Source organism: Podarcis vaucheri (genome assembly GCF_965113315.1).
Source record: "Podarcis vaucheri genome assembly, chromosome: 7".
NCBI classification, from domain to species: Eukaryota; Metazoa; Chordata; class Lepidosauria; order Squamata; family Lacertidae; genus Podarcis; species Podarcis vaucheri.
In genome coordinates, this window is record NC_138765.1 from 91968504 (window position 1) to 92080469 (window position 111966).

At 45.2% G+C, this 111966-nt stretch overlaps 1 protein-coding gene and 1 long non-coding RNA gene across 2 annotated transcripts; both read right to left on the minus strand.

Moving 5' to 3' along the window:
- Positions 1-3984: 3984 nt before the first annotated feature.
- On the minus strand, positions 3985-64820 carry TACR1 (tachykinin receptor 1). The gene is made up of 5 exons (XM_082230303.1): positions 64172-64820; positions 42584-42778; positions 12138-12288; positions 9680-9876; positions 3985-8544 (listed from the first exon to the last, which is right to left on the minus strand). Exons 1-5 carry the CDS (start codon positions 64549-64551, stop codon positions 8250-8252), a joined length of 1218 nt encoding a protein of 405 aa, XP_082086429.1. The 5' UTR covers positions 64552-64820; the 3' UTR covers positions 3985-8249.
- LOC309536577 lies at positions 29618-31389 on the minus strand. Its single transcript, XR_014221639.1, has 2 exons — positions 30966-31389; positions 29618-29920 (listed from the first exon to the last, which is right to left on the minus strand). It is a non-coding gene; the product is annotated as an uncharacterized lncRNA (long non-coding RNA).
- Positions 64821-111966: the final 47146 nt, after the last annotated feature.

A 111966-nucleotide genomic window follows, 5' to 3' on the forward strand; every position in this document is an offset into this window, starting at 1 on the left:
TTTGGAAACACTGCAAGTAAAATTTTCACTTATTTGGAAAGCTAAGTGCCTGTGATTTATTCTAGCCTAAGTATTTGGGGAGGGATTTTGTTTAAAGGTGGATGCGGGCTGGTGTAAATCTAAGTTTTAATGTCTTAGGAGCAATTGCCGAGTAAGAATCTCTTCCAACCCTCTCTCTCTTACATAATAGGAAACCATCCTTCAGTTCCTAGGTAGGATTGGTGGTTTTAACTGCAGAATTTCTGGGTTTTGTGCAAAGAAATGGCAGCCTTGTATCCTGCTGTGTTTCATTCCCCAGCAATAGTTTGTTTCGATTTCAGTATCATTGGTGTGTAAAAAATGCAGAGGCTAAGCAGGATCTGATTCTTGTTTCCCAGTGCCTTATTCTCACTGCCCTTCCTGGCTTGCCACTCGCCTATCCACATGGCTCCTTCACTGAGGGTGGCCGGAGAGTGAAGCATGAAAAGAAGCCACAGAGACTTGGCTTGCTAGGTGGTCCATGGTGCAGCCTATTCCGCAGGCGTGTTAGGGCAATGTTATGTGCTGGTGAGAACCCTGATGTCCTTGGAGGAAGGGCAGCATAAAAAACCCAGCAAGCAGTAATAACAGACAGTTTAATAAGTAAAAGTTACCTTGCACTCCCCTCGGTATATAAAAAAGCAGCTACACTGAGGGCATGACACCATGCACATGTACTGAAATGAAGTTTGTTCAGCACTGAAGGACCACGAGTAAAGTCAAGACAAAATGAAGCAAATAAAGCAGTGACCTCCTCCTGCTCTTTCTCCAGCTGCAGAGGCAAGGAGGGAAGCTCTTGCAGGAAATCTTGAAAAGTAGCCCTTCATATTACAGAGACCTCTTATCAGACAATAATACAGTGGCAAAGATCTCTGTGGAAGCCTCGTTATAAGATCAGTTAAATTAACGGGAGTTCCCATATGGTGGAAGTTATAAAGGGAGATAATTACTACCTGTAGTAGTGATTTATTAAAATGCTAATTGCTGTTGTCAGCAAGGTGGTTTTTTTTTTTTTAATATAGAGGTCATATTAAAGTCTCCAGTGTGTCTCCTTAATTATATAGAAAGGTAAGCAGTCATACCAAGAAGACTGTATTTCTTTGCTATTGTTACATGCGTTAGTGGCTGAAATGCTGCAATTCACTGAAAACAAGAACAGGAACAATGAGGGTCTCAGAAATGTTCATTGCAGTTGGATTAGCGGCTCATCAAAGACTCTTATGACAATATCATATTCTAATGGTTTTTAAATAGTGTTTCAACTACAGATAATCGTTATCTGAAATTGGTTATCTTGGCAACAATGACATTTTTATTTTAAAGTTTCAATAAATAATATTTGTAGGTTGTTTATTTTAAGGATGTGTGGATATATTTTTTGGTTTTACACTTGTAAACAGCTTAGAAGTCTTTCTGGCAAGTAAGGGTATATCAAATTAATAAAATAAAAAATAAAAAAATAAATCAGCCTCCATCCTTCAGCTCCAGTGCAAAAATTAGAAGTCTTCTTCTGGTAAATTTCTGATCTGAATCCACTGCACCATTGCAGAAGTATCATCTGCCAGGCACTTAGACTGCAACCCTCTGGGAGTAAGTCCCATTGAACTCAATTGTATTTACTTCTCGATAAACCTCCATAGGAGTACTGCACTGTTAATAAACTGCACAGTGTCTCCCTAGACGGCATGCAAGGGGAAATGCTCCCAGAAGGATAATTTGCAAGTCAAATTTAGGAATTAACTCCATTTCCTACAAAATAAAATAACAAGCTAAAATAGCAAGAAAAACTCTACATGGAGTTCAGAAACCAAAATTAATTTCTAAGTGTTAGCATCTATGCAAAGGGCGATTAATGAGCTTGGGTACTTCAAAGCAGGTAGTATGTTTTCCGATGTAGAAATAATGAAGAGCAGACAGAAACCCAAGCTTCCCTGTGGGTGGCGGGCAACGGAGAAAAGTGATTCCTCTGTGAGACACACAGAGTGCATGCTTGACAGCAAATCCTGCCTGCAGTCCAGGGATATGGAAATGAGCCTCCAAATCTGCTGAGCATGCACAAAGTGTTTCCACTCCCCACTGGGCAAAAATGGCCAATTGCTTAGCATGGGGAGTGTTGGGTTCCACAAGTTCTGTTATTCCATCATGTGCTGCACAATCCTATGCATGTTTCCTCTGAAGGGAAGTCCATTGAGTCCAATGGATTTAACTTCCAAGTAAGTAAAGCGAGTACAGGATTGCAAGGTTTTATAGGATAAAACTACTGCTTGAGCGTTTCTAGATGAGGACAGAGGGAAGGGATGAGCATTAGTCCTTGCACCTCCACCACCTCAACCTAGGTAAGTCCCATCCATCCATCTCCTCCAGCCTGTCAATTTGCTCCAAAACAGTCTGGAAGCTGTTTAGGGGCCCATGGGCTCACCTGGAAAATCAAAGGGGCTTCTAGCAGCATTGCAGTGATGTGTGAGCTGAAGCTCAACAGAGATCCAAACCCTTAAAAAAAAAAAAAGCTTTGGCAGACCCGTGGTGGCTAATGAAAAGGCTTAATTGATAATCAGCTAGTGAAGATTGCAGGACACTTTGTAGGAGGGGAATAAACTGTTCCTAATTACGAGTAAATCCTATATTTATGCATGAGGCCAAAGAGATAAGGTGTTTGCCAGCGTATATTGCCAGGCCAATAAAATATTTCAAGTACGGTACTTCTTCACACGGAAGATCCTGGGCTTTCTATTGTGATCTTTAAGAAATAATTTCCCTGCACCTCCTTTCTGTCTCATTTCCCCATATTAAGGTTACCAGATTTTTTTCAATGAATCCAGAGACACTTTAAATACATACAAACCTACCCACATACATACATAGTAACTACAAGTTTGTGACGTTGATGCTACAGCAGTGGCGGTGGCAGAGGGGCGGCTGCCGTCTTGACCACAACTGCCACGTTTCCCCTTCCTTCGAGGCTTCTATCTCTTCTCTCCATGAGCCTGGGCAGCCCCTGAGTTGTTGGTTCTTCGGTGGTGGTGGGGAAGCGGTGCGCAGTGGGTCAGGCATGGAAGGTGGAGGAGGGCTGAGAGCGTTGGCGGCCGAGGCTTGGGCAGCGCAATGCCTCCCTTCCCATCGGAGCAGCCCCAATCCCATTCCTATTTGCATGCAAGCAGGAGGAGGCAGAGATCCCTCAGCCGGGAAGGGAGGCTTCCTGTTGCCTAACTCCTGCTTGCACGCAAGCTCTGATAGGCAGCATGAAGCCTCCCTTCACAGCTGAGTTGCTGGGGTCAGGGTAGGTGGAGGCAGCCCGGAAGCTGCGTCTTTGAGCCCCTGCACCACCATCTCATGGGGACTTCTGAGCAGCTCCTGAAGCCAGCCAGAGTCAACTGCTCTGGGCTGCTGAGACTGCCGCTGCTGCGTTTACCGGGGACATTAGATGAAATCCGGGGACATTCCGAGGATGGAATTTGTCCAGGGACTTATTCGCAAATCTGGGGACTGTCCCCGGGAAACGGGGACGTCTGGTAACCCTACCCCATATCTCTTTTCAACTCTGATTATGCTCAGCCACTTTCTACCTTCTTCTGTATCCCACTGAAAGCTACCAACATGTCCAGTGTCTCTGCCCCTCGCCTGAGCCCCTGATGCTCCCCAAACATGCCTTTTCTCTCCCCCCCTCCATTATAATGTTCTTGGAATAACTCTATCAACACTTGTCTAATATCTATATTAGCTGAGGGGATGCCTTTCTGGGCTGGTGGGCACATTTGGAATCCTGAGAAAGTGCCACAGGCACCAATCGCAAAATGGTTGAAATGGGCCCCGTGGCATAAGACAAAATGGCTGCCACATCTCACAGAGCAGAAAGAGGGACAGAAACACAAAATGGCAAAAGCCTACCCCACCTCCCTACCCACCCATTCTCATTCTCTCCCCCCCCTCGCCCCCCTAGTTATATCAGTGGAAGATCTATTTTCACTCTTTTAAGAGACATAATTTTTTTATTACTTTGATATGATCCACTCAAAGCTTCTCCAGAAACAATATCATTGAAGTTCTGACCCATCAAATATAACACAATTTGCAGTTGAGTTGATCATATTGGAATTCCTCATATGGGTTTGTCAACACTTTGTAAACAAGAACATCATACAGATATACTCCAAAACATGAAGAGCACACAGGTCAGTTATCCCATCACTTCTTCATTTCACAGCAAAAAAAGCTACAACAATTGTTGCAAATTTAAGTAGAAACACTTAGGCACGAACAAAGTGGCCCAAAAATTTGTACAATATGCACAAGAAATTACAGTGTGTTGAGAGAGATGGCAGATTTATCGTCTCTGACTCAGTGTTAAAAATAATGATCTTCTCTCAAAAGACATCTCACTTCTTCGGAGGGATTTTGCACATGCACATTACTTTGCTTTTGCTGAAAAATAAAAAGCATGGATGGGTGGACACAATAGATTGAGGCTCTCTCTGTGGCGTTTGGAGGTGATGAGCACATGAACCAGCTCTCAGGGTGTCTTCACAGAGGCAGTGCAGAGATCAGTTGTGAGGGAATGATAGCCAGAGAGGGCTCTTTCCCTCTGCCTTGCTTGTGGGCTCACCAGAGGCATCTCTTTGTCCACTTGGGTGGGAAAGAGAATTAGATGGACCTTTGATGTGACCCAGCAGAGCTCTTCTGACACTCACCCTGGTGGTCCGCAATGAGCTTTTCACACCATTCTTGGGACTGCATCCTCATCTTTCTTTGCTGCATCAAAGTGAGGGAGATACTTGCGCCTGACATCAGGCTATGTGGCCCGGGTTCAGGAACCTTTCTTTACCCTGCTTTTTGCCTTGAACAGAACTGGGCTGCAGAAAGTTTCAGCACCAGCAAGCAATCCCTTAGCTCAATCAATTGTTGTCAGTTTAAGGGACTGTCCTCACAGTACCTAAGGCAGCCTTCTCCAACCTGATGCCATCCAGATGTTTTGGACAACTGTAGTAATAAAAATGATATCACCAACCAACCCCAGCCAGCACAGCTGTGTTGGCTGGGGCTAATGGCAGATGTAAGCCCAAACATCTGGAGGGCTCCAAACTGGAGAATGCTGTCATAGGGAAGTCATCCACTACATCTGTGCAAGGATCTACATAAGAGTGGAGGGATCCTTTTGCCCCCTCCCTTTGAGCATGTGTGCATTACAGCCCTTGGGCCATTATGGGAAATCAATATCCATATGCACTTCCTGTCTCTTCACATCAGGTTGCTGGATTTTCCATGACTTCACTGGAGATGTGTTGCTCTCCGTGCATTTTTTAAAATTGTCCCGCCTGCATTTCCCCCCCCACCCTTTGGGCTATACAATACATTCCATCTTGTGCCATTATCTAATCCCATCTTTACTTACACTCCTGCTTTCCACAGATTCTTCTTGCCTTAATCTTATTATGGGCTGAGGCTATGCATCTCTTTCCTATGATGCCAGCGCTGGGTGTGCACGACAATGGCAGGCTCGTTTTGGTCCTTTGCCAATTGGCAATAATCACAAGGGATATTTGCTGCAAAAAGGCATCCTTAACGATGCACATCTGGGACTCACAGCAGGGATGCTCTCCACCTGAGTTGTCTCTTGCAAATGGCAGAACTCCACAGAAGACACCTGCATGTCAGAGACAGTTTTGACAACTGGTGGGAGGAAGAGCTTTGCTGGAAGGGTTCCAAGGATGCAACAGGGGAGTGGGGCTTGTGTGTGCATATGGTATTTTAATGTTTTGCCATTTGGGGGATGGGGTTGAATCTTCTCTTTCTATAGAAAAAGGACCATATAATTGGGAAGCCTAGGCTAAATTGTTTTTCTCCCCATCAAACTAGTTTCCTATCCTATCTGTAGGAATTCCAGATTTCTCACGAGATGAATGGGGCAATGAAACAGTACATTTTTTCATGGTTCGGTTCGGTTCTCTATCCCCTAAACTGGTGCATATGTAAAAACATGCCCTGAGCATAGGAACCTATATATCTGTAGGGTTTCAGTGCAACCTTTGGGGCCTTTAATAGGAATTTGGCGTACCTCCATAAATTAGGTGATGGGCCTTTGGACCCTCAGCCAACCCTACAGAGGCCACATGCATTCACACTCAGAGGCCGATTCATGCAGGTCAGTTGAAGAGGGGGAGTTATCATCCCTCGAGAAGAGAGGACTGAGAGGTGAGACAACAGCCATCTTCCAATACCTGAAGGGCTGTCTCATGGAAGACGGAGCCAGCTTGTTTTCTGCTGTTCCAGAGGGGAGAACCTGAAGCAGTGGATTCAAATGACAAGGAAGGAGATACCAACTCAACATCAGGGAGAACTTTCTGATGGCGTGAGCTGTTTGCAGTGCTTTTTTCTCAGCTGGAGTGCACCAGAGTACAGTTCCGGCACCTCTCAGGTGGGCGCTATGGCGGGTCAACACTCCTCCCATCTGCTTCTTGCCTTCACATATTTTTGAGAAGCCCCAAACAAACATTTCAAGTCAAAATGGAAGCTGGCCAGCGTGTGCATGTCTTTTTTTTAGATCTATGACTCTGCCTAGCTCCTAGCCGCTCCTTAACATGATTGCTCAAGCTACAGGGCAGGGCCAATTTGCATTTCTTTTTCTTCAACCCATCTCCCGTGTAGCAGGAGGTTGGAGGCCATATGTCAGAGATTCATTAGATACTCTTCCAACTCCACGATTCCACAAATTTATCAGATGGGGGATTGTTTTCTCATCAGGAGGCTGTGCTGAACAGAGAGGTTTAAACTTTTCTGCCACCACCCCAGCCTCCATACGGACTATATTCCTCCCCTGCTTTTGCCACCACCAAAATTTGTAGGGTCTTTTGCTTCTGGAGCTGGATCAGGCCCCCGGACTTGGGGTTACCCACCCCTGGTATAGGCACAAACCAATATGAGGAGTTGAGGGTTTTTTTTCCTAACCCAACATAAATGAAGTGGAAGAGAAGTGATCTTGGAAGTACATCAGATACACAAAGTTTGTAGGGAGGCAATTTGGAACGCTGTGCTGTTGGATGAAAAACTGCAAATTGAGAATCCTCAGATTTGTATATGGAAATTCCTAACTTTTCCATTAAGGATTTCAGATACTGCCTGGACTTTAACTCTCAAACAAAGTGGGGACAATGCTGCTCCCTCACGTCAGGCTTGTGGTCTTCCCTTAGGGGTCTGCTTGGCCACAGTGAGAGCAGGAAGCTGGACCAGACAGGCCTTTCATGAGAACACAATAAGAGCCTGCTGGATCAGGCCAATAGCCCATTTGTCCAGCATCCTGTTCTCACAGTGGTCAACCAGATTCCTGTGGGAAACCTGCATACAGGATTTGAGCATAAGAACCCTCTCGCCTTCTGCAGTTTCCCCAAGTTCCTGTGGGAGGGAGTTCCATAGGTTAACTTTGCACTGCGTGAATAAGCTCTTTCTTCTGTCTGTCTTGAATCTTTCAATGTCCATCTTCATGGGATGTCCATGAGCTGTAGTGTTGTGAGAGAGGCAGACAAACTTTTCTCTATCCACTTCCTCCACGCCAGACATAACTTTAGGAACTTCCATCATATTGCCGCTTAACTTTTCTCTAAGCTAAAAAGTCCTGAACTCTGCAACTTTTTCTCATAGGGGAGCCACTCAGTCCCCCTGACCACTTTCATCTGATCCAGCAGGACACTTACATTCTTAAAACTTGTTTTTTTGAAATTCAACTTTTCCAAAATGGCACACATACTACAAACATGACATTTTTGCTCCTCCTTTTTTCTTCAAGGAGCTTTTCAGTTCCCTCCACTCCTTTCGCAATAGCAGCGACATGTGGTCTCCCTTCCAACTCCACAGTTCCATGATCTTATGGTTCTATGTATGGAAGCTGGAAGGGAGAGACCCCAAGAAGACCTGAGCATGTTGTGGGAAGAGAAGGTGAGATTTGGGGATGGAAAAACCAAGTCAAGCGGAAGGTGCTTGGCTGTTAGCCAGCACAGCCTGAGAATTGGCTAATGAACCTATCGCAATGTGGGCCCCAAAACGAGAATCTATTCTGATATACAGATCGTCTGAATATCCAACAGGGCATCACAGCAGAGGCTACACAAAGAAGGAAAACTCAATTCAGGAACAAAGTCAGAGAGGAAAGCGGTGTTACAAATGAGGAACAGCTCCTTCGTTAGGGAGAATGGAAACTGAGCCACACTTTTGATGGAGATGCGTTGCAGGGAGGTTCAGGTTGCTTAGGGAGGAAGCGTGTTGGAATAGTAGCTCAAACTCTCCGACACGGTTTTGGAGTCACTACGGGAGGAGCCGTTGGAGGTCAGATCCACAGAGAGGCGCTTGGTTTTGCTGCTGGCATCAAGCTCCTCCTCTGGGTTGCCAGCGATGGAGGAGACCGTGGTTTCCATCCGGCTGACCTTGTACATGCTGCTCTGTGTCTGGAGGTACCTGGCTGACTTCATCTCCAGCCCTTCGTATTTGCTGGCTCTGATGAAAGGGCACCACCGGAAGGCATGCTTGAAGCCAATCCGGAACCTGAGAAGACAAATGGTAGAATCACAGAATTGCAGAGTTGGAAGCGACTCAAAGGGCCATCTAGTCCGACCCCCTGCAAATGGGGTCAGCTGTGCTAGAACCCAACCTGTGGCATTTAAGACATGGGTCCTGGCCAGGATTTTATATATGGTACAGGCACACCAGATCCATTTTGTACACCCATTTTCTTCCTCTTTATAACCTTTGCGCTGAAACATTTGAATTTTCTGGGCCAAATACTGTACCAAAGAGAAAAAGAAAAGAAAAGAAGCTGAGTTCCCTGAGCTCTGTATAAACTGCATAAATTAAGAAAATTTGCATAACTGATATTTTTTCTTTAAAATATCAAAGATTTATTGAAGAATTTGACAAGAAAGGGAAAAGAGAAAAAGACGAAATAAAAATTAAGAGAATATAAAATACTCATGACTGAGTATGACAGTAATATACAAATAATAGAAATGTGTCCATTCACATTGTAGAAACAGTGACCCTAGGTACATGAATCTGGAATTAAAGATACCAGTTCACACAAGCTCCCCAGAGGGCCAAATGGAAAATTGATCTTAACTTTCATGAGTGATTCTGTCATTTCTGCTATTTGATATAATTTATCCTGGCTGGGAAGGAAGGAAGGAAAGAAAGAAAGAAAGTTCTGCATTTGTAAGAAACAGAACTTTTAGTGTGGCAGCACTTACACTTTGGAACTCCTTGCCTATTGACACCAGACAGGCATCTTTGCTGTATCTTTTGGGCACCTGCTAAGAACATTTTTGTTTGGACAAACCTGACATGTAGAATGTTGACATGTGGTTTAATCTTGTTTTTAGCTTATTGATTTTAATCGCTTAAAATGTTTTAGTTGTTTTCACTGATAATTTTATTTTTTCATTCTTTTTGCAAATCATTTTGAGGTTTTATTACAGTATATAATATTATGAAATTCTGGATTGCATACTCTTGATCCCTGTACAGTTATTTACAGAGAAATGAACAATATTCTGCACCACTGACACCAAAAAGCCAATCTCCAAAAGGGGTGATGATGTTTTGATATGTACAAATCTGCTTTTGCAACTCAAACCTGAGCATTAGCTGAACCCGTTGCAATACATCACAGGGACATGGACCTTACCTGTCATTGAGGCAGCAGTAAATAATAGGGTTGTACATGGTGGAGCTCATGGCCAGCCACAAGATAGCTAAGTAGACCTGCTGGATGTACTTTTGCTGGTACCATTCTGCCTTGAAATGCTGGAGGAGGAAGTAGATGTGGAAGGGCAGCCAGCAGATGGCAAAGGTGCACACCACAATGATCATCATCTTGACAACCTGTCAGAGAAGGACAGCCTCTTACAGCCACAGCATCAACTACCGTATTTTTCGCACCACAACACTCACTTTTTTCCTCCTAGAAAGTAAGGGGAAAGGTCTGCGCAAGTTATGGAGCGAATGCCTACGGGTGGCGGGGGGATCTGCTGCAGTCGTGAGCAGAGGATCCATGGTTCCCCTTCCTTCCCTCCTCCGTGACTCGCTTTGAAGCAGCAAAGCAGGAGAAGAGCCGCTGAGTGGGGAGGAGAGAGGGACAGAGAGCCTGCTTGCTTTAAAGGAGCAAAGCGGGAGAGGAGAGCGGCTCCTCGTGTAAGCGGCTCCTGTCCGGTTGGCTCCTTTAAAGCAAGCAGGCTCTCTGTCCGTCTCTCCTCCCCACGCGCTAATTAACAGCAAAGATTTTTCAAGCGCGCTCTCTGTCTCTCTCTCCTCCCCACTCGCTAAATAGCAGCAAAGATTTTTCAAGCAGGCTCTCTGTCTCTCTCTCCTCCCCACTCGCTAAATAGCAGCAAAGTTTTTCGCAAGCAGGCTCTCTGTCTCTCTCTCCTCCCCACTCCTCTTATAAGAGCCTTCTCCTCTTATACCCCTCTTCTGCATTATTAACAGCATCCTTCTCCACCCAGCCCACGCGTGTTCCTTGTCCCTTGAGTGCTTTTCCTTCCCTTCCCCACTTAAAACATGGTTACAAAGCACGGATCCACACAGATCTTCAGGATTTTTGCACTGGGTCACCCCAAATTCACCATCAGATCACATAGCATGTCCATGGCTACAGCTTGCACCCAAAAAATCACGCACCCACTGTTGCCTGGGGCCGCAGTGGTGCAAAAACGTGGTTACAAAGCATGGATCCACATGGATCCTCAGGATTTTTGCATTGGGCTACTCCAAACTCACTGTCAGATCACATGTCTGTGGCCACAGCATGAACCACAAAAATCATACATCCACTGTTTTGTTTAGAATATTTTTTTTCTTGTTTTCCTCCTCTAAAAACAATGTGTGTGTTATGGTTGGGAGCGTGTTATAGAGAGAGAAAAATACAGTAGCATTTAGAGGCAGTCAAAACGAAGACGTGACTGGTCCATTCATACCAGCCAGCAGGGGCTTTGGGTAAGCACTACAGGGAAATCTCAGCGGGAAGAGTCAGAAGTATGTGTAATTGTCCTGGGGCTATTTGCTCTTTCAGAGGTGATCCACAAACAATGTGGTCTTTCCAGAGCCTTATCTCTGTGTCAGCATGTGTCCTGTGATGAATGAATGTTGCCCACATTGATCTGACTTTAAGGTCTGGTCAACGCTAACCCAACCAACTCCATTTTCTTTTGAGTTTCTCGTGCCCTTTTCTTAGACTGGCCTTTTTTCAAGAAGCACTGTGGATAATTCTGGCCACCCGTGCTCCTTTCTGGGATCTCCCTGTTCCCACTCCATTGGAAACATCAACACCTCCAAGCACTGGTTTCCCAACTAGCTTTGCCCATTCTCTTCCTGTTACAATCTCCTCAGAGGATTTGCCAGCCAGTCCCTGTTCTCTGTCTCCAGGGGAGTGGCATGCCCTTGGCCACAGAGTGACCATCTTCCTTGCTAAAGGTGTGGGCCACAACTTCTTGCAAATCCTGGGCTCTCCCTTCCTCATGTTTAGAAGTGCCCAGAGCAAACGGAAGATGTGCCTGGCATCATTCTGGAACTTCTGAAATGAAATGACCCTTGTGGCAAATGAGATCTGGCAATCCTGTGTGCCTTGCAAAATATCTTCAGGAGAAGAAAAGGCTAAGGAGTAAATAATGCATGAATTCAGAGTGGGGTCCATAAGACAGTTTGATGGTGCTTTACATGCCTCCTTCCCATATCTCCTGCAGCCAAGCTGGTACCAAATGTCTTGCTCTGCTTTCCATTGGACTACACCAGCGAGGCTGGAGGCGCACTCCATTGTCTCTCGAGACAGATGGATGCCAACAACCAGGCAGTGGAGAAAAGCATTAGACCACTTCTTGAGATCTGTGTCAGTGAACCAACTTCTTGGCTAAGAGTCGTTGACGAACCCAAGATCACCCAGCGAGTTTCACGGCTGAGAGTGGAATTAAACCCAGGTCTGTGAGGCCCTCCTGTGAGACTTGACAACTGCACCACATGGGCTCCACCATCCACTTATCTTGTCAACATTTGGGGATCTAACCTAGACTGGGATTGGTTCATCTGAGGTAGCCTGGACTTTTTCTTCCCACTCTGTTCAAACTCTGTTTTGATTCTTCAGAGCCACTTACCTTGCGCTTGGCAGACACCTGCTCCTGGTAGCGGTCCGAAGTGTCCCCTGGGATCTCACTGGCCCATAGTGTAATACCGACCATGGTATAGGCGTAGCCTATCACTAGGAGTGGCAGGACGTAGCTTAGCACCGTCACACAAAAGTGGTACCTGGAATGAGTTGAAGAGCTTTAAGAATCATACTACAAGTGGCTGTTTGAGGGCCTGGGTGTCCTGGGGCTTCCTTCTCCTTAGCCCAAAAGCCTGTGGATCAGCTACAGTGCTTTTATAGAGAAGGCCGGACTGCATGGGCATGGTTTAGGATGGGTCTACCCCAGGCTTAGCCCACCTTCTGCAAAGCAAAAGCAACCATCATACAGTTATTGGCAGCACACCTAGGAACCTGGAGAAAGGTTTGCAAGTCACTTCCACTTGAAGGAGCGTCTGCACCCCTGTCATTCTACCCAGACACTGAGATCCAGCTCTGAGGACCTTCTGGTGGTTCCCTCATTGCGAGAAGTGAAGTTACAGGGAACCAGGCAGAAGGCCTTCTCAGTAGTGGCACCCACCCTGTAGAACGCCCTCCCACCAGATGTTAAGGAGATAAGTAACTATAGAAGCTTTAGAAGACATCTGAAGGCAGCCCTGTACAGAGAAGTTTTTAATGTTTGATGTTTTATTATGTTTCTGTATATGCTGGAAGCCACCCAGAGTGCTTGGGGCAACCCAGTCAGATGGACGGGGAACAAATAATAAAATTGTCTAATGTCGCTAGAGCCATACCTTCCTTGGTGGCCAAATTTCTTTTTTTAGCTTTTAAGCGCAGCAAGACTATAATTGACTGTATTGATATGGGGCTATCTGTTTAGCTCATTTTAGTGTTGGCTAAGCTCTAAAATCTTCTTGGATGTTTTAACTGTGTATTGACAAATGTACTTTTTTCTGACTGACGGTCGAATAAAAGGTTGATGATAAAATTGTCGTTGTTGTTGTTCCATTCGTCATAGGGCGGCCACTTAATGCATCATGCTACCCCCACTCAAAAAAAAGGGGAAGGGGGGAAATGCAGTACCAAATAAGAGGACAGAAGAGGATACCAATTTGCATTTGCTAATTTTTATGTATAGGTGCACATTTAGAAACAAATTGCTATAATTTAAATAAAAACACACCTCACCATTGTGGGGAATCAGGTGACCAAGGGTGGCTGTGAATGGGATCATAGGAACCTGCTTTACACCAAGTCAGACCATTGGCCCAAGTAGCTTGATATTGCCCACACTGGCTGGCAGTAGCGTTCCAGGCAGGAACATTCCCTAGCAGGAGATGAAATGAGAAGGTGTTGCCCTGCATGCCTGCTGCACACGCCACCCCTGCCAAAGCCTTGCTTACGGGGGTTGCACCAGTGCAGCTTCTGGGTTGCACGAGAGAGGCAGGGAGGCATGCCCATTGGATTCTGCTGCCTCAGTCTGCCTCACGGGTGGGCTGGCCCTGTCCCCTAGCCCTACCTGGAATCCCATTGAACCCAGGACCTTCTGCATGCAAGCCTGATGCGCTCACACTCAGCTGTGGCCCTATCCCAAGCCTTCCCTTCCAGCTCTCCCTTCTCAGGGCTCTCAACTTTAAACCAAACTTGGGTTGAGCAGTCATTCAAACAAAGGACTGTCTTCTTTAAAGTGGGACACATGCTAGTCCCCCACCAGTATAAGCATAGGCGCCGACTCCATGGGGCCTGAGGGGGCCCGAGCCCCCTCAAAAATTCATTTGGGGGGGCTCTGCCCCCCAATAATCTCAGGCGCCCCTCCAGCAGAGCGCCACCGCCGCCCCTCCCCCAGCCCAAAATGCACAGGGTCGGGCTGCATGCCTCCTGCCCTCCCTCCCAAGCAAAAGCTCCACCCAATTTCCTTCGGAGCTGATTAATAGGCGCAGCACACTCTCCCCTATTAGCTCACGAGGAGGCGGCGCCACTTTATCTGCATATTCATGAGCTTATTTATTATTCATGAGCTTTCGCGGGCTCCCCCAATATTTTTTATAAGTCGACGCCCCTGAGTATAAGTAACCAAGTGTTATGTACTGAGAACAATAGGATCCAAATTGCAGCAGTCTGATTAGTCCTAGAACAATAGGATTCAGAATGCAGCAGTCTGATTGGCCCTAGAACAATGCAGCAGTATGATTGGTTGGCAGGAACCACCCAATCCTGCTCCAGATAGAAGTGAATCCACAACCTGATTGGCTTACAGTAGAATTCCGGAATTAGCCAATCATGTGCAGCCCATTGTGTAAATAATGTATATAAAGCAGATACTGTGAGGGGACATTCATTCATTCCTCCTCACCACTATGAGCTGAATAAAGAGCATGAAATCACTTTGCGACTCTGAGTATATTTCACTGGCGACGAAGGTGGGATCCCGCTGAGCTGACTGCCACACACAGCACCGCAGCACCGCCACCTGCCGCACCGCTGCCTCGCACCGTGTATCCAGGCTTCAGCTCCGGGACACAAGGAACTCAGAATGGCAGCCAACAGCAGCTTCTCGCCATTCAACCCAGCATCTGGAGACTGGGAAGCGTATGCCTCCCGTTTCACCTTCCTCCTAGAAGCCAAAGGGGTCACCGACGAAGAAGACGCCAAGAAGAGGGCGATATTCTTCAGCGTCTGCGGAGAGGAGACGTTTGAAGTCGCCCGGGCTCTCCTTGCGCCTGAAGACGTCGCTACTGTTCCATACAAAACAATAATGGAACAGCTGAAGGGGCACTTTTCGCCGCAGCCCTCAGTGGTGGCTCGTCGAAATGCCTTCTACGCAAAGCGGCAAGCCCCTGGGGAAACCATAACTGGGTTTGTGACCTCTCTCCGCCAAGCCGCCCGGTTCTGCAACTTCTCAGAGCTGGAGAACATGCTTCGTGACCGCCTCGTCGGTGGCCTGAAGGATGAGAAGCTGCAACGACGCCTCTACGCTAAGAAGGACCTAACGTTCCAGGTCGCTCTGGAGGAGGCCCTGGCAACGGAAGCTGCCGAGAGGTCGACGCAAGAGGCACGGCCGAGCCTGCCATCCCAACCGAGGGTCCACCACGAAGACCTCACCGACGACTCAGGATCCGACAGGGAGGAGGTGCACCGAGTACAGCAGCGCACTCAAGCAGCGCACAAACCACAGCTGCCTCGACGAGAAGGAGGAAACTGCGCAAGCTGCGGGGAAAGTCACGAGAGGAGGACCTGCCGTTTCCGCAACGCAGAGTGCAGGCAGTGCAGAAAATTGGGACACATCGCCCGGGTGTGTCGGGCTCGGCCCACCCGACACCAGGCATCAGATGACCAACCCAAGAGCCCCAGGTCCCGGGGCCCAACGCACCAAGGCAACTCGACGGAGCTCACGGACTGCCAGGTATACCAGTTGCCCCACCCCAACGTAGAGAAAATTTATGTAGAGGTACAGATAGAGGGGGCCCCATGCCGCATGGAGCTTGACACGGGTTCAACTCTATCCATAATCTCGGCAAGGACCTTAAAGAAACTGTGTCCTACTGGGGGTCCCAAACTCAGGCCGGCCCCATTCACCCTACGGGACTTCCAGAAACGTAAGGTCCCCACAATGGGGGTGGGGACATTCAGGGTGCAATACCGAGGGCGGACGCGGCAACTGGACTTGCTTGTGGTCAAGGGCCCCTACATTAGCTTACTGGGATTGGCATGGTTTGGACCACTGGGGCTAGCTGTCATCGGGGTGAACCACACTACCTTACAAGTGGACGTGGACGCCATATGCAAGGAATTTCCAGGGGTTTTCGACGGGAAATTGGGACAGTATACGGCCCCCCCATTGCGCTACAGCTTGACCCCGCAGTACGACCGGTCAGGCTCAAGGCCCACCGGGTCCCGTTCGCCTTGAAACCCCGTATAGACGAGGAATTGGACCGACTCGTGGAGCAAGGAGTGCTGGAGCCGGTGCCTAATGCCCCCTGGGAAACCCCAATCGTCACACCCGTCAAGCCTAATGGTTCGGTCCGCATCTGCGCAGACTACAAATGTACCATAAACAAGGCCCTCACGGCCCACGCATACCCAGTGCCTGTGGTCAGCCATGTCCTTGCCACCCTGGCTGGGTCGAAAAATTTTGGCAAGCTGGACTTGGCCCAAGCATATCAACAGCTGCCAGTAGATGAGGCGACAGCAGAGGCACAGACGATAGTGACGCACAGAGGAGCGTTCAGGGTAAAGCGGCTGCAATTCGGGGTCAGCGTGGCACCAGGCATATTCCAGAATCTAATGGACTCTCTCCTTAAAGGGATTCCTGGCGTCACCCCCTTCTTCGATGATGTGTTGATTGCCGGGCCCACACCAGAGGAGTTCGAGGACCGCCTCCGCACCGTTCTACACCGTTTCCAGACGGCGGGTCTCAACGTGAAGCGGGAAAAATGTCTACTAGGAGTGCCTCAGGTGGACTTTCTGGGATTTATGGTGGACGCAGAAGGGGTCCACCCGACTGGGGACAAGGTACGGGCCATTTGTGATGCCCCAGCGCCCAAGAGCCGCATTCCAGGAGGCCGCATTCCAGGCAGTCAAGGACTTGCTTGTCTCAAACTCTGTCTTGGCACACTTCGACGAGAGGCTGCCGGTGGTGCTAGCATGTGACGCCTCACCCTATGGCATTGGCGCTGTCCTGGGGCACCAACTCCCGGATGGAAGAGAGGTACCGGTGGCGTACTTTTCCCAGACACTCAACGCAACCGAGCGGAACTACTCGCAAATCGACAAGGAGGGTCTGGCAATCGTGAAGGGAGTAAAAAAATTCCATGATTTCTTGTACGGGCGGCCCTTCACCGTGGTGACTGACCACAAGCCGTTGCTTGGCTTGTTTGCCCCTGAAAAGCAGACCCCCCAAGTGCTGTCTCCTCGCGTCCTCAGGTGGTCAATTTTCCTTGCCAGCTACCAGTATGCACTGATTCACCGCCCTGGGAAGGCGATGGGCCATGCGGACGCCCTCAGCAAGCTACCACTACCGGAAACTGGCCCCGACCCAGCACCTGCACAAGAGGTTATGAGCCTGGAGCTGCTTCCCGACCGCCCCATTCAGGCACAAGAAGTTGCCCACCATTCCAAGAAAGATAGGGTCATCTCCCGGGTCCTGGACTGGGTGTGGAGGGGATGGCCCAGCAGCAGCCCCGGGCCAGAATTCGCCGGCTACACAACCCGCAAACATGAACTGTCGGCCCACAAGGGGTGCCTGTTATGGGGAAGCAGAGTCGTTGTTCCCCAGCCCCTCCGCAAAAGGGTCCTCACAGCCCTACACGAGACACACCCAGGGGTAGTAAGAATGAAGGCCCTTGCCAGGAGTTATGCGTGGTGGCCGGGGATCGACGGAGAGATAGAGGCCTGGGTCAAACACTGCCAGGCCTGCCAAGAATCCCGCCCAGATCCCCCAAGGGCCCCAGTCCAGTCCTGGGAGTCCGCCCGAGCACCATGGTCACGCCTACATGTGGACTTCGCTGGCCCCTTTCAGGGGAAAACATTCTTCATAGTGGTGGACTCCTACACCAAATGGCTGGAAGTCGCACTGGTACCGTCCACTTCCACATCCGCAGCCATCCGGGTACTACGCAGGCTGTTTGCAACCCACGGGCTCCCTGACACTCTCGTCTCAGACAACGGGGCTGTATTTACGTCAGGAGAATTCCAAACCTTCACAGCGCAGAATGCCATCCGCCACATCCGTTCGGCGCCGTTCCACCCTGCCACCAATGGCCAAGCAGAACGCATGGTGCGGACCACCAAGGACACCCTTCGCCGCATGACGCAAGGGGACTGGGAGTACCGCCTTGCCACATTCCTTCTAGCACAGCACAGCACCCCCAGCTCAACGACTGGCCGGAGCCCCGCTGAACTACTAATGGGTCGGCGCCTTGCAATCAGATTGGACCGCCTTCACCCTGATAGAGCTCAGGATGAGGTAGTGGTGGGGGAAGGCAGGAACCCCCGGACCTTCGAGGCCCAGGACCCAGTGTACGCAAAGAATTTTGGGGCAGGCCCAGCATGGGTACCCGCCACAGTCACCAGGGTCACTGGCCCAGTGTCGTACGAGGTGCTAACGGATGGGGGGCAATGCTGGCGCCGCCACTGCGACCAGATACGGCGACGATTCCCGGGAGAAACCCAGGAGGAGGACAGGTCAGAGGAGTCCCAAGGGAACAGCGGGGCAGTGAGGCCCATAGAGCAGGAGGGGCCAGCTGGAGAGGCAGAATCAGTAAATACAGAGAGGACCCATGAGGCCGAAAGGACACCAGAACCAGAACCACGATTGAGCGAGCCGGTTGCACCAGACCAAACAGCCCCATCACAGCCAGCAACCTTGGAACACGAGCCAGAACCTGAACCCCGGACCAGGGAACACCCCAGGCCGCAACGCACACGTAGGCCGCCGGCATACCTTGAGGACTATGAATGCGACCTCCCGGGCAGGACTGGAACTTAGAGGGGAGGGGTGTTATGTACTGAGAACAATAGGATCCAAATTGCAGCAGTCTGATTAGTCCTAGAACAATAGGATTCAGAATGCAGCAGTCTGATTGGTCCTAGAACAATGCAGCAGTATGATTGGTTGGCAGGAACCACCCAATCCTGCTCCAGATAGAAGTGAATCCACAACCTGATTGGCTTACAGTAGAATTCCGGAATTAGCCAATCATGTGCAGCCCATTGTGTAAATAATGTATATAAAGCAGATACTGTGAGGGGACATTCATTCATTCCTCCTCACCACTATGAGCTGAATAAAGAGCATGAAATCACTTTGCGACTCTGAGTATATTTCACCAAGTAAAAAGACCATTGTCATTTTAATGTTTGCAAGTTCTCAGGTCATCTTCAGGCTTAAAGCATGGGGTGTTTTTGACCCTCAACCCCCTCATTAGCTTCTTGACAAAGACACTACTAAAGCCTAGCAAGTCTCTGCCGACAAAAGTTTAGACTGGAGCTACTGAGCAGCTCAGGTTTAAACAAACTGTACCCTGATGTGCAAAGAGTCTCCCTGAAGTCTCCCAAGAAGAGCTTTGAAGGATTTTGAAGGTCATCTTTGAATTAGCTTGCAAAACCTACTTTGCAAAGCGCTCTGCTGTAATCCAGCTTGTTCTTAGGAAATGCCTCCGGAACCAAACACCGCATGCTCACCTACAATCTCTTGCTCACTACAAATTCATTCACAAATATAAATCCCCAAACTGTAATCAGTCCTAATGCTTGGTTTCTGGCATGTTTTCTCAACAGCTCTTTCTCCCTGGTAATTCTGGTTTCCCATTACACGAATGTTGTTTGTTATGCTGAGGTCTTCCAAAAGCCCTGGCGTCATATTGCTGCGATACTGATTTATGATAACAAATGAAGCAGATTTGCACTCAGTCACACAGGCCTGTCAAGGCCAGCGCTGTCAATTACCCTTCCAGCTCTCTGTGTTCCAGTTATAATCCTTTCAGCTGGAGACGGCAGCAGCCACAGGGGGATTCAGGGTAGGGGCCCGGCTGCTGAGCTATGCCCCCGCTTTGCGGAAAGTCCACATATCCCCGGACTCTTTCTGGACAAATGATCTCTCCAAGGAAAACCAGTTCCTAAAACCATCAATAATTCACTTTTAAACAGCGGCTAAAGGAAATATTGCCCTTGAACCAAAAGTGGGACTCATAATAATAAATTATAATAATATTTTTTTATTTATACCACTGTGCCACTGTATTCTGCTCTGGTCAGACCTCACCTGGAGTACTGTGTCCAGTTCTGGGCACCACAATTCAAGAAGGACACTGACAAACTGGAACGTGTCCAGAGGAGGGCAACCAAAATGGTCAAAGGCCTGGAAACAATGCCTTATGAGGAACGGCTAAGGGAGCTGGGCATGTTTAGCCTGGAGAAGAGGAGGTTAAGGGGTGATATGATAGCCATGTTCAAATATATAAAAGGATGTCACATAGAGGAGGGAGAAAGGTTGTTTTCTGCTGCTCCAGAGAAGCGGACACGGAGCAATGGATCCAAACTACAAGAACAAAGATTCCACCTAAACATTAGGAAGAACTTCCTGACAGTAAGAGCTGTTCGACAGTGGAATTTGCTGCCAAGGAGTGTGGTGGAGTCTCCTCTTTTGGAGGTCTTTAAGCAGAGGCTTGACAACCATATGTCAGGAGTGCTCTGATGGTGTTTCCTGCTTGGCAGGGGGTTGGACTCGATGGCCCTTGTGGTCTCTTCCAACTCTAGGATTCTATGATTCTACATAGTCCTGACTCAATCTCTGTTGCCATCTGTAAAATGGGTAGCTGCTTAGCATGTCAGCCATATAACTCTTGCAAGAATTGATCACACCCCTAAATAGAATGCTCTCATGTTTTCTAACTGAAAAATATATGCCTAATTCAATTCTAAAAGGTATCTCTCCAAACAACCAGAGTACGCTCCGCATCAATTTGGCTTGAACTGATTCATCTGGCGATGGGGAATTCATGAACAATATACAGCAACACGTTTTACCCGGGACCCGCAGCTCCTTGTGTACGGCAAATGCAGTAATGTGAGATTGACTAGCATCAAGTTAAGAATAAATAAACGGTGGCATCACTTAGAGCTCAGACAATAGCTCCCTGTGGGATTGGAGTGTGCCAAAAGTTATTTTGGGGCCAACCTGAAGTCACGCTCAGCGGATGTTATTCTGAACTTAGGAACTCCCTGGAGCCATGCGGTTGGGAGCGGACTGAGCTGTGCAGCAGCTGGCAATTGCTTGGACTCATCAAATGTCAGACTCTGCCAGGAATGAATCTGAGCTACGTCTCCACAGTGCGCAGCCGCAGAATGGGATTTTCAGCGCCCAGATTCAGCCTTCAGACATGCAAAATAAGGAGCAAGAAAGAAAGTGCCCCTGAGCTTGTCCTGTTTGCTTCTCTCTCCACTCCTGGGATTGGAAAGAGAGCAAGCAGGGGCAAAGTGCTAGCTTACTTTCATGTTCAATTTATGCCCTATCATATACTTATAAAAAGATTTTATTGAAGCAAATAAAACAAGTCAATACAATAAAAATAATAGAAGTACAAAAAAGCAGCACAGTATATCTGGAAGAGACTTAATATAAGGTTGGTAAAGTACTTAAACCCATTAGGAAAGCCAAATTTGACATCGTATTGTGGAAAGGAAGTGCTGTGTGTTGGTATTTGCTGTATATAAAATCCCACCAAACAACATATAATTTTTCAGGGTCTCCCAAGCCTTTGGAAATACACATAATTTATGAGTCATTTCTTGCAGTTATTGCTAAGCTCCACATATTTATATACCAAAGCAAAAGTTGCAAATTCTGTAAGGTTTTCCATTTGGAGGCAACTGAGATTCTGGCAGCCGCCAGCATCCGTGTCAAGAGTTCCTGAGAGCTGAAACCTTTGGAACAGCCCAGATGAGTGGACCCATATGCAGGTCAACCATCACTGATTGTGAGTAATTTGCAAATGGCTTGCTGAAGAAGAAAGGGGGAAAGAATACTTTGCTCCCATCCACAGATGAAAGGAAAACGAGCCAGCAGCTTAGCAGTGTCACTGCAAAGCACTAGGCCTTTGTTTTTGTTTTTTTTAATATTTATTAAAGATTTTAAACATTAAATTCACATATAACGCCCTCACCCAACTACAACACACAAAAAATAAAAAAGAAAAAACAACAACAAGGGTAACGTATAATAACAAACACACCACAAAATCAAATGTCCAACATCCATCTTTTCTTAAGCTTTTGGACTTCCTCACATCTCCCATTTCTGCGTTCCCAGTTATAGAATTATAAACAGCAATTTATCACCTTATTTCAACACTTATTTTGTAATTTTCCAATATTATGTCCCCGACTTTAAGCATTGTTATCAAATAGTTAAATACTTAATTTAGACATAATGTTATTCCAAAGTTTATCTTATTTCTCAGATCTCACTTATTCTCATACTTCTTTCAACTAAGTTGCTGGTGCCGTGTTGTTTCCAGTCCTGCATCTTTCTTTCTTGTGTATTCCATTTTAACAGCAAGTTGTACATTTTTGAAAGTACCTTAGTCTTAGGTTCTAACAGTTCTGTTTCTAGTTTCGATTTTTCCACCTGGAATCCTATCTTTTTATCCAAATTAAAAACCTCCTTAATCTGAGCATAATGTAGCCAATCTCACACTTTATCCTTTAATTTCTCCAAACTCTGCAATCTCCAAGGATCTCCATCTTTTTCTAGTATTTCCCAATATTTTGGCAGCAAAGCGCTAGGCCTTTGAAAGCTTCACTGTGACCACTGGTGCAAGCAGAGGAACTGAGCAAGAGCAGAAGGGTGGAGAAGGTCTGGCTCTGGCCTGCTGGCTGGATCCATTTCCTCTCACCCTGGTCTGGATCATGCTTTTCATTGTGATTAAGAACCTAATGCACTTAGAGAGCTTCCATATGTGCCTGACAGAAACATTTATACAGGCATAGGAGTAGAGTTGATGCTATTAGGAATCCCCCGCCTGCTGCTTTCCTTCTCGGCAGCTGACTTCCAATTAACCACCTTTCTGCAGAAGAGAAGCCAAGTCTTCCTTGTAGCTCTCCTGGGTCAAGAGAAGTACTGAGTTACATGAGCCATGACCACTTCTCACAGCTGCTGCTGCTCTGCATCTTTGAATGGTTGGTGCTAAAAGCCATTCAAACACATGCAGGAAGGAAGCTGCTGACACTCTGATAGCAAGTTGTCACCAAAATAGAAATATATGCCCAGTTAGCAAGTCATTTTGTAAATATATTATCCAAATCTTCTCTCCCGCTCCCCCCGCAATCTGCAGAATATTTAATTTACAGCAACATTCATTCATTCATTGCATTTATATCCCACCTTCTCCGTTAAGCAGCTCAAGGTGGTGTACACAGTCCCCCCCCCTCCTATCCAGGTACGTTAGGCTGAGAGGAAGTGATTGGCCCAAGGTGACCCAGCGAGCTTCATGGTGGGGATTTGAATCCTGGTATCCCAGGTCTTAGTCCAACATTCTAACCACTACATCACACTGGAACACCACAAGAAACCATTCTGAAAAGTTATAGGAACAAAGATTTATTGAGTATAAGGGCTCATTCACACCAGTGGCGTAGTGTGGGTTGTAAGCATCCAGGGCAAGGCAAGTATTGCACCCCTAACCCATGTTAGGGGCCAGCAGCTTCCTCTATAGAGCCAGGATCAGTTTCCCTTTACAGAGATACTTGGGGGGTGGGGGTGGGAGAGAGCAGGACGACGGCGAGGACTCTCATTCTCCTTGGCACTGCTCCCTTACCCCACCTCTCTCTTCTGATTGGTCTGCGGCTGATAACCCACTTGTCGTCTTATTCCATGTTGCCTCTGGCACCACCAGCAGCACCAGCTGGCAAGGGGGAAGCGGTGTGGGGTGGAGCTTCTTGGCCCCATCTGCTGATAGGCTAGGAAGAAGGGGCAATAGCTTGGCAACCTCCCCAAGTGGCAGTTGCGTTGCCACATGAGCGTTGAGCATGGCGGAGAGCAGGACAGAGGGTTGGTCAGCAGCGGGTATCTTTCTAAAGTGGAGGGTTCCCTAGCAACTGGGCATCGCCAACATCTGCTCCTCAGTTTGCCCGCATGAACTTTGGGAGATTTTCTGTGTGAAGGAGAAAGCACACTATTTTTTATTGGTTATTACTACTTTCTTTTCTTTTGAAATTTTGCATCCCTAAGAACTTTGTGTCCAGGGCAACTGCCTCCATGGCCGTGCCCACACTACGCCACTGATCCCCACTTCCCTTTATTCTGCTATTGCTCTGAGATTTCTAGGCAGGTTTTTCTTTTGTCCTGCCACTTTCCCTGGGAAAATCAGCTCTTTATAGCTGAATCGGAACAAACATCAATCTGCAGAAAATGTGGTTGATGATTGTTTTCCCAGGGAAAGTGGCAGGATAAAAGAAAAACTTCCTGGATCCATGCCTAGAAATCGCAGGACAAATGGGAGTGTAGATGATCCCTAAGTGTCAGAAATGCAAGATAGCTCTTCCTAGAAAACAGGAATTGTTATGTACTGAAGTTCTCACCCTGGGCCAGCAGGGGGATACTGTAGATAGTTTTCACTCAGGTCCACGTCAGTTATTTTAGGCGGGAAACCCTGGGTTGTTGTTGCTACAATGTTGACAGCCGGCTGCCTATAAAAGCAGGTCGGCTGAGCTGTTTGCTGTTGAGTTCTGTCCAGCTTACAAATAAAGAGCTGCTCTGGAGAAATCGCTGTGTCGTCTGCTATGTTCGCCCACAACTTAACAGGAATCCCCGAGGCCAAAGTACTGGTGTGATGAATAAGCTTGCCATGGGTGTCTTTTCACCTCCACAGAAACCTTAAAAAGCCGCCATGCAGTCAACCAGTCACCTCACAAAAACTGATTGCACTTTCATACAAAACCCCATGAGTAGCTGTGGTAATAAACCAGGTTCTCCACCCTGAAATGGTTCTAAATTAGGAATTGTCACAAACAAAAATCCACTGAATTATACCCTAGTAACTCAGTCTACCAAAGGTGAAAGGTGATACTGTGTCATGCTTTGTTATTATTTTAGGCTATCTATTAAGCCTGCAAAGCTGCAGAGTGAGAGGAAAATACCACAGCATAACTTAATCAAGTTGTTTGGCAATCACAAAATAGCACACTACAGATTAGTCTAGATGTGTTCTTTTTCATTTTGCAAATGAAAAGGGAGGAGGACAACTTAATTGCAGCAAGCTGCAAACGGTGGAAGCTCTCTCTTCCCAGGCTGAAACCATTTGATCATCTAATAAAATTGGGACAGATTAGACTTCAGTTTGAAAAACGGGGGGATAAATGTTAAAAGGCAGTGGCACTAAATAACCAAGATCATCAGGGGATGGCAAAATGGAGCTAATTTGCAGTGACATCCACAGGCGTTTCACTGCATGTGTTGGAAAAGAGCTTTAAAGAGAATGCCCTTTGAAGAGAAAAAGGATGCAACTCTGCCTCTCTTTTACTAGGGGAGGGGAAAGAGAGGTTGTCTGAGACATTTCCACCCACAGACCTGCTCAACAGACACCTTTATCAAATGCCCTGACCTTTTAGATATACAGGCAGTGGCCTGTTTTGTTTTGCTTGTTTACTTGGTGAGACATCGCTCATCAAATGTCAATGCGATGGAGAAACATCACGAAGTCAAAGGCCATAATAACTAGGAAGACTGGTGAACACAGTTCACAGATGCTGCTCTAATCTAAAGTCTCTGTGCTTGAAAATTTTCACAATCTTCTCTATGTCAGCATTTTAGATCTCACAGGAGGCCAGTGATTAGACATAATTTACTGCAGAGGCCATCTAGGTCACCCAGTACAGTGGTGCCCCGCAAGATGAATGCCTCGCAAGACGGAAAACTCGCTAGACGAAAGAGTTTTCCGTTTTGGAGATGCTTCGCAAAACGAATTTCCTATGGGCTTGCTTCGCAAGACGACAATGTCTTGCGAGTTCCTGCTGGGGTTTTTTCCTTCCCCCCCTTTTTCTAAGCCGCTAAGCCGCTTATCAGCTGATCCGATCAGCAGATAAGCCGCTAAAAGCCGCTAATAGCGCTAATCCGCTAATCCGTCAATGGGTTTGCTTCGCAAGACAAAAAACCGCTAGACAAAGAGAATCACAGAACGGATTCTTTTCGTCTTGCGAGGCACCACTGTACCTACTTCAACCAACTAATCCTTTGGCTCAAGACAGTTGGCTGAAGTTCAGTTGGTACTTGATGTTTATCATATTTGCAGGTGACACCAAACTGGAGGGGTAGCTGATAGCTCAGTAAATAAAATCAGGATTCAAGATGACCGTAACAGATTGGAGAACTGGACGTAAGCTAACAAAATGAATTTCCGTGGGGACGAATGTAAGGTTAGGCAGGAAGAACCAGATGCACAAATATAGGATGGGGGACACCAGGCTTACTAGCAGTTCATGTGAAAAGGATCTAGGGGTCTTAGTAGACCACAAGCTTAACATGAGTCAACAGTGTGATGCAGCAGCAAAAAAACACTAATGCAATTCTAGACTGCATCAACAGGAGTATGGTGTCCAGAAACCCACATTCTGTATGCAGTACAAGGGCAAAATGAGTGGGTGGTTAGCTCTTTTGATGGAGATTGCTAGGAAAGCCTAGGAGCTGTAGGACTGGCTACACATGCCAGGGTTTGCAATCCTGCATAAGACATAGACTTGGCAACACAGCAAAACTAACCACAGTGGTGGTGGTGAGTCGAAGGTCCCCTGTGCCCAAGAAGCTGTTCATCTTAAGGACTGGACCTGTACACAGGACACATGAATTGCAGGACCAGTGGAAGCAGGAAGAGAGTCGGCAGCAGCAACATCTTCTGAGATGGAGAGAGGGAAGAAGCTGGTGACAGGGCAAGGAAGATGAACAGAGGTTGTAACTGGCTCAAGGCAACAGATGTATATATGATGTCTTATATGTGGTGAGATCAAACACGCGAGAAGCTTCAAGATGTAGAATAGGAAGTCCCTGTTTTCATCAGAGAAATGTTGGATGGTATGTAAGCCTGTGGGATTTATAGGCCTGGAGACTCTACTTTGGGTGGTTCCCCAGCGACTGCTGCTTTGACAATATAAAGCTGACTGGAACATCACAACTGGTGTGGTTAATTGAAGAAAACCCATCACACTTATCTTCTATGAATCTGTCCTATCTTCTTTTAAAGTTGTCCAGTTTTTGAGAAGGGAAATTGATTGCATGTGTACTATACTGCATTTTCATAATAGATGCATAATGTATCCAAATGCAACCTTGGAACAAAAAGTTTCTGTATATCCCCACCTTCTAGTGGAATGCCAGCCAGTCAGCCATGCCCTCCTCCAGGTTATCTATTCCACCAGCACCATGGGTTTTCCGTATAAGCTGCTGAACATGCTTTACCTTCATTGGGCTGTTTCCCTCCCCCCCAATACACACTCTTTGTAGGTGTTTATTTGTACTTTTGCAGACTTCAGGGTTCCTCTCGCCAGTGCTGGATTTAGCAGAATGTAGGCAGTTTCCCCGCACAGGTGCCAAGCCGAGGGAGCTCAAAATAATAACAACAAATAAATAAATATTATGAAAATAAGAAATATTTAGGAGGAGTGCCAAAGGTTGTCCTGCCTCAGGACATCATATTACCAAAATCTGCACCTGCTCTGACCATGCCTATACCACCATCTTATTTCTTGATGGCTCTGTTTTGACTACATAGCCAGTGGCACTCACCACCCGACTTGCAACTGGGTTTCAAATTTTATTGCTTTTGTGCTATTTTAGCACTGCTTTGCTTGATAACTGGTAGTTTTTCAGTGGGTTTTCTTTCCTGCTTTTTTAATATATTGCTATGCTGTTTTGCAAGCATTTGTAGAAAAGCAGGATGAAAATAATAAAAAGAACAAATGAATGCATACGATAATGAGAGCTTTTCTATCTGCATTGTTACATGATTGTGCTGTCATAACACCCCCCTTCCCCTTTGGATTGTTTGGTGGGTTGGCGTATATTGTTTTAGAGGTTAAAGTTTAGACACAGAAGTGGAAACAACAGGCTGGATGCAAAACTCACCCTCGTTGAAAAAGCCAGAGGCTTCGGACTCCATGCCCCCAGAATCTTCCTTAGCTGATATGATGCTGAATGACAGGGCTGGGAGTTGGAGGGGACTTTGGAAGGAGGTCATGAAAGTAGCACTGGTTAGAAGGGATGGGGGGGGGAGGGAAGACATTTGTTCTTTTGCTGCTGTCGGTTATCCTCGTGGCATTTTTGCAATATTTATTAGGAATATTTCTTTAGAGGGGAGTAATAGTCTCTTTATTTACAAATAGCCGCAGCCTCATACCCAACATTGCTCAGTAATTCTAAGATACAAAACAAAACAAATCAGTGCCATTTTGAAATGTTCAGTCCATCATCGCAATTCAAAATGGGATCCAATTGTATCCAAACACAGGCATAAAACCAGCTCCTTGTTCTCAGGAACCATCATGCAAAAGATACTTACAATGATGTGGGTTTCTGGGGTCTGGATGATGCCCAATCCTTCCAATTCTTGGAGTCCTTCACCCAGGGAGGGTTAGAATCTAACAGAGGAGGTTGCTGAGCTAGTCAGCTAAGTTTTCTAGTAAGACAATTACCTTATCTGGCCACTTATATGCCCTCATCAGCACCCAAAAGGAGCTCACTTGCAAGAGCTGCAACTAAGTGATGGGGCCCTCCAGGCTAATGGGTGGGCCTTTCCTCCATCCTGCACCACCTAGCTGCTAACTAGGAGAACAATGGCATGCATAGCATGTGGGGGCCAAGCTGGAAGCAGGCTGGAGGATGGAGAAACGGATACCTGCTTGCTCTGTGCTGGATCCAAAGCTGCGACTAATGGAGAAGCAACATCTTTTGGGGTGTTAATGCTGTGAGTCCCTCCACCTGATGCTCAGGTTATAGATATTTGTAAATGAAATCATACATCCTAAAGACACCGCAGTCTCCGCTGACCTTCAGTCCAAGGAAAGTGAACTTGAGTACCGTATTTTTTGCTCTATAAGACGCACCAGACCATAAGACGCACCTAGTTTTTGGAGGAGGAAAACAAGAAAAAAATATTCTGAATCCCAGAAGCCAGAACAGCAAGAAAGCAGCTATCCCTCTTGCTGTTCTGGCTTCTGGGATAGCTGTGCAGCCGGCATTTGCGCCATAAGACCCACACACATTTCCCCTTCCTTTTTAGGAGGGGAAAAGTGAGTCTTATAGAGCAAAAAATACGTAAGTGCCTGAAACAGCTGGATTCTGTCTCTGCTTGGAGAGTGGGGTGGCATGGAACAATATCTCAAGAGGTGTCCGAATGCAAAGCGAACAGATGAACAACTTTCCAAAATATAAGGTAGACTAAGTGGATGGACAAGGCATGGGCTCCTCCAAGGCTGCAGATCCACCACTGTGAATCAGCTGGCTTCTGAATGCAGCCTTCATACTCCCACCCTATGCATCACTGGATGCCCACAGTGAAGCAGGCACAATTTGCTCATGCCCCACACTATGACGTGCGAACACGGCGCTTTGTGTAACTTGTTCTATTTTATTGGAAATATAACACCTTGTTCCATTAAAAATGACTGCATGAATAAACCCTGCTTTACTCAGAACATTTCAAAAATTATGGCTGTCATCCAATTAGAGAAATAGTGGTCTCTTGATTGTATGAATTATTGAATTTGCATATGTGTAAAATAGTCTGAAGGGAGGAAAAATTGTTTTTCTAGATTTGCTGTCACCTTGGAAGATGAGAGCAAAGCTTGCCCTCTGCTAAGATGACGACAAATCTAACAAAAGAAAATACTTGTTTTTCTTCAGAGGGGGAGAGAGACAGCTTCTTGCCATCTGCAGTTTTTATAAGTAATGGTAGACAATAAAATAAAATCTGCTACCATTAATTGCAGATACCTGTTTTGTTGATTGAAAATGAATTGCACTAATTAAGGATGACAGTTCTCATTTTAATGTCCACAAAGCAGATTTCCCAGTCCTGGAAAGCACAGGAACTACACCACACAGGTTCTCACAGATGGCATGGAAAGGTTTAAATACAAAGAAAAGGCCTCCAGGCTTGGAAGTTTGCTTTGTCCACAGAGCCTGGAAGGAAGGCAGGAGCGATCCTGATGGGTTTCACAGAAACCATGACCTGCTCCGGCTGGCAAGGATCTGCACTGAGACGAAAATTTAGCAGCCACAATAACTCAGCTGTGGAACACAGGAAGCTGCCTTATACAGAGTCAGACCTTCCAGGTGGAAAAATCAAAATTAGAAACAGAATTGTTAGAACCCAAAACTAAGACTTTGTCAAAGATGTATAACCTGCTGTTGAAATGGAATACTCAGGATGAAACGGTGAAATCTGTGATGATTAAATGGGCACAAGACGTTGGACATAACATAATGATGGCTGACTGGGAACAGTTATGGACCACAGGTATGAAGTTTACGGCATGTAATGCCTTAAGAGAGAATATTATGAAAATGATATACAGGTGGTACATAACCCCAGTCAAGCTTGCAAAAATCTACCATTTGCCTGATAACAAATGTTGGAAATGTAAAGAAACTGAAGGTACATTCTTTCACCTTTGGTGGACGTGCCCAAGGATTAAGGCTTTCTGGGAGATGATATATAATGAATTGAAAAAGGTATTTAAATATACCTTCTTGAAGAAACCAGAGGCCTTTCTTCTGGGCATTGTCGGCCAATCCGTGTTAAAGAAGGACAGAACTTTCTTTATGTATGCTACAACAGCAGCAAGAATACTTATTGCAAAGTATTGGAAGACACAAGACTTATCCACTCTGGAAGAATGGCAGATGAAAATGATGGACTACATGGAATTGGCGGAAATGACTGGCAGAATCTGAGACCAGGGAGAAGAGTCGGTGGAAGAAGATTGGAAGAAATTTAAAGACTATTTACAGAAATATTGCAAAAATAATGAATGTTAGAATGATGTTGGATTGAAGTTAAGTGGTTTCTAGCTGTAATGGTTTAAAAGAATATGGAAAAATTGGATTTTTAATAGGTAAAAATTTAATGTTATAATATATTAAGATTAAAGATCAGGATAATAAGGAGGGAAAGGAATTGCTGAACTAATAAATTGAACTGGAATACAAAAAAGGAAGGTATGAGGAGGTCCGGGAAACAAGTAAATGAAAGATAAGTGACGAAAAGATGGAATTATTTTCAACTGTTTTTTATTTTGTATTTTTTCTTTTTTTTTCTTCATTATGTAATATTGTGAAAACTTCAATAAATATTTATATACAGAGTCAGACCACTGGCCCATCGAGCTCAGCACTGTCTACCCAAACTTGCAGCAGCTCACCAGGATTTCAGGCTGTCTCTCTTGGAGAGGCTGGAACCTGGGAACTTCTGCTTGCAAAACCTCTCCAGCTGTGGTTAAGGGGACAACTCTGGCATTCCAGGTGGAAGCCAAGAAGGTCTGTATTCTGCCTACCTTACGTCCTGCCTCCAAGTGCCAGGGTAGTCACTGAACTGATCAGATTTCCTCCTCCTGGTCAGCTGGTCTTCAAGGTACATCCATAAGCATTTCAGATCCCATTTATCTTCCTATAGACCAGGCATGTCCAAAGTCCAGCCTGGGGGCCTAATCCGGCCCACTTGTCGATTTAATCCAGCCCCTGTGGCAATTTATTTCCTGGTGTATAATTGTTTAAAAAGCTGCATAACTTCAGTCCTAAAAAAGTCAACAATTTTGGTGTTAAATCTTTTTTAAAAAGCTCAACAAACTTGGGTAGCCAGCTGTTGTTGGACTACAACTCCCATCATCCCTAGTTAGCAGGACCAGTGGTCAGGGATGATGGGAGTTGAAGTCCAACAACAGCTGGTTTGAGAAACATTGGATTAAAGGGAAGGGTTTGCTATTCAGAATGCATTGCAGCGAATAAAAGACCCTTTTGGGTCCCTTCCAACTCTACGATTCCATAATGTAGATGTATCCAAAGAGAACCAGCAGCTAAAAGCTAGTAAAATATGACCATGGAAGATGCTGCAGAGTGAATATGAATGCTGCCTTAGATTGTGTAACTTAGAGCTGTCAGTTCTTGGAGTAATGTTAATTTCTGCAGCCTCCCCCCCTCCCCCCTCCAATCTGTATCTGAAATTCTTTCAGCCACCTTGATTCTGGGACCCTACTGCCCAAGACATCTTACCTGTCCTTGGCATGTTGCAAACCTTTCTTTCTCAAGGACCCATGTAAAGTTTGGCTCTTAGCCAGTCAGACAACTTTCCCTTCCCTCACACAAATCTGACTACAAGCATTCTGACAGCTTTGTTCCCTGGAAACAAGCCCTCCAGACTGTCATACCAGCTCAGCCAGTCCATGTCAGAGGCTTCCCTAGCACAGTACCAATTATCAGCACAGGCAAAAATAAAGGAGGACACAGAGGAGTGAAGAATGCTACTTGGGGTCTCAGAAAAGAAAGACCTGGACTCTCATCTGAGCAACAGTAAAAAGCTACTGAAGTCAAGGAGGATTAAAAAAAAAAAAAACTTTATTCAAATTCTAACCTACATAATTCATTTTTTGTACTTGATTCCACCTCCGCTCCTGATTCTAATACACTCCCTTGGGGGAGAATGGAGATTGCCAAAAGGAAACATATCAATTTCCGGGGGCGAGTTGCTGTGCAGTAAATCAACAAGTTTTATGCTTTCATTGACCACCTTATTGACATGGCATCCAGTGCAGCCAGCTTTCTGCGTGAGAGAATGTGATACCTTAATTAAACCAATGGGTTTTCTAGATTTCAGCAAGTTATTAGCCTCAGTCTCTGCTTGGAGGCAGAGTGCGAATCTAATGCCTGTTATCAAGCTGGAGGCCTTCATCGTCACATCAACGAACAGATTATGCTTTGCATTCATAAATATGTAATGAAAGGACACTGCAATGACTTCAGCCTCCTCCACATGGCAGAGATGTTCTTCATCTTGTCCTCCGATCAAACTGAGGAAGTAATGAGTATGTGCAGGTCACAGCTGGGGGCATGTCATGAATTTCAACCCCAGAATGTCCTCATCTGTGTCTGTCTGAAGGGCTCCTACACTGCACTGGCCTTCCTGGTGACCTGCATCTAAAATCAAGGACCACAGATGGAAATTTCAAATCATTTGACATTGCTTTCAGATACAGGACTTTAACTACAGTCTGGTCACACATCCAACTCAGAATCAGCAAGCGATGAGAGAATTTCCTGAAGTGAGTGATGTATGTGGCATGAGGAATGTACTAGATCTATGCATGTTGAGACAAAATCCCCTTTGAGTTGAGTAAATAACTGTGCCAATTCACTTCAATAGAAGGTTTTCTTGTACAGTGGTACCTCAGGTTACTGACACTTCTGGTTACAGACGCTTCTGGTTACAGACTCCGCTAACCCAGAAATAGTACCTCAGGTTAAGAACTTTTCTTTAGGATGAGAACAGAAATTGCGCGGCAGCAGTGGGAGGCCCCATTAGCTAAAGTGGTACCTCAGGTTAAGAACAGTTTCAGGTTAAGAACAGACCTCTGGAACGAATTAAGTTTTTAACCCGAGGTACCACTGACAGGAGTTATGATGACATGACAGGAAACTGTGAAGCCAAGAGTTTTTTGATCCTATGTCACTTCCAAAAGTTACACCAAATTTCATATTTATTTGTGTTTGTGCAAATAATATTTTATAGAGAGCACAGGAGGAATGGGTGCAATGGTGTGCCAGTCTAGACCTCCATGGGGCTTATTTCTGCACATCAGCAAAGTTGGCATGATATATAATATCCCCCCAGTTGTTAAACTATTTTAGCTCTGGTACAAGTCTTGATCATAAATGTGTTCTGGAAGGGATAGGTAAATATTCTGACTTCTTAACACTTAATGCAAAGATCAGCATACTAATCTTGTGTTATCAGAAAATTTTTATTATCATCTCTCAAACAAAAGCACCATCCACATACTCTGTCACTTTCATTTCATGTAATAAACCAACCTCTCTCCTTTCCTCTTGTGCATGAACTTCTTGGGGCATAAGGTTAAGGGCAAACACGTATTCATAACAGACAAACACTCTAATTCCAGCAAAAAGATCCCAACCTCTCAGAAGTGTGTGTAGAAGTACAGACAGAAGCATAGAATTGTAGGGTCATCTAGTCTTTGAGTTCCAAGACACACATGTAGGTTCAGACATACAGCTTGTAGCATGGGCTGAATCTCATCTGTGAAGAAGTGTTTCATACCCATGTCATGATTCAAGCTCCTCATGAAATGAGCTTGAATAGCCCTGAACACCTGTCTTCAGGTACTTCAAGGTACCTTCCTATTTCTATTCTTCTTGGCTGCCATGCTAAACAAGCAGAGATTTTTTTAAAAAACCAAATGTGATTCAAATGAGATGTAGATTTTTCTTTTTTTAAAAAAACCAGCCTTCCTTTCAGAGCTGCCTTTGCCTGAAATGATCCCGCAATCAAAATCCTACAAGTTCTTGATCATGTTTCTATGAAATGAGTGCCAAGCTCTATCTCAATGCATACTTCTTGCCTGAATGGAACCTGTTTGTTGTGACGGCATCTCTCTCTCTCTCTCTCTCTCTCTCTCTCTCTCTCTCTCCAGTCGAATTGTGGGAGGGAGAGGGTGTCTCTCAAACCAGGATTTCCAGCAGACAGACTCCCACACCTTGCCTCATGCAACTCCACTGCTCTGTTCACCTACAAGCCTGAGAGGATGCCTGGTCTGGGTCCTGCCATATCTGTCAGCCTCAGCATTCAATCAGCTGACCCCAAGGGCCAGTCTCCAGGAACCTGGCTCTAGAAATCCAGGGCCTCAGAACCTGCCCTTCAAGCTAAACAACATATTGCTGTGGGATGTGAAACACAAGAGCAGTCAAGTACAACATTCCTAAAGTGAACATGTTTACACATGGGGAGGAATGTTTGTCCAGCCAGCAGGTAAACTTCCTGTTTCTTTCTGGGCTGGGACAGACTTCCTCTGCATGTGACTAGAGGTGGGCGTGGCCTCACCTGTGCAGGTAACGACAAAAGCACAGGCCAAGACAGCCATCTCTCTCTCTGTGACTACTTTCATCAAAGAAGCAACATCTGCTTAGCCAAAGATGCTCTCCAGCCAAGAGAGGACAAAGGGACTGTCTCCTTATGAGATAGCTTAGAAAAGTAACATACACCTGGAAACTAAGTCTGCCTTCTGGGATCTGATTGTGAACAGAATGTGAGTGAGTAAACTCTTTTTATAGAAGACTGTGCCGTGTCTTATCTTTTATGAGGGAATAAGGGGGAAATACCAGAACAGTTATTATAGAGGCTTTAGCGAGCCTGAGCAAACACATCTGCTGTGAGTTTTAAAAAGGGGGAATGTTACTCTGCTAAATTGTGAACGTGTTAACACAAGTTGGAAAGGCTATAATCAAACAATATATCCTCTCCTGCATCCCTGAACATTCCCACAATTGCCAATGCATGGACCCTGTCTACACCTGCCTCCTTTCCCTGACTGTTGCCTTGAATTGGGACCCACCTCATACTTTGAGCTCAGCTCTGCTCCTGGGCTCCCAGACCTCTACTACTGCTGTGCTGTTTATGAGAGCCAGTGTGGTGTAGCAGATAGATTAGGACCTGGGAGAGATCAGGGTTCGAATCCCCACTTGGCCATGCAGTTTCCTGGGTGGGTGACCTTAGGCAAATCACTGCCTCTTAGTCCAACCCACCTTACAGGGATGCTCTGGGGGTTGAATAAGGAAGGCGAGAACCCTGTGTGCCACTTTGAGCTCCTTAGGAGAAAGATGGTGGGGTATAAATGAAATAAATAAGTGTAGACACTCGCTACAATCAGAGCTGATGGTTAACACAAATGTGATTTCTGCTGAGATCTGGGAGCCTCCATAGCAGGGCAACAGACGTCTCCTGAAGAGCTGACTTGCAAGAGGTGCCCTCCTGGGTTATAGCTGTTTCTTCTACGTGCCATATATTTAGTTGATAACGGACACACTCCTGCTGCCTCACATCTTGACCTTGTTCCCGGCTCTCACTATGTAAGTGATACAACTGTACAGCTCGAATGGGTCCCAAGGGCCATCTAGTCCAACCGCCTGCAGTGCATGTGCCCCAGGCCCTGAGAATCATAGAATCCTAGAATCCTAGAATCCTAGAATCATAGAATCATAGAGTTGGAAGAGACCACAAGGGCCATCGAGTCCAACCCCCTGCCAAGCAGGAAACACCATCAGAGCACTCCTGACATATGGTTGTCAAGCCTCTGCTTAAAGACCTCCAAAGAAGGAGACTCCACCACACTCCTTGGCAGCAAATTCCACTGTCAAACAGCTCTTACTGTCAGCTCTCACATGTACTGCTCTCAAGCCAGGTGTCCCCCATCTTGTATTTGTGCCTCTCATTTTTTTTGCCCAAGTGCAATAGTTTACATTTCTCCCTGTTAAAATTCATCTTGTTTGGTTGTGCCCAGTTCTCTAATCTGTCAAGGTCCTTTTGAAGTGTGATCCTGTCCTCTGGGGTGTTAGCCACCCCTCCCAATTTGGTGTCATCTGCAAATTTGATCAAGATGCCCTTGAGTCCATCATCCAAGTCGTTGATAAAGATGTTGAATAAGACCCTTGTTCACTAGTCACTCTTCTCCAGGATGAAGAGGAACCATTGATGAGCACCCTTTGGGTTCGGTCAGTCAGCCAGTCAGTCAGTCAGTCAACCTGAGCTGTCTTTCTTTGGAACTTGATCTTGTCTCTTTGGCACTATCCCCTGCCTCCAGCCCCTGGCCTGGAACGGTCCCTGCTGAAACGATGCTGTTTTGGGACTGAACAGTGAGTTCAGTGAGTTGGCTTATCTCTGGACCAGCAACCAGCCAGCAGCTGCCTCCTACATTGGAAGTGCTCTCATACCACTTTAACAGCCATGGATTCACCCAAAGAATCCTGGGAGTTCTACTGAGCTACAATTCCCAGAGTTCCATGGAAAAACATATTATTAAACCACTCTGGGAATTGTAGCTCTGTGAGGGGAATAGGGTGGTGGTTTTTCTAATGACTCTCAGCACCCTTAACAACTTACAATTCCTAGGATTCTTTGAGGGAAAGGATGTGTTCTGAATGTGCTTTAAAGGTATGGTTTGTACACAGTTTCAGATGACGGGGCTCTATCTCTTTGGCTCTGTGTCCTGCACATTTAGAGCTCAGAAGAGGGAACCTGAGGAAAGGATATGTTGTACAACAGAGGAGTGCTTTGCACAGAACAGCCAGTCTCCAAAACTCACAATGGGAACCTGAGTACATGACTCACACTTTTCTGCCTAGATCCCTAACAGTTACTCCCAACAGCAGTACTGTAGCAAGAATATATTTCTCTTAATATACTCATTTTTGTGTGCATCTTCCCCTCTAAACAGTTTTATAAGCCATTTCTTCAAATTTAATATATCTCTGTATGTTATTTACACTAATATATGAACTTTCCCCCTAATATACGTTTTTAAAGATGCATTTCTGGTTGGATAACTACGTCATAAAAATTTAAGAAGTACCAATTTCACAGGATAGCTCTGTTTCAGTCTGCATAGCGGTTCAGAAGGTGTGCAAACTGAACTACTTTCTCCCCCATCCTCACCTTGAGCTGGACCTGGAAATGGACCCTGAGCCCTGAGTGAAAGTCACAGAAGCACTGGACCAAAATGCTTAGTCCCAGTTAGTGGCCTGGGTGCTGCACTGGGAATAATCTGCAGTTGCCAAACTGTCTCCAAAGGCAGCCTAGTGTATAACACATTGCAGCAGTCTAACCAGGAAGCTGGCAAAGGAGGACTCCTTTGGGGGAATGTGCAGGGTATAAATCTAAGAAAAAACAACTACCTCACTCAAGTCCTGCTTTACAAACATTTGCTATATGAAAATTCACTTTATCTGAACACAAGAAATTAGTACCCAAACCTTGTTAAATGCACCGTAAATTCAGAAATGCAGAGACCATTTCCTGGTTAGCTGAGGAAAGGAGGGAGGGAAGGTGAGTCTTTGGACAAATCAGAGAGGATTTTTCTGGGTTTTCCTGTTTGTTTGTTTGTTTGTTTGTTTGTTTGTTTGTTTTGCTTTTGGGAGTCAAAATTTCGTGGTCGGAAATGTATTAGAAAATTTCCCATAGGAATCAATGGAAATAATCAACTCGTTATATGAACACCTGACCCAAGGAACAATTTCCAGGGAACACATTAGGTTGTCTTTCCTCACAGTGAATCACAAGAAGAAGAAGAAGTATGATTATTGCTTCCAATGCTACCATTGTGGTGCCTTACAGGTTAGAAACTTACAATTGTAGAGTTGGAAGGGAACCAAAGGGTCATCTCGCCTGACCCCCATGCAAACTTACCTGGATTCACTTAACATAAGGCACATAACTACTTCTGTGGCTGTGTGTCCTGAACATGCAGTGCCCGGAGATGGCAAGATGAAGCTACTCCTGGGAATAATGAGACAGGTTTCACCTACCCCTAATAAAGATCACATTATAAAGCTCAGCCTGCAAAAGAAGAGTACATGGCTTCAGTCCAGACCTCTGCATGCTTCTGGGAGCACACATAGATCAGCTGTTAAACTAGCCTTCAGTATTGGGACGCGGCAGCTTGCACATCCCAAGAAGTTCTCTCCATTATAATGCATGGGAAGCTCTTGTAAATGGGGGCTCGGGGCTCCATGAAGACAAGAGAGAAGGGGCCCCTGAATGAGAGCAGCAGGCTTCACATTTAACAACCATCTCCTGACATTCCCTGTCCCTACCGACCAGTTGATTTATATGCCTCATATTTCACTCCAGCAAATCAGAGAGGCAGGAAATAGAATGCTGGAAAGCATTGCAATATCCACAGTGACATCTGAAATCCAGTTATAAAAACCAACATCTAAAATGCAAGCTGCGGACTCACTAAAATGCTTCAACTAAGGCAGATAATCAGATTGGTTATGGGAACAATGTTTGCTAAGCACAGAAAGATGGATCATGACGGTAATAAATTGGCTGCCGAGGAAACGAGCCAATTTCTCTGAGCTGAATGAAAATATGATGTCAAAGCAAATGACCTTCTGGTAATGAAAACTGGTAATATCTCCATTTCTGGGGGCGGGTGTCAGGGGGCACTTGTCTCCAAGGCAAGAGCAGAGTTGTTTGGACATCCAAACCAGTGTGCCACAAGTTATGGATGGTGGAGCAGGTCCTCTGAGAAGTAGCCAAGGATCCCAAGCATGATCTTATGTTGATTTAATGGGGCATCTAAATTTATTTTTAATAGTATTCATTTATTCATACATACATACATTCATTCCATTGCATCTTACCACTGAGAAGCTCAAGATCGTATAAATGGCTCTCTCTTTTCCTGTTCAATAACAAACAAACAACAACAACCTGCCCATCTGGCTGGGTTTCCCCAGCCACTCTTAACATAATAAAACATCAAACTAATAATCATAATTTTATTATTTATTTTATCCTCAGATACCCAACAGACAGTGACAGCATCAAGGTCACCCAGCAAGCTTCATGGCTGAATTTGAACCCTGGTCTTCCAGGTTATAGTCCAACACTCTAAACCCACTAGTTCCCTAGGTGGACAGTGCTGCCCCCTGGGGACCAGTGGAATTCACCTAGGGAGTGTTAAGAGGCAAGAAGGCAGCAAGAAGGTGCTGGATGTACAAATGACTAGCAGACTTTGAAAAGTTGGTATACAGACAGTCAAATAAACCTGCAGTTTGGGAGCAAGGATAAAACATGCAATGGTGGGAATGCCCTAAAACCCAACCCTTCTGGAGAGCAGTCCTACAAGAGATATGCAAAATAACTAAACAGGTATTAGAACTCATCCCAGAACTGACCCTACTGAACATCTTCCAATATCACAGTGACCACTCACATTATACAGAGCTTATAACCTATCTACTTTCAGCAGCCAGAAGACTCATAGCCAGATGCTGGAGAGACCTGTCAGGAGTAAACATGGACCAATGGTCTCAAATTGTATGGGAAATGGCCTTACTAGAAAAGCTAACCAATAAACTGAAACTGACACTGGGACAAATAGAAGAGGACTCCTTCACCCCAGTATGGCTCCCCTTTATCACATACACAGCCCAACAAGACAACAACAAGAATCCACCGACAGCATATGAATCAACCTGGCTTCCCTGACCCAACAAGCCCTCCCCCCACTCACAAATGCATCCAACTACAACTAGACAACCAACCACACCCTGGACTCCCCCAATCCCTGTCACTCCCAAGGAAATGTAACAAGCAAATAGAAAGAGAAGCTACCCAGTTGACGCTGACACAACCCCCCCACATACACTGTACAAAGCCTCACCACCCCACCTCTCCTCTCTCCCCTCTTCTTCCCCAACCTTAGACTGTACTCGACACTAATGTCTCACAACAAACGTAACTGATGTGTAAGAAAGACTGCACAACCTGAAAAAAAGAGAGAGAAGGCATGTACTATTGTAAACCAAGAAAATATCTCAAATAAATAAATAAATAAATAAATGCAAGCCTTTCACCAGCTCTCTGCAACCATGTGCTTTACTTATCCATCACCCTGCTTCAAAATATTATGACATATCCACTGCCAGTGAAAGTGGCCCTGGTGAACCTCCTTTTGCAAAATGCACAGCTTGCCATGTTTGTGTCAAGAAATTTATCACTGAATTAGCAGCAGTGTGTCCAAATGGGGAAAAGAATGTCTAGCAATCGTATTTTCCTTGGAATCAACCAGCATAAAAGAGGCCAAATTTCTATCTCAGTTGACACAATGCTCATAAACCACTGAGAACCATTTTAAAGAAGCTGTTATTGTCCAGTCCAAAATGATCCCAGCACATGCAACACTATTCCTTAGGCTTAGAAGCACCATCTTAAAGAAGAAGAAAAGAAAGAAATCAGATGTTTATAGAGAATTTGCTGTACAAGTCACACTGGCTGCAGGGAATATAGACAGACAAACTGTGAAATATTCAACTGACTTGAAGCAAAGGAAGTTCCAGAGGAGAAAGAAGGCATTAATCAAAACACCCCAAAGTCTCTTACCAGGACAAGATTTATAAAGCTACATAACTGGACAATGAGCTACAAATCCTGATATCTGCCGTTTTAGCAGGACAGCCAAACCCCCAGCAAGTGTTATTGTTGCAAGGATGACCTCAGTGTCTAAGATGGCATCGTATTTACATGGAACTGCATGTCAGAAAAAGTGATGCTCCCACAGATTCCCAATCAGGTCAGGTAAAGCAGTCACAGAGAATATGCAACACTGCTAAACAGACTTTGGATCCAAATGGGAACAGACCTCTTTGTGGAGAGTGACAGTACTGTTTGAACCCAATGGATTTCAGAGAAGATTTGGGATTTCAGAGAAGCTGCTGGATATTCCCAGAGTAACTGCAGGAAACAATGGGCTGAACTAGATGTAGCAATATTCATTACTCAGGGGAAACTGAGGCACTGCAACATGACTGGAGGGTGACCAAGGCGATAAAGGGTCTGAAAACCAAGCCTTATGAGAAACAGTTGAGGGAACTGAGCATGTTTAGACAGGAGAAGAAAAGACTGAGAGGAAATATGAGAGCCATCTTCAAATATCTGAAGGGCTGTCTCATGGAAGATGGAGCGAGCTCGTTTTCTGCTGCTCGAGAGGGCAGGGCCTGAACCAATGGAATCAAATGACAAGAAAGGAGATTCTCACTAAAAATTAAGAACTTTCTGACCATCTCAGAAGGTGGTGTAACCTTTTTCACTGGAGGTTTTTAAACAGAGTTTTGATGGCCATCTGTCAGGGATTCTTTAGCTGTGATCCAACATTGCAGGGGGTTAGACTAAATCAGTGTTGGCCAAACTTGGCCCTCCAGCTGTTTTGGACTACAACTCCCATCATCCCAAGCTAACAGGCCCAGTGGTCAGGGATGATGGGAATTGTAGTCCCAAAACAGCAAACAGCTGGAGGGCCAGGTTTGGCCAACACTGGACTAAATGATCCTTGGGGTCCCTTCCAGCTCTACAGTTCTGTCATTTTATGGCTATGCTGCTCTGATGGGCACAGGGGAAGGGACCACAATTCTGCCAGGCCCTCTTGGCTGTGGTATGGAAGATGCTGCTTTCCCAGACTCATCTGAGGGCTCCCCACCCCTGAGAAAAACTGTGTGCTATCTTTAAAGGGCCTGTGTTCAGTTCTGCAGCCACATGCTTCTTCATGTCTGTAGAACAAATGCAGCTTCTGGGGTAGCATCTTCAGACTTTGGAGGTGATTGGAGAATCACATCCTCAGGCCAGGAAGTGCAGGAGGAGGTGCTGAGGGCTCCCCCGCCCCCCCCAAAAGGTAAAGTGACTGTAGAATTGTGTGGATTGGAGCCTTCCTCCAGTTGACATTGGGAACCTGAGCATGATTCTACCCTAGGACTTCTTCATGCAGCACACAGTTAAACTATGAAACTCCCTCCTACAGGAAGCAGTGATGGCCCCCAACTTGGATGTATTTAAAAGAGGATGAGACAAATTCATGGAGGACAAGACCATCAATGGCTATAAGTCAAGATGGCTCTGCTCTGCCTTCTTGGCTGGAGGCCGTAACGCTCCTGAATACCAGCTGCTGGAAACCACAAGAGGGGAGTGTGCTCTTGTACCTGGATCCTGCTTGCTGGTTTCCCTTTGGGGCATCTGCTCCCACTGTGAGTACAGGATGTTGCACCAGACGGGCCCTTGGTCTGATCCAGCAAAGTCTTCTCATGCTCTTATGTCATGTTCTTTGCATCTTCTAGGATAATCAGGACTCTGCTGGATTGGGACAATGTCACGAGTTCTCTCCACAACCCAAGGTTGATTCTATTGCAAAGAAAACACAAGAACTCACGTTATTTGATAGGTCTGAGTTGTATTTTCTGGCCAGTCCACCAGACACACCACTCGGCCGGGGAGCTCGGCTGTTGTTGCGTAGTAGCCTTGTGGGAATGACAGCAATAAAGCCAGGAACCAGATGACACAGATGACGACCTTGGTGGCTGAGGCAGATAGCCTTGGTTGCAGCGGGCGGATAATGGCCATATACCTGGAAGAGGGAGAAATTAAAATGTAGGAGCCGAAAGTAAAAAAGGAGAAAGGGCTCCCCACCCCATATGTTTCCCCCAATTCTTTAAAGCCAACTTTGCCAACCAGGTGCCCCCCCCCAGATGTGTCGCACTACAACTGCTCTCCACTCCAGGACAGTGTGACCATATGAAGTTGGGATTGATGGGAGCCATAGTCTAAAGCACCTGGAGGGCAGCAGGTTGTGGAAGGCTGACCTAAGGAATGGCGATGTTGGAAGATTCACAACAGATAGAAGAAAGTCCTTCTTCACAACAGCACATAGTTAAACTATGGCACTTGTTCCCACAGGAGGAAGTGATGGTTGCCAACCTGGATGGCTTCAAAAGAGGATTGAACAAATTCAGGGAGGAGAAGGCTTTCCATGGCTACTAGCAAGTGGCTCTGCTCTGCCTCCACAGCTGCAGGCAACAATGCTTCTGAATATCAGTTTCTGGAAACCGTAGGAGGGGAGAGGACTCAGGTCCTGATAGCAAGTTTCCCACTGGAGCTCCTAGTTGGTCCCTGTGAGAGCAGGACGCTGGACTAGATGGGCCCTTGGCCTGATCCAGCAAGCTCATAGTGTTGTTATGATGCAGCCTTCCTCAGTCACCCTCTCTTTCCTGAGGGGAAAATCCAAGGGAACATGGAGTAGGATCTTTTCTGTGTTGGCACCCAATATCAGTGTTTCCTGATCCTGATAGAGGCAGCAGAAAGTTAGCGCACCAATTCCACCTATGCTGTAAGACTGGAAAGGTTACCTGTTTTTAAAATGTTCCAAAATCTTTATGAAGCCAATACCTTTCCAAGAACAACCAAAATGTCCTAGAATTGTGTGCAAGCTTTTCAGTTCCCCAGAACTCTTCATCAGGCTAGATGAAAGGAAGTAAGGAGCAGGAGTAAAGAGACAAAAATGCCTGGTTGTGCATCATCTGTATCTGCCCAAAGGTCTCTTTGGAAGGAGCAGCAGCAGCTTTCATACCCCCCAAAAGAAAAAACCAAAACCATCTACAGTGGTACCTTGGGTTAAGAACTTAATTCGTTCCAGAGGTCTGTTCTTAATCTGAAACTGTTCTTAACCTGAGGTACCACTTTAGCTAATGGGGCCTCCCGCTGCCGCTGCGCCGCCACCACACGATTTCTGTTCTCATCCTGAAGCAAAGTTCTTAACCCAAGGTATTATTTCTGGGTTAGCGGAGTCTGTAACCTGAAGCATCTAACCTGAAGCGTCTGTAACCTGAGGTACCACTATTCTTAATTTGTGTCTAGCTGAAGTCTACTGTGTGCTTTTTGAGAGGAGTGAGCCAGATGCCTCTGGATCCCCACATAAAAAGAACCGGTGAGCCACAGCTCATCAGGGCCAGCCCAAGGCCCCTCTCTTCGCTCCATGCAGAGGAGTCAAGCAGACCGGCAGCTGACTCTAACTTCAACACTGTTGAACAAGCAGCATCTGCTACCTCACCTGAGGCAGCAGGTGAGTTCAGGGTGGTCAGCACAGTCCATGCAGCATTCCCAGGTCTCCCCTCCAACAGAGGGGGGTGGCTGAGGGGAGCTCAGGAGGAGCAAGCAGGGGGCAGCTGACCCCCAGCAGATACCGCCTGAGCCAACTGACTCACCCTAACCAGTGGCCAGCTGTGCAGCTCAGCAGACCAAAGCACAGCATGAGGATTTGTGGGCACTGTGTTGCTGACTGCATTATAGGAAATAAAGCTTTTCTGAGCTGATGTGCTGTGCAGTGGTATAACCTTCCAAATCCTCCTTGGCAATGTGTCAGCTTAGCCAGTTGTTGCTCTCCTTGCCTTGGCAGCTCGTGTGATACCCAAGCAAAGGCCAAAGAGTCACATGAGTGAGATGTCAAAGAAAGGCAGGGGCCACTGCTAAGAAGGCCCTCTGCCTGGTTCCCTGTCACTTCACATCTTGCAGTGGGGGAAGACCTTCAGAGACGGACCTCAGTCTCCAGGCTGAACGGTGGGGGTGGAGACCAGGTATACAAAGCTGAGGCCATTTAGGGCTTTAAAGGTCAGCACCAACAACATCAGAGGAGCTGGCTGGATCAAGCCAACAGCCCGTCTGGTCCAGCATCCTGCCCTCATAGTGCCCAACCAGACGCCTTTTTGGAAACTGGAAAGCAAGAGCAGCCCTCTCCCTTCCTCTGGCTTCCAGCAACTGGTATTCAGAAGCATTCCTGGAGACAGAACAGAGCCATCATGGCTAGTAGCCACTGTTTGCTGTATCCTCCTCCATAAATTTGTCCAGCCCTCTATTTGGTCACCATCATTGCCTCCTGTGAGAGTGAGTCCCATAGTTTAACTATGTGTTGGGTGAAGAAGTACATTTTTATTATTTGTCCTGTCTTCCAGCATACACAGCTGTTCCTCTGCAATCTGCCCAGAGTGGCAAACACATCCACAATAAAACTTTTTTTTAAAGCATTCTAAAAGCAGTTATAACATTCTAAACACAATCACAGGTTAGCAAACCCACTAAACAAAGTAACTCTGAGCAAGAATCTTCCATTGGACCTTAATACCGTATTTTTCACCCCATAGGACGCACTTTTCCCCCTCCTAAAATGAAGGGGAAATGTGTGTGCGTCCTATGGGGCGAATGCAGGCTTTTGCTGAAGCCTGGCGAGCGAGAGGCATCGGTGCGCACCGACCCCTCTTGCTCTCCAGGCTTCAGGAAGCTATCCGCAAGCTTTGCAAGCCCGGTGGGAGTACCCGCGGGCTCACAAGGCTTGCGGGCAGCAGCCTGCAGTCCCCACGAGTGTCCGCAAGCCTCGCGCCCCCGGCAGGAGGTCCCACCGGGTGCGCGAGGCTTGGGGCGGCAGCCTGTCGCCCGAAGCACGGGGAGCCCTCCAGAGGGCTCCCCCTGCTTCGGGCGAGTGTCTGCAAGCCTCGCGCGCCCGGCAGGAGGTCCCACCGGGTGCGCGAGGCTTGGGGCGGCAAATTATTTGGGGGAAATAATTTTTTAAAATTCATTTCCCCCCCAAAAAATGAGGTGCGTCCTATGGGCTGGTGCGCCTTATAGGACGAAAAATACGGTAGTTGGTGGGAGCTTAGGTGTCAGGCTCATGTTGAGTGATGGTTTGGAACACACAGTTGTGGTGACCGTTCCCAGTCCGCCCTCTTCAGCAGTGACCTGCACCTGCTCAGTGATGGGAACAGGCAGGGCCCCACCTTCCAGAGGACTCCAGATCTTGAGCGATGAGTGAATAGAGCTGTATTTATCAGCAGGACTGAAACAGAATGGGCCCACTGCCAAGCACAAAAACTTAACACTCCAGATATTTCCACCTCAAGTAAAAGAGGAACGACACATAAAGCGACACCACTTTTTCTTATTTTACTATTACATTGTGGCTTTTCAGATATTTCCATGACAACAAAGCATTTCTCAAGTTCAACATGGCACCCAGATGGTCCTTAGCACAAGAGGAAAACAATTGGAAAGAACTGAGTTGTTTGTTGTTTTCCGAAGGGTGACTGTAGAGCTAAACGAAGGCCTGATTCCAGCCTCAATGAAGGCAAGGAGAGGGGCGCAATAAGCACATCTGACATTTTTATGAGATGCCATCCATCCCAAAGGGTCCTGAAATGTTCACAGACAAAAGGCCACATGTAAAGGCTATTTGTCCACAAGGGTGAACAGGAATGAGCAGACTAAACTCCACCACACCCATCATAAGAGCTGGATCAGGCCAATGACCCATCTAGACCAGCATCCTTTTCTCACAGTGGCCGGTCAGATGCCTATGGGAAATCTCAAGGAGGATTCACAAGAGCCCCGTCTCCTCCTGTGGTTTCTGGCTCATGGGAGTTGATGTCAAAAAACATCTGGAGGCCACCAGGTTGCCAAAGGCTGACCTATGGTTTTCTATGCCTGTGGTGCTGGATGCACACACCCAGAGGAGTCTTGAAAATATAAAACATTAGGAGAATAAAATCTTCACGAGGAAACCGTGTGATGCTTCATTAGAGGTTATTGCTGAAATGTCAGGAGAGGGAGAGCACAAATGGAGCAAGTCCCTTTTCCCTTGTCATGCAATCAGTTTCTCATGAAAGTTACGAGTTGTGGAATGGGCCATCACTTGTGTGCAAACTACAGAAAAGGAAACAATTGAAAGTCAGCTGTGATAAACAGCTTTTTTAAGCCACTGGGAGAATTTTTACAGCCTGACTCCCATGTCAGATTTATAGGCTATCAAGCTGGGGAACAGCCTCGCGCAGCAGCCATCCAATTAAATTATGAAAGCCCAGCCCTAAATGGACTTAGTCGTAAGTCCCCTTGATTTCCATGGTGTTGACTCAAGAGGAAGTGCACTGGGAATCGCAGTCAAACACTCCCGAGGCATATTCCACACCAGCTGTGCATCATTTAATTACCGGTATGTCTGCCGTTTGAAATGTTCTCTGAATATTTGGGGAGAGAAGTCACAGCACACAGCTGAACCCTGAAGCATTTTTCACTCCCTTGCCAGGGCCTTGCAAAAGAAGAAAAAACCTCTCACAACAAGCTCAGACTCCATTAGGCCAAGAGACCTCACAATCCAGACGTGCCCAGGTCCTGAATGCTGCTTTCATAGAATCATATACTGTAGTTGGAAGGGACCCCTAGGGTCATCTAGTCCAACCCTCTGCAATGCTGGCATCTCAGCTAAAGCATCCATGACAGATGGCTATCCAACCTCTGTTTGAAAACCTCCAAGGAAGGGGAGTCCACCACCTCTTGTGGGAGTTTGTTCCACTGCTGAACGGCTCTTACTGTCAGGAAGTTTTTCTGAATGTTTAGTTGGGATCTCCTTTCTTGTAACTTGAAGCCATTGGTTTGAGTCCTACCCTCAAGAGCAGGAGAAACAGGAGAAAACAAGCTTGCTCCCTCCTCCATGTGACAGCCCTTAAGATATTTGAAGATGGCCATCATATCTCCTCTTGGTCTCCTCTTTTCCAGGCTAAACATACACAGCTCCTTCAAAAGATCCTCGTAAGGCTTAGTTTCCAGACCCTTGATCTTCTTGGTTGCCCTCCTCTGCACACCTTCCATCCTTCTTAAATTGTGGTGCCCAGAACTGGACACAGTATCCCAGGTGTGGTTTGACCAGGCAGAATAGAGTGGGACTATTACTTCCCTGAATCTGGACACTAGACTTCTGTTGTTGCAGCCTAAAATCACATCAGCTTTTTTTGCTGCTGCATCACCCTGTTGACTCATGTTAAGCTTGTGGTCCACCAAGACCCCTAGACCCTTTTCACATGTACTCCGAGTTTCAACCCTTCCTTCTCTCTGCTGCCCTCTTCCGCCTCTCCTGCTGGGATTCTCAACCTCAGATTTCCTCTTGCACCTTTTGAAATGTTCTTCAAGTCTTAACTTTTCCCCTCTGGTTTTTCCTCCTTCATATTTGTCTTTCATTTACATATTTTTATTCTTTACCGAGGCCTTTAATAAAATAAGAACACCTGCTGGATCAGGCCAATGGCCTACCTCACCCAGCACCCTGTTCTCTCAGGGGCCAACCAGATGCCCCACTGGGAAGCCCACAAGAGCCACTGTCAGGCTACTTTTCGTCCTGACAGTTAATGCAGCTGGAATTATTGTATTGTTATTGTCTTGTGAATGGGGCTTATTTTAATCCCCCCAAGATGTTTTCATGGTAGGTGCTTGAGAAATAAAAGGGCATCCTCTCTTTCCTTGGCTCCCTTTTCTTCCATCCAAAAGGTCCATGATGACTCACATCCTTCTCTTCTGCTGCTGCCTCCTCAGAGCTCCAGTGGGCGGGCAGAGCATCTCCAAGTGGAGCACTGCACATCCCAGAAATGTGGGGGCGGACTCAATGGCGACAAAGGATCCATGCCCAACTGGCAGGGAGAAAAAGCCACAGAGGTGTGGGGTGTGGGGGCGTCCCCAAGCAGGGAACCAAAGGAGAGCCAAGAGGCCTGAGGAGCTGACAAGCTAAAACAACATAGCAGAAACACTTGGAAAGTCAGGAGTCAGAAATCAAGCAAGAGTGCAATGAGCAAGCTAGTCGGGAGGAGAGATGGACAAAAGGTCACAGAGTGGATAGGAAGCATCTGGAAGACTGCGGGATGGGGGGGCTGAACACAAGGGCATTAAGAGCGATAGAGTGGAGAAAGGGAAGAGTGTGTGCTATGAAGAAATGGTTCAGAACACAAGAAGAGCCTGCTGGATCAGGCCAATGGGCCATCTAGCCCAGTATCTTGTTCTCCCAGGGGCCAACCAGAAGAGAAGCTGAGCATGCAAGTTCTCTCGCCTCCTGCAGGGGGAACTGAAGCTGTGGAGGCAGAGCAGAGCCATCCTAGCTAGGAGCCATTGATGGCCCTCTCCTCCAGGAATTTGTCTCATCCTCTTCTAAAGCCATCCAAGTTGGTGGCCCTCACCGCCTCCTGTGGGAGGGAGTTCCATAGTCTGTGCAGCCTGAAGAAGTGCTTTCTTTTACTGGGAGAAGGTGGAGGAGGGTGAATATGTGGGAGAGAAAGGGGGTGATGGAAATATCCTGGAGGTGAGTAAAAAAGTGTCGAGGTGCTATAAACACTTGAGTGAAAAGAATGGAAATCAGGTGGTGGCAGTGAAAGAATTGTGACTGATGGAGGAGCTGTCAGAGGAGTCATTTGGCAAGCTCTGACTAGGAGAGAAGAGTCCTAAGGGAACATTGACGCGTCTGAGGGCCATTTCTACAGGGTCAGTTAAGTATAATTGGTTTAATTCAGGTAGGTAGCTGTGTTGGTTTGATGTAGTCTATATATGTGTGTGTGTGTGTGTGTGTGTGTGTGTATAGGTGGGAGGGTGGGGTGGGGTTTTTCTCAGGAGGGTAGTAGGAGATGGGTGATTGATTCAATGGGTATGGTAAACCTGTTGATGACTGTTACAGATAGGTAGCCGTGTTGGTCTGCCATAGTCAAAATAAAAAAATTCCTTCCAGTAGCACCTTAAAGACCAACTAAGTTAGTTCTTGGTATGAGCTTTCGTGTGCATGCACACTTCTTCAGATACACAGTTGATGACTGTTAACAATTGCAATTTGTCCTACAGGAAAAAACAAGGGATAGTATGCAGATGATTAGCATATATAATGAGACAGGAATCCAATACCTCTGTTAAGACCAGGTCTCTCCATAGTTTTCAGTTTAGTGATAAGTTGTACCGTAATTCAGCAACTTCCCTTTCAAGTCTGTTTCTGAAATTCTTTTGTAATAAGATAGCTGCTTTGAGATCCTGTATTGATCTCACACAGTTTAATTCACACAGAAATGGGAAAATGCTTATGTGTATTAATGAAGGTTTAACATGAAGAATAACTAAATGTATATTGCTACCATTTGGGTCTTTCCAGAGTAGCTTTCTAGGTGATTGCTAAGCTCCTTAAAGGGTTACTGATTATGTGTTGGTTGTTTTCTAGCTCTAACCTGAATGCAACTTTTGATCATGTGATGAGGCTGTTGTCTTGCAAATCCGCCATCTTGAAAGGGTGGTGGCTTTTCTTTCTCTGAATCCCACACAGAACAAAAGGATGTCAATGGCATAGCCTTAAGCAGGGGAAGGCAGGCTGGAAGAGGGGAGAGAGAGAGAGAGAGAGAGAGACCTTTTAATTATTGGAGTTGTATTTTATTTCTAAGATTCTGGGCCTGTGCTGGACAGCACAATACATTGTATGAATATGTTGGATGTATCATTTGATGTTTCTGTTTTGTTTTGGAGATTTCAGTAATATCTAACGGGTCTGGACAATGCTTCATTTCCAAAAGGAGTCAGTGATGGTGCCCTCAAGGCTAAGTGATGGGCCTTTTCTCCACCCTCCTCCTCCAGCTGCTACCTAGGAAAAAAATAGTTGGGGTGTTTGTGTTTAAGGGGATGAGCTGGAAGAAGGCTGGGAGCTGGAGACACAGAGACCTGCTTGCTGTGTGCTGGATCCAAAGTTGTGACCAATGGAGAGGCAAGATCTGTTGGGGTGTTATTGCTGTGAGTCCCTCCACCTTATGTGTGTGTAAATAAAACCATATATCCTAAAAACAACCACAGTTTCCTCATTCCAAGGAAACCAGAACTGGGTAAGTAGCTGGATTCTCTCACCACTCAGAGATTGGGGTGGCATGTAAGACGGGACCGCCTCTCCTGGTATGCCCCACAGAGAAACCTACGGTCTGCAAATAATAACATCCTCAAGGTCCCAGGCCTCAGAGAGGTTAGGCTGGCCTCAACTAGAGCCAGGGCCTTCTCGGCTGCAGCTCCAAACTGGTGGAATGCTCTGTCAAAAGAGACTAGGGCCCTGCGGGACCTGACATCTTTCCGCAGGGCCTGCAAGACAGAGTTGTTCCGCCAGGCCTTTGGTCAGGGCGCAGCCTGACTCCCTCCTCTGGCAACCTGCACAGAATTCTGCTTAATTGGTTGCCATCAATTTGATTTAATTAATTTTTATAATGAAATATTTTTAGATTGTGTGATTATTTGACTGATTATTTGATTGTTGTTAGCCGCCCTGAGCCCGGCTTTGGCTGGGGAGGGCGGGATATAAATAAAAATTATTATTATTATTATTATTATTATTATTATTATTATTATTAAGAGCATGTCTCTGGTGCCTGGTGGTGAGAAGAGCCTTGATCTCATCAGAGTGAGAGGGTCACTAGTTGTCCTTGGCATAGAAGAGACAAGCCAGTGCTCTGGAGACACTTGGAACCCCCAGAGATGAAGAGGGGAAACTGTTTCTCAAAACTAGCATGTTTCCTTGTCCTTCCTTATTTCCAAGCAGCAGTACAGAGGAAAGATCCCAAAATACCCTGATCCCTAATCCAGTGGGAGCAATAAACCAATCCGTCACTGGCCCTTCAAGGCCAAAGAGAACCAAGCAGGATGGCATACACAGCGCTCTTGGTTTCCTTCAACAAAAGCTGGGGGAAGGCTTCTGCTTCCTGCATTTGTCTAAGGAAAATAGTCACCTCCCCTTTTTGTGTGTAAAAATGCAGTAATAATCAGGTGGCAATGACATTATGCTTTAGTGTGCTTAGTGTGAGATTCGCAGATGGTATCTCACAACAGCGCTGCAGAGTGGTCACTATTTCTGCCCTGAATATAATCTGCTCTGAACCCTGAGGTAATCAATTTCAGCCAAGAATGCTTGCAACTGTGCTGGCGCAACCCTCTCAGTCACCTTCTCCAAAAAGGGGGAGCCTGTGACTGGGCATTAGTTGTCACAAACCAGTAAGTCCAAGGTGGCTGAATGTTGATTCAAGGTGGTTGAATCAACACATCTTTTAAGATGTCAACATGTAACTCACCAGGATATACTGACATTTTTGCTGGTCACTGCTCATTAAATGTTGGCTTTCTATAACAGGCCTGTCGACAGACTCATGTTCTGCTCAGGTGTAGCCTGCTGCTCTGGCTGAGAAATTGACCTGTCCAGTCAAGGCAGTTAGAGGCAAGATCCAGGGCCAGCCCACCCATGAGACCAGGTGAAGCAGCACACTTCAGGCAGAAGAATCCCATGGGGCTGCCCTGACTTTATTCTTTTGCAACACTTGGCATCCATTTATCTCCCATATGAGACACAACAATCAGTCACCACCTTAGAGAGACACTTATTGCATTAGAGACTTTAATATTTATCATAAACTTGGTTCCACCTTTAAGCTGCTGTTATGCTTGTTTCCTAAGAAATAAGACTACTTACTTGCTATTGTTGTTGTTTATTGCATGTGACAAAGCAATATAAAGATACTTTTAAAAAAGAAAGTGTTGATCCTGGACCCAGACAGCCACCCCCCAAAGACATGCCTTAATAAACCAAGAGGGGCTAAGTTTGAGGGAGGCGCCTTGTTTGCATCCTCAGGCTGCATCAGCTGAAACTGAGCCCATGATGTCAAAGATGCTGTTGTGCTGGAGATTGCTGCAAAGTCAAGATTCCTAAGGAGGCGAGTTCAAACAAAGGCTTCTGAAGGGTCTAAATCTTCACTGTGAGCCTTTTTTAGCTGAGCAGAGGGCTAAAAATCTCAGCAACATCAATATGACAAGCAATTCCTAGGTTTGGCACTGTCAGTAGAAGCGCAGGAGGGACTGGGGCTGGGAGGACCTTTTATCTGCTTAGGCTGATTTGCCAGTTGCAAACTTATCGAGAAAAAGCAGAGCTTGCCACAATCTTGATTATGTCCAGATTGGACTGGTGTTATGTCTCTACGTGGGGCTGCCTACCTGAAGCTGTTCATTTGAAGGCAATTGGAGTATATAACATTTATTGGGCATGAGTTGAACTAGTTGCCAGTTTGTTTCTGGGCCCAATTTAAAAGCTTTTAAAATTTTAAGCTCAAAACAAATTATTTGAAAGGACTGCCTGTACCTGAACAAACCTGCCTGCTCCTTAGGATTGACCCCTGAGACTCCTCAAGAGCCCACAACCAGGGAGGTCAGATAGGGATGATTTAGCTGTGATTCCTGCATTGCAGGGGGCTGGACTAGATGGCCCTTGGTAGCCCTTTCAGCTCTACAATTCTGTGATTCTTTCAGAAGTATTGCATTGGCAGGCATAAAGACTGGCTCATTTTCAGCCATGTCCCCATGTTTATGGAGCCCCTTCTCATGACACTGATGGTTTTTTAAATGGACTCCAGAGACTTTGCAAAAAAAACACCAAAGTGCCTTCAACTTGATATTTTAGTTAGTTTGCATTTTCCTGCTGCAGTTTGTAAACTTATTGGATTTATTGGTAGCATTTATATTTATATGGGCTTTCTGCTTATACTGCTTTATTGCTGCCATTATAATGTTTTTAGATATTTTAGCATTTTGTTGATTGTGGTTTTACGGTTTGCAGTTCTGTAATGAATCTGTTTTATCTTTTTTAGATGTTGTGAGACAACTTGGGAGCTGTGATCCTTAGTTGTCCTTCTAAGGCATGAGACTTTGGAAATGGCACCAAAGCTCATCATTTTGCTTTCCTTGGTCCTTAGTACATACCCTTCGGAAGCCCAGTTTTCCCTACACAGTGCTCCATCTATCTCCAAAATGATGCCCTAGAGCTTTGGGGTGTTCAGAAATGGGCCACCAAAACAAGATAGGGGTTGGTAAACCTTCTGTATAAGGAAAAGATAAAGTGTTTGCAAATTTTTGGGCAGGGAGGGGGTCAAAAAGACAATGGGGGGAGCATGATAGAGGTCTATTAAAAAAATTACAAGACATCCAACCCCCTGCAGTGCAGGTCGTCAGATGAAACTGATTTTCATGAGATTCTGGTCAGACAAAAGGAACAACTCCTTTGCACTGTGGACAGTTGCTTAGTAGAATTAAGCTGCCTTATACCATCAGCCCACTAATCCAGCACAACCCACCACCCTTGTGCACAATGGCTCGCAGCTGTTCTCCAGCATTTCAGGTGAGTGTCTCTTCCAGCCCTACCTGGAAATGCTGGGGCTGAACCTGGCATCTCCCCCCAGCATGACCATGCTCCCATCAGCACCAAGATCATATGGTTGTGCTGGCTGGGGGCTGATGGGAGTTGCAGTCCGCAAAGCACTGGAGGGCATTAGGTTGGGATACCACTGGGTTCCAGAGCACCATGAAAGCAGGGCTGTCAAACCCAGAAGGACAGGCAGCTAATCCCCAAAAGCAAAGCCAAAAGGAAACGGACCTATGAAATCGCCAGAGTTAAACTGCGGTGTTAGCCTGTATTGTACTGCCTTGTTTTGCAAAGCATTTGCCATTTGGGTATGGAAAACCTTCGTTCTTTACTTGATATTCAGAGGAGCTCTTGTGCGCAGCCAGCTGAGACCTTACAGATGTTCACGGCAGACCAAACATCTTGTTGAGAAGTGATTCAGACACTCACTAGAACATATCAGTTCAAGCACATGAACAGCATACTGTATTTCCACCTATTTATCACACCACACACACACACACACACACACACACACACACACACAGGGACGCAGACTTATAAAAAATATTGGGGGGGCCCGGGAAAGCTCGTGAATATGCAAATAAGCTCATGAATATGCAAATAAGCTCATGAATATGCAAATAAAGTGGCGCCGCCCCCTCGTGAGCGAATAGGGGAGAGCGTGCTGCGCCGAATAATCAGCTCCGGAACAGCTGATATGCGGGAAACGTGGGGCTAGCCGGAGAGAGGGCGAGCCCCCTCCGCTCCGGCCCTAAACCGCTGAAACCGCCAGGAGGAAGGAAATTCCCCCCGGCAGTGCCTTGCCAGTGGCGGTGGTGCTGCGAAGCAGCGAGGCAGGAGCCCCCACCCCCAGGGATTCCCTAATCTCGCGGGGGACGGCCGGGGCTCTCCAACTAGGGCGCGCGGCTGGCTGGCTGGCTGGCGAGGGAGCAGGTGGGGAGGAGGCGGGGGACGGCGGTGGCGCTCTGCTGGAAGGGCGCCCGAGATTATGGGGGGGGCTGAGCCCCCCCAATAAAATTTTTGAGGGGGCTCGAGCCCCCTCAGGCCCCATGGAGTCGGCGCCTATGCACACACACAACCATTGCTAGTTCCTAAGGTGCACACCTCCTGCATTTCTGGGATGAAGGACGGGGTTGTAGCACAAGGGATGCTTATGAGGAGCTGAAGGAGAGTCACAGGGGCTTTTTGCTCTGCCAGTCTGGGGAACCCCACCTTTACCCCCACGGATAAAGAAATGTGCAAATCTCCATGGGGCTCACCACATAAGAGGCCAATTCTTGTGCTGCCACCCTTTGGACCTCTTGTGGAGGAAGCACACAAAGAAGGGCCTCACAAGATGATCACAGGTCCATCTGCTTGGTGGCTTTGATGGCTGGTAGCTGCTAGCCTGGGCACAAACCCTGCTTCCTCAGGGGATGGCAGAAACAGTTTGGGAATTTTAAAGGAGACAAAAGAGCACAGAGGAGCTGATGTTTGCTTGGGAGGGATCCAATGTTGCTTTAAAGATCAGCTTTGCCTGATCTTCTAAATAAACACATATTCCTCCCCACCCTTAAAAAAACAACATCCGATGGTGAGTCTCTCCTCAGACGGATCCTGATTTTGTTCCTGTGAAAGGTTGGCCAAGGAACTTTTGTTCCAAGAAACATTAATAAATTTCTAGCTCTGCTTGTATGCTTAAAAGAAAATTTGGAAGCACCAGAGGCTGTCACTACTTGCAGCTGCTACTCTCTCAGCACCACAATAATCCCTAAAGCAAATCAAGATATTTTTTAAAACAATGCTACTGCCATTTTTGTAGAGCATCAGAGAGCATTGTTTAGAGAATTACTTTGAAAATGCTTCTCAAAAGTTGGTGTAATTCAATGAAAAATTTTGGTCCTCATCAGGGGATTTGTTCACCTTGTCATCATCATTATTTTGGACATGAATTATAGGAGACCATTTTGAAAGAGTACATTTTGAAAGCTCAAAATCACCCAGCCCCCTGCGATGGAATATTATTCCAGAGAACAACCGCCTGGCTCAAACTTCAAGAAGCTTTCAGAATACAAACACGGCTGCTATTGACAGAGATTAATCACTTGCACTAGGAGAGCATCGGTGATGTGATATTCTGTGTTTCTTTGCCATTTTTCCTGCTGTGGATGAGTAGCAAATGCAGTTGTCTTTGATACTGGTTCGGTATTTTCATAGCAGCTTTTACACAGCTGTTGTGTGTCTGCCCATCTGAGTCATTGGGAGAGGTGTTAATCTTCTAGGGCACATCAAAATTGGAAACACTCTTCTCCCTTTGATGCAAGCGCTAATTTCAGATTTGCAGTTTGCAATCTCTGATCCTTGCATTTGCTGGGATGTGTCAGTGTTGTGAGCTTTGAGCTTGTTGTCTTGTACGCTGAGCATATTTATCTGCATGGTGCGTTTGTCCAGAAAATTAAGTTACTAACTGGAACAGCAAATGTTTCCCAAGACCAATGACAGAACCTCTAAGCATGACCTTAGAGGAGCTTTCTGCAACCCAGTGACCTCTAGAAGTTTTGGACTACAATCCCCATCAGCCCCAGCCAGCATGTCCACATGACACGAGGGCTGATGTAGTTCAAACATCAGAAGAGCTCTCAGTCGGGGGAAGACACACAGTGGCTGCACATTTAGCCCTGCCCTTGGGCAGTGCAAGTCCCCCTTCTGAAGTGGGGAGTCTTTGGCTGAATTGTGCTGTTAGCGTGTGTGTGTGTGTGTGTGTGTGTGTTATTTTCTAATTGTGTTTTGAGACTTGCAAGACTCCTCGCGAGGGCAGCATGCCCAGGAAGGTTGGCTAAAAATCTTTGAAAGAGATACATAAAAACAAATATCAGGATACACCCCCTGTGCAATTTAGAGCTCTATTCTTCTATGGTTTTAAAGCACATGAAGGAACCTAAAGAGATAGAAGAGTCTCCCAGCTTAAGAACATAAGTAGAGCCTAATGGATCAGGCCAATAGCCCTTCTAGTCCAGCATCCTGTTCTCACCATTGCCAACCTGTGGGAAACCTGCAAGCAGGACCTGAATACAGCAGTTCTTTCCCAACTTGTGGTTCCCTGAAACTGGTGTTCAGGAGCATTCCTGCCTCTTGTTTGAAATTGCATTCAAACATAACTATGCATGAGTGTTAGTTAGTGGATGAAAGGGTTAAGACCACAGAGTTAGATTCCTAGAGTTGGCTATGTCACACCCCCTCTTTTTCCGATGAGGGAGGAAGTCAAGCCTTCACTTCCTGTTCCCTGTCTCATATATCCTCCAACATTTCTCCAATGAAAATAGGGACATCTCATTCCTTAATGATAATTTTACTATTTATACCCCACACATCTTACTGGGTCGCCCCAGCATTCTGGGTAGCTTCTAACATATATAAAATATTAAACATAATAAAACATTAAACATTTTTTAAAACTTCCCTATACAGCTCGGGGGGGGGGGGTCAGATAACTCCATACCCTCCAGTGAAAATAGGGACGTCCTAAGGAAAAGCGGGACATTCCGGGATCAAATCAGAAACCGGGACGGCTTCTCTAAATCAGCGATGTCCCTGGAAAATAGGGACACTTGGAGGTTCTGCTCTGTTTCTCTCTGCACCATGTAACTGACCGAGGAAGGTGTGTCCAAGCTAAGCTCCAAGCTCAGAACACCTGTTTGAAGCTATCTTTCTGTATTTTCTACCCAAGGGTATTCTGCCTGTGTTCTCCTTGCTGCTGCTTGGATAAATGCATGACTCTGACCTTTGGCTTAAGAGTGTGTGGTCTGTTCATTGCAGGAGGAGTAAAAAGGGAGAAGCACTTTGCTAGTGGACGAGACAGGAAATGCAAAAGGTTTAACAGCCTAAATTCCCATGCTATACTGCAGCTTGACTTTGAAATTAAACTCTACTACTAGTCCCCAGAAGTTTAGCCGCATGTTTTAAATCTAGACTGACCCTGCCAATTCTTTTGTTATTTACCCAGCACACGTGGATCACAGAGATTCATATGTTTTTCTTCCCACACCTCTGACTGTGGAGGCAGAGTTTATCCCTTCACAACCTCACAGACAGGGCTAAACACACAGCCCCTTTGCACATGCGTTGCTGCTTTGTGCGAGTAACACAGCTCCAAAGGGAGTATAGTCTACTCTAAAGCCTCTGGAGAGTCTCAGTTGGTGAAGGCTGCTCAGAGATATTATCTGCTTAAAGCTGATCAAAATAAGAAGTTGCATATGATTTGACAGGTAGTGGAGAAACAGAGCAGTGGAAGGAATGCTCTGCTAAGTCTTCCTTTCCAATCTCACCTGTGCTGCAAACTCAAATAAGCAAGTCACTCTCCTCGCGGCTTTTTCCTCTTCCCTCTGCAATGTGGGGAGAATAATACCGAGCTAACCCACTGGCCTTTCAAAAATATCACGAAGAGAACGTGAAACAATTCCAACACTCTCAAGCCCCATGCAAATGCTGTGGCTGGGATCCAAAGAACTATTTTTGGCACATTTTGAGGGCCTGGGCATTATGAATGGATTTTTGTCACATATTTGTTTCCTTTCCACAAACAGCAGCCTCCCCCTCCCAGTCTAAAGTCAGTGTAGAAACTCCCCTTGGTTTCAATAAAAGTTTGCCGTGAGGGATGGTTGCCTGAGAAACAGGAGACCCCCATCAGCCCACGTCCCCCTTTTTGCACTTCTTTGGATCTAGGCCTTAAGCATTACGACATCAGGGCTTGTGGGTGAGATGCAGACGGACAGTTCAGGGCCAAGGGGGATTTCACATTAAGCCCATCTGATCTTCTCTCTTGCAGTTTGTCAATAAAAAGTTGTGTCCTCAAGAAGACCAAAGCAACCATGGCAGAGTAGATTGCCCCACTTTCCTCCCCTTTTATCTTAATACAGAAGCAAAGCTGGGGAGAGGCTCCGGTTTTCATCAGAGCATCTTCCTGTCCCACCTCCCAGGGCAAAGGCAGAAGGCAACTGCACTCAGCTCCTGCTCTGGGGCTTTTCCTATGCCTCTGGTTGGCCAGTGTAAGAACAGAATGCCAACCTATATGAACTGAAGGCATCCCTGTTTAGGGAAGTTTTTAATGTCTGATGTTTTATTGTATTTTTAATGTTTTGTTGGAAGCTGCCCAGAGTGGCTGGGGAAACCCAGCCAGATGGGCAGGGTATAAATAATAAATTATTATTATTACTTTTGGCCTGACCCAGCAGAATTCTTCTGATGTTCTTGGGCTCTTATAAAGGGGATGTTTAATCCTGCTCCCCTCTGCCATTCCTTGTTATTTACACAGGGGTGGGGAGGAATACATGTTCATGTAACATGCCTGCAATTTTTTTTCCTTCTGTTGCAGGACTAATAGCAGCTTGGGAGGTGGGGAAATGATTTAGATTGGGGAAATGGTGCAGGAGGGAATGGGTTAAAAGTCTCCCTCCCAGCACTGCTGCTTTGATCAGAATCCCCCATGGCTGCTCTAAAGAGAGACACAGAAAGAAAAGGAGAGGGAGAGGGAGAAAGATCAGAAGTTCCTATCAGGAACCTCCCATATCTTGCTTGTTTTATTCCTCAGCTAATGCCTGGCCTGTTCCATGTCTTCCTTCCAAATCTGGGAGCAAAGCCTTTGCTGACTGCTGCTGACAAGTACATCTGCTACTCCAACAGTAAATTCTGTTGTAATGTGCATTTTGCACAGTTGTGCTGGCGGGGACTGGTGAGAGCTGTACTCCCAAACATTTGGAGGGCACCAGGCTGGGGAAGGCCATGTGATGTGTTGTCATTGCCCAAATCTCCCAAGCTCCACACTGTCGGCTTCTTCTTTCTCATCCTGGCAAGTTCTTTGTTTCCACAACACGCACAAAGATCAGGCTGAGTCCAGCACAGCCCATCATTACAACGTTCAGACAATTATTCCAAGCCACACAATATAATTTGGGACTCTCTGTTGGCTAAATTAGGAAGGTGAAGGACTATGAAAGGAAGGGGAGGGGAAATGCAAGGAGTCTTTGAGGAGAAAGAATTAGACATGGATGCAGCATTCCATCAGTTGGCACTTCTATGAAATCTCAACAGAAGGGTATGAGAAGGGAGACAGCCCTTCACCTCCTTCCCCCCTTGTTTTATCCCTTATTCTGCATTCTGCTCCTCCACACCCCACTCTTCTCCTCTCTCTCTCAGCCAGCACACCAAGATCTGCAACAGACGCCTTGCTATCGGTTGCCACCTTATGCCCGAGTATGAGACCTCGGTGTGTGACAAAAACCTGCCTTGCATCTGCATAATCATTATTTGATGCCTATTACCATCAAGTGGAGGGACGCGGGTGGCACTGTGGTCTAAACCACTGAGCCTTGGGCTTGCCGATCAAAATGTCAGCAGTTCGAATCCCCACGATGGGGTGAGCTCCCATTGCTCAGTCCCAGCTCCTGCCCACCTAGCAGTTCGAAAGCACGCCAAAAAGTGCAAGTAGATAAATAGGTACCGCTCCAGTGAGAAGGTAAATGGCATTTCTGTGCACTGCTCTGGTTTTGGTGTTCCGTTGCACCAGAAGCAGCTTAGTCATGCTGGCCACATGACCCAGAAAAACTGTCTGTGGACAAACACCGGCTCCCTCGGTCTGTAAAGCGAGATGAGCGCCGCAACCCCACAGTCATTCACGACTGGACTTAACTGTCAGGGGTCCCCTTTACCCTTTTACCATCAAGGAGTGACTTGGCACATGCAAATGTTGCAGATCTGTTCTCACAAATAGGAACTTTCATACCCTCCAAAGTGACTTAAAACATACCCTCCAAAGTGACTTAAAACAAAACAAAACTTTTCACATGCTCATGTGTATTTCAGATGCAAGTGTCAGAACAGCAAGATATGCATATGGATGAGTAAACCAGCTCAAGGAAAAGATCTCATTGGGAACTATTTATCTGTAACTGGGCAGGTTTAACGTTAGTCACAATCCATGGAGGAATATGACTCGTGTTCATGGATACAAGTTTCTGGAGCCAAAATGGCCATATTTTGCATATTTGCTGAATCTTCATAGAATTATGGCATATACAGAAACCATCTAAATGCTTCTATTTGGTGTCACAAAGGCAACCCACTCTCTTACACATCCCACATAGGATCCGTATATCAGGACGAATTCTGTTGTCTCATTCTGATGACACTGCAGATGAGCCTTTTCCAACACAACATGCCTCCTTTTCAATTAACTCTCCAAGTGAAAACTAGTTAACTTGGAGAATGGAATGAGCAACACTCTAGAAACGAATCTTTTCCAGAGATAACGAGAATTCCTTACTTTATACCTGGGGAATGTTTTATAGTCGTCAACGGGGAAACCACACTGTTTTCCAATTTAGCTCCAATTGTGAAGGGCAGTGTGTATTCTATTCTGCTACTGCTCTGCAAGAACAAATGGTTTTCATTTCACAAAATGATATTGTGCTTCAAAATGCACATATGCATGCACACAAGAACCTCTTACGTGAGGAATATTGGAAAGTGGAGACCTTTTTTAAATTAAAAGGAAGAATAATGCTAAAGCTAAGAAGAGCTTCACCACTGATAAACAGAAAGCTTTGAATTCCACCAGGTTACAGAGAGATGTTTACAATGTATGGGTGGCTAACAGCTCTCTTCCCATGGGAACTATTAAAGAGGATTCTTTTCATTAAGGCAGCAGGTACTATTCTGCCACCACCACTCCAACTCTACAGTTTTATGATTCTTTCTCTCAGGCTCTTCTGAAACAGATGGAAGGTGAGGATGGTCCAAAGGGTCATCTAATCCTGAGCCTAGCCAGGATTTTTTGGGGGGGCAGAACCTCATATTTGTATTGATTTGCATTGATTTTGATTGCCTTCCCCCACCCCTTGGCTACGCCCATGCATCTAATCCAGCACTCTGCAGTGCAAGAATCACAGCTATAAGAACCATTGAGCCTAGTGGGACTTCCTTCCGAGTAAACTGCCATAGGAATGTGTGGTGTGCCTTTTTTTAATACCGTGTTTTAAATCATTGTAGCCCACTTTGGGTCTGCAAAGTGAAGGGCAGTCATAAACTAAAACAGTAATACCACCACAACAAAAAGATGAGTTGTTTTCAAGAATCAGTGGGGTATACTGAACACAGTGATATTCTTGGATGTGGCCAGAGTGGTCCAGCTGGTGACTGGTCCAGATGTTGTTGGACTCCAGCTCACATCAGCCATGCCCACTGGGCATGCTGGCTAGGGCTGGTGGGAGCTGGCATCCAATAACTTATGGAGGGCCACAGGATAGACACCTTGCTTGCATTGCACAAGTCACTATTTGTTAGTCTAGCCTTTGTAAGGTTGTTGCAAGGATAAAATGGAATCATAATATATGTGGCTCTTGGAGCTCCTCGGATGAAAGGTTAAAAGACACCTCACATTTTTGCAATGCTTTTTAAAGTGTTTGACGTACTTTCCTTGTACTATTTCAATCCTATAGTATAAATCAGTCTTATAGATTGGGGCAGGGGGATGAGGTTGAAAGAGGAAGCTAGAGTCACCAAGTGTGCTCTTGGTTGAGGTGAAATTCCAACCAGAGATGTTCTGGTCACTCTTAATGACTCAGTTGACCCTTTGGTTTCTTCATTTTAGGGCAATGACACAAAGCCTGCTGGTGCAAACGTTTCCATTTCACAGGTGTGGAACTGAATGTGGGAGGTTCTAGTTTGCCCCAGGCATGTGTGAGACCAGGGAGGGATTTGAAGCCATATCTCTGTGGTACGTACAGCAGGACCCAAAAGTGGCTGGGGAAGCCCAGCCAGATGGGTGGGTATAAATAATAAAATTATTATTATTATAAAAGGAATGGAACCCCAAAGAGTGGACTTTAGACAAATACATGGAGGGCAAGGCTCTCAACAGCAACTAGCCATGATAACTAGGTTCTACCTTCACTCTCAGAGATTAATATGCCTCTGAATAACAGCAGCTGGGAATCGCAAGTGGGCAGCATGTGCTGTTGTGCTCATGCCCTGCTTGCAGGCTTCACATCTGGACATCTGGTTGTCCACTGTAAGAAGAGGATGCTAGACTAAAAACGGGTTTGCTTTTGCCTGATCTGGTGGGACTCTTCTGATGTTCTTATGTGCGCTTCCAACATTACCTTTCTGCTGCATGTAAGGCTTTTGAATCTTTGTCAGTGTTGATTTGAAAACACCATATCCATATCCAATCTATATCCATTTCATCCTGAGGCAAGCTGTTTAGCACGATGTTTTTATTTACCTTCTGTGTTTTTGCACCATTTGTAAGTCAGGCTGAGACTGCTTGTAGAAATCCAATAAATTCTAATACCTAAAAAGCAGCAGCAGCAGCAGCAGCAAGAACTGCTTTGCTGGGTCAGCCCAGAGCTCCATTCTAGTCCAGCCCTGTTTCTAAGAGCGATCAGCCACTTTCTCCTTATATCACACAGATGCATATGCCTCGCCATCTTCCATCTTGCCATGCAAGAAACACAACCAGAGTTCAAGAACACTTTCCAGGCAGCTAAAAAGCGGGGCTGGTAAAGGCCACCTGGGCCAACAGAGAGACATGGAGGGCCACATTTGACCCTCAGGTTTTTTATCCCTAGTCCAAAAGCACCCTCTGATCCAGAAGGGCCTCTCCCAAGTCCTGACAGGTGACCTTTTTAAACATGGAAGGAACAGGGGGAGAGGCAGTCAGTCAACCTGGGAAAATACACTCTGCACTTGCTCAGGGACACTCTCCACTAGGGCTGTGCCCTGCACGCAACAAACAAACCAGCTCCCCAACTTTTGTCAGGACTTGATCCCAAGTTGGCCAACCTCTCACTTTTCACTCCAGGCTCTTCAGCCACCTCCCCTGTTTTTCCCTAGCACGTTTCTTCGGGCTCTCTTTCCGCTTCTTCCCATCGCATCCCGACGCTCAGAACCCAGGTTCCAGCGTCCAGCCCCCGCGCGCCGGTGTATCTTCCTCACCTGTCCACGGCGATGGCCGTCATGGAGTAGATGCTGGAGAAGACGGCGGCGATGGGGAAGAAGTTCTGGAAACGGCAGTAGAAGAGGCCGTAGTACCAGACGCTGTGGACGGCGTAGGTGAAATTGACCAAGGTGTTGAAGGCAGCCATGGAGGCTTCGGCGAAGGCCAGGTTGACCAGGAAATAGTTGGTGACGGTGCGCATCCGCTTGTGCGCCAGGATGATCCACATCACCACCAGGTTGCCCACCACCGAGACCAGCACGATCAGCGCGTACGCCACCGCCCAGAGCGCGACCTGCCAGCCCGGCTGCACGAACTGGTTTTCGTCGAGGGAGGCGTTCGTCGAGGCGTTGGAGCCGTTCGAGGGGGTCCCCTCCATCGCCCTCAGGGTAACTCGGGGAGCGCCAGCGGGAGCAGCATGGGGGCCGCCTCAGCAGCAGACGGGGCGGGGGGTGGCGGCTGTGGCCCTCGCGCGGAAACTTGCGCGGGGTTTGCGTGGAGGCTGCCGCGCCCGTCGGGCAGCGGGAGGGGGCCCAGGTGTTCTCCGCAACCGGTCACTCGCCTCGCTCTCCGCGGCGCCAGGCAGCACGGAACTCTTCTGCGGGGAGCCGCCCCGTCGAGGCTGGCTTCGGCTCTCGCACCGCCCGAGTGGAGGCTGCGTGGCGGCGGCGAAGCGGCTTTTTATAGCCCGGCAGCAGCGGCGGCGGCGGCGCGTCAGGGAAGGTGGGCAGCGGAGGCGGCGCGCAGGCGGCCGGGCGCGCTCTCGCGCGGGGGATGCAGTTGCGGCAAAAGTGGAGGCGTCTGCTCGGCGAGGGCCCCCGGGGGCCCCGGAACCAGGACCGTCCAGCCTTAGCTCTCGGCGCCCCGCAGTGCCTCTCCGTCCAACCCCGCGATGGGGAATCTTTTGCTAACGGAGAGCCACATGTTTTCTAGGTAACCTGCCAGGGGCCGAGGGTGAGCGGGGCCGGGGGCCAGAGGGGGAAGAGGCAGGCAGAGCCATTTGCCCTTCCTAGACTTGGCTGGTTTGACACACACCCAGACCCACGCTGCTTTTAGCGTGCAAAATGTGGAGTTGTGGGGCGGGTGCAGCTGAAAAGCTGATAACGTGCAGTTTGAAAAATCGGAGAACTGGAGGGAACCCGAAGGGCCCCCGCAATGTAGGAATCACAGTTAAACAGCGGTAACATTGGACAGGTTAGGCGTGTGTGTTTATTAAGTGGTTCAGTGGCAGGCAGAAAGTGTCAGCATCCAAAAAAGCGAAATAAGGGTAGAATTAAATCAAGGATTGCATAAATTATAGAATCATAGAATCATAGAGTTGGAAGAGACCACAAGGGCCATCGAGTCCAACCCCCTGCCAAGCAGGAAACACCATCAGAGCACTCCTGACATATGGTTGTCAAGCCTCTGCTTAAAGACCTTATCTCAGTATTAAGAATGCTTCAGACAAACTGCCCAAACTTTCTTCTCTGGGGTTGTCACTTTGGGCAGGGCAGGTTGCATCGCAGCCTCCTAAAATCCCTTAACGTCCTTCTGGTTCTGGTTCCTGAACTAAGTCGGGTCCATTAATGAATACTCACTGCATGGTGGAGCAGAGCTACCACGGACAGAGGCTGGAAGCCAATGGAGCAGAGCGGGCTTTGTGTGCCTTTGAGGTTCTTGTTTGTTTCCCTGCTGTGGGGGGGGGGGTCTGGTGGGGAATTTGTGTAGTTTAGTTTGAAAACCTGCTTTTAAAAAACCCCGACACACGCTCGCCACGGCCTCATCTTTCCTCCATCCAGGCCAGCCAGCGGCATAACCAGAGTTCAAGAATTCATTCTAGCCAGGCAAAAACCTGTCAAATACAGCAGGCCAGTAGGGGGGGTGTCACCTGGGGAGAGTGGGTCTGGCTGGGAAGGCGTGTGGGGCAGAAAGAGTTCCTACCCTATAAAAAGCATTATTCAGAACTGTGGTTTGCCTGACCTCCTAAGGAAGATAATAACACTAAAATTCAAAACAGTAATAATCAATGGCACATTTATTCAAAATCCAATTAAGACTATTTGGTTTAATTAATTCAGACTTGTTCCAGTGAGATCAGCTTTGCAAAGTCTGATAGTCATTTACAGCTCCAGCTCATCAAACATTTTCTTGCAGGGTCTTCTGGTGTCTGTAATACTACAGATTATCTTCAAATTGTATTCCATAAGGGGTTCAAACTCTGCAATCAGATCATTTCTGTGCTTTATGACTTGGAAGAGTTGGGGAAAATTCTGCAGTTGCCAGCTTTCTGGCTCCTGCTCACCACCCTCATCCTCACATTCTGAACTCAGTCTGACCAGTTTCCCCAGCGCTGCCACAATTTCACTTCTTCCTGGATGAGGCCAACAAAGCCATCACTGCCCACATGCCTGGCAATGTGCACTAGGTACTCCACCTCAGTGTCAGGGTTTAGAAATCCCTTGAAATTGTGCACACCTTCCTTCCAAAGGTTCCACCAAACAGGCACCCACCGTTTCAGGCTTGGTTGCATACAATTCTACGATCCACTGCCTGTTTAATGTAAGTGATACAGTGAGCAATACTGAAGGACTCCCAGAATGCTGTGAGATCAAGATCTGGCTCATCATGCATCATCCAGAAGGAAGTGAGCTTTGTGTAAGCAGCTGGAAGCAGTGAATCAAACCTTAATCCAGAGGCTGGTGGTACCTCACCCTTGCCATGTGCAAAGCAAAGTTCCTCAGGGTGCCTAGGAGCATTGCACACAAGCAGAAACATTTTAGGCAACAAGTGTTTCTCCTTCAGGTACCATCTCACCTCAGGAATGAAGCATTTGTGAAGCCAGTCCAGAAATCATAGACTCCTAGAGTTGTAGAGTTGAAAGAAGTCCCACGGTCATCTAGTCCAACGTCCTGCAAGGCAGGAATCTCAGCTCAAGCATCCATGCCAGATGGGTATTCAACATCTGCTTAAAAACATTCAAGGAAGAAGAGTCCACCACTTTTAAACTTTTTGTTTAAGCTCAGAAATGTGTTTGAGCTCTAAAAAGGTCCCTCACCTTTGCTGCAAAGGTTGGAGCAAGCACTTCCGGGTTAGCACCATCGGCAATGGCGGGGTTCCTCTGACCGAGAGGAACCCGCTCCGTGAAAATCGGGTCTTGCCGCCGCGGCGAAGGCGGAGACCCTTTAAAAATCCCAGGCGGAGGAAGCCTGGGAACGTGGGATTCGGCTGACACCAGGAGCGCCTCCCCTACTCACAGGGAAACCCTTTTTCGGGGATCCGAAGCGACGCAGGGTGAGTGGCGCGGTGTTTTGAAGCAACCGCTACTTTTACGGAGTGAAGCCGCACAGCCGTTGCCGGAGAGCACTGACTTTTTCCTGTGGACAATTGGACTCTAAACAAGTACCCGTGAGTAGAACAGAAAATTGGATTAAGAAACATTTTAATTTGGCACTGAAGCGGGAAGGTTCTAAATAGGAAGTCCACCTCCCGTTTTTGTAAATAGATTGAAGCAAAAACTTTGCAAGCTAAAGTCTGGAAAGGTCTAAATTTCCTTCAGTTATTACCACCAAAACCCCTCTTGGAAGCAGGAGAAAAGGGGGGGGGGATTTTTGACTGTTCAAACCTGCAGGAAAGAGAGTAAAGAAAGATAATTTTCCACCGTCTCAAACCTGGGAACGGGGTGTCAGAGACAGAAATTTATGGGGAAGTTCATTGACTGTGAATGGAACGTCTTTTGACAGATAGTTAAAAAAGAGAAACAAATTGATTCCAATGTTGCCTTTTGCATTCAAAAGAAACAAAATATTTGAAAAATGAAAGTAATTTTCTTTTGTTGGTCCTGCTTTCAAAAGATGGGTACAAATAGAAATTGTCTCCTCTAGAGGGAGCTTGTTAAATTGTTGCTGGAGTCGATCTGGGGATTTCACAGCTGTGAAGATTTGGATCGTGAGACCAGACTCTGACCTTGAATAAAAATGTGTTTAGAAGAAGTTTTGGGGGTCTGGAGTTGTGAGGGCTCTTAATTTTGGAAGGACTTTGAAACATGCTTTTAAATACTTTCTGGATTACAAGTGTTGACTGTGGGGAATGGGACTGTGGAGAATGGGCTGATCTACTGAGGGAGATGGAGATATTTTTGGATTGGAGTCCTCCCTACCCCCCAATGAGAAAGGAAGGAAATTAAGAAAAAAGATAAACAAAAGACAAAGTAAAGTGCAGGTATAAACAAGAAGAAGATCTGCAGAAGGGACATGGAAAAGACTTAAGAGCCTTGGACATAAGATCACCAGGTTGATGGACTAGATGGAATGGACAAGAAGGACTGGCAAAACCCGAGACGATGGATGGAGATTGGAAGAAAGTTTTTAAAAAATTATTTTGAGAATTAGTGTAAAATTAACGAGTATTAGGAAAAATGTTGGAATGAAACTATTTGGTTCTAGTAGAAATGATATAAGGAGTCATGTACAAATAAGTTTTGAGTTTTAAGGTTTTTTATGGTAAGATAAGGTTAAATAAATTAAGGTAAATTGAATGACAGAATATAGTGAAAGATGGAAAGGATTTGCTGAGTTAATTAATAGGTTAGATCATTAAGATAAATTATATAACAAAAATCGAGAAAGATGGAAAGAATTTGCTGAAACAATTAATTAAATTAGAATACAAAAAGGGAGGTGTGAGGAGGTCGATGAAACAAGTAAATGAAAGATAAAGATATGGAACATTGGATGTGTGTTTTAATGTTATTGTTTTTTTTGCTGTATTGTTGTATTTTTTATGCTTTTCTTTTTATGTATTGTAATGTATGTCTTGTCAATTTTGTTGTTGTTTTCTTTTCTTCTTTTATCTGTAATTCTGAAACTTCCGGAAAAAATATAAAGACTTATTGGAAAGTAAAACTCCGAGGTGGATTTCACCAATAGAGGCCAAAGCTCGGAAAACATCCAATATGGAGGCATATTGGCCGAAATATTGGGAAATAATAGAAAACATTGGAGGTAATTGGAGGTTGCAGAGCTTTGAAAAATTAAAGGATAAGGTGCAAAATTGGCTACATTATGCCCAAATTAATGAGGTTTTTAAGCTAGATAAAAAAATAGGATTCCAGGTGGAAAAATCGAAACTTGAGACAGAGTTGTTAGAACCAAAGACCAAGGTAATATCGAGAATGTACAACTTGCTGCTTAAATGGAACACTCAGGATGAGACAGTTAAATCAGCCATGATAAAATGGGCTCAAGACATTGGTTACAATATTATGTCTGAGGACTGGGAAAGGTTATGGACCACCGGTATGAAGTTTACGGCATGTAATGCCTTGAAAGAAAACATTATGAAAATGGTATACAGGTGGTACATGACCCCAGTTAAGCTCGCTAAGATATACCATTTGTCTGATAATAAATGTTGGAAATGCAAGGAGGCTGAAGGGACATTCTTTCACCTCTGGTGGACTTGTCCAAGATTGAAGGCCTTTTGGGAAATGATCTATAACGAGTTAAAAAAGGTGTTTAAGTACACCTTTCCCAAGAAACCAGAGGCCTTCCTTCTGGGCATTGTCGGCCAGAAGGTGTTAAAAAAGGACAGAACTTTTTTTCTGTATGCTACAACTGCAGCAAGAATTCTTATCGCCAAGCATTGGAAGACCCAAGATTTGCCCACACTGGAGGAGTGGCAGACGCAATTGATGAACTACATGGAACTGGCCGAGATGACTGCAAGAATCCGAGACTTGGGAGAAGAGGCAATGGAGGAGGACTGGAAAAAATTTAAAGACTATTTGCAAAAGTATTATAAGTTGTATGAAACATAAGACGTCGTATGATTTGGAACGTTAGCCCCAGCAATGAAATTTAATTATCTATGAAATTGCTAACATTTGTGAAAGAATCAAAGTTTAAATGGGTAAAAATGATATCATGTTATATTTTTAGAGTAAATGGAGAATAAGAGATTTAAACTTAAATTGCAACTGAAAACATAAAGAAACACACGAAAAAAGGGTATAATTTGCTGATGACTTTATTATCAAGAATGCATTATGCGGGAGATGTGGGGAAGTCCAATGGAAATTTGAAATAAGCTGTTGAAATGGATGTGATTTTTTGCTCTTTTTTCTTTTTTTTCTATTTTGCTTTTTCTTCTGTTCTTTCTGTAATTTGGAAAAATGTAATAAAAATTATTATAAAAAAAAATAATAATTCTGAAACTTCCAATAAATATCATTTAAAAAAAACAAAAACAAAGGTTGGAGCAAGCATGTGCAGAGTGCCAGGAGCTTCACTTTCCCCAGATCAGAAATCACACTCGGGGGTGACAGGCGGGGGGCAGGGGGGAGAGAAGGTGACGGGAGGGAAAGGCAAGATGGCAGCCAAGGACTGCATGAAGCAAGCCCACACTACCACAGCTGCACTCCAGGCATGCCCAAAGGCACTCTCAACACCCCCTGTTTTTTAAAAAATGGATTTTGGTTTGTCGTGCTTTAAAAAAAGTTTTAGGGGATCCTTTACTTTGGGAACGCCTCAGGGGCAGCTACCCCCCAAATCAATAAAAATCAATACATATCTGAGCTTCTGCTCCCCCTAACAAAAATCCTGGCTACACCCATGAATAAGTCCTTTGCATTTTGTGGTAGGCACTTTTAAAGGGGTCCTCCATTCAAAAGAAGATGTGTATAATTATTTTTTTTAAAAAATGGCAGAAGTAGATTTTTTTTTCAACTAAGGGGATAAATATTCTGAGGGGATAAATCTTGCCTAATTCCAAAAACAGCTGCAGTGGTTTCCCTGCAAGGACAGCCTTTACCATTTTGGTGTGGCTCAAAAGGAAACCACTGACTCTGCCCTATTGCTTTTTATGTGCAATTTGTATGAAAACAGCAAACATAAGAGACGCGCCCTTAGGTAAGAAACCTGCCAAATTACAGACCATTGATGCAGAAGTTCTTCTCTTAGGGACTTTGACAGCTCAGCTGCTGGAATCTAAAAGGGGGTTGCTTCCCTCCTTCTGGATTTGTGGGCAATTACTTTATTATGAAAATGTAGAGGTGCCATGAGGAAAGTAAGCTGTGAAATTTCAGAAGGATCGAGGCAGGGGCCTGGGGAGTTAGAGGATAAATCTAGGAAAGACAGCTTCAGGCTTCTGTTCTGCTCAGCTGGCACCCAAAGTGCAAAGCCAAATTGATGTGTGGGGGTGTAGGCATGAGGTACAAAGGCAGAAGGACTCCAGAGTTCTTTTCTCAAGCAAGCATCGCCAGCAGAAGTAGCCAGGAGCACAGAACAGAGGAGAACAAGGTGATGTATTACTTTCCCAAAACACTGTGATTGGAAAGCCTCTGTATAATAGTTCCCTCTAATAGGTAGCTAGACCCAGAAGTCACAAAAGAGGTCTCCCTGCCCTGGCGTTCTCTGCTTTGCTTCCACAGTTGGAGGCAGCAGTACTTCTGAATACCAGTTGCTGGAAATTACAGGAGGGGAGAGGGCTCTTGTGTTCATATCCAGCTTCCAGAATCCTGCTCTTCTTATGCTCTTAGGAGTGACGGCATGTTTTGGGGCCTCTACTCATTCTCTTGAGTGGGACCTTGAACTCCTGCCTCAAGGTCCTGTCATCATATGCATCATATCTTTTAGATTGTCCACTTTGAGGGCAGGGACTCCTACTGGGTTTTGTAAGCTGCCTCTGAAGTCTTTTAGCTAAAAGCAAAGGGGGAAACATCAGAAACAAATAAATGTTTTAAAAATAGCCTCCCACTAAGGAAAGGGACAGAGGCTTGTCATGCTCAAAAGTCCTGGGGTTTAAGGGCCAAGATGGGCTGTGATTCTTGCATTGCAGGGGATTGGACTAGATGATCCTTTGGGTCCTTTCCAACTCTATACTTCTATGATTCTAAGAACCTGCTGTCTGGAAACATAGCAGATGGACAGCAGAGGACTTGAGAGAAAGTTGAGAGAGAGTCTCCAGTGAAGGTTTGCCAAAATGGGAGAGGGGGGCTTTTCGAGGAGAGCTCTGGATGAAAAAGCAAATGTGAGGGAGGAGCCCAATTTATGGGTGGCAAATTGGGACTGGCCACTTTAGTTCCAGTTTGGGAAATGCAAGGAAAAAGAGACAGGGAGCTAAGAGAGAGGGAATTCAAATTTGGGCATCAGTTTTTAGTTGTTCTTACAATGAATGGTTGCTTTGCTCAACTAGTGAGCAAGCAACTCTGGATAGTATTTCACTGCCAGCAGCTATGGTAAGGATGTGGTTTAGGAGGCCAGAGCATCTAAGGCCTTCCTCTTGAGCCCTCCAGCTGTTGAAAACAACACAGGTATTCAGTGTTATTATGAATCATGGTGGTTAAGGCACCAAGCAGAACTACAGTATATGTAAGTTCTAAATATAGTAATTTGCCCTGACTTGCAACACAACAACTAGTCAAGGGCATGAAGCCCAGAGGCTGAAATTGACACCACTCCCAACTCCTCCCCTTACTCCGCTAAGGGTAAGAGGCACTTGTAAAATGATGGCATCCGAGGTGGACAGAATGTCATGCTCCCATTCCAAAACACAAGGACAGAAGCTCTTATTGAACAGTAATCTTCATTCTTGTTGCTCATCCTGTTTGCCCTACCTTGCTGTGTTGTACTTTGCCCTTTCTCTCTGTGATATTGACATTCATCTGCTGCCTGACTTTGCCTCTGGGTCATGTTAGTACTTAGATTGATTCTCCACCCTTGATTTTGGTTTGTTTGGACTCTGCTGCAACTGCAAGCCTGCCCTCATGGGTGAGATCTTTAGCCAAGGTTGATATCCTCTGGAACTTGGACCTCAGCCCCCCAAGGCCATTACCTGGAGCACAACACTTGCAACGTAAGTTTACATAAGAGAGGCACAATAGAATTTAAAATTGTAAACAACAGCTTCAGATGCAATGGAATACACTGATGATTCATAATAAGGTTTAGCAGTGAAAAAACAGATTCAAAAACATAATCCAGATAGCAGCAAAAATAATGCGTCTCCACAGTGAAATCTGGCCTGCCTGAGACTGTTATGGGGGAGACTAACAGAACCCAATATGGCAAAGATATTGTCGAACACCCCACTGATTGTTGGTATCATGCAGCAATTATTGGATGAGCAATTGAATGAAAAGGAATCAGAGAAAGATCAGAGTAAAGAATACACAAGACCTTGGGGGCAGGGGATGTTGATCAAGATTTGCCTTAATATGAGAGTGGAATGGTAAAGTAGGAGGCAACAGATGATGAAATGAAGACGATCTCCACACAGAGCTGGGAGGGTCCAACCCCTTTTTGTGTTGGACAAGGGTTAAGATATACCTCTGGTAGAGGGCTGTTTTTCTTTTCTTTTCTTTTCTTTTTTCCTTCTTGTCTTCTTTATTTTTATTTAGATTAGTTTGGTTTTTATTGTATCGTATGCTGAAAAGTTTCTCACATATATGTGTGTGTGTGTGTGTGAATGAAATCTGGTCTGCCTCTCTCTCTCTGCACTGCCACAACTGGCCTCTTGCTGCCTGTTGCTGTGCTATCCAGGTGTCTGCCCACCCCCATTCTGCAAACATTGGAGAATATTCCCCCCCAGAAGTACTCTGGGCAGGAAAAACTGCTACTGCTGAGCTGCCAAAGTTGGTGGCATTTTAAAAAGTGTTAAAAGACAGAGGAAAAGAATAGGATTAAAAGAATGGCAGGAAAAGGGGGCGGGAGAGGGAATATGTTTTGCAATTGTGAGTCCCTCTGTTAAAGCTGTGCTCTTCAGCCTGGACCTGAGGACGGGGGGAGGGGGAGAAACAGGACCAGCTCCTCTGACAGTGCCTGGGGTTCTCCATCAGGATTCAACCAGGATCCTCAGCATTAGATTGAGGGGGCCTGCCTGCTCCTCAAGGCCCTCAACCTCTGGGGTGACTGCTTTGTCATTTTGAGCTTGGTTTTCCATGGAGAAGCAGGGTACAGGTCATGGTAATGGTCATGGTAATGGTGCAATGCAGCAAAGGCAAAGGAAGGTGGTATAGTGTAGTGGTTAGAGTGCTAGGACCAGGGTGAGACTAGGGTTCAAATCCCCACTCAGCCATGAAGAAACTCACTGGCTGTGACCTTGAAGCAGCCAGTGCCTCTCAGCCTAACCCACCTCACAGGGTCGTTGTGGGAATTAAATGGGGAGGGGAGAGAACCATGTGTGCCACCTTGAGCTCTTTGGAAAAAATGTGCGATATAGATGCAATAAATAAAATAATGTTCTAGCCCATTAAGCTGCAGTCCATCTCTATGATCCCATTTCCATACACATTCTCTCCATGTGGTGAACATAATCACAGCAAACAAGCTTGCTAAATCCTGACACGTCACTAGAGCCTGGATGTGGCCTCCCAAAGTTGAACAGCTTTTGCTTTTGATCACTCAGTTTTTCAGATGCAAAGAGTGCCGAGGTCAGCAAGCCTGCCAGTTAATTTCATGTATATACTTATTGTGCTCTGTGCAAACAGACTCAAGCTGAGATAATACATGAGGGTGCTAGATCTTTGGGAAACAATTTGTACCAGAAAGTCAAGTTAACATCTGATTTTCCAACCTGCAATTACACATGACCCTGTTACAGGAGAGATGTATTTGCAGGCATACAGGAAAGTCACCTGTTCCAAGTTTGAGACTTATCATTATAGCATGCAGATGGAGCTGTAAAGTTTGGCTTGTGCAGCATAATGGAGCCTTCCCCAATCTTGTACCCTCCAGATGTTACAGACTGTAATTCCCATCAGGCCCAGCTAGCACAACTGCTGGCTTATCACGACATACACACAATCCCTTTAAAACATATTCAAAACAGAATTCTGGTCACCTTCTGTAGACTGTATGTCTGCAAAAATAGGAACGTATGAAGGCCCTGCAGGATCAGGCCAATAGCCCATCAAGTCCAGCTTCCAGGTCTCACAGAGGGAGTAGGTATTAAACCCTCACAGGCTTTAAATAATAACAATAACAGTAATAATAAAAAGGAAGATCTACTCCTCTCTTCTCTCCATATTTAATTATGGCAGGACACCCAAATCTCCTACATCAGTTTTGATAGTCTGATTCAGATTGCAGCTCACTGTCCACACCTCCTCCGGAGGCGCCTTTAATTTGGAATCAATATTCTGAATTGTGAAGGAGCTCTGTCTCTTGCATTGGCAGATACGGAGACTGTCTCAACAGTGGAGGGCTCAAGATCCAGCATCTTCACACACACCCTGTCCGTGTGGCAGGAGCAGGCACAAAGACGTACGTGGGTACCCTTGTCTCCTGAATACCTTGGGGAGTTTTCGTGGGTGTTATAGGCTCAGGTAACCCCCCCCTCCATTTGAGTCTCTCCTGCAAACGGGAAAGGCATCAGTCACCATGATGAAGACCAGAATTGGAATCCTTCTTTAATCCTCTTTCAAAGCCTCCTAAGTTGGTGGCCATCACTGCCTCCGGTGACAGAGCAAGTTCCATAGTTCAACTGTGTACTTCATGAAGAAGTCCTTCCTTGCCTCTGTTCTGAATCTTCCCACAATCACGCTACCATCCAAAGAGGGTGACCCCTATAAAGCCACTTAGACTAGAGTAGAGGCAGCTGGTACCCACTAGGCTGGGCATGGTCCATGGAGGTCACGAGGGCAGGGGCATAGACCGGTTTGGGTTTTCTCTCTGTCTTCTTTCTTTCCAAAGATACTGTGGACACTTGTTGTTGTTGTTGTTTAGTTGTTTAGTCGTGTCCGACTCTTCGTGACCCCATGGACCAGAGCACGCCAGGCGCTCCTGTCTTCTACTGCCTCCCGCAGTTTGGTCAAACTCATGCTGGTAGCTTCGAGAACACTGTCCAACCATCTCGTCCTCTGTTGTCCCCTTCTCCTTGTGCCCTCCATCTTTCCCAACATCAGGGTCTTTTCCAGGGAGTCTTCTCTGCTCATGAGGTGGCCAAAGTATTGGAGCCTTCAGGATCTGTCTCAGGGAGAAGAGTCGGTGGAAGAAGACTGGAAAAAGTTTAAAGACTATTTACAGAAATATTGCAAAATTAATGAATGTTAGAATTATGTTGGATAGAAATTAAGTGGTTTTTAGCTGTAATATTATAAGGGAATATGAAAAATGTATTATTAACAGGTAAAAATTTAATGTCACAATATTTTAAGATTAAAGACTAGGATAAACAAAGAGGGGAAGGATTTGCTGAACTAACAAACTGAATTGGAATACAAAAAAGGGAGGTGTGAGGAGGTCCGGGAAACAAGCAAATGAAAGATAAGAAAGATAAGTAACGGAAAGATTGAGTTGTTTTTAACTACTTTTATTTTGTATTTTTGTTTTTTCATTTTGTAATATTTTGAAAATCTTAATAAATATCTTTTTTTAAAAAGGATCTGTCCTTCCAGTGAGCACTCAGGGCTGATTTCCTTCAGAATGGAGAGGTTTGATCTTCTTGCAGTCCATGGGACTCTCAAGAGTCTCCTCCAGCACCATAATTCAAAAGCATCAATTCTTCGGCGATCAGCCTTCTTTATGGTCCAGCTTTCACTTCCATACATCACTACTGGGAAAACCAGAGCTTTTACTATACAGACCTTTGTTGGCAACTGTGGACGCTTAAGCACTGCCATTTTCCAAATAGTTGAACTGATAAATGTCTTGCTTTGAATCTGAAGGAATCTCTACTTTCACAATTTTCTTCTCTGTTGGCAGAAAAGTTGTGTCCTTTCCCACCTGTTCTGGTCATCTCTGCATCCTCCTCCTTTGCAAAGAAACAGTGGATAGTTAAACATTGCAGTTTATTGATACTTTGCACCTCAGGGTGTATTTTGGTTCAGGGTCTCGGATGCCACAATTACCGGTACTAGTGTGCCACATTACTCAGAGGCAAGTCCCACTGAATCCATGGAAACAGCTCCCAAATATGCATGAACAGGATTACAGCCAAAATTGGTTAGACTTGAAGGTACCATACCTTAAACAAAGGACTCCATAAATTTGCAGACCTATGGGAAAATGTTATTTCCTGTCCCCCCAGCATATTCATTTCTGCATCTTTCTTCCCTAAAATGTGGAATAAAATGTATTTAGCTGGGCTAAAAACTCCATATCTATAATAATTTTATAAATTAATTTTATTTTATAAATTAATTTTATAAATAAATTCGATTTATTTTATAAACAAATTGAATTCAACACAAGAAAAGTGTGATCTGACATGAGGGTATGATACCCATCTTCTGTCACACGGAAGATGGGGGAAGCTTGCTTTCTGCAGCTCCAGGGTATAGGACCCAAACCAATGTATTCAAATGAGATTCTGACTAAATGGACCCCTTCAGAAGGTGGTGGACTCTCCTTTATTGGTGGGTTTTAAAACAGGTTGAATGGCAATCTGTCTGGGATTCTTTTGCTGTGATTCCTGCTTTGCAGGGGGTTGAACTAGGTGTCCCCCAAGGTCGCTTCCAACTTTACAATTCTATAATCCTATGATATACCATATTTTTCGCTCTATAAGACGCACCAGACCACAAGACGCACCTAGTTTTTGGAGGAGGAAAACAAGAAAGAAAATATTCTGAATCTGAGAAGCCAGAACAGCAAGAGGGATTGCTGCCCAGTGAAAACAGTGATCCCTCTTGCTGTTCTGGCTTCTGGGATAGCTTCGCAGCCTCCATTCGCTCCATAGGACGCACACACATTTCCCCTTACTTTTTAGGAGGGAAAAAGTGAGTCTTCTAGAGCAAAAAATACGGTAATTTGCAAATAGATGCAATCTTGGCTGTCTTGAAATTACTCTTAAAGTAAAGGGACCCCTGACAATTAAGTCCAGTTGTGAATGACGCTGGGGTTGCGGCGCTCATCTCACTTTACAGGCCGAGGGAGCGAACATTTGTCCGCAGACAGTTTTTCTGGGTCATGTAGCCAGCATGACTAAGCCACTTCTGACGAACCAGAGAAGCACATGGAAACGCCATTTACCTTCCCTACTTGCACTTTGACGTGCTTTTGAACTGCTAGGTTGGCAGGAGCTGGGGCCGAGCAACGGGAGCTCACCCTGTCGCGGGGATTCGAACCGCTGACCTTTCGACTGGCAAGCCCAAGCGGCACAGTGTTTAACCCATAGCGCCACCTGCGTCTCTGAAATTACTCTTACCCCCTCCCAATTCCAAACATCATCTGAGCCTCTCAATCAATGGAGAGCAATTGCTTCAAAAATTTGATACAGTCAGGAGAACTCTCTTTGGATGATGGCCCAGCATCTATTAATGTGTGCATAGGGCATTGCACTGGAGTGCAAGCTCCTCTGGGCTGTTGAAGGGACAGTTAGCTTCTGATCCAGATAAGCTGCGCAGGATTTTACTGAACACATATAAAAAGAAAAGTTACATTTGTCTCTTTCACAAGTCTCTCAATAAATCTAGGATAAGCGACATATAATTGGTTGGCTTTTCTCTTGATGTAATATAGAGCCCTTTGTTCTTGGTATGCCTTGTGCATCTGATGGTTTCAGTGACAGGTTTGTGTTTCTGTATATCTTGCAAGTCCTGTGCTCCTCCCCTCCTGTTCTTTCATTTCTTATGACGGTACTCTCCACCTTCCTGCCTGACTCTTATCACAAATATCTGGATAAGCAGCTTTATCATTTATTCATGTGAATGTAACATCCCATGCCAGCCGAACTTGGTTCAGTTCAGTTTATTTTTTATGTGTTTGTCTCAAGAAGTTCAGTTTTGTTATTTGAATTACAGGGATAAAATTCAATAAAAATACTGTTTTTTAAAAATGGGGGGAATTGCTGTGATTATTGTAAAGTATTAATAATTACCGGTAACTACAACAAAAGAATACAGTGCCTGCTTGTAAACTATTTAAATCTTGAATGTATCCAAGCATGAGTATCTGAACAGAATGGTTGTCTTTGGGGCTCAGAACATCTGTACCTGCATCTCACCAGCTCTGCTTGTTCCATTTTGATCTTCTGCTGTAAACAAAACACATGTGCCAGCAATCAGTCAGAGAACAATACTTCCCAGTACTGCAATGAGAACACTAACACAGATTAATTGTGAGTACACAGTTTAGCTTTTCACATACGGTAATAAGGAGGGTTTAGTTTTTGTCATTACTGTATTTTAAATAAGCCAAGCACTGAGTTAATAGGTGGTTTGTAAATGCAATAAATAATGATCCTGTTCACTTTTGTTTTTGTCTGGAAATTCCCAGAATTTCCAGAGAGAGAATTGTGTTGGTCTGTGCAGCAAAGGCAATAAGGAGACTTTTGGCACCATAAAGACAACATGTTTATTATGGCATAATCTTCAGGGGCCTAGAATATAATGAACTAAGAACAATGTGTAATAAAATTTAGAATGCATTGTTTGTATGGGAAAATGTGTGTGCAAATTTTGCATGTTGTTAAGCAGAGGAAGCAATTCACTTAGGGCTGCCATATATACAGATTTTCCTGGACATTACCAGGATATCAAAGGCGGAATTGATGTCTGGGAGGAATTTCTGAAGTGTGGCGCTTTGTCCTGGATCTTAGGCAAGTCAATAGAAAAATCACTTTTTTGGGGGGAATATGGCAAGCCTAAATTCACTTTAATAGGAGATCCACACATATGCTGTCAGGAGCTAGGCATCAGACCTTACTGATATTTAGGACTTGTTAGGAAGCTTAGGATTGTCAACACTCCAGCAGCTCTCCAGCATTTCAGACCAGGGCTTTCCCCCAGCTCTATCTAGAGAGCCCAGAGATCAAACCTGGGACCTTCTGCACGAATGTTGTAACACTAAGCTCCAGCCCTTCCCCTTGTTATTGTCTCTGGTTGTGAACATGCCATCTGGGTGCTCCTTAGGCTCAGTGGTGCTGCATCAAATGGAGAGGAGAAGCCAAAGAGGTTGTGCAACTGTGGCTGAAAGGAATATGTCCTCTGATGAAGGTATGTTAGTATAAAATACATGTGCCAGCTTCTCTGGAAGTAAGTCCCACTGAAATCCATTTTTGTGTTTAATGCTCAAGCAATAGGAGTGGTCAAGTCAATGGAAGTGATGGACTTTGTTGGAAACTGCTTGCCTTGGATGCATGAAAACGAAGGTGGCTTGGAGTATTCCAGGCTGGCATTCCTACCCTACGCATGTCAGACAAGCGTCTTGCTGTTTCAGGATCTGACCACATTTCTGCCAGCAGGCAGCAGCATGGCAGAGAAAGGAAGGCGGAGGAGTTAAGCTGATCAAAGGAAAACACATGCTCAGTAGAAAGCAGACCCTCTTCCTTGGAAAGCTTTATCTCATTTAGAGCTAGAAGCAAAAACTGGGTGGGGCGGGGCATTCCTACTGCAAGTGGCCCTGGCCCAAAGTCCCACGAAAAGTCCAGTTCCAGAAGCTTCGTCACTTTGGAGTAGCTTCATAAGGAGAGTCTGTTGGTTCATGCCAATAGCCCATCTAGTCCAGCATCCTTTTCCCACAGTGGCTAACCAGATGCCCTAATGGGAAGTCCACATGCAGGACCCAAAGACGCTCTTCCCTCCCATGGTTTCAAGCAACTGGTCTTCAGAAACATTGCTGCCTCCAACTGTGGAGGCAGAGCAGAACCACCCTGGGTCGTAACCATCAATAGCATGCCCTCCAACATTCCTCATATGAAAACAGGAACATTTTCACCTGCCCAAGAGTGAAGGCTTTCTGGGAAATGATCTATAATGAGTTAAAAAAGGTGTTTAAATACACCTTTCCCAAGAAACCGGAGGCCTTTCTTCTGGGCATTGTCGGCCAGAAGGTGTTAAAAAAGGATAGAACCTTTTTTATGTATGCTACAACAGCAGCAAGAATCCTTATCGCCAAGCATTGGAAGACCCAAGATTTGCCCACACTGGAGGACTGGCAGACGCAATTGATGAACTATATGGAACTAGCCGAGATGACTGCAAGGATCCGAGATTTGGGAGAAGAGGCAATGGAGGAGGACTGGAAAAAATTCAAAGACTATTTGCAAAAGTATTATAAGTTATATGAATCCTAAGATGTCGTATGATCTGGAATGTTAGCCTCAGCAATGAAAGTTGATTATATATGAAATTGGATAATATTTATGAAAGAATCAAAGTTTAAATGGGTAAAAATGACAATATGCTATATTTTTAGAGTAAATGGAAAATAAGAGATTTAAACTTAAACTGCAATTGAGAATACAAAGAAACACACGAAACAAGGTTATAACTTGCTGATAACTTTATTGTCAAGAATGCACTATGTGGGAGATGTGGGGAAGTCCGATAGAAATCTGAAATAAGTTGTTGAAATGGTTGTGATTCTCTGTTTTTTTGTTTTCTTCTTTTTTTCTGATCTTTATGTTCTTTCTTTTTTCTGTTTTATCTGTAATCTGGAAAAAATGTAATAAAAAATTATTATAAAAAAAAAAATGAAAACAGGAACATTTTCATTTGAGGAATGTTGGAGGGCATGCTGGTCCTTTGGCATCTGTGTTTCTGCCCCGCTGAGTTCTCACCCCCCAACTGATCCTCATTAGCCTCCACATTTTTGGTCCCCCCAGCTGCCATGCACAGCATTTCCTACCAGAGCAAGGGCAAGTACCATCACATGTACCATACCAAGTTACAGGGAACCAGGCAGAGGGCCTTCTCGGTAGTGGCGCCCTCCCTGTGGAACGCCCTCCCACCAGATGTCAAAGAGAACAACAACTACCAGACTTTTAGAACAGTGTTTTTCAACTTTTTGGGGGCAAAGGCACACTTGTTTCATGAAAAAAATCACGAGGCACACCACCACTGTGTGCGGAGAGGGAGATGTCAGAGCCCCGCTGCTCTCTATGGGGAATCAGATGAGAGCGGACCGCCTGTCCGCTCTCATCCGATCCCATCCGATCTGATCCCCACCCAGGACGGATGGAAAATAGGGTGGACACAGTCCGGCGCCCGCCTAGTGGGCGAAAATGTGACATTTTTCTTTTTTAAAAAAAATCTTTCGAATTTTTCAATTTTTCCCACGGCACACCAGGCAACATCTCGCGGCACACTAGTGTGCCACGGAACAGTGGTTGAAAAACACTGTTTTAGAAGACATCTGAAGGCAGCCCTGTTTAGGGAAGCTTTTAATGTTTGATGTATCACAGTATTTTAATATTCTTTTGGAAGCCGCCCAGAGTGGCTGGGGAAACCTAGCCAGATGGGCGGAGCATAAATAAATTATTATTATTATTATTATTATTATTATTATTATTATTATTATTATTATTATTATTATATCACCAGTACACCAATGGGACACAGCATTCACTACCTCCACCATCCTGAGAAAACCCGTTAATCCCAGTTTTATTTTATGTTATTCTTTGGTAGATTTACAAAAAGAATAAGACACACCGATAAATAGATTTTAGAAAGGGGCAAGATTAGACACGGAGGCACAAAGCATTTTTTTAAAATCCAGATGCCTGGACTCTGCTTCACTCCCCCTTTCTTTCTGCCCAGGGTGGCCCTCCCCTCTTGCCGGCCCCTCAGAGCAGCAGCTTCTCTTCCTCCTTGCCCACTCTCCAGCAGCTGCTACGAGCTGCCCAAGGGAGGAGGCTGGCAGCTCAAATGTAGCTCAACCCTCCTTCTCTTCTATGGAATTCAAGTTGTAATACAATACAATACAAATATGATAAAATAAACAATTTAAAATAATATATATAATATAAATGCAATAAAATAAGCAATAAAAGCAATATAAATATAATATAAATGCAATAAAATAAGCAATAAAGTACAACTAAAAATAAATATGACTATTTAATGCAGGCACACTGTGGGCCACCTAAAAGAAGCTCATCAACCACAACGTGGGAACGATGGTTTGGGAGCCCCTAGGGTTGAGTGTGTTCAGGGTGGGTACAGTTCAGGCCTTTCCATAACTGCTTTTAAGATAAGAATGAAAGCAACTGGAGAACCTGATCCCACACCCTTCATGTCTTGAACTCAACCAGAAGCCCATCACAAAGCCATTGATGCTTGCTCTTTTTTTCAATTTGCCCCCCCCCAGCACTTCTGTTTGTGAGGCCTTGAATGACGTCCCTAAGCCCACACACCCGGCTGGCACTCCCTCTCTGTCGTCCTCTGGGATGCCCAGCAGTGATGCTAATCTCTCTACCTTTGTTCTTACATATGGAGTAAGGCGTCACCCAACGTTCCAATAGATAGCATTTTCAAGGACAACACATCAAAAACAAAGCCGAGGACAAACATCAAGTTTTCCAGACTGAATACAGTATGTTTTCAACAATCTGTGTGCCCACATGTTCCCTCCTCTATGGTGTGGCATGATGTTTTCTAAGAAAATTACTGGAAGCTGCTCTTTGTGCTCGGAGGTAGGTTTCCTGCTGTGTTCCTCAAGGCAGGCAGGTTACCAAATCTGTGAGCCATTAATCTAGAAGAGGAAATAGATCTCTGGGAGAGAAAAAATACAATGGCAAAACACAAACAACCCCCTCCCCAAATACCTGGAGTCTGTTCTAGACTATGTTTGGTTGTTTTCTGCTGCTCCAGAGAAGCGGACACGGAGCAATGGATCCAAACTACAAGAAAGAAGATTCCACCTAAACATTAGGAAGAACTTCCTGACAGTAAGAGCTGTTTGACAGTGCAATTTGCTGCCAAAGAGTGTGGTGGAGTCTCCTACTTTGGAGGTCTTTAAGCAGAGGCTTGACAACCATATGTCAGGAGTGCTCTGATGGTGTTTCCTGCTTGGCAGGGGGTTGGACTTAATGGCCCTTGTGGTCTCTTCCAACTCTATGATTCTATGATTCTATGAGTGATTAAATCTAAACAGAGCTGAATTTGCCAGTCATGTATGGAGGCATGTATGGAGGGCCTCACATTTTCCAAGGCTCAAAAACTTTAAAGGACAGAAATATTGTTCCTCTGCAACAAGCCACCTTCCCTTTTCCTTCTGCCAGCTGACTATGACCTTCCTATGCAGACAAGTATTTGGAAACCAAGGTGCAGAGGGTGCAGATCACTCGGCTGCTGTCAGGGCAAACTGTGTTTTAATTGCAGGCTCCATATGTGTCCTGATGTATTTTAACTATCGTTTTTAATTAGCTGGCTTTTATTACTTTGTTTTATAGAATTATATTTTGAAATGTCGGAAGTGGCCTTGAATCCCAACTTGGCAGAAAGGAGGGCTATAAATACATTTAATAATAAATGTATAAATTTATGTATATATCTATATATTTATTGTTTATAGCAATGTATATACTGCTGTGTCATAAAAAATCAAAGTGGTTTACAGCAATAAAACATAAACCAGTAAAATAAAAATCATGTAAAAATCACAGACAACTATTAGCTATTGTAGAAAGATGCATTCTTAATTGCCTGTAGAGGCCTGGTGGAATAGAAAAGTTTCAGAAAGTGTTTAAAAGTTGGCACAGAAGGTGCCTGCTGAATCTCCAGTGGCAGGGTGGTCCACAGGACTTGGCCAATGACACTAAAGGCTCTATTTCTTGCTGCTGCCATGTGAGCCTCACCCACTCAGGGGAAGACTGTAGGTGATCTCAGTGATCAAGCTGTGGTCAGATGGTCCCTGAAGTCCTCCGGACCTGGACACTGCAGGGATTTGTAAACTAATACATGGACCTTGAACTGGCTCAGTAGCAGATGGGCAACCAGTGCAGAAGGTTTAACAAAGGTGTCCCATGTTTTTGGTCCACTGCCCCCACCAGCAGTCTGGCCACTGCATTCTGCACCAGCTGGAGCTTCCAAACCAGACCCAAGGACAGCTCCAGTAGAGTGCATTACAATACCAACACATGGACTCCATTGGTCAAGGAATCCCTATCCAGGAACAGCCATAGCTGGAGAACCCAATGAAGCTGTTAAAAGGCACTGTGAGCCACAGAGGGCACTGTGTGCCATCACTGTACTGGTGGTAATGCCTTGTTTCAAAACTCCTAATGACCACTCCCAATGGCTCCAGATAGATACCAGATAGTCCAAGTGCAGGGGTCCCAGTAACACTCAGCCAGTACTACACTCAGGACACAACTGAAGATAAAAACAAAACTGTCACAATACAGTGTCTTCAATACCCATCCCACTAAGTCAGTCCAGGAGACTCCCTCGGAAAGTGGTGGACTTTAAACAGAGGTTGGGTGGCCACCTGTCAGGGATTCACCAGTTGTGATTCCTACATTACAGAAAGTTGGACTAGATGACCCTTGGGATCCCTTCCAATTCTGCAATTATATGGTTCTATCCCCTGGCATGGCCTTAAAGGTAAAGGTAAAGGTAAAGGGACCCCTGACCATTAGGTCCAGTCGTGGCCAACTCTGAGGTTGCGGTGCTCATCTCGCTTTATTGGCCGAGGGAGCCAGTGTACAGCTTCTGGGTCATGTGGCCAACATGACTAAGTCACTTCTGGCAAACCAGAGCAGCACACGGAAATGCCATTTACCTTCCTGCCGGACAGGTACCTATTTATCTACTTGCACTTTGATGTGCTTTCAAACTGCTAGGTTGGCAGGAGCAGGGAGCAAGCAACGGGAGCTCACCCCATCGCGAGGATTCGAACCGCCAACCTTCTGATCGGCAAGTCCTAGGCTCTGTGGTTTAACCCACAGCGCCGCCCATGGTGCCAATTTGCAAAGCACCTAGGAGGCCTCCCAAACCTAAGTCTAGGGACATGTTGAACCCATTGGAGAAATCACACTGGTTGTATCTGAATATTTTTCACTTTCCTCAAGTGTTGGGCCTAAGGAAGAATCACTTTGAGGTTTGCTGCTGGCAAAATATTGGAAAGCAGCCAGCATCCATTTGAGGACTGACCTTTGATCTGCCTGCCCATTGCCTTCCCAAACAGGAAGCCCACTTTCTGGGCCAACGGAGGATGTCTTGCAGCCCTAGGAGGCCATCCATACTCTGCCTGTTTCCAGCTAAGAGTATTCCCCAGGAAGATAAAGCAAAGATATTCCATTTATATGCCAAGGGTAACATCAAACCTTTGTTGATTCAAGACAGGAAGCAAAGGTAATTAGTTAACAGAGTTCCCATTGACGCCTATCCCCAGAAGAGACAGGGGGCTATCCAAAACAGGACATACTTTTGAAGATGGAAGGAGATGCTACAGGACAATGGTCTTCCTAACAACTTGCAAAAATGCACCAGGAGCCGACTACTAAATTTTCTCTCTCACTACAATTGACATTGAAAGACATGTTGGGGGGGGGGTTTCAATGTTTGAAGAATGAGAACAATTTCTGTACAGTAGTGCAGTCTGGGAATCCACAGAAAGTGTCTGTGCATGTTTGTTAGTTTTCTGTGACTTAATACAATAAAAAACTTTGAATGGCTTACAGCAAAAGTACAATAATGGCAATGAAATGCAAACAACAGTCAATAAAATTACTTCTCATCAAAAGAGCTCAAAGTTCAGCCTTGCCTGTCCCAGGAGAGGCAGTCTATGAGGCATGCTGGTCCCAAGTTGTCTTGAATGTCCTGAACTTGGCTCAGTTTTATGAGTTAAGCCATGCTCTGGGGTTGTTATCCACTTCTCACTTACTCCACGTGTCTAGTTAAGACCTGAAGGCACACATTTGCTGCCAAATTGCATCTAAAGTGAAATTTCATTCTGGAGCCAATCCACTGGATTCAAGATCCTTCTTATATTAACTGCAAATGCTTTGAACTTTTCAAGGCATTAGTTTGAGTCCATCAGTGATGGGCCTTTACAAAGTCTCTGAAGCAGTTTAATTGTTATATCTGGCTCAAACACTGATGGTTAGTAACGGTGGCTGACACTCTAGTCACACAGCCACTGTTTAAATAAAATCCTATTTTAAATACTGCAATCTCTCATTAGCTTGTATTACTCATGGAAGTAATTCCTTAAAGTAATCAACACTTTGCTGCTAACACTGTAACTGGATATTTGTCATTGTACAAAACTTGATTGACAAGCTGGAATTCATTATCCATTTCCATGTTCTATCCTCCTAAACATCTGCACTCTCTGCCTCTCCCATTTTGAAGAAATCATTTGCAGGGAACCCCAGGTGAGGTGAGATAACTGCTTCAAGCAATGGACTCCAGGCAGCATTAAAGATTCCAGAGCAGCCGACAGACAGCTACTGTCCATAGTTCGATCTGCTGAGAGGTTCTTCAGTTACACAGACACACAGGGAAGCTGTGTTGCTTGTGGCTGACAATGCCAACTGACAGGAAGAGAGGGAGGGGGGAAGGAAGGAAGGAAGGAAGGAAGGAAGGATGGAAGCGGCATGGTTGGCTGACTGTTAGCTTGCTCTGCAGGAACCATGCAAGATACAGAGAGAAGCATTATCACCCCCTCCTCATGCCAGCAGATCAAGCTGCTCATCACAACTCAGGAAGAGAGAGTGGTTCAAAACTTGGCAATCCTTCTGGCACATGTTGGAAAGAAAAGGAGCTGGATCTTCCTTTGGCGGTTTGCACAGTGCTCCTTCCCATCTTTGATTTCATAGAATCAAAGGATTGCCATCTCACCCAACCTGTGCTGGTCCCGTGGGTCAAATGAGTGGCGAAGTCCGAGTCCAGTCCGAGATCGAAGGAGCAATATGGAGGCAGTCCGTAAAAGCTGAAGCTGGGTGCAGGGCAGGAAACCAGGTGAGGTCAGGAGACCAGGACAGGGTTCAGGCAGGAACTGGCAACCTACAAAGTTGCTCCCTCACTTGGGACTGGGGCTGGCTGGCTTTTATCTGCCCCGAGGCATAGGGTGGCCCCGATCCTCAGGTGACTCACCCCTCCTGGCCTGGAGGTGAGCACTCCTCCTGCGGGAACTTAGTTCCCTCCACCTCTCTGCCCTGAGCCTCTGTAGCTCAGGAGAGGCTGGAGGGTTACCGGACCCAGAGGCAACCTCAACTTCCTCTGGCGGGGCTGAGAGTGGAGCACCTGCAGGCAATGGGTCCTCCATCACCTCAGGAGCCAGAGCAGACTCAGCTGGTGCCTGCACCTGAGGATCCAGCACAGGTGAGGACCCTTCAGGCTCATGCCCCCGCCCTGGCTCAGCTGGTTCTGGAGGCGGGGAATCCTGTGCAGGCTGGAATTCCTCAGGTTCAGCATCTGAATCCGAATTCCATGCCATCACACAACCCCTTGCAATGCAAGAATCACAACTAAAGAATCCCAGACAGGTGGCCATCCAACCTCGCTTTAAAAACCTCCAATGAAGGAGAGTCCCTACCTTCTGCTCCACTGGCAAACAGCTCTAATGATCTGAAAGTTCTTCCTAATGTTTGGTAGGAATTTCCTTTCTTGTCATTTGAATCCATTGGTTCGGGCCCTACCTTCTGGAGCAGCAGAAAACAGGCTTGCTCCACCTTCCAAGGGACAGCCCTTCAGATAGTTGAAGATGGCTCTCCTATCACCTTTCCATCTTCTCTTCTCCAGGCTAAACATGCCCAGCTCCCTCCACAATTCCTCGAAGGCTTGGCTTCCAAACCTTTGACCATCTTTGTAGCCCACTGAAGGTCTTTGAGGAGAGGGTGGGGGAGTAGCAGAAAGCACAAGCAAAGCCTGCCTAACATGGTCCTGGTCAACATAGTCCCTGTTTAGCCTCAGAATCCTACAGCTGTGCTGGCCCAAATGGCTCCAGGGCTCCAGGTGGGGAAGGCTGGCAAAGAGCTTTTAATGCTTCTGTTTTTATTCTGTTAAAAGGTAGCATACATAAGCAAAATAGAACGATTGAACAAGGTGGCTCAAATTCTTGTATACATCAGCAACATTTGCCAAGAACCTTGATTGTTGTTATTATTTATTTAGTCAAGTTGCAATATTGCAACTCATCCACCTGACAGTAAGTGGGTAACAAACAGCAGCTGGCTCACCTAAGCTGTCCTTTATGTTTCCATTAACTTATATACCTCTTGAACTTGGTGATCTAAACTAACACACACACACACACACACACACACACACACACACACACCGGAATCATTGCATCACATAATCCTTGACTGTGCTTTTCACTCATCGGCCAGGAGCAAGTTTCTTGATCCATATTTAAAGGGAATCACCGATGATTCGAATGAAGCCAAACTGAGATATCTACTAAATGATGAAGGCCCCCTAAGATCACTCGCGGTTGCCAGATTCTTGATCAGCGTTCTATCCCTAAAGAAGAAAAACGGACTCCTGTGCAGCTCGGATAACCTTTTTAAACTATGATCTATGTTTTAGGATGTATCTAGGTGATATCACCACTGATGTCTCTTATTAATTTATGAGCAGAACGATGTTTATGTTGTAAATTTATTGTAATGTATGTGTTGGTCTTTTGCTTATTTTGCTTTGGTCTGTCTGTTTCTGTAAGTTTTTGGCTGTTTTAAATTTGGAGCTTTAAGTATATATATGTTGGTGGGAAACTGTTGTGTGACGGGCCAATGGCCGTAATAAATATCAATCAATCAATCAATCACACACACACACACACACACACACACACACTCCTGCATGGCCAAAATGATCATAGGGAGACTTCAGGTCATTCCTGCCCCCTCTCGTTTTCAGTGATGGAAGAAACGTGTGCTATGTTTTAAGAATATAAGAAAAGCCCCAGTGGATCAGACCAAAGGTCTGTCTAGCCCCTTCTCCTGTTCTCATGGTGGCCAACGAGATGCCTGTGGGAAACCAGCATGCAGGGCCTGAGTGGGATAGCAATCTCCTCATTTGCAGTGCCAAGCCTGTGGCATTCAGATGCCTACTGCCTCTAACAGGGGAGGTAAAACATCGCCATCATGGCAAGCAGGCTTTCAGTAGCCTGATAACTCCATCAATTTGTCTAATCCATTTTTAAATTTGGCGGCCATCAATCCTTCTTGCGGGAGTGAATTCCAAATCTTAAATACCGTATTTTTCACTCTATAAGACGCACCAGACCACAAGACGCACCTAGTTTTTGGAGGAGGAAAACAAGAAAAAAAATATTCTGAATCTCAGAAGCCAGAACAGCAAGAGGGATCGCTGTGCAGGGAAAGCAGCAATCCCTCTTGCTGTTCTGGCTTCTGGGATAGCTGCGCAGCCTGCATTCGCTCCATAAGACGCACACACATTTCCCCTTACTTTTTAGGAGGGAAAAAGTGAGTCTTATAAAGCAAAAAAATATGGTATGTTTTGCATGAAGTCATACTTTCTTCTGTCTGGTCTGAATATTCCAACATTCTACAAGTTTTGATTTGAGAACTGTTTGTGAAAATAATCTCTATATTAGGGAGAATTATATATGTTTGATCTTTTTTTTCCAAATTAGAGTTTGAAGTTGTGCTAGGACCCACACACACAATTGCACATGCAAAATTATCTTAATGCACTGTCCATCAGGAAGAACTTTCTGACGGCAAGAGGTGTTTGACTGTGGAACTGAGCACCCTCGAAGTTTGCCGACTCTCCTCTATTGGAGGTTTTTTAACAGAAGGTTGGACGGCCACCTGCCAAAGTCTTCAGCTGTGATTCCTGCACTACAGTGGGTTGGACTAGATGACTCTTGGAATCCCTTCCAGTTTTACAATTCTATGATTCAATGATCAGCAGCTTTTGCAGCCAAACTCCAGCACCTTCCTCCTCCGGAATGGGGAAGACCTTGCTGCTCTGATGCCGCTGCCTGGTGTAAGGTGGAGCCTTGCTGAGTGAGTTCACCAGTGTCTAAATTGCCCACTGGTGTTTCCCCTTGCCCCATACAGCATCAAGCTCTGACTGGTTCTTTAGAATGAGCACTGATTTTGTAAGCAAAGGGAAATTCCTCTTGGGACAGAGCAAGTTCATTAGAACAGGGGGATTTTTCTCTAAAAGGCAATAAACCCCCTTGGAAAACAGTGAGTGGGTGGCAGCATAGCATTTTCTGGCTTCAATAGAACATCTCCAGTGTTCCTGGCCAATGAACATTAACTCTTTAGTCTGGCTGCTTTTTGCATCCTGTGTGACTCACAGATTTACTCACAATGACCACCTCTGGGCACTGAAGTCCCCTCAGAGTGCGACAAATTCCCTGGAAAGTAGAGTGTAAGGACATAGGAGTAGGCTTGCTGGATCAGGCCAGTGGAGCATCTAGTCTAGCACCCTGTTCTCAAAGGTGCTTCTTTTGGGAAACACAAGACCCAGGCACAATAGCACTCTCCCCTCCTATAGCTTCCAGCAACAGGTATTCAGAAGCATTGCTGCCTAAGGCAGAACGTAGCCATTCTGGGGGGTTGGACTAGATGACACCCAAGATCCTTTCCAACTCTACAATTCTATGATTCTCCCCCATGAATCTGACCAGTCTTCTTTTAAAGCCATCCATGTTGGTGGTCATCACTTCCTCCTGTGGGAGGGAGTTCGATAGTTTAATTCTGCACAGCGTGAAGAAGTCCTTCCTTTTATCAGTTCAGAGTCTTCCAACATTCGGGCTGGCATGCCTATTTCACTTTTTTATTATATAGGATTGGTACATCTAATGCAGCAAGACAGTCTTTGCCAACCTAGTGACCCTAGATGTTTGGACTTCCATCAAGTAGCACCCGCCCTGTGGCACCCGCCCTGTGGAACACCCTCCCACCAGATGTCAAAGAGAAAAACAACTACCAGATTTTTAGACAACATCTGAAGGCAGCCCTATTTAGGGAATCTTTTAATGTTTAATAGGTTATTGTATTTTAATATTCTGTTGGAAGCCGCCCAGAGTGACTGGAGAAACCCAGCCAGATGGGCGGGGTATAAATATATTATTATTATTATTATTATTATTATTATTATTATTTGGAGTAAGGGTGCAGAGCTCAGACTTTATAGTTTGGAGAGAAAGGGAGAGGTGACATGATATAAGTTTATAAGATTATGCATGGCATGGATAAAGTGGATAAAGGTTTCTCTCTCTCTCTCTGTTGTTGTTGTTGTTATTATTATTATTATTATTATTATTATTATTATTATTATTATTATCATCATCATCAAGGCCAGCCAGCAGGACCATACTTCCATCAGTCTCAGTAACACAGAGCCCTGCTGATGTAGTCCAAATCATTTTGGGCATCCAAAGAAGCAGAATGTTAGACAATTGAGGACAGATAAAATAAAGGACATCTTCACGCAGTGCAGAGTTAAACCACAGAACTGACTCCCACAGGAGGCAGCCATGGCCACCTACTTGGATGGCTTCAAAAGATGGCTTCAGATTCATGGAGGAGAGGCCTATCAAGACTAGGAGCCACAGCGGCTGTGCTCTGCCCTCATTGCTGGAAGAAGTAATGCTTCTGAGTTCCAGTTGCCTCAGGAACCTCAAGAAGGCAAAGCGCTCTTTGTTCCCAAGAAATCTCCTGCTGCTCAGCCACCCACCCTCTTCTGGTTATCAGTCATTTCCACTTTCAGTGCAGGAGCCGGGGGGGCGTGCTGAGGAAAACTCACCCCAGAGAAAGGAACGCTTTCAATTCCTTTCATTTTAATTGACAGTCTGGCATTATGGAACTCAAGTATGTGGAGCTTGTGTTCATGTTCATGTGGGATGTGAAACACAAGAGCAGTCAAGTACAGTGTTACCTTGGGTTAAGTACTTAATTCGTTCCAGAGGTCCGTACTTAACCTGAAACTGTTTTTAACCTGAAGCACCACTTTAGCTAATGGGGCCTCCTGCTGCCTCTGTGCCACCGCTGCACGATTTATGTTCTCATCCTGAAGCAAAGTTCTTAACCTGAAGCACTATTTCTGGCTTAATGGAGTGTGTAACCTGAAGCGTATGTAACCCGAGGTACCACTGTACAACATTCCTAGAGTGAACATGTTTACATATGGGGAGGAATGTTTGTCCAGCCAGCAGGTAAACTTCCTGTTTCCTTCTGGGCTGGGACAGACGTCCTCTGCATGTGACTGGAGGTGGGTGTGGCCTCACCTGTGCAGGTAATGAAAAAAGCACAGGGCAGGGCAGCCATCTCTCTCTCTTTGACTACATGCATCAAAGAAGCAACATCTGCTTAGCCAAAGATGCCCTCTTGGCTTCCAGCCAAGAGAGGACAAGGGGACTGTCTTCTTATGGAATAGTTTCCAAGTATATGTTACTTTTCTAAGCTAGGTCTGCCTTCTGGGATCCGATTGTGAACACAATGTGTGAGTAAACCTTTTTTATACTTTTATAGAAGACTGTGTCATGTCTTATCTTTTATGAGGGAATAAGGGGAAAATACCAGAACAGTTATTTTAGAGGCTTTAGCGAGCCTGAGCAAACACATCCGATGTGAGCTTAAAAAAGGGGGAATGTTACTCTGCTAAATTGTGAACTTGTTAACACAAGTTGGGAAAGGATATAATCAGACAATATATCCTCTCCTGCATCCCTGTTCAACTGTACGAAATCAAGTACATTTTACCAGAGGGATCTTTCCTTTCACTTCCTTTTATTAGTTTCTTTAAAAAGATAACAACCCTTCCTTAATGCCTTGAAAATCTTTGCTCTTCCCAATAACGTCCAGCGGTTCTCAACCTGTGGTTCCCCAGATGCTGTTGGACTACAACTCCCATCATCCCTGAGCTCTGGCTTTGCTAGCTAGGGAATAGGAGCTATACCAGCACTCAGTAATCTCTCCTAAGCAGGACTGTGAGCACAGGGCCGTAGTATCCTAGTATTTGCAGCAATGGTCAATCAGCTTTTAATAGTCTTCTGTTGCCTTCAAATTGTATCTGTTTGACTATAATTTAGAAGCTGATCTGTGATCATAATGATAAAGAACCGAACTCCCCCCCCCCAGCAGTTCTCCAAAGACACCCATGATTTGTGGACGCGCTTCAAAATCCTGCTCTGAAGGGAATTTGCCCATCACTAATTTTAACGTGAAGTTCAGAAAAAAAATCCAGTTGAACAACTGTGGCAAGTGGGATGGAAAGATACCTTTGGGGGTAACTAACTTCACCTAAAGCCAAACTGACAAATAAACAAATGTGCTGCATCTCTTCCCAGTTTATCCTTAGCAACCAGTGAAATTAATTTTCAGATTTGCATGTCAACCCCAGGGCCTCCTTTCTGAAATGCATTCCAATCATATTTTTAAGCAACCTGCCCCCATTGGCTCCCTGACTGTAGGGGAGAGAACTCAAGGCATGGATTAATTCAAGCAACAACTGATGGAGAGCAAGGTGAGAGACAAAATAATATTTGAATTTGCAATGTGAAAGCTAAAGAGCACCTGCAGGGCAAAACAATAAAGATACCCCCCACCCTGTCTCTGGAAAAAAATGAAAGGAAGAAAACTACATCTAGTGGAATTTTGCTACGGAAGATGAAAATGAGCACTTGAAAAATGATTTCTCTGAGAGGTGAGAAGAGGAAATTGAGGTCATGTTCATCAAAGAGGAGGGGAAGAAAAGAATTGACGCAATAAGAGAAGTATTAGGGAGATGGCACACAGCTGACACGAGAGCTTCCTCTCCTGGGACCTTGCTTTTGGAATTATCATGCTTACAATACTTGGAGAAAGAGAACGGGAAATTCTTGCTTCTAGACATTCTTATTGCCTCCAATTATTCCTGCTACAAAGCACCAGCAGACTTGAATTAGACTCAACATGGCAGCTTGCTAGAAGAAGGAGCTGATGAGAGGCTCCTTGCTGCTCTTCATTGCTACCACAGAAGGCGGCCAGAGGGGGTATTGCAGATTGTGGTGCAGATACTGACTTAGCAGGGGCCAGGAGCCAACAGACTTCTGCCTGCTCCTATAATGTAGATTTTTTTTTAAAAAAAAGATATTTATTAAAATTTCAGAGAAAAAAAGAATTACACAAAAACAAAAAATAAAAATACAAGGAAAATACAAAACACAGAAAAAAGGAATAAAAAACACTTAAAAAGAAGAAAAGGAAAATGAATCAATCTTTCTAAAGCTTACATTCATATCCTTGTTTTCCTGACCTCCTCATACCTCCCTTTTTTGTATTCCAGTTCAATTATTTAAGTCAGCAGTTTCTTTCCCTCTTTGTTTTCTCATGGTCCTTTAACTTAATATACTGTAACTTTAAATTTTCATCTGTTATCAATCCTTTTTTACATACACCTTTATAGCATTACTGCTTAAACCACTTAGCTTCATTCCAACATCATTCTAACATTCCTTAATTTTACAGTGCTTCTGCAAGTAGTCTTTAAATTTCTTCCAATCTTCTTCCACCGACTCTTCTCCCTGGTCTCGGATTCTGCCAGTCATTTCCGCCAATTCCATGTAGTCCATCACCTTCATCTGCCACTATAATGTAGATTCTTGTCTGGCACCTCAATCTTCTCTAACCTGGTGCTCTCCAGATGTTTTGGACTACCTGCCTGTGCTCCCATGAGTCCTAGCTGACTGGAGCTGATTAGTCCAAAACATCTGGAGGGCACCAGGTTGAGGGAGTCTGGCACAGACAGTAGTGGAATATATGTTCTGTCAAGCTGACTCTGAATAAGACAGCTTCATAGGATTACACTCTTGCCAGAGAGTCTGCTGTCTTGAGATAAGGTGAAGGCTGCCATATTCTGGGTTGCTTAGGTCCTTAGCTGTTGTTGACCTACAAGATAATAAATACTCAAAGGGGATAGGTTACAGATTGTAACACCAAGCTGAACCCCCAATGCATGCTTGAGTTTTGCTCCCTTGTAAAATGCATCTTCTTACTTCAACTTTAAAGGTTGCCCAGTTCCTGAAGCCACTCAACCCTATTGCTTTGTTTCCGTTTCCCTGATAGGAATAGGAAATGCTGGGGTAACAAGTACCAGGAAACAAGTGGCAGGAAGCCTGTGAAATCCAGATTCTGCCAGGCATTGGTTGGGATTATGCCCCAACTTCAGCTGGAATTTGGTTGATGAGGGCACAAGGAGAAGGGGACGACAGAGGACGAGATGGTGGGACAGTGTTCTCGAAGCTACCAGCATGAGTTTGACTAAACTGCGGGAGGCAGTGGAAGACAGGGGTGCCTGGCGTGCTCTGGTCCAGGGGGTCAGGAAGAGTCGGACACGACTAAACAACAACAACCCTGCCTCCACCTCCAAATGGCACCAGGATTTTTAATTTAAAAGTTGGCACCCAAGTTGTGACATCCTCCCATTTTTCTTTTTGAACAGTCTGCACGGAAATGTTCTGTTAAGCTGTGGTGCAAAATATTTCCCCTTTGTCTTCCGGTTTCCACGCCTCAAATGTTTGTCTCAACGTTTGTCCTTCATGTAGGCCTTGCTGTTTGATTTATCACCTAATCTCCTGGAGCTTCTCCAGTTTAATAGCCCTTTGGTAATCAAATACATTTCCCCAGGTTGTTTTATATTCAGTGGGCTGCTTTAACCTCATTTACACTAGAAGGACACTGTTGGACAACCTCATACTTGAACTATGGGAGAATAAGAGGTCCTCCACTTTGGCATCTGGGTGAAACGTACTGGTCTGGAGTATATTTAGATTTTTAAAAAGTGAATTTAAGAAGTTCTGCCTTTGCACCCTCACCCCCTCCCACACCACACACTGGTAAAACAAATAAGCCCAGGCAGATAAGATGTGGAAGGTATGTGTCAAGCTAAGCAACATTATTCACTTATTGTACACTGCTTTGCCTCAGAATAGGGAAAACTATGTGCACCACCTTCAGTTCCTTGGAGAAAAAGGTGGGCTATAAATGCAATCAAATCCATCAGATTATAATATATATAAAATAAAGTAGTAAAAACAATGCAATAACAATACATGGCAACAAACCAAACAAGCACTAACATATCAAATTCAGCTTCCAAGTCCCTTCCTAAGCCAGTGGTTCTCGCAGGGTGCACCAGCCTGGTGTGGCAGGAAGGTTCAAGGGCCATCAAAGAAACAATTACCAGAAACAAGACTGGTAAATGATGGTGAAAAGATGGGCCCTATCCATACATGACTAACCTGGACAAACTGTTCAGCTAAGACTGTAAATGTCTCTGGTGTTGTAATTAGCAGTTGTTTAATCAATGTATTTCTTGTTATTTTCAGCTAAGTGCTCATGTGCCATTTTTATAGCCATCTAAGCCGCAGTCACAAACATATTTCAGCCAAAGTATTTTCTAGTGATACTTTTGGAGTCATGGGAAGCCTTCCGATTGATACAATGATTTATTCTTAATTCATGCCTTGCTAGGGAAATAAATGCCTGCCAAAGTTGGCAGGTGGGGAGAAGGAATAGCAGCAAGGTTCAGATATTCCTTGCTCCCAGCTCAGAACAGCTTGCTTACAGGGCTCCCAACCCGCCCTTCCGGGGCTAACTTCCTATTTCTCTATAGTTTGGGGACTCTGTTCTCCCACTTAGGTAGAATCCTGCAGCTGAGGGCTCCTCTGTACATCTCAGCAGACTGATATGAACATAATAAGAGTCAGCTGGAACACGCCACTGGCCCATAACCCTGCATCCTGTTCTCACAGTGGCGAGCCGGATGCCTGTGGGAAACTCACAAGAAGGATTCAATCAAAAAAGCAAGACTCTGATACTGCAGGGCGTTTGCTACTATGCCTCAGATGTAACAAATACACAGGGACGTCTTTAGCAGATGCGGTGCCGGGGTGCAAATATCCTCTCAGTGCCCCCAAACTACCATGGATGGGGGGGGGCAAAGCTGCATACTGCCAGCCATCAAGGGGGGGGGGCGCAACTCTCCCCTATGCCGCTGCGGGAGAGCAATCCCAGCAGAGGCTTGGGAAGGAAGCTGCATGCCTGCCAGCCATATGGTTGATGGGGCGCAGCTGGCAGGCGTGCAGGAAAAGAGGAGGCCGCCGGCAAAGCCGCGCAGCTCCCCCACTCACTGGGGCACCCCTGAGAGGTTGGCGCCCTGGCGCAATGCACCACTAAGCCCTATGGGAAAGACAGTTCTGCAAATATCCTGCAGCAGAGGAAGCAATGGACTCAGCAATGAAGGCTTCACAAAAGGCACACAGATGTCATGCAAATGATGCCCATTCCTATGTACACACTAACACATAACCATACAAACAATAACAGAACCATACATGGAACATATTCAGCACAAAAAAACAAATTACAGAGATGAAGTTACATGTAGCAAAATTCTTAAAAGGAGTCTATAGAACCAACCTCTAACAAGAGTTATGGGAGAAGTGCTTATATGCGGCCAGATTTAGGTTTGATGAGGCCCTAAGCTACTGAAGCTAATGAGGCCCTTTATATGTCCAGCTGTCCTTTGTCAAAAACAAATTGCCCCGGTTTTTGTGTTGAATATATGCTATATGGTAATTTATTTACCTAATAGGTATCTAAAGCCATTTGCACATAACAAAATATGTATTTTATCAAAGTAATTATTGAATTGAAGTACAGTTAAGAAGAAGTATATTAATAGTGAAATAAAATTAAGAAGAAGTATATTAATAGTGAAATAATTATTAAGCTCTAACAGTATGTAGGTTTTATTTTATTTATATATTTCTTATACTTTGGAAATGTATATCCAGTTTTTTTCCCCTTTAATTTTTTTGGGGGGCCCCAAGAGAGTGGGGCCTTAAGCTATAGCTTGTTTGGTTTATACGTAAATCTAGCACTGTTTATATGACTTCCCTATTTATACAACCACACAATGGGGACCAATTCATTAAAAAGACGCCCATTTCTGATTTTGCAAGTGCTTTTTTTGGCTGTGTTTCTGGGCATTTAGATAATAAAAACAAGTTTGGCAGCAAAAACTCGTTTCCTTGATTTCCTCCAGCCTTTCTGGGTGTTGTGCAACTTTTCATCACTTTCCAATCTCTTTCTACATATATATATATATATATATATATATATATATATATATATATATATAAATCAAATAGTTATTGCAGGATAAATGATTGTACGAACAGTCACAGAGGCAGACAGAACCTGCTCAACTTTGGGTCAACACTTCAGAGGATTGGCCAATTGACCAATCAGTTATGAGAGAGCAGAACTAGGCTTGAGGATTTGGAGTTTGGCTCTTGGGATGCTTCCAGAGGGAGGCTTAAGACTGCAAGTGAGTCATTCAGATATCACAAATGAATTGTTGGCAACAGGCTTTGTTTGTATAACTTATCAAATTTTCTGCAGAAAGGATAACTCCAGATTAAAGGGGGAGGGAGCACAGCCTGGTATTTTGGTGCCAATAAACATTTTGAGAACACAGTGAAAGCCTCTGAATGCTGGAACAAGACCGATCCTATGGCGAAATGGGGCATCTGGAAGGAATTACATTTCTTCTTCCACACTTTTACCGTGGAAACTGCCACCATCTTCTGTACTACAGGGGTTTGTGTAAGGAGGTGACTCTCTTCCTTTCCACAGTGCAAAAGTTGTAGGTAATTCTGCCACAGCAGGAACAATTGCTTCCAAGCTCTGTTCTGTAATTTGCTTACCAACCTGCTTACAGTTATCATCTATCTTCTGGGCAGAATACAAAATTATCCCCAACTGGGAAAAATAAGTAAATTAGATGTATTATATAACTTAAATCACCCTTCACCAACTTGGTGCTCTCCAGATACGGTATTTTGGGCCAAAGCTTCAATCAGCCCCAGTGAGAACTGATGGAATTTGTAGCCCAAAATATCTGGGTAGCACTGGGTTGGCAGTCAGATTTAAATTATACTCAGCCACTTTGAAGGTGTCCTTCCAGCGCATTTTCAAAGGAGGTTACTGCTACCACCAATCAGCTGACATCATTAAGAACATTAAAGCCTGCTGGATCAGGCCAAGGGACAGTGGACAGCCTATGGGAAGCTTGCAAGCAGAATCTGAGCTCAGGAGCTCTGTTCCCTCCTGTAGTTTCCAGCAACTGGTAATCTGCAAAGTTTTTCTCCCACCCTCATAACACCAGAACTTATGGATATTCAATGAAGCTGAAGGCTGGAAAATTCAGGACCTATAAAAGGAAGTCCTTCTTCATGCAGGGCAAAGTTAAATGATGGAACTTTCGCTCACAGGAGGCCACCAACTTGGACCAGACAAATTCATTGAGGAGAAGGCTCTCGACGACTGCTTGCTGCAACCAGCTCCCCTGCCCACCAGAACCAGGAGCAGCATGAAAAGGGCGGAGGAGAGATTAGTGGCAGGCAGATGCAGCCTCTGATTGCTTGGGGGAAATCCTGGAGAGGAGGGGACTTAAGCAGTTGTGGGGAGGCAGGGACTTCAGTCTCAGTGACTGCTTCATGGAGGCAAGACCTAGCAGAGGTGAGCTGCTGTGCTCATCAGGCCTGACACTCCTGCACAGATCATGTTTTTGCTAATAAAAAGTTAACTCCAACTTGCATGGTGTGATTTACTGCTGCCTCACTCCTGACACTTGCCTTATCCACAGTGAATTATCAGCTGACACAATTGATCAGTTGACATTGTTATGATGTCCATTGATTGGCAGGAGTTAGCCCTATCCTCTGTGAAAATTGGTCCATGGGTTTTTTGGAGGGGGGATAGAGATCCAGCCTTCCCACTAGATCCTGTTCCCCACCCCTGAGTTATGGAAACAACAGCTGTGTACATATTGCCAACTTAAAACACAGCCTAGTCACTCTTTTCCTCCACTTGGATTGAAACTGCTTTGGGAGGAAATGCATCAAAACACAATATTTCCTAAGAAATATGATAGGTAGATGCAGAATAGATATGGATTGTGGCTAACATCTTGTGCCCACTGCTTTCCAAACCAGTGCTTGAAGCGCATTGGATGTAAATGGGAATGTGCATACAGAGAAGTTACCAGAAATTCTAGAAATAGTATTTACAAACCCAGGAATATGCAACCTCCCTCTCTTGGCTTTACCTGCCCTTTGATTAAAAGTGAAATGAAACATAACATTGTGATAAGTGCACCTGGATGGAGGGGAGGAAGGTCTAATCAAATAACTTGTGCTGCCTACTAGGTGGGAAACCCACCAAACACATTGGTAACAACAACAAATGTGTCAGAGGAAATTATCTTAGCATCACAGATCACTTGATAATTTAGAACATATGGCTCTGAGCCAAGAATGGAACAATGTTTAATATACCAACAGGAAGAAATCAAGCTACAAAATCACACTGCAGTTAAGTATAATGAGACACTTGGTGTGATGCAGCCTATGTGCAATCAAATCTCCTTGACTGGAAAGGAGCCTTGACACTTTGGGTAAAGAGCTGACCTGAGCTATCTCCCAAATAAGCTAATGCGTATGTTGTTAATGCACCCTCTTGGCTCTGCATGCTTTCAACACATTTCTCCAAAGTGATGTTGTTCCTGAGGGGCCTGTTTTAGGCTGAAAAACAGGACCCAGAAATGATTCTGCTGCACGCTCACTGGCAGGCAGACACAGCCATTCAGAAATCCTCTTCCAAGCAAGGCAAAGTTTGTGGCTCAGTCCCTGGACCCAGAGGCAGAGCAACAGGCTGTAGCCCCCGGAGCGGAGAACAGGCGGGGGCGTGGATGCCACAATGGCACCCTTTCCCCAAATGGTACCTGGTGCGATGCACTCCCCCTGCCCCCCCTCCGTACGCCAGTGCCTGGATCTCTTTAATAAAGACACTGAGCCAGAGTGACACATCCTGGGGACCTCGGAGCCCACCTGAAACAGACTCTGAGGATGAATCCCACTGAAGGAGGACGAAGACGACAAGTGGTCCACTGCTATATCTGGGACTGGGACTTTCAATATCACATTAAAGGAGACTGGAAGCTCTGCTTCATTTCCCCAGAAGCCCACCAATCCTCTGCACCTCTTGAGGGAACAACGGGCATACTATGAAATCCTCCCAAAGCAGCACCATGGACAGCGACACCTCAAAGCCCTTGAAACCCTTTGCTCCGAGGGTGCAATGCCCTTCCAAAAAAGGCTGCCTGGCACCTTCTCTGGTGCCAGCCCAAACCCCTTTTTTATTTGCCCGGTGAATGTCTGAATCCCCTTAATTTTTATTCCTTTGTATGTATACTTTCAAAGATGCTTCCCTTTCTTCTATGATAATTACCCCTTAACTGCTGGATTTTTTGGTGTTGCTGCTGAAATCATAAACTGAAATTAATTTATATTTACTGTATGATGATGATTGTTTTTCATTGCTTCTGTTGTTCCTCAGCAGCCCAGAGGCTTCTTCTGGACTCCTTAATGTGGATATGAATGCGCTTGCATCCTCAAAGGCTGGGTGTGAGCTGCTTGCATGGCACTGTGTGGGTAAAATGGCTTGCATTCATGCTGATTTGGATAGTATAGTTTTGTTAGTTAGAGATGGGTGTAGCTAGGACACTATCTGATCATGTGGTTATGGAGCCCTTCAACTGCAGGTTATCTTGGAGGAAACTGAGTATTTGTATCGTTTCAATATGGATATGGGACAGAAACAACTCTGGTCATTTGGTGCTATCTGTGGAAGAACAGTTGGCAGTAGTGCTTAGGTGCAGTGCCTTTACCAGCTTAGGCTGGTATGCCGACCGCACCCCTGACAACATCACCCCACCCCAAGATTCCTCTGTAGACCAACAGTGCCATATAGAGCATCTGGGACTTGGCACCCCATTCCTGAATTGATAAACATCCTGAGTTTTTATTCCTAATCCATTTCCCCAGTTTAATTCTTAATAATAATAATAAAGAGCTTGGCTGGTCAGAACTGGCTATCCTTCATACTAGAAGTTCAGAAGGTTGAATCAGCCTCCAAAAGTAAATATTGACTGGCTACTTAGACCAGTGACAGCAGAGATGGAGCTTCTTTCTCCTTTGATTCCATCTAAAAAATGAGGCCAGCTTTTATTGGTTTCAAATTCATGTACATTCCCTTATCTCCTTGGAACCATTCAAATCAGGTGATCAAGGTGCCTTGCGATGCTCTGTTTGAACATCTTTTCTACAAGGAACACTGCACATGCTCTGAAACCCTAGAGTCAACTCAAGTAGGTAAAATATAGCTACCTAAGTTAATTGGCTCTTTATTGTTTATTGGAACGTCTGTATATGATCTGTTGTTCTCCCTTTCCCCTTCTTTTCTCAAATAAACCCATTTATACACTGGTGGTTTAATCAGTTTAAAAATGTTATTTCTCTAGAAATTGTCACTAAAGTGTTTTCCACGTGCTATACTACATGCTTATTAAGCTACCCTTGTGCTCTAGGATATCCCACAAGGTTTTGTTAAACTCTGTCTCCATTGTGCTTTGAGAAAGTAAATCTAAAGCTCCCTTATTTCTATAAAGGATCATGTATAGATCTGAGCTTAAGGGAAGTGGTCCTTAGGGCTTAGAAAGCACCTTCCTGCCTGATAGGCTTGATAGTTGGGTAAGAGCTGAGCTAAAAGCAGGCTGCAGGCTGAGAAGCTGGAGAGAGAAATCCATGCTTCATTTGTGCAGATCCAAGCTGTGACTAATGGAGAAGCAAGATCTCTTGGGGCGTTAACGCTGCGAGCCCCTCCATCTTAGGCTCAGGTTGTATATATTGTGTAAATAAAACCATATATCTTAAAGACACCATACTCTCTGCTGACCTTCATTCCAAGGAAACTGAACCTTGAGTAAGTTCTTGGAACCCCTGTAATGTCTCACCACCCAGATATCAGAGTGGCATGTAACATTAATTTCTACTCCTAAGCTTTCTATGCCTTCTTGCAGCCATCCTCTTTCTTCATCCCTCTTTCAGCCATATTTTGCTCTGATCTAAGTGAGAAATGAATTGGGGAGAAATCTAAGGAGGAGGAGAACAATAAAGGCTCATTCCACCATTAGTTCAGAAATGAAAAGCCATCCTGATAGCAGCAGCTGGGAGATTGATGCCTCTGATAAAAGACATCATGAAAATTTAATATAGAGAAATGCATGTGGAAAGAGAATCATATACAAAAAGCACACATGAAAAAAGGAATCCTTCCTTAGCAGCCGAGGAAGAAAACAATCCAAGCTCAAAGGATGTGCTCACCCCAGAGACACGGGTGGAAATGAACTCGCTTCTTGAAGCTTTAATAAAAGCAGCAGAGATAGGGAGAAGAGTCCCGGCTTGTTCTGTCTCTGTAACAACCTTGCATAGAAAACATTGATCAAACAAAACAACCTCCATCTTCATGGCACATTAGAGCCCTGGCGAGGTGGTCATTTTATTTGCTGTTTGCTTAACCAGAATGTTAAATAAGACTGCATAACTGAATAGGGGAATATCCACATTTCCCAGCACATTCCATTGTTCCAAATACGGTGTTTCCTTTCATAGATCCATTAATAATGTGGTATGAATTATGCAAACATCTGAAGATGCATGATGTAAAGTCACACCATTGGCCCACCCCACTAAGTTACCAAATCTTCTCTCTTTTTCGGACAGCCCTTCTCTCTCTTTCTCACCCCTCTCCACCAACAGAGAGGGCTGGATTGCTTGCTTGCAGAGAGCTATTGAAATCAAGCTAAGTGATGCCTGAAATTGGGCTGAAGGCTGTCCATGACCCACAGGTTGCCCACTTCTGGGGTAAGCTATAGTTTGATGAAATAGTCCAGAGCCAAACTATAGTTAGTTTCTGATCCTGGCTTCTTTTAACCCTTTAAAACTAACCTGTGTTTCCAGTACAGTACAGTTTCCAGTGCAGATGAAATCACAAGCTCAAGGTTCACTGGAAAACAGAACCTGGCATTTCTGATATTTTCCTTGCAGCTGCTACAGAGGAGAGCAGAACAGGGAGTGCCCAAGTCCAAGGCTTGAGCAGGCTCAGCCAATTAGTGTCAAATAGTGGTTCAGCATTACGCCCAACCTGAGCTTTTGTTATCACCGCACAGGGAGAGCTCTTTGCACTCTTCTGTCTAAGGCATCGTGACGGGCTGATTTTTCCTTGAGTTGTCATATGAGGCTTTTGAAAACTCCTCAGCCTCTTGAGCACTTGATAGTTTAATTATTTAGCAACCTTAAGATATTTTGAAATCCTAAGTAGCACTCCAGAAAAGAGATTCGCTTTGTCTACTGCATTGATCTGCAGCTGTAGATGTATTTCTTTGTAAGAGGAAGTTCATGTTTGTTAACTCTTTTCAAAATAACAAACACTTCAGTAAAAATACCAGTATATTCTTTTGTGAAGGGACTAAAAAAGATTATGTTTTGCCTTTACTGAGTAGGTGAACTGCCTATTTGAAATGCTCTACAAACAGAGAGCCCAATTCTCACTTCTTTGGGTTCTCTTGGAAAACAAGTTACGTATACATCCTGTACGTGGTAAGTGGATACAAACTAAATCATGCCTATGGGAGGAGCTGGAACGCTTGCCTAATGATTCTCCTCACCATATTTTCTGCACTTTGGCCAATGTGTCACTGCCTCCCTTCTGAAACCGTCATGCATTCTCTGAAATCTGAAATATTTGATCTAATCACAGAGAGATACAGATAATTTGGAACATTAGAGATACACTTAATTCTCACTTTTGAAAATTGTGAGGGCAAAAAAGAGACTGGGCGAGAGCCTCCTCCTCCGCCATGAATTTGTCCAGTCCTCTTTTAAACCCATCCAGGCTGGTTGCCACCACAGCCTCTGTGAGAAGGAGATCCATAGTTTAACTAGGCTCTGTGTGAAGAAGTCCTTTCCTTTATCTGCTCTGAACCTTACAACATTCAGCTTCCTTGCATGTCCATGACTTCTCAGGTTATGAGAGAGAGAGAGAGAGAGAGAGAGAGAGAGAGAGAGAAACCTTTATCCACTTTATCCATGCCATGCATAATCTTATAAACTTATATCATGTCACCTCTCCCTTTCTCTCCAAACTATAAAGTCTGAGCTCTGCACCCTTACTCCAAACCATAATAATAATAATAATAATAATAATAATAATAATAATAATAATAATTTATTATTTATTATTTATACCCCGCCCATCTGGCTGGGTTTCCCCAGCCACTCTGGGCGGCTTCCAACAGAATATTAAAATACAAAAACCTATTAAACATTAAAAGCTTCCCTGAACAGGGCTGCCTTCAGGTGTCTTCTAAAAGTCTGGTAGTTGTTTTTCTCTTTGACACCTGGTGGGAGGGCGTTCCACAGGGTGGGCGCCACTACCAAGAAGGCCCTCTGCCTGGTTCCCTGTAACTTGGCTTCTCACAGCGAGGGAACCGCCAGAAGGCCCTCAGCCTTAATCACTTTGGTTGCCCATTTTTGAACTTTTTCCAACTCTACAATATCCTTTTTGAGGTGAGGCAACCAGAACTGTACACATTATTTGGAATGCAGTTATTGTACCATAGATTTGTACAACAGCAATCCCAAACTGGGAAGCTAAGAAGAGCTGTTCTGCAAGAGGCAGGCGGCCTTTTGCTTTAACAGTGGCTTGGTAAATGACAGAGGAACAGCAAGACAGATGTACACACAGCTCATTACTCTTCGACAATGAGCAAGATAATTAATCTGAAAATTTATTCTGCTGTATGCAACAATTCCCTGCTACAATTAATGTGTTGAAAGGAAATGGTGGGAGGCCCATATCCCACATATCCGCAGTAATGTTCGTTTGTGTCCCAAGTTACTGCAGTAATGTAATTAACGCATTAGGATGAATAGAAGAGGATTTAATTGAGCTGAGCTGGCTTGGACCCAGAGCAGGAGATTGCAGGTCAATGGCAGATGGAGATGTGAATGAACATGCCAGAAATGTCTTTAGGGCTGAAGGTACAGAGTGGATATTTATCCAGAAGTTAACAATTCATAACTTGGAGGCTTTCCTCAAATTCCCTGTTCTACAGTAGACAATTTCTCAGTCACATCAAAATTTAAAGAACATGGAGAAGCAGGTGGGTCAGTTTTATCACTTGTGTAAACAAAGAACAAACAAAGCCACAATTGCATTCTTAAATGCCAGTCCTTTTCCAATTCCTCCTGTTTGCCTCTGAACATGGAAGTTCTGCATGGAGATCCTTTCCGAAATCCATTGGAGCTTGTTCATAAATGATCTGCACTTGGGGATAAGACACCACATCATTTAAGGGATTGCAAGGTGCTCCAAAGTGATCTCTTCAAACCGGGCAAATGGGCTTTAAAATGGCAAATAAACCACTTAAAAGCATCAACGTCACATATACAAGAATAAAATTGTATAACTGGGAATAGACTTTGGTGGTCTTCTCTGCAGGATGCAACTGCAGCACCTCTGGGGGCTGGTTGGCCAGCCTCTGGCAACAAATGCCATGTCTGTGGAGATGGAAGCAAAGCCAGTGTCATCTTGTCACTGCCCATAGTCAATGAAGCAGAAGTAGATGTCTTTCTGGAACTCTCTAGCTTTCTCCATAATCCAGCGCATGTTTGCAATTTGGTCTCTGGTTCCTCTGCCCCTTCGAAATCCAGCTTGCACTTCTGGGAATTCTCGGTCCACATACTGCTTAAGCCTGCCTTGTAGAATTTTAAGCATAACCTTGCTAGCGTGTGAAATGAGTGTAATTGTGCAGTAGTTGGAGCATTCTTTGGCACTGCCCTTCTTTGGGATTGGGATGTAGACTGATCTTCTCCAATCCTCTGGCCACTGCTGAGTTTTCCAAATTTGCTGGCATATTGAGTGTAGCACCTTAACAGCATCATCTTTTAAAATTTTAAATAGTTCAGCTGGAATATCATCACTTCTACTGGTCTTGTTATTAGCAGTGCTTTCTAAGGCCCATTTGACTTCACTCTCCAGGATGTCTGGCTCAAGGTCAGCAACCACACTACCTGGGGTGTACGAGACATCCATATCATTCTGGTATAATTCCTCTGTGTATTCTGGCCACCTCTTCTTGATGTCTTCTGCTTCTGTTAAGTCCTTACCACTTTGGTCCTTTATTATGGTTATCTTTGTACGAAATGTTCCTTTCATATCTCCAATTTTCTTGAACAGATCTCTGGTTTTTCCCATTCTGTTGTTTTCCTCTATTTCTTGCATTGCTCATTTAAGAAGGTCTTCTTGTCTCTCCTTGCTATTTTTTGGAAATCATCATTCAATTTCCTGTATCTTTCACTGTCTCCCTCGCACTTTGCTTGCCTTCTCTCCCCCGCTATTTGTAAGGTCTCGTTGGACAGCCACTTTGCTTTCTTGCATTTCCTTTTCATTGGGATGGTTTTCGTTGCTGCCTCCTGTATAATGTTGCAAGCCTCCAGCCATAGTTTTTCAGGCACTCTGTCCACCAAATCTAAATCCTTAAATCTGTTCCTCACTTCCACTGTGTATTCATAAGGGATTTGATTTAGATTGTATCTTACAAGCCCAGTGGTTTTTCCTACTTTCTTCAGTTTAAGCTTGATTTTTGCTATAAGAAGCTGGTGATCTGAGCCACAGTCAGCTCCAGGTCTTGTTTTTGCTGATTGTATAGAGCTTCTCCATCTTTGGCTGCAGAGAATATAATCAATCTGACTTTGATGCTGCCCATCTGGTGATGTCCATGTGTCTCTTGTGTTGTTGGAAAAGAGTGTTTGTGATGACCAGCTTGTTCTCTTGGCATAACTCTATTAGCCTTTGCCCTGCTTCATTTTGAATTCCAGGCCAAACTTGCCAGTTGTTCCTTTTATCTCTTGATTCCCTAGTTTAGCATTCCAATCCCCTATAATGAGAAGAACATCCTTCTTTGGTGCCATTTCTGGAAGGTGTTGTAAGTCTTCATAGAATTGGTCAATTTCAGTTTCTTCAGCACCAGTAGTTGGTGCATAAACTTGCATTACTGTGATGTTAAAAGGTCTGCCTTGGATTCGTATCGAGATCATTCTATCATTTTTGAGATTGCATCCCAGTACAGCTTTCGCCACTCTTTTGTTGACTATGAGGGTCACTCCATTTCCTTTACGGGTTTCTTGCCTACAGTAGTAGATATGATGGTCATCCGAACTGAATTCTCCCATTCCCATCCATTTTAGTTCACTGATGCCCAGGATGTCAATATTTATTCTTGTCATCTCATTTTTTACCACATCCAACTTGCCAAGGTTCATGGTTCTTACATTCCAGGTTCCTATGCAATATTTTCCTTTACAGCATTGGACTTTCCTTTCGCTTCCAAGCATATCTGCAACTGAGCGTCCTTTTGGCTTTGGCCCAGCTGCTTCATCAGCTCTGAATCTACTTGTACTTGTCCTCTGCTCTTCCCCAGTAGCATGTTGGATGCCTTCCGACCTAAGAGGTTGGTTCATCTTCCAGAGTCATAACTTTTATATGCTGTTGTCTTTGTCCATGGAGTTTTCTTGGCAGGGATACTGGAGTGGCTTGCCAGTTCCTGCTCCAGGTGGATCATGTTTGGTCAAAACTCTCCACTATGTCCATCTTGGGTGGCCCTGCAGGGCATAGCTCATAGCTTCTCTGAGTTATTCAAGCCCCTTCGCCATGGCAAGGCAGTGATCCATGAAAGGGAGGGGTCCCTTTACCTTTACCTTATTATTCTATTATATATTCTCTATTAACTATTAGCCTACGTGTTGTGTTTGTATTGTTGTGATTGGTTCTTATTGCAACACAGGGGTTTGTTTTTGGTTCATTGTGGTTCAGTCCTAACAGGAGAACAGATATTGCCTGTACACTGAGAGAGAGAGAGAGAGAGAGAGAGAGAGAGAGAGAGAGAGAGAGAGAAGGAATGAACACAGAGAAAAGTTCAGGACGGGCTTTGCACACACACTCTTTCTCTTCATCCAGTGCATTCCTACCACAGATTCAGGAAGCAGTGTGCATATGATGTGACACACAATCCATAGCCACCCTGTCATTTCCTATGAAATATTGGGTTTGGGGCGTCCCCCTCCATTAGATTTGAACTGAATTGAGAAAAAGGAATGACCTAGCTGTGTTCTAAGCATGTACCTAATGCATACACTACCTTAGAATCTGCCTTCTGCCACCCACATGTGCATACTGGCTCTTGCTTGGGTTTATTTCCAGTTTTGGAATCAATCTAATCAGTGCTAGATTCCTCTGCACAGGGTGCCAAGCCAAGGAGACTAATAATAATAATAATAATAATAATATCTGTATTTATATGGGTTCCTCCTGACAAGATCCATAAAAAAGCAACTTTACCAAAATGAATTATTGTGAAAATAAGAAATATTTAGGAGAGGGTGCCAAATTTTGTCCTCACTCAGGGCACCATATTATCAAAGTCTGCCCAGTCTGCACTTCCCCCTTCATCGCTCAGGCCTTATCTTGCACAGCTTTGGCAACCCTTTTGTTAATCCACTAGCACTGACAAAATGTTTTTTGCTGGCTATGATAGGGGAAAGATGGTATAGATAGAGATCAAGCCACTTCCCCCTTGCTTTTGCCCATCCAGGGCTGCATTAAATCTGTCTGTAAACTTCAAACATCAAGGCTGCGTTGGCATCAAATATGTTGGCTTGGCTGGAGGCGATGCCTGTGTGTCTAAGATACAGATTTGAAGCCCTGGCTTATTTCAACACTCCAATAATTCTAATGGCAAAAGAGCAACATCAAGTCCTTCATGTATTTAGCAGTCATTACCTTATTTCTCTAAAGATTTTTTAAATCAGTTACAGCTCCCAACTCTTGACATGCCATCTGAGCAAAACTGATTATCTCTTGCGTTGTAGATTGGCTATGTGTCAAGTGTGGTTTAGCTATCAGATCCCTGACTCTGAGATAGTCTCCCTGGCTTACGATGCAATTCAGGCTTAGCTAGTCTGGCAAAGTGAAGGAAGACACACAGAAAAAAGGCTTGCATGTTGTTGTTTGTTAATCTTATCATGTTTAAAATATACATGAATTCATCATGTTTAAAATAAACTACAGCAAGTGGTCTTTTTGTAAAGATGAATCACTGCTTTAGGACAAATAAAATAAAGTGCTTCTTCACATGGTGCATAGTTAAAATGTGGACTCCCACAGAAGGCATTGGGGTCAGCAGCATGAATTGCTTTAAAAGATGATTAGACGAATTCATAGAGGAGTGAGCTCTTGATGGCTACTAGCTATTTGGTGCCTCTGCAGTTGGAGGCAGGAATATTGTTGAATACCAGTTGAACCACAGGAGGTAAGAGCGCTCTTGTGTTCTGGTTCTGCTTGCAGGTTTCCTACATGCATAATAATAATAATAATAATTATTATTATTATTATTATTTATACCCCGCCCTCCCCGGCCAGAGCTGGGATCAGGGCAGCTAACACCATAAAATTACAGTAAAAATATAATAGGGAAAAAACCCAATTTAAAATACAGGTTAAAATGCAATTTAAAATGCAGCCTCATTTTAAAGTAGCCGATAAATCAAGACCATAAGGGGAGGGAAAGAAAAGGATCAGACTGAGTCCAAACCAAAGGCCAGGCAGAACAGCTCTGTCTTGCAGGCCCTGCAGAAAGATATCAAGTCCCACAGGGTCCTGGTTGCTTGGGACAGAGCATTCCACCAAGTTGGGGCCACGGCCGAAAAAGCCCTGGCCCTAGTTGAGACCAATCTAACCATCTTGCAGCTTGGGACCTCCAAAGTGTTGTTATTTGTGGACCTTAAGGTCCTCCACGGGGCATACCAGGAGAGGCGGTCCTGTAGGTACGAGGGTCCTAGGCCGCATAGGGCTTTAAAGGTCAAAACCAGCACCTTAAACCTGACACTGTACTCCACCGGGAGTCAGTGCAGCTGGTAAAGCACTGGATGAATGTGATCCCACAGCAAGGACCCCGTAAGAAGTCTTGCTGCGGCATCCTGCACCCGTTGGAGTTTCTGGGTCATCTTCAAGGGCAGCCCCACGTAGAGCGAGTTACAATAATCAAGCCTGGAGGTGACCGTCGCATGGATCACTGTGGCCAGATCAGGGTGAGAAAGTTAGGGACCAACTGCTTGATACGGCGGAGATGGAAAAATGCCACCTTTGCTGTGGCTGCAACCTGCGCCTCCATGGAGAGGGAGGCATCAAAGGTTACACCCAAGCTCTTGACGGAAGG

What these genes read in the sequence shown, in the direction of transcription:
- TACR1 (XM_082230303.1), bottom strand. Translation starts at nt 64,551, where the DNA reads ATGGAGGGGACCCCCTCGAACGGCTCCAACGCCTCGACGAACGCCTCC. An exon ending in ACTCAGACCTATCAAATAAC is followed by an intron (nt 12,289 to 42,583) that starts GTGAGTTCTTGT and finishes AACTCATTCCAG; the next exon opens with GTACCACTTTTGTGTGACGG. An exon ending in TACTGCTGCCTCAATGACAG is followed by an intron (nt 8,545 to 9,679) that starts GTAAGGTCCATG and finishes TTGTCTTCTCAG; the next exon opens with GTTCCGGATTGGCTTCAAGC.